The sequence below is a fragment of the Denticeps clupeoides genome, chromosome 12, assembly GCF_900700375.1.
Source record: "Denticeps clupeoides chromosome 12, fDenClu1.1, whole genome shotgun sequence".
In the NCBI taxonomy this organism is placed as follows: domain Eukaryota; kingdom Metazoa; phylum Chordata; class Actinopteri; order Clupeiformes; family Denticipitidae; genus Denticeps; species Denticeps clupeoides.
Window position 1 is genome coordinate 21,397,437 of NC_041718.1, and position 118,854 is coordinate 21,516,290.

A 118,854-nucleotide genomic window follows, 5' to 3' on the forward strand; every position below is an offset into this window, starting at 1 on the left:
CTCCCCCGAGCCAAACGTGTGGGGTGTCGGCCGTCGGGACCGCCCACTCTCTTTGTCTTCCCCAGATGGGAGGCACCGGGGGCGTGAAGTCAGAAACAACAGGTTCTGATTGGTCTGTGACAGCTTCCTGTAGGCCATCTAGTATAAAGATCTATTCACATGTCGGGAGGGGGCTTCACTTTCTTTCCCAGCTGCCTTTCCATCAAAACCGGATTTTCCGGTTTTCGAGTCTGCTCCTTCCTCTCATTTTATATCATGGCTTTTCTCTCTCTCTCTCTCTCTCTCTCTCTCTCTCTTTACTTTCTTTCCATTTTAGTTTTTCTGTAACCTTGGTACCTTTTTACATACAACATTGACATGTAACTGCATTAATAATTTACTGGTGTTAATAAATTAGAAACTGTTCATTTTTTAACCTTTATTGTGCCACACCTCTTTCTGCCAGGTAACATCAAGTTGGAGTGGTTTGTATACAGTGCTTTTGTGTGTAGAGAGAGAGTTTTTTGCTCTGTTCTCCACCCACTTTTTACACTGACAAGGAGGAATTTAATTATTTCCCCTTTTCACCAGGACATAACGTATCCAGAGGTGTTTCCCTGTATCCCACGTTTCTCCAATGGGAAGTGTCTCTGTGCTTTTGCCTTCTAGTGAACTGGGACGCAGCAGTACTTTAGAAATAAATATGACAGGGTTATTTATCTTGGTTATTAATTGCCCCTGTTTGCGTGTAATTAATGCATGTAAATATGTAATTTTTTGTAGTTGAAAGTAATTGCTATTGTAATCGTTAAACTACCAAAGCCCTATAGGAAATATTACCATTATGTACAAAGACAATGTAACAATATATTTTTAATGTTGTAATAGATGGCAACATAAGGAAATCAGCTACCCAAGTCAGTGGCTTCAGTCAGACGTATAAAACTGTGGTGTGTTTCATCAATCACACATGAGAACCTTCTAGAAGGACAACCATCTCTGCAGCAATCCACCAATCAGGCCTGTATGGTATGGTAGAGTGGCCAGACGGAAGGCACCTGAAGGACTCTCAAAATTCTCTGGTCTGATGAGAAAGAACTGTTTTTGCGTGATTACCAGGCGTCACGTTTGGAGAAACCAGGATCCGCTCAGATCAGATTCTCTTTCTTCCTGGCGGCCTCCTTTCTCTGCACGCTTCACCAATTTCCTCCACCCGACCCAAACCCCCATTACAACCTGATGCCACAAGCGGCAGAAAAGCGGCTGGTCCAGACGTCCGTGGCGTCGGGTGAGCGTGGACTTAACCCAGACCGCTTTTCTGCTCATTGGAGGAAATCTAAAGCCGCTTTCAGTTCCTAAACTCGCAGTAAGACGATAATGTTGTGTTGTCTCTCTCTGGACACTCAGAGACCGTTAGATCAGCTGGTCCTCCATTCCCGCTCCGAAGTGGCGGAAAAGAACGCTCGCCCGCTTTGAATCTATTCGCATTCGGACACAGGATGGTGTGGGCAGTGGTGGCCTGGTGGGTAAGGAAACACGCATTTCAACAAGTTCACACACCCAGGGGTTCCTACAGCGAATCAAAGCTTTCCGCTTGTTCAGATGCGGTTTTTGTTTTCAGTGAGAGGGTACAATAAACGGAACAGACACGCACACTGCTGAGCCAAGGTCTTTATTTAGTGATTTAAAAAAACAAAGCTAGGGTTTTTTTTTTTTTGTCTTTTGTAATATTTTTTTTCTAAAAATTGTACAATACTTAGGACTTTCAGGACAAACTGTTTAAAACAGCAGTTGTATCTTTGTGCCAAACATGGGACTTTTTGGCTTTAAATCGCCAACGCATAATTCAGACCAACGCTGCTTGATGGTTTAGTTGGTGGATAGCCATTCACTACAACACTAACTGTTTATGCAACAGTTTGAGAATATAATAATAATAATAATAAATCACAAAACAACAAAAGATCCTCATCATTTGCTGTCATAAAACTAATACACAGTGCAAGCAGGGTCCCTATCATTGGAAAGTTAATGCATGTGCTCTCACACACACACACACACACACACACACACACACACACACACACACACACACACACACACACACACACACACACACTCGGTGTGCAGACTGTGCAGAAGTGGACAGACATCAGAGCAGAGAGATCCGTTTCGATGGTGAAATATTCACAGTAATTCACTACAATATAATACGTGTCAGAATGGGCAGAATGGAGTCCTCACCTCCACATGATTCTGGCTGTCCTGTTAAGGTCTGAGAGGGACACTGTGTCAACGTGTCATCCAACCCATACTGACGGTCACCGTGGGGTCTGACCGGAGGAATGTGTATGAGACCTGGTCTGAGGAAATGCAACACGAAAACAAAATGTCTTTCCAGGGTTTCACTGGTGCTGCCTCGCTGGAGTCTCTCAAGTGTCTGAGTCTGGCCTGGGGTCCGGCAGCGGGTCGTCTTTTGGGATGGAACAGTTGGGTGTGGGAGGGTCAGTGGGGTGGGCGGGTCCGGTCTCTGACTCCATTACTGACGTACTGCAGCTGACGCAGCCCTGGAAAAAAAAAAAACTGAAATTATTACAAACTTATCACTTATCATGTTCAATCAATTCATTTGTTTAATTTGTTTCAGTCTTTTCAGCTAAGCGGCCTACTGTCAGAGCAGATGCTCAAAAATTTAATCTCGATTTTTAAATATTCTGTGCATGTTTAAAATAGCATGATGTTTTATTCTACTGACGAATGTGAGTGCAGGAACCGACTTGTGTGTCTATCTCCTGAGGGACTGAGCGGTGGTGCATCCAGGTGTGAACATCCGCCAGTTCCTCCTTCTGCTCCCGCGTGAACCATGGCTGCAGCGGCTGCATCATTCGAAGCTTCTCGCGGTCTTCCTGCAGGACCTTCACCCGGTCTCTGTGGACGGTCAGGACAGTCAGGCAAACATCCACTGTGTATCAAGGCAAGAGAACAATTCTGCTGCTTTTATGTCCAGGAACTTGACCAGACGCTTCCTTTTACGAGTTTAAAGTTTACAGCGCCACCTACCTCTGGCGAAGTGAGTGAGTGCACACACACAACTACCCTGCAGAGAACTAGCCCTGTGGAGAGAGACGTTCCAGACAGGGAAGTTCCTCTCATGCGTGCAGAGCTTTGGTACCTGCTGTGTATCTGATAGGTCATCATCACCGGCTCGGGCGTGTGCTCGATCATGGTCCAGATGGAGTCCTCCACGCACTTGTCGAAGGCGCCGCGCTCTGCGGCCTCCTGCGTTTTGCGCGCCTTTCGCGACGTGTCCGACGAGTCGTTGCTGGCGAAGTATTTGCTGCTGTTGCTGCTGCCTGCTGTTTGTGTGTAGAGATTAGAAGAGAGCGTCAGCAAGGCAGTCCAGGTTCACCCCGAGTATAATCAGAGTTGGGATGAAACATAATGAGGAAATGCTCGTAAAATACATCTTGACATTGCTCAAAATGCTCATGATGAAATGTGCATGACAGTCAGGAATATTTAGATATATATATATTAAAAAAAAGAGAGAGAGAGAGATTTATATGGATACACCTTAATAAAATGGGAATGGTTGGTGACATTGAAGTGGTCAGAAACTTGTAAATAACTCATGAAAGAATAAAGTTACATTAAAACCAAAATAAATTTGATGTGTCACATGACCCTCTTCCTATTGAAAAAACAAAAGTTGGATCCAAGATGACCGACTTCAAAATGGCCACTATGGTCACCACCCATCTTGAAAGGTTTGCCTCCTCACATATACTAATGTGCCACAAACAGGACGTTAATGTCACCAACCATTCCCATTTTATTAAGGTGTATCCATATAAACGGCCCACCCTGTACACACACACACACACACACACACACACACATATATATATAAATGAATATAATATAATGAATATAATATATATATATATATATATATATATATATATATATATATATATATATATATATATATAATTATAATTATATTATATTCATTATATTATATGCAAATATGCATTCTTAATACAACCCGACATCAGGACCTGTACCTGTGTGGCTGGTGGTAGTGCCATTGGAACCTGATCCAGACCCAGAGCCCAACGACCCCCCAGATTCTCCGGAGCCACTGCCGGAGACATTAGAGCCGGTACCTGAACGAGCATCTTCGTGCAGCAGTAAGTCCAGCAGCTCGCTGGAGCTGGACTGAGCGTCCTGATTTCCAGAGTCGCAGGGAACGTCGTCCTGAGGGTCAGAGGCAAGTAAAAACTACAGGACAGCGGTAGCAGGCCTGGTATCAGGGTCCACGGACTGGAACTCACCCCTTTGGCACGCTGCTCGTGGAGGTTCTCAGGGTGGCCGGCGCTGGGCTGGAGATCAGCTGGTTTAGGCAGCTCTTCCTGCAGGAGGTTCAGCTGTAATGGCGAGCTGGACCGTGAGCTGGAAAAAAGGGCGGGGGGCTGCCCGTCGTCCACATCCTCCTCTAGCCAGGAGGGCGGCGCTGGCGAGCCTACGACCGGAGCAGCCACAGGACCCTGGGCAGCGAGGTTTGGTGGGAAAGCAGTGAAGCTACTCGGGGGCACCACAGGCACGTTGGAGGCTGGGCCGGGGGTAGCCACGCCCTGCGGGAACATGACACAGTTTGCTGGGTACGAGGGGAAGTTGGGCAGGATTACTGCCATGACCGGCGTCAGGTAGGGGCTCATTGCTGGTGTCTGCTGCTCCGGGTGGAGCATGGCAGGCATCCCACCCCCTTGTTCTTGCATCACTTGGCCCATCATAGTGAAGTAGGGCGGCATGATGACAGGGGCCACGGGGAAGGCCATGCTGGACGGCTGAGGCTGGGAGGTCTCAGACGAGGGCCAGGACGAATTAGGCGGCTGAGGCAGGCGTCGCGGCGAGCGGTAGTTCCCTGGTTGTGAGGCGTAGCTGTCGGAGGATCCCTGCGGTTTCGGCCGTTTATGTTTAGGCTTTCCGGATTTAGACCGGTTCCAGCCGCTGGCGTAGTCACCTGAACAACGGGGGAGAACGACGGTTTTCACAAGAACTAATACTAGTAACGTGCCGCCGTACGGTGCGGAAACTAATGAGTTCACCTCTGTGGAGCGAGTGCGCCATGCTCCCGTTGTCCTGCTGTAGGTAAGAGCTGTAGGGACTCTGCAGGATACGGTGCCGGAAACGGTCCACATATTCCTGCTCCTCCTTCTGTGTGTGTGCCGACAGGACCTCTTTGGTGAGTCCCACCATGCGAAACTCCTCCGGTGCAGCCGCAGAGCTGTTGGCGGGACGGGCAGCGGGGAGGGCCTGTTCCGCCGGTTCACTGCCCATCGGAGCATCTTCCAGCGCGGTCACTTCTGAAACGTCAACACCAGTTCTACAGTTTACATTTACGGCATTTGCCAGACGCCCTTATCCAGAGCGACTTACGACCAGTAGTTACAGGGACAGTCCCCCCCTGGAGACACTCACTGCTCTGGGACACGATGGTAGTAGGTGGGGTTTGAACCTGGGTCTTCTGGGTCATAGGCGAGTGTGTTACCTGCTAGGCTAGTAGCACCCTAACCTCCAACCTCAGCAGCTTTCATCTCACTCTCACAAAACACCACCACCACGATGAGCCTCTCAGCCACACTTTTTTTCTATTTACATTTTACATTTACATTTACAGCATTTACCAGACGCCCTTATCCAGAGCGACTTACAATCAGTAGTTACAGGGACAGTCCCCCCCTGGAGACACTCAGGGTTAAGTGTCTTGCTCAGGGACACAATGGTAGTAAGTGGGATTTGAACCCGGGTCTTCTGGTTCATAGGCGAGTGTGTTACCCACTAGGCTACTACCAGCCCTCTATTTGTGGTTATTATTCTTTATAACGGGGGCCCGATTTTAAGCAAAGACTGTATTCTTCTACGATACGGATCATGCTCTTACCTTTTATAAAATATCATGTTTGCCACAGATAAAAAACTGTGACATTCAGCTATTTGGGATTGAGACGTCCATAACTAGCTTCAAGGCGCTTGTACATTTCTGACCACAACCCATGCCGTTTTTTACCAGCGTACGGGTACTTTGACCTGCACTTAAATCTAATCCGAATTCTAATGAATACATAACATGTTACGATGCTACACGCTGGGTATGCAACGGTGCATTTAAAAATGTTTCATTTCTCGTCACTTTTTGCTAGCCCTCCATTCTGGCCTCGTCACGTTTGCTGTCCACTTTAGGCAGCAGCAACAGCGGCGCTGTAATTCTGTAGATCACTACTTTTTAAAGCGAATTTTTATACCGCAACGTCACTACGGTCTAATCGATTATGCTCTGCACTGCATCGATGCGATATCATCGATTAAATTGAACACCCCTAGTTTCTAGTGTATGTAGGTGTACGAAGTCGTCCAGCTACACTAATCCACATATGTGTTTGATGAGTTGACATAGTCGCATCAGTTTAAACGGTTTAGTGTTTGTGGAATCGCTGCGACGTGCAACACTCACCAGACTCGGGCTGTGGGACATGGACAATGGTGCTGCTGTAGCTGCACTGGCTGGTGACAGACACAACGCTCATGGCCTTATCGGACAGGGCTCCCACCACCGCTGCGGTAGTGTGCACCTCGGTCACCGCGGAGCTTGCGGACACCTGGCTGTTCAGAGTAACGGCGCCCCCCAGTCTTACTGCTGATTCAGATGGGAGACGGGGGTCAGGAGGGATTCGGAACGCGCTGTGCGTTTAGTCACGTTGCTCACCATCAGGGTTGGCCACACTCTGCATGGGAGCAGCAGGCGTCTTGTCTTCCTCAGTTGTAGAGGACGAGGATGAGGTTGCTATGGAAAGCGACTCACTCTTCCTCTTCATAGCAGGCCCTGTGCAGCTCTCCAGGTATCTGAGACACATATGCAGGCACATGTTGGTTTGAGGTCATCCATTTAGTCTGGCCACACCCACATCCGGTGTGGAACAGATACAGACCTGATAATGCTGTCCACACAATTGATCTGCTGGTAGGAGGGAACGTGTGGCTGCTTGCGGGATTCCTCAAGAGACTGCTGCAGATGACCTCTGACCTCAGCGTTCTGGGTACCATTAGGGATGGGTGTTCTCCTCTCTAAGTCGGGAATAAAAAACCAACACCGCAGTGGAACAGAGCTTTTTTTACATTTACAGCATTTAGCAGACATCCAGAGCGACTTATAATCAGTAGTTAAAGGGACAGTCCCTCCCTGGAGACACTCAGGGTTAAGTGTCTTGCTCAGGGACACGATGGTAGTAAGTGGGATTTGAACCTGGGTCTTCTGGTTCATAGGCGAGTGTGTTACCCGCTAGGCTACTACCACCCTACATGAGCTCTAGAGCAGTGGTTCCCTACTCCTTTTTTCTTGTGGGTGTTGGGGTGCTAGCGGTATAGTTCCTTTAAAAAGCTCCAGAATGAACCACCGCTGCATGTTGCGTTGACTTGATTTACCTGAGCCGGCTTTGCTGAGTGGAATGAGTTTACTGCGCGAGTCCAGGTAGGCCTGCTGGCCCCAGCTCTTCACTTTAGTCACATCAGCACAGACCTGCTGGAGTGTCATCTGCACACACACACACACACACACACATTATTCATAAAAACGTTTATACAATAGATATATGTGATGCATCTGCATTTAAAAGCACAGATGCAATGACAATGGGAACAGGTGCCCCACCGGCTCTCGATGACAGTCCTCCCACAAGTTGCCGTTGCTGTCACTTGAGGACGCCACGCTGATGTAGTGCTCATGGGAGCCATTGCTACCCAGGCTGCCGTAGCCACTGGAGCCGGTGTTATGTACGGGCTGCAGAGAGACCAGCAATTTCATTAGGATCGGAATTCAGCCAAGCCACGTGACACCTTCCCTCGAGCCCCTGATCTCCAGCAGACAGAGGTCAACATAACAGGTAGGATGGACAAAAGAAATCAGAACATCGGATAGGGCTGCACGATTTGGGGAAAAAGACATATTGCAATTATTGAGATCAATATTGCGATATGCGATATGATAAAGGGCACTTGCTTGTATATCAATGAAAAGTCGCAAATTACTAATGGTGAAATGTTTAATTTCAAAGTGAAACATACAAACTACTTATAACAACTTGAAATGCCCAGTGCTTTCAAAATACAATATTCTACTAAATTAAATAATCACAAAAAACTCTTTACATTACTGTCGAACAACAAACCCTGGTAAGGCTAAACAACTGTTTTGATTATATTTGGCCATTATAAAATCCTGTATTATAGTTCTTACGTAACCAAAACGTTGTTTAGAGGCTGACTTGAACACAGGGATACATAGCTTCGCTAGCTTAGCTAAGGTTAAGATTTGTAAACTGAGGTGAATTTCTTTAGGAAACATTCAAAGTTTGAGAAAAGTTAACTAAACAGCTAAGGACAGTCTAAATAGTTAATGCCTACGTTTAGCCAAAACGTTGTTTGGAGGCTGACTTGAACACACGAATGCATAGCTTCGCTAGCTTAGCCTAGCTTAGCTAAGGTTAAGACTTATAAAACAGGATTTTATAATGGCCAAATATATTCAAAACAATTGTCCAGCCTTACCTATGAAATGTAATCCCCGGGATCTGGTTTGGAGCGTACAGCGGTCTGTACAGCCCCAAGCAGCACAAGAGTGAGGCATTTTTATTCACTTCTCACCATAGACATGTATATGCTTCACTCCACAGCAGAGCCTGTCACAATATGGCGGCGACGTTGACGTACGTGTACTCATATGTCTATGTGAGTCACGAATCTGAGGTCTCCATTGAACCAAGTCATGTGACCAAAAACGTCACATTTAAATTGCAGCTTTTTGCGTTCATGTAATCGCACAGACTGACATCGCAATTACGATTGCGATTAGATTAATCGTGAAGCACTAACATCGGATGTCATTTTTTAAAACGTATACCTCTTCCACTCCTATGACCAGGGTTGGAAACATGGGTTAATCCCTGGCCAGTTCAGGTAGGACCTGGGTAACAACCCAGAAATGAGCTGCAGCAGCAGCAGGTCTTCACGCATGGCACAACACCACTTAAACAAGTTTCAGTGTTATACTCTACGGTCTCGCTTTAGGTCAGTGGCTGCACAGATGAAATGTAGATGGGTTTTTACAGACCACCTGGGTCCACGTGCGTCCCGGGGACTCACCTGCAGGAAGAGCTTGTAGATCATAGCCTGAAGCTCCCTGATTTCCTCATACATGACCGGCACATCTTCTTTGCTCCGCGCAGAGAACACGTCCTCATTCAGGGGTCCACTGTGTGAGACAGAGTGTCAACCAGGCCAGCGGTACATATGCCTTGAGAAGGAAGAGATCTGAAATTATGAAGGCATGTGCTCGTACGTGCGGACTTTATGCCTCCCGATGATGAATGCCACTTTGCGACTCCATGGGTTGATGAAGCTGGACCAGCTGGTGTCCAAGGTCACATAGTCTCCATTCTGGCAATGAAAGCGGATGGGCGAGTGCTCAAATGGAGGTTGTCCCGCATACTTCAGAACTGAGAATAAAAGAGGGAAAGATGTGATGATGATGATTGTGATGAGAACTCTATTGCAGTTGCAATACAACACGTCACAAGTACCAGTGAAAACCTGGCCATCAACCCGACCGTACATACACACAAACATGACATATGGGGGCTAGGAAGATGGGGGATATGAAAAAAACTAAGAAAATGGAATGACATGGGGAGAGAATAAAAAACAAAAACAGCCCCTAGACTTTTAAGCAATGCAATTATATTTAACTCTGTTAACCTGGTAGGACAGACATCCATTCCAGACACGGAAGACGCTCAGATTTTTTCTATGTTTCTCGACACACATCCTGTCTTTCCACTTCAATATAAAGAAAGTGTGTCCAAAGATCGGTTGGTCATCCCAGTCATCTGCTAAACCATCTAAGTAATGAAATCGAATTCTCCTGTTTGAACGGAAAGGGAGATAAAGGAAACAGAAACAGCGATATAATAACTCGATTTTGCCAACGAAAATGAAGACATTTTAGTCTAGTTTTTATTTTGTAAACAATGTTGAGTCTGTTTTTTATTCGTCAGATTTTGGTTAGTTATGTTGTCCCACGACCAGAATTGACGTCTCATCTTAATCGCGTCAAGAAAACGCTACTCTTATGTGAGGTGAGACTGATGAATGTAGGGTCAAACGTACTCTTGCGGTGCATGGCCAGCATGTTCGTTCGATCCTCTGGGTGCAGACAGGTCAACAAAGATGTTCCAATTAGGTCCTGAGGGAGGTATCCCAGCAAAGGCACAGCGCTACAAACATGCAACACACACACACACACATATTTACACAGTGTGCGTCCGCATCAGAAGAGCCATTTATGGCCTTAACGAATCATTTAGCCTGAAATACAAAAGGGTGAAGAGAATTTGCTGACCGGTCATCCACCTCCAAAAAGACACAGCCTGGGGAATGTGTAGTGGTAAAGATGCGCTTGTCCATTGGAATACGAGGGGCTGGATTGGAAAGAAACAAGGGGGGGGGAAATGCGGTTATAGCACAACTGAAAGCCTGTCTTAGCACTTTTACAAGGCACGGCGGCCATCGTTCTCTTCTGTTTGGGCTGACTTTGTGTGGAGGCGTCTAATCACGCTGAGAAATGTCTGAAGTTCTGGTGGTCCCATATTTTATTTGCTTCATATGGCTCTGCTGATCTGCATGCACTTAATTACATGGCCTCTACATTAGAACTGTCTCAAGCAGACAGTGGGATCTGACCAGGTTGGGTTGCTGCCACCCAACCACCCAGATCAGTAACTGTAAGATAAAAAAACATGTAGAGCCACCAGGGACACAATTTAATTTAATTTAATTTCATGTCTCATAATTTGGCAACAGAGAGCTGCAGTGCACTAAACATCAGTTATTAGACACTCCACACTAAAACTGACGTACAGTTGACAGGTCACTGGAGTTTACATCTAAACCATCAGCACAGGGGAGCCATGCGACTTCGTACCCTCATATCCTGAGATGATGCGCTCAGCCAGCGCCAGGCAACATGGCTGCTCCTCATCCCCGGCCGCTCCCTGCACCTTCAGCAGGTATGGCGTGATCCGGAATGGGTTGTATCTCATCTCCCCTTCACGATCTTTACCACCCCTGTAACCACACGCAGAAAAAAAATGTAATAAAATGCAGAAAAACATTTTCTGTAAATTCCTGTTAACTTCGGAGGTTTAATTTTGGTGTAAATATAATTCATATTATCTGAACATGACAAATAACCGAAGGGAAAAGCAGATCTGTAACATTAAATATACACAACACTATTTAAACTGCTTGGACTGTATTTTTGCTTCAGTGCACTAAAAAATATACAGAAAACTGTAGAGCAGGTTACTCTGGGTTGGAACACGTGGAACACTGCAGCTGATACTCATACATATGAAATGCTGTCCTTGGCTTGATATCACCTATTGATTAATATGGAATCAACAGTGGAGGAGAAAGACGTGAATAACCTGATTCTGCAGAAGAAGGATTTGACCTGGGCGCATTCAAACAGGACTGTAGCTGCAAAATAAACAGGTAAGTACATTTAAAACGGTTTTACTGAACAGCTGAAAATTGATCAGTCACAGAAATAAAACCCCCGGAACACGGAGTGGTCCTGTGCTTTCATTAAATGTCATTACTTTATGTCTAACTTGCAACCCCGCCGCTGGGGACGCAGGTGACAGTGTGTATCCGGGTAAATGGGGAGGGTTACGTCACGAAGGGCAACTTTTTCCCAATTCAATTATTATGAACAATCAGACCAATTGATTCGCTGGAGGAAGACAATGGCGTTCTGATTAACTTGCACCTCGCTTCACCTCACTCCTAGATTTCTACGTTTCTGCGACGCTGTTTGCGAATGCCATCTCACCGTGGTCGGTGCCCACGTTCCAGGGTGGGAGGTGTGGTTGGGCAGTATAGGAGTAGAAGACGTTGACGTCTTGGTGGAAAAGCATCTCCACGAACCGGGCCGAGTCAAGAAACTTGCGCTTGCAATTTAGGATGCTGTGGGCCTGTTCTGACGCATACACCACACGTCCGGTGGCAAGAGAGAATACCACCACAAAGGTGTCCTGCCGGAAAAAAAGAACGGAACAGAGAGACCCTGCAAACTCAGACCCCATTTCAAGCAACTCAAAACTGTGTTAGTGTGTGTTTAGAGTTCAGGACCGTTTGAGGTCATTAGAATATTGCTCACAGTAGAATATCTACTCACAGTTCAATTCAAATTAAGATAAGATAAGATCAACCCTTATTAGTCCCACAAGTGGGATATTGCAGTAGTCAAGTATTGCAGAGTAAAAAATGCCGGACAAAAATGGTCAAAACCTGCACAAAGCGGTAGTGCATGGTGTCGGATTCAAGTAACTGGATATTAAAACTACAAGGTAAAGAGAATAAAATAGGAAAAATAAGAAAGAAGCTCAGAAATGAATAATAAATAACAGGCTGCCACCTGCTGGGGGTGCCGGAAGTCCACTTGAGTAAGTGGACTTCTACAAACTGACAGTTTTACAGTGTTTCCGGAGGAGCTAATAAAGATGCCGAGCAGTAAACGGTGGCTGGTCTTTCTAAATCAGCTCGGCGAGTTTCTACCGTGTTTTTGAGGGTGTGTTCCGATGTAATGCATTCCAGTTCCTCCAGGGTGCAGACGGTGGCGTCGCTTCGCTCCTCTACCCCGTTGCACATCAGTAGCTTGTAGTACTCGCTGTTTGCTGCAGGGGCAGCAAAGAGGCAACAATGAGGCCTAAGCTCAGAGCAGCAGGCAGTCCTGTAGGGACTGGATCAGCTTGACCGTGACCCAACACCCTGATTCAATGGTTCTGGCACCAGGCGCAATGCTGACTGGGTAGTGATGCATAATAGTCATTCCAGGTCTGACAGCTTGTGTCTGTTTTCTGTCTCAAATAGGACAATCTGAATCAGGCCCCGATGTGATGGTTTGTGTGTTGTGTGTATTTGTTATAATGACGATGCCATTAGCTCGCCAACGGATACCTGCACTCTATTGTAACAGATACAGGACAAAATATGTGCATTGATCCGTATTTCACTATAAAATAATTACAGAAATATGGGTTCAAATGGGTTCCTGCAGATTTTTCGTGGTTTGTAGCCCAGATTACATACTTTTAATTGCGCAGTCTGAAAAATGAATCAATTCGTACGGAAACACGCGCTTTGCTGTGTATTTTGAATCCTCACTTCCGACCACAAGTGTAAAAGCAGCTCTTACCCTGTACTTGTTTGACGCAGTTGAGGGCGTAGTTGAGGGCGGCGACGGTGCTGGCTTTACTACGGCTCCTCTTCTCGGACGGGAGCCTCTTCTTCATCTCCTGCACCGTCTGCATCATCTCCCGGTGAGTCTGATCACGCCAAGAGTCTGTTGGCTCACTGGACACACGTGACAGAAGAGTAGCAAAGAAAAGGAATTCAGAAATATGGAACAGCTAGAGGTCAAACAAGCAAAACCGCCAATTAAAACAGTTGTTCGACTGACACCAAACGTATGGGCTATGGGTGCGGTATGAAGAGGGCAGTAGTGGCCTAGCGGGTAACACACTCGCCTGTGAACCAGAAGACCCAGGTTCAACCCCACTTACTACCATCGTGTCCCTGAGCAAGGCACTTAACCCTGAGTGTCTCCAGGGGGGGACTGTCCCTGCAACTACTGACTGTAAGTCGCTCTGGATGAGGACGTCGGGCAGCTTTTCCCTCTGAAGCAGTAGATCTAGCGCACAAAATTAGCAAGGAAGCAGGGAATTGTGTGCATCACTGAAGCAGTGCGGTTAAAATTCAGCAAATGAGGGTTCAAATGCGTCACCAAGGGTGATGGTTAAATACAGAGGACACATTTCACGTGCGGGAAATGAGCGGCCTGCGTAAATAGTCGAATGTTGTGATGTGTGTTACATGGACATTTAACACAGTTTTAATAGGCGGTTAGGTGCCGTCTCTGTTGCACGGTGCTGGAGAATAAGAGCAGCTACGTTCAAAATGCTGACTCCGCCTACCCTGTTAAAAATAAAAAGCTCTTATTCCAACCAGAATCTTCCCAGTTTGGTGAAAGCTAGCTACATGATTTAAATTTGCATATCCAGACAGCTCGGCCAGAACGAGTCATTTATGCCCGTTAACATAATTTATTAATCGTCAAACTGGAGTTTGGTGTTCCACAAGGTTCCTTATATGTTACTTGTAGGTCACATCATTCGTAAACATGGTATTCATTTTCACTGATATACCAACGACACACAGTTGTACATCAGCAATGCCAGACGAGAACAGAGAATTGTCTGAAGGACACTAGACAGTAGATGCTCACCAACTTTCTTCTGTTAAACCCTGACAAGACAGACGTTCTCGTACTCATGCAGCCAGACGTAAGCTGGCTGACTTCATCATAACTCTGGATAGCTGTTCTTTCTCACCAAGTACAGAAGTAAAGGATCTAGGTGATTTCTAGATAAGAAATATGATAGCACGATGCAGAAAAGTTGGTCCATGCATTTATTACATCAAGGTTAGATTACTGCAACGCATTACTGTCTGGATGCTCTAGTAGGTGCATGAGTAAACTCCAGCTAGTACAGAATGCTGCAGCCAGAGTTCTAACTAGAACTAAGAAATTTGACCACATCACCCCAGTCTTACAATCACTGCACTGGCTACCCATCAAATGAAGGATTTAGTAAATCCTACTTTTGACGTATAAAGCTCTTAAATGGTCTCGCCCCACAGTACCTGAGTGAACGCTTAGTAATTTACGATCTGCAATGCCCCCTGCGTTCGAAGGGAGCGGGGTCACTACTGGTACCCAAAGTACAGAAGGTCACAGCAGATCCTTGTGTGATAGAGCTGAATCAAGCGTCCAGAGTCCAATAAAGAAACCAGCAGAGGGATCCAGGTCCCTGGCAATAAGCTGCTGCTGACGAGACAACTCAGCATGACATCACAGCCACCACCACCGGAACAACTAAAGCTTCTGGGATCTTCAAATGGACCAGTATCATTATAATGGACTTGCAATGTACACCATGACACTGGATTAAATCCTACTCTGGACGGTCCAGTACCTCCAAACATGGACAGATGCTCTTTACTTTGGACTTTTCCACCACTACAACTGTAGGACTTTTCTGTTCTTGGACAAATCATCCCCAACCCTGCACTGACACCACTTGCAGGCTCACTCTACCCTGGAAGGGGGTCCCTCTCTGTATCACTCCGTCCCAACATTTCTTCCTTTCTTTTTTCTCTCTCCTAGTTTTTTTTTGTGTGGAGTTTTTCCTTGTGTGCAGAAGGGTCAAGTGTGGGGGGGGGTGTCAACTGTAGGGCCTGTCAAAGCCCATTTAGACATACTGTATGTGATTTTGGGCTACATAAGAAATAAATATGGTTGACTTTTCCGGAACTTTATATTTTTATTTCCAATTCCCCAAATTCTCTTCTCAAATACCATGACTTTCCTAGGTTAAAGTACAGGAAGTGCTTCTAGAACCTTCTTTGTGACTGTGCGTGTACCGCATCTTACAAGAGTACTTACAACAGTCATGTATTTTCAGTAATATTTGCACTATTTTACTTTGCACATTTATTATTCATTCAGCCTGTCTCACTGTTGTTTGCACTTTATGTAGCCCAGTGTCTCACACATGCACTTTACGTCCCTTTATGTCACTTTGTTCAATATGTTACAGTCCTGTCCAACATGTACGCTGTGAAGTCACCTGCTCTCTGTATGACGGGAGCTGCTGTGCAGGCTGCTGGAACTTGGGGCTCCGGCTGACTTGGAGCTGCAAATGGAGAAAACGTGAATTTATTAACGCATTCGATTAAATTACCACGTGTGATTTTAACTTTAATTAGACAGATTTCCAAATCTAATTATAAGAATCTGATTATACGAATTAATCTTATAATCGATGCATAGCGAAGCAGACGTGGACGATTTTGCATCGATGCAGCGCAGCACGTAATCAATGGTGTCATATTGACGTGATTTTCTGGTTAAGAACTAGTGTGCGCGCCACAGTTGGAATTGGTTGAAGGTCACGCTGCACGCCGTGACGTATTTCTGCTCGACCAATAGAGTCAATGCGGGCTAGTGTTCGGTCTGCCCCTTCAAAACGTGGGAATAGAGAAAAGCGTTGAGCACCAATTGCTGTTTTTTTTTTAGGAAGCCTTGCGGTGAGCGCAGCGCATGCCGCATTTGTTCTGAAAGCAGCTTTAGATTTGGTCCACTGAGCTGAAAAAACTGTCTGAATTCAGTCCGCGGTCACCTGGTACCATGGATGTCTGAACCAGGTGTCTTTCTGCCGAGCGTGGACTGAACGGAGACAGATTTTCCGCGGGTGAGCGAGACCTGAACTCGTAGAAAGTGTTTGGGATGCATCGCGACGAATCGATAATCGAGACACTGATAATCGTAATCAAAATCGATTACGTGACACCAGTGCGGGGCCGTATGAAATCAGTTTTATTTTTTCCTAAATTCCATTTTATTTCTTCTGAATTCCATCTTTCCCATTAAACACATTCATTCTCCTAAAAACTGTGATTATGGAGTGGGTGGGGAAAAAATAACCTGCAATATGACGAATCACATTTAATCACCGTTCAACAACGTGCTTGGGCATTTACTTTTTCCTTTTGGAAACCATTTACATGTAAATAATATGTGCAGTAAACTAAAAGTGACCTCTACTTAAAAAACGTACCAAATAAATACGAGTTATTGACTGTAAGTGGTTGTCACATGATCTTACAAAAGAGTTTTTCTTCTGATTCATAAAAAAATGTTTTGGCATGGAACCAATCAGGCAAGTGGTCCAGAATTGGCACGGACCGCCTCTTCGCCATCGCTTTTCAGGTTCACACCTCTATGATTTAACAATGATAACGAAAGCTGGGTGCCCACCTTTGGCTGTTTGGTGCTGTGATGCTGCTTGGACTTTGACTGGCTGAGGAGGTGTGGCTGTTTGAAGATGCTCCGCCTCCTTTCCTTCTCGTCCCTCCCCCACTGGCTTCATTTCCGCTGCTGGAGTCATGGCTGCTGTTCATCTCCACATCATCCGCCGATGAGCCATCCTGTTGGCGCCTGGGCCGTTCCTCCCCCTCCTCATCCTCCCCTGATCCCATCCCGCTGGCGCCGCTGCTCGGATGCTCCGGCTCAGCTGCTGCTCTCACCTCCTGTCGGACCGCGGTGTCTGGATCCTGGCCGTGCTCCCCCTCGGTATCCAGGCAACCATCCTGTCCTCCACTCATCTCCGCCCTGGTCCTAACTGCACCGCCTTGCTGTCTTCTGATGGGTTTGTGCTCCTGCTTAACAGTAGTCATGTACGGATGGACCCATCTCAGCTGCTCGGGTACACTGGGGCTTCAGAATCACAAGCAGAAAAACTTTATTAATCCTGAACAAAATTGCTTATGCTACAACTGCAGAGAGGCAGACATACATTTAGTTTACATTTACAGTATTTACCAGACGCCCCAATCCAGAGCGCTTTACAGTCAGTAGTTTCAGGGACAGTCCACCCCTGGAGACACTCAGGGTTAAGTGTCTTGCTCAGGGACACCATGGTAGTAAGGGGTGTTTGAACCTGGGTCTTCTGTGTGTTACCCACTAGACCACTACCACCCTATTTATTTAGTTATTATTTATTATTATTTATTAATGAGTGTAAACTGAAATAAGAATAAAACAAGCACTAAACAATAAGCATGCAATTCAATTCAATTCAATTCACCAGTTCCCTGATTACGGCAGCACCGCAAATACAAGACAATCATTCCGAGCTGAATGAATTATGCTGATACAACCGGCTAATTAACTGGCTAAAGACTGCATGTCAAGTCAGCTGAAGTCTCCTTTCATGTTACCAGGGAAATGTAGGTGTGTGACAGCTGTCAATCACGGCCACAGGCTCCTCCCCTTTATGAACTTGTTTGTTTTTGTTCATTTCTCAACGAAAACATAAAATCTCGTAGGAAAAAGTTGGCAGGCCCTTTCACAACAATTTGTTCTAAAAATATAAATCTTTAAAAACGGCATGAAGCAACCGCGCATCCCTACTGAAGCGAGACCGAGCCGCCGGACTCCGAATGCTGCCGACACGATACCAGAACACAGTGTGTACATGCCAGAGTGATCGAAGTAGTCTCCTGACAGACATCGGGTCTTCGGTGAACATTGTCTCTAGGCTGAAAGACAATAACTTTGGTGACGCATGAGATAAAGTATGGATTTAGAACTGGTTCCCTCGCAAATTCACTACAGTTGTAGGTCGCTGTGGTGGGAGGAGCTTCATGCACTACGGCCCCGCCCACCGCTGGCTGATTGGATGCTGGAGATGTTTTAAGGTGACTGGGTTCAGAAGGCCTGCTAGAGACCTCGACCGTGTGGTTGTCTGTTTAACTGCATAGTGAAGGTCTCCGTGGTCGCTTGTGTAAAGCTTCACTGTACATAAATGCACTCTTGTGCCGTGTGTTAGATGAGGACGTGACAACATTTCATCATAAATGATGATGGGATCATTTAGAAGCTGGACAGCTGACCACCAGGGGCGCTATAAAGACTGGAACCACGACAAACGTTTTTACTAGGTTTTACTGGGTTACTAGGCTTCCATAAAAAGATCCAGATGATGCGTGGGTGCCTGTGACTGGACATGAAAGGTGCATGAAGAAGTTTTTGACTGATCCTAAATGAAAGGGCAGGGGACATTCTGTAGACACTTCGGCAGACATCCTGTTGCAGAGTTTCGCTGATAAACCGTACGGGAAAAGGGAGAGAGTTTGGAGGGAACCTTCTCACGTTTCGGGTGAAAGACCTGGACTGGACGTGGGGGACTCTGTGACTCCCACAAGGCCACGTGATCGGCGATTTCATTAAAACGGACCTGGTTTAAATATCCATCATCACGTTCGCCGATTAAGCTGAACTGAGTGGGGGTGGACAAGAAGAAAGCCTCCACCGGCGGCTAACCTGTTAGCATCGGCTCGGCCCTTCAGCTCCCGCTAAAACCAACAAGCCGAGATGAAGACATTTACATTTACGGCATTTACCAGACGCCCTTATCCAGAGCGACTTACAATCAGTAGTTACAGGGGACAGTCCCCCCCCGGAGCAATTTAGGGTTAAGTGTTAAGTGTCTTGCTCAGGGACACAATGGTAGTAATCAGGATTTGAACCCGGGTCTTCTGGTTCATAGGCGAGTGTGTTACCCACTAGGCTACTACCAACCCGTAGACCGACGAAACGTGTCTTACCTCCCAGACGCTTTATGAGCTCCGAGGAAGGAAGGTGTCGCGAACAAATGACTCCAGTGGCCGCTTCTCCACGATTTTCAACAGACTCCCGAACGCCTCAGTGTTCCCTCCATCGCGATCTACGACAGCGCGCCGAGCAGAAATTCATAGTTTCGTCTTTTTTTTTAATTTACCGGACACTCGTCTACGCCTCGACCATGAGCTCTACACATTACAGCAACGTGAGTTGGGATCCCAGAGCCCCGCCCACGATGCGCCCATTCGTTCGATGTGTGTAGCAGCGCCCCGCTTGATTGGCGGAGGCGCGGCTGTGGGCGTGGCCGCGTGGCCGTCACCGGCGGCCGGGCGCCTCACGTGTAACTCCATGTTACACAACGCAGGAAAACACGGCCGCCCGACACCTGGGCGGGGCCTGTCGGGTTTCCCGCTCCCTGATTGGCTGCTCACCTCCACTCCGCATGAACGGAAGTGCCCGGTGCGGGGTGGCGTGTGGCTGGAGATTAAAAAAAAACTAGTTCATGGGGTGAAAGGGGCTAAGACGGCCTCAGGAGGTAAATCTTTATACTCTTGTTAACAAAAATCTATTACGGGCACATCCCTAGAATACTAACGTAAAAGTGAATACTTCACTTTCTCCCCCCTGCTGTACTTTTTAGTGCAAGGTTGCATTTTAAAGGTCCCCTGACAGGACATGTATTTTTTTTCGGGCGTCTGTAGCTTTAAATGCTAATGAGGAGGAGAGAGGCGGGACGAGGAGGAGAGCGGCCTATAGAAGTTGAGCGGGTGTTGGCGAAAATGACGTCGTCAACACCATCCACCAACCACAATGATTGGCGAGGACAGGAAGTCGTGTTGCGTTCTTCCAGAAAAAATAAAATGAACCCGCTGGTTCTTCAGAGTCTCGCGTGACGTGTTCAATTTTACATCCAATCACCGAGCGACTGCGATGCTTCATGAAGGTCGGTGGAGATTTTTAGGGGAGGGGTGGGTATTCTTTGTGAGGAAAAACATGACAAATGGGAGGTAACCTTTCTCCTTATGACGTCACAAGGGGACAAATTCCAGATACGATTGTCTGAGCTATAGTGAAGTGATTGTCACTTGTGATACACAGCAGCACACCACACGGTGCACACAGTGAAATTTTTCCTCTGCATTTAACCATCACCCTGAGTGAGCAGTGGGCGGCCATGACAGGCAGTGTGTGGGGACGGTGCTTTGCTCAGTGGCACCTTGGTGGATTAGGATTCGAACCGGCAACCTTCTGATTACAGGGCCACTTCCTTAGCCCCTAGGCCACCACTGCCCCAGCTGCCGCTCTCTGAATGGTGAAGCAGAACGACCAAACAGTCTTTACACCTATCGCCATTTCTAGCCACTGCAGGACCGTAGACAGATTCTGGGAACTCGTATTAATTTTAAATCAACTCAGAAAGTCATATTTCCATGTCAGGGGACCTTTAAACAGGGCTTTACGTCTCTGTTAAACAGCAGCAGTTGGTTTCTACAACAACTGCATCTTCTAAATGCTGTAAATGTGAATAAAGATATAGGCTGGGCCACAACATTCACCAACATCTCTGTCCACTCCTTTCCTGGAGTCACGCTGGGGACTGTACCAGTCAGACATTTTCAGACATGCTATGCATTTGCTTAATGTGAAAGTAAAATAGCTAAATAGATAAAAGTAGAATATTAAAAAGTCTGAATGCGAGTGAAGGCTGTTGCGCTAAGAAAAACTTTTGGATCTTCTCCAGTTTGTGCTGTTCAATTGTCTACCATTTTCCAGACTTACATCACGTTGTATATGTGTAGCTCTTGACCAGGCCACTAGATGGCAGCAGTGGTGTCAGTAAAAGTTTATATACGCCGACACCCCGTTTAATGAAGTCTTTTTCATCTTTTCATTCTGCCATGTGCTGTTTAAATCATCGTTTCTTATGAAGTGGTTTTCTCTGCTGACCTCAGGTCTGCTCCAGCTCCAGAAGAACAAGGCTCCTCAGCCATCGCCGGGAGCAACCGCAGACTCCAACAAACACAAGCTCAGGTGGATGAGGTGAGCATCACCGGTCGTTCAGGGTCCTTCATCACACAGCACCTAGTCTGTGGCGTTCCACTCATCTACGGTATTTTTTGGGGAGACTGGCCCAGTTTTCTGATCCAGTATTGAGGTCAGTGACGTGAGTTGGCCGATATGGCCGAAAAATGGATTTATGATATGCTTTCCTGTATTGAATGATTTGATTATTTGTCCCATTTTGGAACCTGACAAGGCCAGAGCCCGTCAATCACAGCTTTTTAAAAGCCCGAACCAGTTTACAGCCCGACATTATGGTGGCGGCAGAGGCCAGTTAACCTGGCCGGACCAGCATGCTTTGCGCACTACAAGCGCTAGCCCGAGAGCAAATGGAAATGAGCGGGTCGGGTGTGAATATTTGAATGTTGCATGTTGACATGTGTGTTGCATGCAGGTTAAACACAGTTTAGTGTAGGTGGGCGTGTTGTACTGTTGACTCCGCCTACCAGCTTGTACATTAAAAAGCTCTTATTTTACCAAGCGTTTCTTCCTCCAGGTTTGGTGAAAGCTCGCCATGTTATTCAAATGTTACGTCAAGAGTCATTTAAAAAAAAAAAAAAACCTCAAACCGTAATCGGCAGAGACTTGCGTCTGTTTCACCACAGCAGCGTCCATTTTCATCCTTTTTTTCATCGTTTTCAGCCATTTCGCTGCTTCAATATTCCAGCACCTCAGCAGCCGTGTGTCTACTTTTAAAATGGAATGTAAATACACACACAATCGTGAAAAATGCCTGAAGCTGATCACAGAGATGGTATATCGGGAACTCATGTATGGCGCCAGCAGCTTAAAATAGGCGTATTTTGCGAGAAATGATCGTACACAATTTGCATTCTGACGTTGCTCAGAAAATCTACTCCAGCAACACATATTACCATAGACTGTGCATGTTATGATGTATAGTGCAACTTTTACCTACAGAACGCGTTCTGGATTGCACTTGGCAAGGCAAGTGAAGCACTGCATTATGGGATGTGTAGATTGTGTTATATGTGCTTCATGTCGCTGGGCCATGATAATAAATAATGTGTTACGTCGTGTATTGATTTGGCTGTAAAGGTGCGAGACGACTGCATTAACAGGCCAAGTATGTCTGCACAGCCGGATGAAGAGAGATCTGTACCCCGTCGTGCTAATGAAGTAACTTAAAAATGAAGGGAAAGTATATCGTATATTTTATGGGGGTTTTGCAAGTTGTACAGCGTATAGACAAATTGTTATACAAATACGATAATTATCATAGACTTTCAACACTTTCAACGATACAAAAACAGAGTTCGAGCCCAAATTATTTTCTCTACATGATTCCACGTTTTTGATTTTTAATTTCCTGCTTGACACGACCGAATATTTGACTGTACGGCACCTCGCTTTCTGGGGCCAGTGGTGACCTAGCGGTTAAGGAAGCAGCTCCGTAATCTAAGGTTGCCGGTTCGAATCCTGAACCGCCAGGGTGCCACTGAGGTCCCCTTGATGAAGGTCCCGTCCCCACACACTGCTCCCGTCACCAAGGGTGATGGTTAAATACAGAGGACACATTTAGTCGTGTCACAGTGTGCTGTGCTGTAGTTGCCTGCATCTCTCTGTTGGACTGAAGGACCTTGTCCTCCTCCTCATCAGCAGCTGTTGTGAGCAGCTCATTGGCTGGGCCCTGTTATATAATGCCCGTCTCCATGGTTATGTAAGTCAAGCATGGGCTCCGCATGTGGCCCCTCCCACTGCGTCCGTCTCACAGCAGGGTGAGCTGTGGTGTTGGGTTCCACCTTTTGTTACATAATTAGGAAGGATTCCCCGTTTATACTAGAACGTCCGACAGATCAGCTGCTAAAAGCACTGATCCCAGAACAGCTGCAGGTTGGAGAATTGTCCTAGACCTTACAGATTCCGTGGACTTCTTCTGCTTAATGATATAGTCCTTCCAGACGCTGAATAGCAACATATACAAAACTGAATTATGGTGTAAATTACACCATCAGAATTGCCTGTCGTGTGTAGGTCTTGGAGAGCAGATTTCTCTGTATATGACAAACACGGAACTCATGTCATGAAGCGGCCTTCTGAGTCACGTGCCTTTCATCACCGCTGGTCAATATAATAAGTTATTGAAGGTTGTCGCGACTGCTTGAGTCCATCCCAGGACATGGTTTAGTCCATTCGCCTCCTCTGGTCAGGACTGGATCACCCCGGCTTGTTCATGTACAGTCCTCCGTAAAAAACACATGCCTATTTCCAGTCACCAGTCCTCAAAAAGTTCTGGAAATGACGCCCCCGGACGAGCACCACAAGAGGGTTCAATTCTTCTAAAACCCACAGAATGTGAAGGTCCGTTCTCTCTGTAGGCAACTACACGAGTGGAACGGGGGAGACACACTGACCTGCTCGACCTCATCTGTCCACAGGTGGTGCGCGTGAATGTGGGCAAGGTCCTGGAACGAGACCAGAAGCTTTCGGACCTGGAGGACCGGGCAGGGGATCTTCAGGCTGGAGCCTCCCAGTTTGAGACTGATGGCGTCTCTTTTACCCTGCATACTACAATTTATGTCTGCTTTTTCCACCAGATGGCACACACACTATCCATCCCTCTCCCCCCTCCAGCCAAAATATCAATGTTGATATTCTAAAAGAGAGTGTGTCAGCAGAATATATCGGTGATTTTGCATATCTTGAGATACGGACACGTCCACAAATTAGATAATAAACGCGAATGTGTAAAATCACAGAATGTGCATTTTCCATATCCTCCGTTCCATGTGTACTTTATATGCAAATGTTCAAATTACCTTGACATATTTTATTATAAAATGTATGAAACATACATCTACACAGAGATGCATGCACAGCTTTGTAATAAACGACACTTCATTTTTTAGCACAGACAGTGTTGGGAAGGTTACTTTTAAAATGTATTCCACTACAGATTACAGGATACATGCCCCAAAATGTAGTTTGTAACGTATTCCATTAAGTTACTCAATGTGAGTATTCTGAATACTTTGGATTACTTAATATATTGTCATGCTTTTTACCACTACATGAATGTAGCAATCACAGATAATAGAAAAGCCCGGTTTTTCCTTAACCATTTCTTTATTTATAAAGCTGAAAATTGGAAGAGTATTAGACAAACATAAAATATGCCATTGAAAAGTCTTTACTGTTATGGTCACCAACATATTCCATCACAAAAAGTAGCCTTGCACAAGGAAAAAAACAGCATTTTCAATGACCCTCTTCCTGATTAGGACAAAAAAGTTAAAGAACTTACTTCCAGATGTTTCTTTAGGTTGGATGAGGAGTCTTTTGATGCTGAGAGCAGCTTGGTTGCTGGCAAACAGAGTTTGCATTGCATGATCATGTGAAGTGTGAAGTTGTGTCGGAATTTCCAAGTAGGAAATGCATTCCTGCCCGGCCACTGCTGGCTCTGTTGTTCTGGCTCCGGGTCCACCAACATTAAGAGGACGCTTACATTAGAGCCGCTTATTGCCTGTTTTTTGGGGGTTTCCGGTGTTCTGACGATTTATGCTGCTTTGCTGTATAGGGTTCCATTAAAATTTGTGCATTTCCGATAACGGTACAAATCACTTTAAATGGCACAAATACTCAGAACACATGCACTCTAAGAGTATAAAGATCATGGTGTAATAGTGAATTAAATCATATTTATTTACAATTTCAGTGGTAGCATGGATTTATGGGTGCTGAAACAGAGCGCAAACCCGAGGGACTGCGCATGTGCAGATCCGCTAGGTAGCACAACTCGATAGGCAGCATGTTTCGACAGAACACCTGTGTTATGCGTGGTCCGCGCAGTGTGGAATTACCAAAATGAGAGAGAAGATAGAGAGGGGATAGCCTAATATATGAAACAGGAAAAACCCACCGTGTAATCCATTTATTTCAACAAAGTAACTGTATTCTGATTATCACTCATTTAAAAGGTAACTGTAACAAAATACAGTTACTCATATTTTGTATTCTAAATATGTAACTTACTCCCCAACACTGACCACAGAACCAATATAAAAAGAACCTCCAAAACAGACCTAGATTTTTTGAAGATACAAATCGTATTACAATCGTGACAAGTGGGGACTCGTCCGGGATTGTTGCCATTTTGTTTTGGCTGACAGTCCGTTTTTGTGCTTGTGTGTTAGTTTGAGAATGTGCAATGGTAGCCCAAACTCCAGTTATTAGAGTGCTGCTGCTGGTTCTGCTTCCTTTATTGTTGTTTTTTTTTGTTATTTTTCCTTTCTTTTTTTTTTAAGTGACTCTGGGGGTTTATGACAATAAATTGAAACATTCAGCTGGGCAGATGCTGGTTTTGTTAAAGATCCTGCCTTTTTTTTTTTTTTTTACAAAATTGGAGAAAATCATTACACACAAATGCTACGTAAGATGTTAGAGATCATAAAAATGCAGTTTTTCGCCTATTATTGCTGTCTCACCTCTCTCCAGGCTGAAGCTTTTAATAGAGTAGCATTTAAAACATTTCAGACAACTGTTTCCAGATGAAAATAGTATACCTAAACAGCATTATTTACTGGATCTTCTCAGATTAAGGCTCTTGGTCCTACAGTGAGGCATATGTGTATGCGCTTTGAGTCAAAGCATTGTTTCTTCAAGCAGTGGCCTCTGAAAAGTAGTTTTAAGAATATTTGTAAATCTCTTGTGAGGCACAACCAACTTTATGAATGTAGTCAGAATGTTCTCCAACCCTACAACTATAGGACTTATTTTTTTCTTATTAGACAAATCATCACACACCATTTTCAGGCTCACTCTACCCTGGATGGGGGTCCCTCTCTGTATCACTCCTTCCCAAGGCTTCTTCCTAGAGTTTTTTTTGTGTGGAGTTTTTCCTTGTTTGCAGAAGGGTCTAGTGTGGAGGGTGTCAACTGTAGGACCTGTCAAAGCCCACTTATCAAAGTACACTTATATTGTAATAAGAAATTACATTCTGTATTTTAGGGGAAAGGAAGGTGCATGAGTGACGAGTAGGATCTTCTTTGGAAGCGAGATCAGCCTCGTGAGGACACGGTGCCTTCAGAGCTTGGGCAGGTAGCGCATGCGACACTGGCTCTCCTTGTAGATCAGATACTCGCTGTTGGTGAAGCTGCTGCTTTCGTACTGGGGCTGCCGGATGGCACGCCCTTGGGGCACGGCCATCTGTTTGCCATCCAGCGTGATAATGATGTCCTCGGAGGGGTCTGGAACTAATTCAGAGAGCAGATTTACTAGTTTTTACTAGTTTTGATATTTTGAAATGACTTATTATTAGTTACAGTGTTAGTTTTTTTTTTTTTTTTTTTGTAAATTAGGATATTTGTCAGGTGCATGAATCAAAATCACCAGAATAGCCTTATCCATCTTAAAGTGAAGTGATTGTCACATGTGATACACGGCAGCACAGCACACGATGCACACAGTGAAATTTGTCCTCTGCATTTAACCCATCACCCTGAGTGAGCAGTGGGCACCATGACAGGCGCCCGGGGAGCAGTGTGTGGGGACGGTGCTTTGCTCAGTGGCACCTCAGTGGCTCCTTGGCGGATCAGGATTCGAACCGGCAACCTTCTGATTACGGGGCCGCTTCCTTAACCGCTAGGCCACCACTGCCACCATCTTAGCTCCAATGAGGTTATTGACTCTTGCAGCTCCGGGTGTTTTGAATTTTGGTTCGAGTGAAGTGCTGAACTTTTTGAAGGCAATCGAGTCACACAGTCGTGTAGACATTCCAGTCTTAATAAACATATTTACCAATGCTTCGTCTCGGTGTTCCTGCGTATTTACTAGCCAGCAGCTACTTGGTCGGCGGTGGAAGCAGTCCATTATGGATGCTGTAGTATCACGTTCCTTTCCCATGTTACCTGGCCTGGCTACCGCTTCTCTTTCGGGGGAGGGCGGGCGAGAGGCTGGCTTGTCCAGGTACTCTTGGTTCGCCTTTTTGTGTGAGCTTTTCAAATGGACTTTCAGATTCGTGGGGTTTTTCCCCTTGGGAAATATTCCACATATTGTATCACCTGCTTCTACAACAAGGCACTTACTTTTATTTTTGACACTGTCATAATCAAAGAAATCCCAAATAGGACTCTGCCGCTTTCTTCCGACTTTCGTTGCAGCCACCAGGCTAGCCGGCGGCGTCACGGACAGACTATGGACACGTGACGTCACAGACCACGTGTTACCATACTGGACAAACACCTGGCTTAAAACTGGCAGCGTGAAGTAAATAGATTTTAATTCAACCCAAAAGGCTTATTACAAAGACGAAAATGAAGGACGTTTTTGCTATAATAATCGTTCGTTTTGTATACACACAAAACAGTTTCAGTTAGTTTTTGTTTTTTAAATTCTCGCTGTTATTTTTATTTCAGTTAACGAAAATGCTTTTTCAATTCTAGTTTTATTTTTTTCGTTCGTTTTCGTTAACTATAATAACCTTGGTCTGGAACAGAGTGCAGCAAATTCAAAACTGCTCCAGTGTAGAAGTGGCGGACATGGAACTCTGGGATCCTACCTGGCTCGACATGACCCCGGGCGATCACACAGTCGTAGCCTTCAGGAGGTGTGGCCAGCGAACTGTCGTCGCTCGTGATGGTGAACTCCTTCCCCAGGGCCACCTCATTGAGAAACATCACTCCGAAGTCCCCATCTAAAAAGTCCCTCTCGACCCCGAGGTCACCACGGGGGGCTGGCCATGCAATGCCCAGCCTGGCCGCATCTCTTTTACAAACCTCGACCAAACCGGAGTCCCCCATGGAGGGCCCGCTGCCGTGACCGCTAGGAGGTCTAGAGGGCTGCGCATCCGGGAGAATGGTGTCCTCGTCATCCTCCTCCTCAACGTCTGCCACCTCCCTGTCCGTGAACCTGAGCTCGTCGAACAGCGGTGGCAACATAGGGGACTCGACGTCCATTATGTCTGCCCAGCTCGTGGAGGGGGTTTTGAGGCGGGTCTAGGCAGCAGACACGTGTCCCCTCTCCAGGGTTTTCACCGACCTGGCTTTGCAGCGAGCGACGCCTGAGCGTGCTTCACCCCCATGCACGTGATGCACACGGGGTGCGGGTCTTTGCCTGAGATAATGAAACCACAGGCTGTGGGGCAATGGTGGGACACGATGTCCTTTGTCCCAGAGGACCCGGGAGTCGCAATAAAGACGCGCAAGAACTGATTTGTTATACGTTTTATTTAGCGAATAATAGAAACCAGAATTGCACTTGTTTTCAATGTACACAAAAATGAAAAATAATAGGCTGAAATTCTGTGGTGAACCAGAGGATTTTTAAAACTACAAAACTATTCTCTCAGAATATGTGCAACACCCCCCAAAACACGGCGGGCATATTTAAATGTAAATGTGGCACTTGGGTGGAGAAGGAGGCTCGAGTAGGCACTAGTTGGCACAAGGCTGTTAAATCTGAGGCACATTTTCTTTTTTTTTTTGTTGTTGTTTTTGGTTTCTGGTCATGAGGCACAAGTTTAAATGAACTGCATCGATGCTGTGTGAGAACAGTGAGGTATTCTCCACATGCATGAGGAGTTCCTGCTATGAAGATAAATCGTATTTTTTTTTTAATAAAAACTAAGCAGAGAACTGATTTGCACTGTTGCGTAAAATACATGAAACATAAAAAACCCCATTTTGGACAGGTACGGAATACGGTTGGAAACTCAGCAGGTTAGCACAGTTACTTGTGGAAGATCACGTCTCTCCTTTCTCGCTGTTCCCCAGAAAACGAGCTGCTCATGTCGACTGAGTCCAGACTGAAAAAGACGAGACAGAATGTTACACTGCGGTCGAGTCTATAACGCGGAATTCATGCTCTACGTGTACAGTGACACTCACTGATAATGATGACCACGATGATGACAATCACCGCTATCAAAATGGCCCACATCTGCAAAGCAGACATGCGATAAGTTAAAACGTAGATGCATTTCGGATGAGAAGAGCCGTGCCCACCTTGCAGTTCTTCCACCAGTACTTCCTCTTCAGCTTGGCAGCGTTAGTCTCAAACTGGGACGCTCCGGCCTGGAGGTCCCCTGCCCGGTCCTCCAGGTCCGAAAGCTTCTGGTCTCGTTCCAGGACCTTGTCCACATTCACGCGCATGATGTCCACCACCTGTGGACAGATGAGGTTGTAAAAAAGACCATGTGATGTGAGAGAGAACAGAGTGTGTAGAAAAAACTCTTTCTCCCTCCACACAAAAGCACTGTATTCAACCACTCCAATTTGATGTTACCTGGCAGAAAGAGGCGTGGCACAATAGAGGTTAAAAATGAACAGTTTCTAATTTATTAACACCGGTAAATAATTATTGTAGTTACATGTGAATATTGAATGTAAAAAGGTACCAAGGTTACAGAGAAAATAAAAATGAGAAGAAAGAGTAAAGGGGGAGAGAGAGGGAGAGAGAAAGACTCAGAAGCCTTCCGGCTTCCGATGGAAAACCCCTGAGCAAGAAAGCTCAGTCCCTTTTTCCACATGTGAGCAGACCTTTATACCCCTGGCGTACAGGAAGTTGTCACTGGCCTACAGGAAGTTGTCACTGACCAATCAGAACCTGTTGTTTCTGATGTCACGCCCCCGGTGCCTCCCATTTGGGGAAGACAAAGAGAGTGGGCGGTCCTGACGGCTGACACTTCACACGTTGCCGTCAGACAAAAGGCATGTAAAACAGAGGTGCCGAATCTTCACGCACAACCACCGACACAGGAACGTCACATCCCCCCGCAGACGGTCGCTACGCAAATCAAAAGCATGCTCCTGTGATATCCATTCTTACAAGGTTGAGCAGGTCAGTGTGTCTCCCCCGTTCCACTCGTGTAGTAGCCTACAGAGAGAACGGACCTTCACATTCTGTGGGTTTTAGAAGAATTGAACCCTCTTGTGGTGCTCATCCGGGGGCGTCATTTCCAGAACTTTTTGAGGACTGGTGACTGGAAATAGGCATGTGTTTTTACGGAGGATTGTACATGACCAGAGGAGGTGACTGGACAACCATGTCCTGGGATGGACTCAAGCAGTCGCGACAACCTTCAATAACTTATTATATTGACCAGCGGTGATGAAAGGCACGTGACTCAGAAGGCCACTTCATGACATGAGTTCCGCGTTTGTCATATACAGAGAAATCTGCTCTCCAAGACCTACACACGACAGGCAATTCTGATGGTGTAATTTACACCATAATTCAGTTTTGTATATGTTGCTATTCAGCGTCTGGAAGGACTATATCATTAAGCAGAAGAAGTCCACGGAATCTGTAAGGTCTAGGACAATTCTCCAACCTGCAGCTGTTCTGGGATCAGTGCTTTTAGCAGCTGATCTGTCGGACGTTCTAGTATAAACGGGGAATCCTTCCTAATTATGTAACAAAAGGTGGAACCCAACACCACAGCTCACCCTGCTGTGAGACGGACGCAGTGGGAGGGGCCACATGCGGAGCCCATGCTTGACTTACATAACCATGGAGACGGGCATTATATAACAGGGCCCAGCCAATGAGCTGCTCACAACAGCTGCTGATGAGGAGGAGGACAAGGTCCTTCAGTCCAACAGAGAGATGCAGGCAACTACAGCACAGCACACTGTGACACGACTAAATGTGTCCTCTGTATTTAACCATCACCCTTGGTGACGGGAGCAGTGTGTGGGGACGGGACCTTCATCAAGGGGACCTCAGTGGCACCCTGGCGGTTCAGGATTCGAACCGGCAACCTTCTGATTACGGAGCTGCTTCCTTAACCGCTAGGTCACCACTGGCCCCAGAAAGCGAGGTGACGTACAGTCAAATATTCGGTCGTGTCAAGCAGGAAATTAAAAATCAAAAACGTGGAATCATGTAGAGAAAATAATTTGGGCTCGAACTCTGTTTTTGTATCGTTGAAAGTGTTGAAAGTGTATGATAATTATCGTATTTGTATAACAATTTGTCTGTACGCTGTACAACTTGCAAAACCCCCATAAAATATACAATTTACTTTCCCTTCATTTTTAAGTTACTTCATTAGCACGACGGGGTACAGATCTCTCTTCATCCGGCTATGCAGACATACTTGGCCTGTTAATGCAGTCGTCTCGCACCTTTACAGCCAAATCAATACACGACGTAACACATTATTTATTATCATGGCCCAGCGACATGAAGCACATATAACACAATCTACACATCCCATAATGCAGTGCTTCACTTGCCTTGCCAAGTGCAATCCAGAACGCGTTCTGTAGGTAAAAGTTGCATTATACATCATAACATGCACAGTCTATGGTAATATGTGTTGCTGGAGTAGATTTTCTGAGCAACGTCAGAATGCAAATTGTGTACGATCATTTCTCGCAAAATACGCCTATTTTAAGCTGCTGGCGCCATACATGAGTTCCCGATATACCATCTCTGTGATCAGCTTCAGGCATTTTTCACGATTGTGTGTGTATTTACATTCCATTTTAAAAGTAGACACACGGCTGCTGAGGTGCTGGAATATTGAAGCAGCGAAATGGCTGAAAACGATGAAAAAAAGGATGAAAATGGACACTGCTGTGGTGAAACAGGCGCAAGTCTCTGCCGATTACGGTTTGAGGTAATTTTTTTTTTTTTTAAATGACTCTTGACGTAACATTTGAATAACATGGCGAGCTTTCACCAAACCTGGAGGAAGAAACGCTTGGTAAAATAAGAGCTTTTTAATGTACAAGCTGGTAGGCGGAGTCAACAGTACAACACGCCCACCTACACTAAACTGTGTTTAACCTGCATGCAACACACGTCAACATGCAACATTCAAATATTCACACCCGACCCGCTCATTTCCATTTGCTCTCGGGCTAGCGCTTGTAGTGCGCAAAGCATGCTGGTCCGGCCAGGTTGACTGGCCTCTGCCGCCACCATAATGTCGGGCTGTAAACTGGTTCGCGCTTTTAAAAAGCTGTGATTGACGGGCTCTGGCCTTGTCAGGTTCCAAAATGGGACAAATAATCAAATCATTCAATACGGGAAAGCATATCATAAATCCATTTTTCGGCCATATCGGCCAACTCACGTCACTGACCTCAATATTGGATCAGAAAACTGGGCCAGTCTCCCCAAAAAATACCGTAGATGAGTGGAACGCCACAGACTAGGTGCTGTGTGATGAAGGACCCTGAACGACCGGTGATGCTCACCTCATCCACCTGAGCTTGTGTTTGTTGGAGTCTGCGGTTGCTCCCGGCGATGGCTGAGGAGCCTTGTTCTTCTGGAGCTGGAGCAGACCTGAGGTCAGCAGAGAAAACCACTTCATAAGAAACGATGATTTAAACAGCACATGGCAGAATGAAAAGATGAAAAAGACTTCATTAAACGGGGTGTCGGCGTATATAAACTTTTACTGACACCACTGCTGCCATCTAGTGGCCTGGTCAAGAGTTACACATATACAACGTGATGTAAGTCTGGAAAATGGTAGACAATTGAACAGCACAAACTGGAGAAGAACCAAAAGTTGTTCTTAGCGCAGCAGCCTTCACTCGCATTCAGACTTTTTAATATTCTACTTTTATCTATTTAGCAATTTTACTTTCACATTAAGCAAATGCATAGCATGTCTGAAAATGTCTGACTGGCACAGTCCCCAGCGTGACTCAGAACACTTTCGTAACGCCAGGAAAGGAGTGGACAGAGATGTTGGTGAATGTTGTGGCCCAGCCTATATCTTTATTCACATTTACAGCATTTAGAAGATGCAGTTGTTGTAGAAACCAACTGCTGCTGTTTAACAGAGACGTCAAGCCCTGTTTAAAGGTCCCCTGACATGAAAATATGACTTTGTGAGATTATTTAACATTAATACGAGTTCCCCGAGTCTGTCTACGGTCCTGCAGTGGCTAGAAATGCCGTTGGGTGTAAAGAGTGTTTGGTCGTTCTGCTTCACCATTCAGAGAGCGGCAGCTCAGACGGTCGTATCTGTAATTTGTCCCCTTGTGACGTCATAAGGGGAAAGGTTACCTCCCGTTTCTGATGGTTTTTCCTCACAAAGAATACCCACCCGTCCGCTAAAAATCTCCACCGACCTTCATGAAGCATCGCAGTCGCTCGGTGATTGGATGTAAAATTGAACACGAATGTATTTTTTAGTTCAGTCACGCGAGACTCTGAAGAACCAGCGGGTTCATTTTATTTTTTCTGGAAAAACGCAACACGACTTCCTGTCCTCGCCAATCATCGTGGTTGGTGGATGGTGTGGACGATGTCATTTCCGTGAACGTCCACTCAACTTCTATAGGCCGCTCTCCTCCTCGCCCCGCCTCTCTCCTCCTCATTAGCATTTAAAGCTACAGACGCCCCCCAAAAAAATACATGTCCTGTCAGGGGCAGTGGTGGTCTAGCGGTTAAGGAGGCGGCCCCGTTCCGCCAAGGTGCCACTGAGGTACCACTGAGCAAAGCACCGTCCCCACACACTGCTCCCCGGGCGCCTGTCATGGTGCCCACTGCTCACTCAGGGTGATGGTTAAACGCAGAGGACAAATTTCACTGTGTGCACCATGTGCCGTGCTGCTGTGTATCACATGTGACAAGCACTCCACTTCAAAATGCAACCTTGCACTAAAACGTACAGCAGGGAGAAGAACTTTCACATTAGCATTCCTGGCACGTGCCTGTAATAGATAAGATGAACGGTGATCGAAAGGTTTTATTGGGCAGTAATCAAACTTAATAAAGCAAGAATCCGACTTGTATACAACATTTATCCAGGCCCATTTCAAACGCAGTTTGATCGGGTAAAAAACTGCGGGGGTCACATGCAGGGATTTATATAAAGAGCCCATTCATGGCGATTCACCGACACAAGCCAGGTCTCCAGGAAGACCCGTTTTAAATGGAATGAAATTGAAATGAAAAGTAGTGGCTGGGATCCAGTGTCGGGTGTGGACCAGGGAGAAGTTTGGAATGTGAAAAATTCCACTGGGAGATCGCGTTTAGATTCGTGCCAGTTATCTGACGTCCAGGGACAGTCCCCCCCCGGAGACACTCGGGGTTAACCCGGCTCTTCTGGTTCGACAACTGCGAGGAAAGCCAGACACATCACGGTAACCAGACGCTTTATTCCGGACAGAGAGACGGAACTTATTCGAGCAGAGCAGCTACATGCTAAGCGGCACCACGAAAACTCCAGCACAGCGCGGAAAAAGCGGCGACGAGGCAGGAAAATTGTGTTTTTTTTTTACTTACATCGTTTGAAACGCGGTAGAAAATCGGAGGCGTCGAAGCTACACAAGCTAACGGTGTTGGTTTAAATGGCCAGTTACGCCGTAAACAGCCTGTGGAGACGATGACGTCACGACCCAGCCTAGCATTGTTCAACTTCCGGTTCACGCTGCCCTGTTTAAAAAAAGAAAACAAAAGAACAATTTTACTCATTACTGGCCATTCTGACCAACAGGGAAGGTCACAACCCAGTTTATTATACCTACCTTTCAACGTTTTAAATGTTAACTAATTCCTGCCAGCAGTTCTTTGAGATGTACTGAATCCTTAGAATCCGTTCAGTAAAAAGATTCGTTCACCGAATCACCGGATGACTCGGTACTTGGCGGGAGGAGCCTGCGACTCCGACTTCCTGAACCGAGTGTTGTCTGTGTTCCACACTTGTAAAAAATAAACTAGTTTATAAATCATGATGTTTGAAGTGTCCTGTAATATGATTTGCTTGAACATATTGAACCCAGACAGTGATCCCCCACAGTACATTCAGAGAAGGATTCACACTGAACATGCAAAAAGTACAACAGTATATAATACTGTTTCACACAGACCCCCCCATAGTGCAATCGTAAAAGAATAATATATATGTATATATACACTAACTAAAACGTACATACTGTACAGATATAAATGCTGTAACTATGGTACACTCTCCATGAGAGTCGCGCATTTTTATCAAACTGCGGGTTTTATACACTACATGTTACATGTACAGGGGTAAACTTGAACACCTCGCACCCCGACCATCTCATTTAATCACAACCTCCAATGTCTTAAAAGCTTTTTACTAGCCTCATTCCTCTTTTATTTCATTTCATTTACTTTTATAAAGAATTCTTTACAGAGTCAGAACAGAACGGCTCAGGATCAGTGGCGGCTGGTGGAACAATTTTTTTGGTGGGCCGCACTTTGGCAGGTCAGTTTTCAGATGCGCTTTAACCACATAACCGGGCGGTATAGCCTAGGGGGTAACACGCTCGCCTGTGAACCACAAGTCCCAGGTTCAAGCCCCACTTACTACCACTTACTTTGGGGCAGTGGTGGCCTAGCGGTTAAGGAAGCGGCCCCGTAATCAGAAGGTTGTCCCCGCACACTACTTTAAAAGATTACATTAAAGTCATTTATAAGTACATTTCACCCGTCTCTCCTTCAAACATGCAAACTTTTCAAACATGCAGACTCTTTTGTTAAAGTCAGGCATGTCCCTAAGAAAATGTTATTTTATTCTATAATAGCATATGACACATGAGAAAATACTAGTTTTTATCAGCGTGTTTTTCTTGTGAAAAAAAAAGGTGATTTTCCTGTTCGGAACTGGAACTTTGGGCCTTGTTTGGAGGGGGTTCCGGTACGAGAGAGTACATTTAAATGCAGATTATACACTGTACTTACAGTCTGTATACTGTATAGCTCGTTTATTCTCATTTTCATGTGTTTCGGAAACGATTATATGTGGGACTGGGTGGGGCGTCATTCCAGCGCCCCCTACTGACGGATGCGTGTTGTGCTGCTAGACCGACAGCTCAACTGAACCGAGAGACGATTCAGGTGAATCACTTGATTCGGTTCAGTCCGTTCCCTTCAAAGATTCGTTCCAGTGCCACCCCAGACATACTGTACAAGAGAACAGAAATCAAACATGCAACTGCAAAAAACAAAATCTTTTTTTTTTTCGTATTTATTTTACAGCAGAAATTATATAAAGCATTCAGAAAACATTTCCATATTTTTAGGGCAATTCAAAATGTGTTGCATGGCTTTAGCAGCTGTTTATATACTTTTAAAATCATTTCCAACAATTCAGTGATGCTCTTAACATGCACAGTAAAAAAATAAAACCAGAACATGAGAACTTATAAGAGCTGGGCAGGTTAAAGCAGGTTATAAGAGGGCAGGAAGGACATTTTTAAAAGAGACTAGTTTAAAACAGGAGTCTAATACTAGTTTGACATGCAGTGTTGGTGCCCGATCTCCACTAACAGTGCAGGGCATGTACTTATATATATATATTTTTTTTTTTATTTGAAAATGATGGAAACATGCATTTGGGGTCAGGTAATATGAAATTGTCTCCATAAATGATCTAAAACCGGGCTTGCTGTTCTAGTAATTGCATAAGAGAAAAGTGGAGTTAGCATGTCCTTGGGGGGGGGCTTCCCATAATCATTCAGATCAAACATCCATCCCCTCCTTGTAGACAGAAAGGGTTTATTGCTCAGCACTGGTACTGAAATCGATCACAGGGGGAAATAGATCTGTTGTTTCATTTGGGGTTAAAGGTGAAAACCTCAGTTACAGCTTTCCAAACCATAAAATCATTCATTACATTTCAATCATGTGACATCACGGACGATCACAAGAGGGGAGGTGAACTCATTTTCACTGATGGCCGATAAAAAAAAAGTGGCTTTTGGTGCACGTTTGACGCGCAGGGCATTATGGGAAATCTTCGTCTGATCTGGTGGTGCGTGCCTGTAGGGTACATTTAATTTAATCCCAGGCAGCAGTCACACAGAGATTCTATGTCCACTGTCCTCCTCGGCACCTTTCTGAATGAGGAGCTTGTTTCGCTGCTTCTGAAATGGATCCTGGAGCCAGAAACCACAATGAGCTGCTGAGCCTCACCTGCTCGTGTTTGAACCCTGAGTAAGGTGGAAGGTGTGTCTCGGTAACTGAAGATCCAGTTTCATCCTGGATCATCTGGGAGGAGAGAAGAACGAGCCTGAAACTGAAGAACTCTCTGGCATCAGAATGTCTGTGATCTGGCTAGCTGATATGAAAACTGTCCTGTACGTGCATACTGGACATATCAGCGTTAGAAGTGCATTTCTGGCATCAGATTCCAGGAGTTATGGGACTAGAACACAAAACCGTATACGGTGAAAAAGATCGCTTTCTAATTGGCTTCCACCTCAAACTAATTACTCCCCTGAAACGGTCTCATTTCATAGGCACTTTCATCACTAATACTGGTACCAGGCCAGTGTACAGCAAGATAAGAAGAAAAGATTCTGAACTCAACAGAGCTGGACTGTTTAATAATTCAGATCGGATTTCATGGCCAGGACGTGGACGTGATCCCAGGTGGCTTGGTTCTGGTGCCAGTTGACAGGAGACTTGAGAGGTATGTCAAGACATGTTTCACGCGGGCGGCTGCCAGAGGGAGGTCACGCTTCTACTGTAGTATAGAAATACCAGGTCAATCGTCAGCCATCACTGGTGACCACTGACGAAATGGGTTCAAAAAGAACAGTTCAGGACCTTTCCCCTGCTGTCCTGTCCTTTTTTTCTTCTGATTTGGGCCATGCTCTTCAAATAAAACATACCATACTTTCTTTTTTTTTTTTTTTGCTTTTGCAACCTAAATTTCATGCACATGACTCCATGTCTGCATCAGATATTTACATTATGTACAGTGGAACTGTCTTGGGCATTCAAACAAAACTGTACAATAGAGATTTGTTCTTCTTTGTATCTATGCATGTTATTAGCACGTTTGAGAAGAAAATAATATATAATCTTAAATACAATCATATTCAGATAAAGAACCTGGCTGTTCCTGTACTCAGGGTAATGTTCAGAGGCCGATCATTAGTCAAAAAATACGGAGCTTTCTTCAGCACCGGAGATAGTGTTGGGACGTGCAGTAAGTCTTTAGGACGTCAAGGCAATGTAATGGAATCCTTCAGTGGAAAGCAGTTTTGGAGCCTTCTTCAGTCCATCAAAATGAAACCACAACAAGAAGAGTACAGCAGAAAATAATAGTCACTGGCAAAAATTATTCGTTTTGTGCATTTGCATTTTAAATCTAGCAAGATATCTTTTGGAATGAAATGGGACATATGAAAAATAGTAATGTAAGCAAAATAATGCTTTAAGGCAGAAAGTAAGTTTCATGTATAAAAGGGAAGTTCTAGTTCATGAGGACACACGACGACGGCACGATATAAAACAAACCAACAGAAAACACGAAGAGTAGTTTAGGTCGGCATGCAGGAGCCTCTGTTGCTCAGTCTCATGCATTATTCTCAGTTCAGTTCAACAGACACGGGACTCACGGTGGCAGGCCAGAGCAAAGTGACGATAAGAAACGGGCCCGAGGGGTCAGTCAGGGCCCACCTCACCTTGCACCTCGACCCCCCAAACACACACGCAAGCACACGTAAAGATAAGCAGAAAAACGAGACAGTGCTCATCACATCCACCGCATCTTCGTCCAGACATCCATCTACATTCATCTGAAGAACGTCCCGTTCCGCTGCCTGACAGGACGCCGTCGTCAGAAACAAAGATCTGTGGTGCTGAGGCACAGAACTGCCAGGAAAAACAATTGCATGCATATGAGTTGAGGCTGTTTTTGGTTTCTGTCTTTTTCCAGTATAAAATGTACTCAGAAGCATGTCCCTGCATGATCATACATGTAAATGCGGTCTTTTGAAATCTCGAAACGGACAATTCCACGGTATCTTACACCCACTGTCAAAAACGCCGTTCAATCCAAATGTCATTCGCTTTTTCTCCTCTTCTCATTTGTCCTTTTTTGCTCTTTGAAAAAAAAAAAGAAAAAGTGCAAAAATGCTATGAAGATATATAATGTCTCCCTCCCCAATGTAGTCTTCATTGTAAAGAACCTCCTGCTTTCTCCCTTATAAAGACAAAAAAAAAAAACGCTGAAGCAGAAGTAGGCTCAAAATTGGAAGTCAAATCTCTCCGAGTAATAACTGCAAGAATCCTTGTTTCTGTTTTTCTGTGTAAAACTGTCATCTGTGATAAAAATGGAGTTTTGAAGGGCGATGTCACATCGAGGCGGAGTTTTTTGGCGAGTGCTCATGTTCCCTGGCCCTTCTCAATTCTCTTGCCCTGCAGGATGGAACAGAAGGGTTACAGAAGGTAAGCAGGTTCATCAGACAGCGCTTATGCAGGTCTGGGGATGAGGTGACCTAGTAGTGAAACGGATTTTCTGAATTGTACCTGAAAACATTTGTCATTTCATTACCTGCACGAAGCACCAACAAAATAAATTTTCACGGTGAAACGAACAAAAAAAACAGCAAAGAAACAAGCTCACACAAACCAAACTCATAAAAGACACGTCTTGCTCCCTTGATGGACAGAGTTTGGCTTTAGAATTTGGCCGTTCGTGGCGGACTAGTCCACAGATGTGAAAAGTGACCCTGAACGCACGTGGCCAGGCCACCCCAGAAGCACCGGAGAGGAAACAAGCAGCCGGGCATTCCTTCACAAAGTCATTCTTGCAAACAGGAAATGCATGCCTGCCCCCTCAAACCTCTCGATGGTAGTCATGCAACGCCATTCCCACTACCCAGCAGTCTCTAGGTCTCTCTAAACCTTCTTCCACGCAGGGTGGGTGAAGAGGAAGAAGAGAGAGGAGGAGGAACTGGGGTAACCAGTCTAACCGGCGCTAAACTCGTTACGTTCAGGGGTCCAGTGTGCAGCTGACATGCAAGCAAGCATTGTGTAGGACAGAGTGAAGGAAAGAGCAGGTTAGAGATGGTCGAGAGGAAAATCGAGAAAAGTCAGAGAGGGATTTGCGAGCCTTCCTCAAAACAAGAGATGGAGAGGGTTAGAGAGCATGAAAGAGGAGAAATCATATAGAGAAGAGAAGACACTGGTCAAGAGAGGAGCATTGACTCAAGTAATAAGGAAGTTGAGCTCTCGACACTGCACTCACCCGTTTGAACAGTCTATGGTCCATCAAGGGGCTTAGCAGAAATAGCAAAACAACACCAGACAGCTATTAGAAGACAGTGGGAAGTGGGGTGAGGAAGGGGTGTGGACCCCAGGTCTTCAGTAGCGCTTGGGCTTCATACGTTTGGTGGACACAGTCATGTGCTGGGTGTTGGTGGTGTGGCCCGGCGTGGCGTGTCGGTGCTCACCTGTGACGACACCTGAGCAGGAACCTCATGATCTTCCTAGCGGCCTGGTCCTGCCTCTTTGTGAGCAGACCGCTGCTTCAGCATAGGGAAAAGGAGTCATTTGTCGTAACGAACGACCATTAAAGCTTCCAAATGATTCATTTCTGATTCAGTGCACCGTGAAATGTCATTTCTCACCATGATTTCATCCAAACATTTTAAAACGTATCTGGTGTGACTCTTTAGGATTAAAAGCTGGAGTTACCTGAGTTGGTGCTGTAGAGCGGCAGGGTGGGCGTGGCTCTTGCCCATCCCCCGGTAGCTGCGGTAGCACTGCTGGATCAGCACAGCCGCACGGCGGCTCTGCTGGAACTTCTTCTGCTCGTGGTAGCTGCGGAACTTGCTCTGGATGCGGATGGCGGCCAGCGTCATCTTCTTATAAAGTGCATACTGGCGGGGAAACGGGGGAGATCATTTACGGTGAATAAACAGACGTTTGTGGGGAGAAACCATGGATTTTGGGGCGTCCAACATCGGAGGGAGAAATTCATGTTACCTTCAAGGCTATCCATGTTAGCTTGGGAAAGAGAGAGGGAGGATACGAAGACGTGTTGGAATTGTTAATCTCTGATTATTGGTCAGACCTGATGAAGGTTGCCAGATCCATACCTGTTTGTATTTTTTATAGCAGCGCTGAATGACTGCGGCTGACGCGTCCTTCTGCTCTCGCAGTGGCCGTGCCTGGAGAGGAGGGGCGGGGAGGAACACAAGAGAGGAAATGCATTATCCCACGGGTTGCCATGGAGAACAAAGGACCACCAACAGGTTTGTCAGGCCCACCAGCTGGTTGGGAGTTCAGTCAAGCAACTCTGAGAAGGTAAAATAGGAAGCAAATAAAAAAAATAAAAAAACACACACAAAAAGTGTCACCAAATACCAATCCTGGTGTTAAGACGGGAAAAATGAAGAAAGGGAAACATCTAGAAAAAAGTAAACAACAGATTTTCAAACAGTGTTAAATGAAAGGTTCCACCGTTACGTATGAGCAGGCCATGCTAAGCTCAGGCATCTCTCCAGCATGCACTAGTAGCTACACGGCAGCAGGGCACGTGAACACTGCAGCATTCTCTGGCCCTCCAATCCATTAGAAGCCTCAGGACCTTTCACATCTGTGGCGCCAAAAAGTCCAGACAACACCATGACCAACAATGGCGGCAATGAAACAGCATAAACACAGATGCACAAGAAGGGTGTAGACGGCGTTAGAAGAGACCCGTCACACATGGACCGAGCCAAAGCCGAGCCTACCTTATACTTGCGGACGGTGTTCTGGACTTGCCGTGCGGCTTCGTACAGTTCTTTCTGCTCGGGGTCGGTGAGGGCCAGTTGGGCCAGGTCTGGCTCAGTTTTACCATGCGAGGCGTTGAGGAAGGCCGTCCAGTCGGACAGAGAAGGAAGGCCCAGCTTGCCCAGGGAGCCCAGGTGTGGGGCGCCGTCACCGGCACACGAACCCGCAGACTGCGCTATGGGCCTGCAGTACAGAGCCCTCAAGAACGACACGTTGAAGAATGAATAAGATGTACCGTGCGTTTCGGATCTGAGCTTTTAACCGATTCGCCTAATTAAATAATGAAAATGGCTGTTATGCATCCTCAGATCTTTAACCTTCACGCAGTAAGATCATGGCCATCTGTCAATCATTAGACTCACTTTTCGGCATCTCCAAGGTAACTGGCCAACCAGCTCATGGTGCTACTGGCTGCAGAGCTGTCAAGTGGAGTCTCTTTTCCAACAAAGTTGTCCCTCTTGATGTGCTCGGGTGTGGCCTCGATAATGTGTTCTGCCAATGTCATCATGTTCATCTGAAACCAACAATAAAAGTCGCTTTTCACTTTTCTCAACTGATCAGCTTCTCGACCAAGACTTTCAGTGAGAAGGTCTGGAAAATGCCACCAGTGAAAGTGAAGCGATTGTCATTGTGAAACACTGCAGCGCAGCACACGGCAACACGGTGAAATGTGTCCTCTGTATTTAACCATCACCCTTGGTGAGCAGTGGGTTCAGGGGTGGAGGAATCGAGGAACAAATTCAGTGGGATCTGCAACCAAAGGAGTTGAGACAAGATAACTACCATACCTGCAGATCTTCTGTGTTCTCCAGGTCCTCTTGGTTGAAGAGCAGTCCGGACACAGCTCCAGCACCAGGGGCATCACGCATCCTCAGTCTGCTGGCCAGTTTTGACTTTCCTGGAGTTATGACGCTACCCTTTCTTCTGGGGCTCCAACGTGCCGTTCCAGACTTTGAGCCGGAATGTCCTCCATCTCTGTTGGACTCTCGCTCTCTGGATGATTTAGAAGGGACTGGTTTGGGCTTGTGAACCAGGTGTTCAAGGGGAGCAGAGCTTATCAGTCCAGGTTGAGTTTCTGGGTTTTGCCTTTGTCTTTTAGCTGGTGGCCCATCTTCCTGACCCTTAATGTGGTAGCAGCTGGAGGGTGCAGACATGGTTCTTCTGAGGCCTGCAGGAATGTGGAAGTGAAAAAAGAAATGAGCTGAAAATGTTCTCACCAGAAATATTGATCTTTGCATGTTCATAACATAAATGTCATAATGCTGAAAGATAAAGATGTAAAATATGTCACCTTGGTCAGTGCAGATGCTGGAACTGGAGACCTGGGCATTTCCAGCCCGTCTCAGCTCACCTGGAAGAGCTCCGCTGCCCCAGACCTCCATCCATCCCTCTGTCTGTGGCCCCTCTGCTTCCGGGGACAGGGCCATGCTGGGTGTGGGTGGGGCTTGTTGTAGCTCCTCCCTCTGCATCTGCTCCAGGCACTCTGCCAGCTTAGTGTGCCCGCGCGAGCGAGCAATGGCCATGGGCATGCGGCCCAGAGAATCAGGGATGGCCAGAGCCCTCCGGTCCCACTTGTACAGAACAAGTGCAGCTTCCATATGGCCCAAGGCACAGGCCCACATCTGCACAACAGAAGGCAGGACAACAATCATGTGTCATTTAACACCACAACCGGGAATGTTGAGGTTGCAGAACAGAGCAGTAAATAAACCAACTTAACCCTGAGTTACTTCCAATAAACTGAAGAAGTGAAAGGAAGCCACTTTGGATATGAACATCAAAAGGGGTAAAATATATCAAAGTAAAAGGGTTGATTTATATATTTTAAAGGTCCCCTGACATGTGACTTTGTGAGATGATTTAACATTAATACGAGTTCCACGAGCCTGTCTACGGTCCTGCAGTGGCTAGAAATGGTGATCGGTGTAAAGAGTGCTTTGGTCATTCCGTTCGGATCTGGAATTTGTCCCCTTATGATGCCATAAGGGGAAAGGTTACCTCCCGCTTCTCATGCTTTTTACACCCAGAGACGTTATCTCCCCTAAAGCATGATCTCCACCGACCGTCATGGCTTCCAAACATGTGAAGCGTTGCAGTCGCTCTGTGATTGAATGTAAAAATGAGCACAAATGTATTTTTTTAGTTCCATCACGCGAGACTCTGAAGAACCAGCGGGTTCATTTTATTTTTCCCCTCAACTTCTATAGGCCGCTCTCCTCCTCGTCCCGCCTCTCTCCTCCTCATTAGCATTTAAAGCTACAGACTTTAAATGCTACAGACTTTAAAAGCTACAGACGGTGAAACGGTCCTGGGACATGTCATTGTGGGACTGGATCAAAGTGGCAGAATTTCGGAAAGAGACGTCAGATACAGAATTAGGGGACACTAAGAAAAAATTTTATTTCAGGGGACCTTTAAAAACATTCAAGTTAGAGTTTGATGACAATGTGTCTTACTAAAGGGGTGCAGGAGAAGTGATCAACATTCAGGGGGTCCACCTCCAACTCCAGGTCAATGCTGTCAGCATGTTTTGTACTGAAGATTAAGACAAACGTTACAATTTAAATGTTGTAGCCGTAATGTCTGTATGTCCCTTTCCAGTTTGCTAACGCGTGGATGTCCTCACCGCCAGCTGATGAGGGTTTGTATGAGGGTGGCGTAGCCTTGCGCTGCGGCCAGGTGCAGCAGAGTCATCCCCCGGAAGGTCTTGGAGTGGATCAGGTGCTTGGACTTGGCCCAGCAGGCCCGGTTCATCATCTTTTCACACACCACCACCACCCGGCCCTCGAACGAGCTTCCTGACGGCGACTGGATCTGTGCCTGTTCAGAAGTGGTAATAATTAGCACCGAGTTGTCCACTTCCTTGCAACATTACATTCTATTTTGTACAAAGCCACCGATTAACAACCTGTGACTGGTCAGCGTTGCTCCCTCCCGCTCCTCCGTTGTCTGATACTCCTCCACTGCCTTGTGTTTGATGACCCGTCATCTCCGCCATCCTCCGCTCCATCTGCTCCAGTCTCTCCAGGATGGACATCCTGAACTGGTTATCTGAGGACAAAAAGTTTTTTTTTTTTAATTACTTTTATTGTGCTTTGTCCCTTCTTTCTGTCCACCCTGTTCAGATTGCCCGGGACTGCAGTTGGAAAATCTGCTTTCTCTTCACTAGTTCTGTTCATGCTATGAATAGTAAATGAGTGAAATAAGTAAGTAGGCTGCACTACTGCATATAAAAACTTGCACAGTTATTTATTCTTCTCAAATGTATATAGTGCTGGTTTTATTTTTGGCTATTTCTGCCATTTCTGACATCTTATTATATTTAATCTATTTTGTGTTTTTCATGTATCATTTTCTACATACATGTCTGCACTGAAGGAGTTGCTTTTTAATTTGCATATAGTGACAATAAAAGGTGTTGAAAGCATAACAAAGCTCTCAGTTCTACGTTAACATACTTGAATGCAGATGGTTGAAAAATACTTGTACAAAATACATATTTTTAAAAATCCACTTTAAAAAAAAAAAAAAACGTCAATTTAGCTCCACCCCAAATAAACAGTAACGCCACCTGCTTACTAGAAAACGTAGGCTCCCGTACTATAGCGACTCCACCAGCAGCAGATCCAGTAAGTTGTGGAAGTCAAAGTGGTGAGAGGTGGAGCCTCAGTCCACCACGGCTGCTCCATCACTCAAAAGCATCCGGCTGAGATGTGGAGTCTTGACCGAGGGGACCTCAGTGGGGATTCGAACCGGCAACCTTCCGACTACGGGTTCCTGACCACTTCACTGGACACTGACATTATAATAAAACTTGACATGCCCAATACACCCATCAATCAGTGTTCATCATCCGTGGTTTTAATGTCTACGAGTGTGTAAGAACGACGGATTCTCTCGTGTCTTTGTCCAAACAGTGCTGCAGTGTTGCTGCAGTGAAAATGATGTCATCTCCACCTGCTGCTGCTGCTCCTCCTCCGCCAGCTAGGACATGTGGAGCGCATGAGGAGGAGGAGGAGCCAGCAGGCCGGAGACAACCAATCACAGCAGCCCCGGGCAGGTATCGCCAGCCAACCAGAGCGCGCAGCATGACCCACATTTTACTCCATACACACAACACACACAGACCACAATAAAGTGTGGACCACGCCTCGCAGTCCCCGTTTCACCAGGTTGCATCATTCAGGAACACGTTTGTGGGGGATTTTCAGTATTGTGCATTACGGGTCGTACCACGATCACATGACCGCACTGCATCCATTCAATGAAACACTACAGGCCATTTTAATATTTTTTTATCTAGTTCAACCAAAGCAGAAGAAGCGGCTTCATTTTTAATATGTCCTGACCTGACCCCGGTTTCTATTAATTTAATCATTAAAACTGACCAAAACTTCACAGATGACTATTCCAACCAGCAGTAGCCACACTCGAGCGCTACGGAGACACAGAAAATGGTTTTTACTTCGGATTCCATAAACCGCAATCCAGCATTCCTCTTTACAAAATCAGGAATAAAAATACATTTTTCTCGAGAAGATCCATATTTTCATTTGTTAAACTAATTGTTCTAAAATGAAATTGACACTTAATTCATATTACCAATTAATATGTATAATAGTATATATAATCTTCCCTTTTAGCGAGTAAAGACTGGGAGGATCTGTAAACTATGTTTAGCGTCTGGGTGTCACTTGCTGTGTGCTGATTGGTCCCAGAAGACCCAGGTTCGAACCCCACTTACTACCATCGTGTCCCTGAGCAGGACACTTAAACCTGAGCGTCCCCAGGGGGGGGACTGTCCCTGTAACTACTGACTGTAAGGTGCTCTGGATAAGGTTGTAAAAATAAGCGCTTAAAAGAAGAGATGCATGGCGTTCCATGATTTGCTGAACTTGATGGTAAGTTGTTAACTGTGAAGGACTGGATGGAGGTATGTGATGTGAAGGAGTTTATGGAAGCTGGGCTGGTCTTACAGGTTCTGCCGGGAAAAGTGAAAGTTGAAGTGATTGTCATTGTGAAACACAGCACACGGGGCTTCTGCTTTTAACCCATCACCATCACCGCTTATAACCTTCATCGCGGGGCGGTGCGGGGCGGGATTCGAACCAGCAACCTTCTGATTACGGGTCCGCTTCCTCCCCGCTAGATCAACAGGTATGTTGAGGGATCCTCAGGTGCGGTTCTTTTACAGAACAGAGACGCGCGGTTTCTACAGAATCCGAGAGGAGATGGAAGAAAGACAGAAAGCGCTACTGACCGACAGGCGTGCGCCGCTTCTCTTCCTCTGGACGCGGGAAGAAGAAGAAGAAGAAAGTGAAGAGTGCTGGCCGAGAGAAAGAAAGAGCTTCTTCTCCTCCTCCTCCTCCTCTTCCTCCTCCTGTCAGCCCCGCCCACCGCGGCCCCGGGTTGCCAGAGTGGCGATTTTCACTCCAACACGACGAACGGGAAGAACGCGCTGTACGTCGGTCCGGGTCACGGTGCGGTCAGAATTGGCTATTCGGCTACCTGTGGTAGGCGTGGGAGTCCGTGGGCGTGGTCGCGGGGCGGGGCGGGGCGGGATCTTCCCCTCCTGCAGTGGCGCAGCGCACAGCCGCCCTCTGCATTATGACAAATCCGAGCCGGGAACAGCAGCAGCTCCTCCAGCCACAAGCTGCTTCTCGAAATACGATTCCCCTCAGAACCTCTAAGATCCCCCAATTTCTCAGGAGGATGAACCCAGAGATCCAGGAGCCTGAACACTCTCTCCCATAGCCCTGTGTTTATTAAAAAGCGATCCGGTTACTGACAGACCACACATCGCACATGCAGATGCACCTTATCATCTTGCCAGGTGTTCCGGTACGAAAGGAGAGCAGGCTTTATCCCCACCAATCACGGTCCGGACGGCCACCTCACCCACCCTGGTCTCCAGGGGTCCCTGCATTGCAGCTCTGGCTGCTGGAGCCACGACCCCCTCCCCACGTCCATCTCACCACCACAGCACCAACACCTTCTATATCTCCTCATCATGGGAACATTGGTGATTGACTGACGAGACTTTCATCAGTCGGCTGCTGTGACGGATCACATCAGAAGACGCGAGTAGGCGTGAACAGTCACGGCCAAAATGGCAATTTTCACAAAGTTTGCTGCTTCACTGTTTTTCGATATTTTTGTCGGTTGTTTCTGTGCCGTACTGCATTATAAATCACAAGCATTTTATGTTCCAAAGGCTTTTATTGACAATTACATTATACGTTTATACAAAGACTTGATATTTGCAGTGTTGGTCCTCTGCAATTCGCCCTGTCATGCCGTCAATCAACGCCTGGGCCAAATCCTGACCAACGGCGGCCCGTTCCTTCATAATAGGTGCATGGAGTTTGTCGGAATTTGTGGGTTTTTGTTTGTCCACCCGCTTCTTGAAGATTGACCACGAGTCCTCAGTTGGATTAATTTCCAGGGAGTTTCCTTGCCGTGGAGCCAAAATTTCAATGCTTTGTTCCCCGAGCCACTTATTTACCCCTTCGGCCTGATGGCACGGTGCTCCATCATGCTGGAAACGGCATCGTTCTTCACCAGACTCTTCTTTGCACAGTGGCACCTTGGCGGTTCAGGATTTGAACCGGCAACCTTCTGATTATGGGTCAATCGTATAGATTGTTTAGATCGTGCTCCTCAACACTCTCACCTGTGTTAACGGGAGGAGAACTGAAATGATCTCAGTAGATGCTTTTGTGGCAGCGCTGAAATGCAGTGGACGTACGTGTTTTTTGGGATTAAGTAAATTTTTTTAATGGTAATAACGGACTTTACAATTCATCTGATCACTCTTCAGAACATTCCGGAGTTATTTGCAAATTGCCGAAATAAAAACGGAAGCAGCGAACTCTGTGAAAACCCGTATTGGTGTCGTTCCCGAAACCTGTAGAGTTTTGAAGACTCACCGTCCAGAGAGAGCCAGTCGTGCTGGGAGGAGGGCAGTGCAGGCAGGGCTCGGGCTTTATACTCAAATACCACCGAGTTGGATATGATCTGCCCACCGATGGCCACCTGCAAGCTCACCAGTCCGGTGTCATGAGCTGGGGACAGAAATGACAAAGTCTTGAAGCATTTTTACCAGTGTGTGATGGTGGTGCATTGTGGGTAGGAGAGTCGATCTGACCTGGGCAATAGCAGCGCAGAACGCCAGGCTGAATAAGGGAGGCAGGAACAGTAATCTGGTCAAACAGGCAGCTGTATTCCCTGCTGGTCTCCTGCCATGGACCCGTGATGAGCACCTTCACTCCACCCTGAAACCAGGACACAACTGTACGTCCACACGGATTCGTCCACTCGCCCGGATTTACCTACAGACCCAATGGCTTAAGTGCAAGTGACGTGATTGTCATTGTGAAACACTGCAGCACAGCACATGGTGACATGGTGAAACGTGTCCTCTGTATTTAACCATCACCCTTGGTGAGCAGTGGGCAGCCATGACAGGCACCCGGGGAGCAGTGTGTGGGGTACCCTCATCAAGGGGACCTCAGTGGCACCATGGCGGGCCGGGATTCGAACCGCCAACCCTCTGATTACGCTTCCTTTAAACACTAGGCCACCACTGCCCCTTACTGCACTGGAACTCAATGTCATTTGAAAGTTGGGAGTGACACATTGCCAGGAGACCTTAATGTGGTCACAGTATTAGCATGGCAGCGACATCCACTAGAATATCCTCTCTTGTTATAAGAGATAAGAGTTCATGCCATTCTTGAGCACTAAAATAGATTCTTTTTTCCCTCTCTTATTGAATGCGAAGTGACAAATATTCACAAAAAGCATCAGAATGCTGGTGCAAAATGCTTGGAATTGATTACTGTAGCAGCAAACTGTCTGCGTTGGGGGAAAATTCTAACGGCCATCACAGAATAAAATTTCCATAAAGGGGTGAACTTGTGGTAGGCAAAGTTGTGTATAGTGGAATCCTCCATTATTTGCCTCGAATACTGCAACCACATGAAAGTGACATGATTGTCATAGTGGGACAGCACACGGTGACACAGAGACTGTGTCATGGTGCCCACTGCTCAGACAAGGGTGATGGTTAAATACAGAGGACACGTTTCACCATGTCACTGTGTGCTGTGCTGCAGTGTCTAATAATGACTTCACTTTAACTCTTATCTTACACTACCTCCACAGACTCCTTCCCATAGTGCATCCTGGTGCCATGTGAACCCGGAACCCGTGGCAACACGGGGAGAGCATGCACTCACAAGGTTGGATTCAAGGACAAGGACAAAAAGGTCTAAACATTCGCTTGTCACCTAAATCCACTGCAACCAGTTAACCAATGCTTCACTTCACCTGTCAGTGGTCAGGTGACCACAAACCACATATATCAAGAAAGGCTTAAGGATATTCTAATTGTTGGTTTAATTAGTGACTTATTACGTAGCCAGAGCCAAGTTTCTATTTCTGGCTCTGGCTACTTAATAAGTCAAGTTTCTATATACACTGATTAAATTAAAAATAATAATCATTATGTATAGAAACTTGTCTCTGGCTACTTAATAAGTCAAGTTTCTATATAGAGCCAAGAGCCAAATTTCTATATACACTTATTATTATAGTTAAAAAATAATAATCATTATGTATAGAAACTTGTCTCTGGCTACTTAATAAATCACTAATTAAACCAACAGTTAGAGTATCCTCAAGCCTTTAGAGAAATATGTGGTTGTTTCCCAGCTAAAGACTGCCATCTGGTGGCTGGTTAGAGGTTCATCTCCAATGCTGGAGAGCTTCCTGTCTCCTTTGCTAATCGATCTCTTATTGTGACTGTATTTTACTCCCCATGAAACTCACCTCAGGGTAAGACCACTCCGGTGAGTAGTCTGTGATCAGAAACAGCGGTCCGGTGGCCTGGAGGATTCCCATGGTGTCGTGGGTGACCGCAGCAGACATGTAGGCCAGCTGGCCCGGCTCTGGGGGGGTCTGGGAGGACTGTGGACTGCAGCAGGGCTGCAGGCAGAGGTTGGCGCTGCTGTATCCTGCCGAGACCTGGCATGCCCCTTCTTCTCCTGCCGCCTGCTGCGATGCTGCCTCAGAAGACGCACGCCCCTCCTGCCCTGAGTGTGGCATCAGCTGGTGAGGGTAGAGGCCATTGTTTCCTGCCGCCATGGTGGAAACTGCCCTTGCTGCCACAGCTCCCCCTCCTTCTACAGAGATGAAGTCGTTGATGAGGTCTGAGAACTGGTTCCCAAATGAGACGTCAAAATGGTCCAAGTTGATCTCCATGGCACCCCCATTACTGCTGCCCCCGGTGCTGCTGTTTCCCTGGTGACCCCCCACAGTGGTGAAGAGCCCTGGCACCAGGCCCCCTGCCTCGTGGAGGAGAGTCGTCCCGTCACCTTCGGGGCTTACAGTCCCATTACACGACGTGCCACCATCATTTCCAGATGCTCCCATGCTGCTGCTCTCTGGTGGCTGAAAGTGCTCCCTGTCCCCCGCTTCCCCGTCACCGGCTCCACCGTTCCCACTGGTCTGCAGCCCCGTTCTTGCCTTCTGCAGCCCGTCGGCGTTCCCTCTGTCCTGGTCTCCCGCCTTCACCCCCTGGGCATTGCTGTCCTGATCTGGCTCCGATCCGGCTCCATTGAACTGGTTCTGGAACGGCAGCAGACGTAAGGTGCCACGCTGCCCGGCGCTGTCGGCCTGTGCGGCGCCATTGCAGCTGGACGCGCCGCGTTGGGCTGTGTGGTGATGGTTGTCATGGGGACCAGGTGAGTCTGTCTTGACAGCAGGCAGGGCCATGTAGGCCCCGGAATCGTGGGAACTGAGTCCATTGGTGTTGCCGGGCAGCGTGGCAGCCTGTGTGGGAGAGGGCGTGTCCTGCAGGAAGAAGCTGGGAGAGTGGGTTTGGTGTCGGATATGAGGGTTCTCCATGGGCTGGCTGTAAGCAGCGGATGGCGTAGCATTAGAGGGGTATTCCCGCTTGCCGTCAATTGCGCTGAAGTCCATTTGCTCCAGTGTGGTGCTGGGACTCAAGCCTCCACCAGAGGGCATGAGTGAGGCAGTGGGTGCCAGCGACAGGGCGCTCTGGGCGGAACTGCTTCCTGATACGACCCCCAATCCACTCACCAGCTCGCCCACCCGGTAGCCACTCTCCGTCACCAGCTGCTGCTCGAAAGACGTGTCTTCTGTCTTGATGCTCTTGCCCAGTGAGGTGCTAAAGTTATACCTGCTGTTGGTGAGGGTTGGTGAGCAGCCCAGTCCTCCATTACTGCACCCAGTCACCGCCTCACTGCCCTCGGACTTCAGGCCACTGCCCCCGTACGTTTGGCCCTGCTTGGGATTGTTCAGGAAGCAGTCGGGGTCAAAGTTTACACTAGTCTCTGGCAACTTAAGGGTGCTGGATTCGAGGTTGCTGGACAGGACAAGTTCCTCAGAGACACTGCCAGAAGAGAGCATGGTCAGCCCTTCAGATGTTCCCGTTTCTCCCAGCCCCACACTCATCGCTCCCGCAAACGTAAACTTGTGGCTGTCATCAGTGACAGCCAGTACCAAGCTGGCAGAGTTGGGGTCAGGGCCAAGAAGGTGTGCATTGGGACCTCCTGTGGGGGACATACTGTAGACAGAGTCCCCGCCCACCTCTGACATGAAGACTGCGGTATTTTGTGACATGCTACTCATAACGGAAGCCACGTGACCCATGGTGGCCATGGTGGGGCTGTCGGCCATGTCGCCTTCACTGTTCAGGCCGCTGCTGATGGAGACAGGAGAGCTCTGTGTTGTGTCTGGAACTTCTACCTGATTGGAGGATGACACTTCCATACTGTTCTGGTGTAGGAGAGCTGGTTTGGCCACTTTGCCATTGCGTTTATCTCTGGCTCCTCCTCCATTGCTGGCTGGTCCATCATTGCCACGCCCATTTTTCTGCTCTGTCTTGCCTTCAGATACATCATTGTTCTGTACTTCGGACTGGCTGGCATAGGCCCCGCCTGAACGTGTGTCCACTTTGGGAGAGATGATCCGGTGTTTGGCACTGTTGCACTTGTGATGCAAACTGCTCCCGGCACCTGAGTAAGAGCCAAAACAGACAGACATAATTAGCCAAGTTAAATACAAATGATGAAGAAATGAATACATTTCATTTACATTTACGCCATTTACCAGAGCGACTTACAATCAGTAGTTACAGGGACAGTCCCCCCTGGAGACACTCAGGGTTAAGTGTCCTGCTCAGGGACACAATGGTAGTAAGTGGGGTTTGAACCTGGGTCTTCTGGTTCACAGGCGAGTGTGTTACCCACTAGGCTACCACCACCCTGGTTATTTCCCATAACTCGGTATGAATATGAACAGTTCCTGTTGATCTTGCAACATCCTCGTCTCTGGATACATTTTAGCCACCATATGTTTAATTTTTCTTATGATGTCTAATGTGTGTAAATTACTATTCAGAATTAGAACAGTGAGATTGTGCATCATGTGGAACCCCTCTGGTCATGGCCACAGTTGTATTTTCGGCGGACTGTGTGGACAGCGGAAATGCCCTCCATCCAGGACCTGTTCCTCTCCAGATCATGCCAGAACCCTCACAAACCTTTTAATCTGCTGCCCTCTGGCAGACAGGACCAGTCGAAGCAGGAAGTCCCCTAGGCGTCACCCTGCCGAACTGTTCCAATGTAATATTGTAAATAAATAGACGCAATTCTGATTTAATTTTAATGCATTTAAATACATGGCTAAACATTCTTTTCATGTAATTCACAGTTACAGTGTAGAAATTCCATTAGAACGTATCTAAGCGATAATCTGCTAACCAGAAACTACGCCGCAAACTCAATTCTCTAAACTAAACATTTTTCACGCTTGTTCAAGGAAAAGCTTCATTCTCCTCAGTTCCCGTCTTTAAATGTCAGGAACCGACTCTGGATTCAAGCCGGAGTTTTAACCTGATCCTATCTGCCAGGTAGGAATCTTTGTCCTTGTCGAGTCCTCACAATGTCCATCCTGTCTTGCTGTGTGAACATGGTTTATTTATTAAACCCTTGTTTGTGAGAAGCCGTGTGAAGGTGTCCATCTGTCCACCATGAAATTGTATATAAGATTAAAGCAGATGTTTTCAATGTATTACCTTATCTAAATGAGCATTTACTCCCTTTATTCCACAGTCTCATCCAGATTCCATCCACAGCCTGGATCTTTGGTAATGAGATCGATCTTAATCTTCTGATCTGTGCATTCTGACATGGGGCCTTTACTCTGGTAACTCCGGGAAGTTCTCCTCTTCATAGCGTTACTCCGTGGAACCGATTTGACTGATGAACATTGAATAATTGTGAAGAATGGCTGGTTAGAAGACGGAACAGCCGATCTGAGTAACCCTCCTCTAGAGAACCTACACTTCTGAAGCTGGACCCTCATCTCCTGACCCTTACCCAGCGAGCCAGTGCAGAGGCAGTTGTGAGTCCGTGGCGGTGGCTTGGTCTGGTGGCTGTCCAGAATCTGCTGTACCAGCTGCTCTGCTGAGAGCCCAGAGCTGCTGTTCCCGTTGCTGCAAGTCCACTTGATGCCATGAACTGCCGGGAGAAAGGAGGAGACAGAGACGTCAGCCAGCCGCTCAGACCACCAGCCAAGACCTGCCACCACCGTGTCCCCATCTACACTCTGCACAGGGACACCCCCACCAACATGCTCCATCCCAGAGCCAATCAGATCAAAGGACTTTCAGCCCGAGTCTCTTCTTAGAAAGGCGCTGAACAGAAACTTCAGTCCAATAGAGAGGAACAGGCCTTAGAACCCATCCTCTAACAACAGGAGAAAAACGGCGCCATGCCAGGGAAGGGCTCTGTAATAAAATTCAGGGTTGTGGGGTGTTCACTGTTGGATTGTGGTATTTTGCCCGTAATGAAATGCAAATAACAAATTATTGATTTATAGCTAGAGTAGCACAATTAAGCATAGCTTATTTCATTTTGGTTTATCTTTTACCTTCCCAAGTTCTCCACACCGCCCCTCTGCTACGCTCCCTCCACCGGCTCCCAGTAGCTGCACGCATCAGGTTCTAAATACTGATGCTGGCCTACAAAGCCAAACATGGAGTAGCACCATCCTACCTCACAGCCCTTATTACACCTCACACTGCACCTCGTATACTCCGAGCCTCCAGTACTGCTCGCCTGGTCCCTCCATCTCTGAAGGTAAAAGGAAGACTCTCATCTAGACTCTTCTCCGTCTTGGCCCCTCGGTGATGTAATGAACTTCCCCTCGAGGTCAGAACAGCTCAGTCACTGAGCACCTTCAAACGACAGCTCAAGACCTTCCTCTTTAGAGAATATTTAGATTAAATTGTAATTTTCTTGTCAAACTTTGTGTACAGAATCTACAACAGAGTGAATAAAATAGATGTATTCATAGTTGGGGTCCTAGTGAACCGGAATTGATCTCTTCATCGATGGTAACTTAAGCACGTTGTAAGTCGCTCTGGCCAATCACCGTGAAACCAGAACATGAAAATCAGATCTGTCCCTTTTGTTAAGTTTACTCTGCTTTCGCCGGTATCTTCCACACAACTTCAGTGGCGGCCTAGTGGCGAAGGAATCAGACTAGTGAGGGTTTAAAACCCATCAAGGTGCCACTGAGGTCCCCTTGTTGAAGGTCCCGTCCCCACACACTGCTCCCCAAGCGCCTGTCATGGTGCCCACTGCTCACCAAGGGCGATGGTTAAATACAGAGGACACGTTCCACCGTGGCACCGTGTGCTGTGCTGCAGCGTCTCACAACAGCAACAAAAAACAATCACTTTGGAATAAGGCTGTAACATAAGAAAATGTGGAAAAACTGATGCACTGTGAATATTCCAGATCCACTTAATATACTTAAAATTCAAAAACAATGTCCCTCGCTCTCCTACCCCAGCGGCTGAAAAACAGTCCCCACCGCATGATGCTGCCACCACCATGCTTCACTGTAGAGATGGTATTGGCCTGGTGATGAGCGGTGTCTGGTCTCCTCCAAAGAGTTCAATCTTTGTCTCATCATGAATGTTGTCCTTCAGGTGCCTTTTGGAACATGGCAGGCAGGCTGCCATATTCTTTTTACTAAGAAGTGGCCTCCATTTGGCAACTCTACCATACAGACCTGATTAGTGGATTACTGTAGAGATGGTTGTCCTTCTAGAAGGTTCTCCTCTGTCCACAGTGGAGACAGCTCTGACAGTGACAATCGGGGTCACCTCCCTGACTAAAGCCCTTCTTCCCCGATTGCTCCGTTTAGGTGGCCAGCCAGCTCTAGGAAGAGTCCTGGTGGTTTTGAACTTCTTCCACTTACGGATGATGGGGACCTTCATAGCAGGGACCTTTCTGTAACCTTCCCCAGATTTGTGCCTGGAGCGAATCCTGTATTGGAGGTCTACAGACATTTCCTTTGACTTCATGCTTGGTTTGACATAAACTGTCAACTGTGGGACCTTGGATAGAAGGTGTGTGTATTTCCAAATCAGGTCCAATCAACTGTTTTTTTCACATGTGGACTCAAGTTAAGCGGCAGAAACATCTCAAGGACGATCAGGGGAAACAGGAGGCATCAGAGCTCAATGTTGCGCGTCATGGCAAAGGCTGTGAATACTTATGTACATGTGCTTTCTCAGTTTTTAAACTCAAGTAAACTATTTTCATGTTGTCATTAGGGGGTGTTGGGTGTAGAATTCTGAGGAAAAAATGAATTTAATACATTTTGGAATAAGGCTGTAACATAACAAAATGCAGAAAAAATGACCTAGTACCCAATAGACTTATACGTGTGTATGAACAGATGCATGGTGGGAGATCCAGGTTCCGCTTTGTTCAGTACACTTCTGAACCAGAAGGTGGCAGTCCTGCACCACAGAAGAGGCGGCACTGAAAGGTCATGGAAAGGGACAGTGATGCTAGTGCTTTTTTCAGCGCAAAATCAACCTTGTTTCAGTTTATAAAAGACTACAAGAGTGACTGAATAGTATAATTACAGTTGCAGAATTACAGATGTGCTGAAATTACAGTTCAATTTAAATGATTGGAGAATTATGTTAATGTAAGTGTTTTCTGGATTCCCATGTTTTAATTATTTAGTGTTTTTTTTGGTTAGGCTTCTTGCAATAAAAAGTGTAGAGCACATCATCTCCACATGCTCTGAGTCAGTTCTGTTATTCTGTTTCAGTTACGATGTGAACATGATCTGATCCAACAGTGGAATAATTTGATAGCTCAGACAATGTGGATTTGTCAAGATGTGCAGACTAAGCCAAGCGTCTCAAATCTGCCATAATGACAGGCTGATGCATGTCCAAAATGGGGATGTGGCACGCGTGTGTGTGTGTCACATGAGCTGGGTGAATTAGCTGCATTTCCCAGCATTAAACACTTTCCAGCTCTAAAAGGAAATCCCAGTGCAGTGCCAGAGTTACTGAGGGCTTTTCAAAGAAAAAATCAGTAGGGTGACCTTCTCCTTTGTCTAAGGGACCGGTGTAGCGTTCTTCTTCTGATATGATGATTAGTATAGTCTGATCTGTTTAAAGCAAGTGCAGTAATAATGCACATATTTTTCTGAAACATTATATGAATATGACCTTTTCTTCCTGTTCCGGCCTGTGTTCTTGAGCTCGGTTCTCGATCTTCAGTCAGTATGACCTCTGAAGTTGATTGGTTCACAATGAACTGTTAACTAGGCTAATAGACTCTAACAGTAGGGAATCATGCAGTGATACTCACACATGGGCTTCAGCTGACCAATCAGCTCCTCCTTGCTCCATTTGGCCCATTCCTTCTTGTCGGTGTTGATGGAGCAGAGAATCGGACCACACGGCTTACCACAGTCCTCTATAGCTGGAACATTCAGATAATGGACCAGCACAATGTCTGGGTTCTGTTGACAGAGAGATGAAATGCAGAATTTAAGATAGACAGACAGATTTTAAGACAGAAAATTAAGATGGCAGAAGTGGTCTGGAGAAAGACAATGACCAAAAACGGGTAGGTTTCAACATAGTCTGGTGTGGGCAGCATATAAGGCTCGATGAGGGTGTTACTACTCCAAATCTGGCACACAGGAAGGGATGCAGAATGGATCCCAATTAAAATAGGAGATGGCTATTTACCTGGCAAAAATTCATGCTCATGTCCATTGTGAAACATTTTCCACATATAAATATTGTAAATGACACTGCTTGCATAATATGTGATTCCTAAAGTTTCTCAAAATACACTATAGTGCTATTGCTGGAGCTTTTCTCACAAATTTACATCAGTACACACTAATTACAAACTCGACTCCAAATTACGTGATTCCCAAATTCAACACGTGCTCACGCTAATCACAAATACAACACCAGCTCAGGCTAATCAGAAATTCAACGCCGGCTCACGCTTATCACAAATTCAACACCAATTCAAACTAAATCACAAATTCAATACCAATTCACGCTAAATCCCAAATTCAACACCAGCTCACGCTAATCACAAATTCAACACGTGCTCACGCTAATCACAAATACAACACCAGCTTAGGCTAATCACAAATTCAACACCAATTCACACTAAATCACAAATTCAATACCAATTCACGCTAAATCCCAAATTCAACACCAGCTCACGCTAATCACAAATTCAACACCAATTCACACTAATCACAAATACAACACCAGCTCAGGCTAATCACAAATTCAACACCAATTCACACTAAATCACAAATTCAATACCAATTCACGCTAAATCCCAAATTCAACACCAGCTCACGCTAATCACAAATTCAACACCAATTCACACTAAATCACAAATTCAACACCAGCTCATGCTAATCACAAATTCAACACCAATTCACACTAAATCACAAATTCAACACCAGCTCACGCTAATCACAAATTCAACACCAATTCACACTAAATCACAAATAAAACACCAGCTCACGCTAATCACAAATTCAACACCAATTGACGCTTATCACAAATTCAATACCAATTCACACTAAACCACAAATTCAACGCCAGCTCACGCTTATCACAAATTCAACACCAATTCACACTAAATCACAAATTCAACGCCAGCTCACGCTTATCACAAATTCAACACCAATTCACACTAAATCACAAATTCAATACCAATTCACACTAATCACAAATTCAACACCAATTCACACTAAATCACAAATTCAATACCAATTCACGCTAAATCCCAAATTCAACACCAGCTCACGCTAATCACAAATTCAACACCAATTCACACTAAATCACAAATTCAACACCAGCTCACGCGAATCACAAATACAACACCAGCTCAGGCTAATCACAAATTCAACACCAATTCACACTAAATCACAAATTCAATACCAATTCACGCTAAATCCCAAATTCAACACCAGCTCACGCTAATCACAAATTCAACACCAATTCACACTAAATCACAAATTCAACACCAGCTCATGCTAATCACAAATTCAACACCAATTCACACTAAATCACAAATTCAACACCAGCTCACGCTAATCACAAATTCAACACCAATTCACACTAAATCACAAATTCAACACCAGCTCACGCTAATCACAAATTCAACACCAATTGACGCTTATCACAAATTCAATACCAATTCACAATAAACCACAAATTCAACGCCAGCTCACGCTTATCACAAATTCAACACCAATTCACACTAAATCACAAATTCAACGCCAGCTCACACTTATCACAAATTCAACACCAATTCACACTAAATCACAAATTCAATACCAATTCACACTAATCACAAATTCAACACCAATTCACACTAAATCACAAATTCAATACCAATTCACGCTAAATCCCAAATTCAACACCAGCTCACGCTAATCACAAATTCAACACCAATTCACACTAAATCACAAATTCAACACCAGCTCACGCTAATCACAAATTCAACACCAATTGACGCTTATCACAAATTCAATACCAATTCACACTAAATCACAAATTCAACGCCAGCTCACGCTTATCACAAATTCAACACCAATTCACACTAAATCACAAATTCAACGCCAGCTCACGCTTATCACAAATTCAACACCAATTCACACTAAATCACAAATTCAATACCAATTCACGCTAATCACAAATTCAACACCAATTCACACTAAATCACAAATTCAATACCAATTCACGCTAATCACAAATTCAACACCAATTCACACTAAATCCCAAATTCAACGCCAGCTCACGCTTATCACAAATTCAACACCAATTCACACTAAATCACAAATTCAATACCAATTCACGCTAAATCACAAATTCAACACCAATTCACACTAATCACAAATTCAACACCGCTTCACGCTTATCACAAATTCAACACCGCCTCACGCTAATCACAAATTTAACACCAATTCACACTAAATCACAAATTCAACACTGGCTCACACTTATCACAAATCAAAACCGGCTCACGCTTATCACAAATTCAACACCAATTCACACTAATCACAAATTCAACACCAGCTCACGCTAATCACAAATTTAACACCAATTCACACTAATCACAAATTCAACAGCTATTCACGCTAATCACAATTTCACAGTATATGGAGTTTAATAAGCTGTGAAGAGTTTTTATTCACCTCCTGTCAAAATTATTTGGACCACAAAACTTGGACCAGAAACCATTAACATGGGACCCAACCAGGATTTTACACACCTGCTCACAGTGAAATGCTTTTCCAGTTTTTTATTGGATATTGGAATGGATAACACTTTAAAATAAAAAGGTAGTATGTCCACCAAAGATTGTCTATAGTCAAAAGCAAAAAGGCTCATATTGCAACATAAAACCACAGATTGGAGGCTGAAAATAAGAGCCTTTATTGCAGCCTACTGCTGAACAGTAAGGGTCCAACAGCAGCACATTAATTACAGCTTTATTTAATTAATAATACATTGACACAGCGAAGTCATTGTATCAATATCCCAATCACGTAGAACTTAATAATACTGTATCCACAGCACAGCCCTAAGGAAAGTGTGTGAGAGTGAACAGCTTGGTGGTGATGGATTATTCTGTGTCCATCATTAACCAGCCTGTCTCCTCACAGCCATTCGTGATTCTGCCTCAGTCAGCGTCCACCAATAACAGAAATCGTTTTAAGTGTGATGTGGGAGGAACAGAGGAAAGTAATAGAGAATCAGAGAAGCTCACTGCTTCTCGTGCACACAGTGAAAAGTTCATGTGAGTAAAATACGAGTGTCAACATGACTGCAGAAAGTCCCGTCAGCTCTTGTTCACATTAGACTGATGACATCCAGCCTGCTCCAAAACCCACATTCCCAGATGAGGGCGGTATGATGACCTTCATTTATCCCAGCAGTCGGTGGTCTGCACTCTCTCATAGGCAAACAGGGAAGAGAAAACAGCTGACGTGATGCTGGGTCGTACGACAGACTTTTAATTGCCTCATTAACGTAATTAAATTGTTATCATTTCAGTTAGATGCCAGGTCATAGTGATGTTTCTCTTCTCTGCTGCTTTTCGGTCTTGTGTGTTGACCCCACTCTATACACAGAACACACTCATCACTGAACATGGAGGGGTGGAGGACAGGCCTTCATGTTGCCCCCCCCCCCGTCTCTCTCTATCCCTCTATCACGTCCCATGGTCGTGTGATGGGATGTCTGTGTTTTCCTTTTAGTAGGAGGAGCCTGTCATTCCTAAACTCCTCCCTGTCTGATGCTGATTTGCGTTCTTTTTCGGAGCGGGGAAGTTTGAAGATGGAGAGGAAGGAGAAGGGGAAAACCGCGAGTCTGACAGACACCCTGCCACAGCAGCCATCTACTCTGCGGTTCTTAGTCGCCCGATGGCTTTGTTTTCGTCTTCGTGTCATGGCTTAATGTATTTCTTTTATGATTGCAGCGTTTCCCTTTCTCTTTCCTGTCCTAGACCAGGATGTAACACCCTCTCTCTCTCTCTCTCTCTGTATATGTGTGTGTCATTGTGTTTATCTGCTCGGATTCCTCAGTCGGGGGTGAGGAGTACCGGAACGCCGTCGGATCACAGTAATAAATAAAAGTCCCCGTGCTGCCGGGGATCAGATTCGGAAATCTGGGGAACATTCTGAGCGCTTTAAGAAATGTACTTCAACTGAATGTCCCGTATTCTAAAACCAGCGGTGGGATTTGTTCCGCTCCATATTTTCCCAGCGTGTATCGGCACAGTTCAGTGGAGGGGCGGTGAACTTCAATCCATCACTTCTGGGAAACAGGAAGCAGCAAAGAGGAAAAACCAATGTGAACATTCTGCTCACGACGTAGAACCTCAGAGAGGAAAAGGCACCATGGCCGGAACCTTTCTAATTACTGTAATCTCCACCATCTACAGGATTAGCCCGGATTAAACCTTCTTCCCTTCACTTTCATCCACAGCTTCTCCCACAGCCGCACGGAGGCAGTCAGCGGCGAAAACCCGGAGCCGGTGAACTGTGTGGAGAGCAGAACTTTCACTGAGGAGTATGAAGGCTCCTTACAGAACAGTTTCAGCTGCTGATCTGATTCCTGGCGCCACCATTAACTGCGGGCAACACGGAACACGCCGGCTTCATTATTCCAACGGTTAGCAGCCGCAGGGCCTGTACAGGCGGAACCCAAAATCCTGTTTACCACGTCCTTCGAGGGACAAAGACGCAAAATTCTCCTCTTCTTCTTCCAAGTGGCCTGGTGGCTCCTTCACGTCCTGTTACTCAGAGCAGCTTGACGGTTCCACTGCCAGTTTGTTTACACTTCTGTCCCCCTCCATCCATCTCCCGGTCACAACTTGTTCCCAACAGAAGGAGACGGAGCACTCAAGACAAGACAGACGAGGGACGTGTGGGGCTCTGCAGATGACAGCTCTGACTAATTGATAAAGGAGGAAGGAGACAGGAGTTCTGGGGGAATCTGAGGACAACTGCACAAAGACAGTGACCTGGAGAAAGGGACGAGCAGAAGACAAAACCTGGAGAGGTGGAGAAGGTTGAAGAAGTCCGGTCTTACCTGAAGAAGCCAGTAGCACCTGCGGTGGAACGTTGGGATGATGGAGGAGTGAACATAACATCCGTACAGACACTGCAGAGAGAGAGAGAACACACACACACACACACACACACACACACAGGTTCAGTTAAATCCGAAAGAAGCTTGGCGCGTTTCATCCAGAGAAAAACACACAGAAACAAGAGGATTTATATCTGATAAGGAATAATAAAAAAAAACAACACATTTTTATTTGAAATCTGCTTACTTTTTATACCCGCTACAAAGTGATATAGAGTTTCCAGGCACTACACGGTTTTAATTCGGAACTGATGTCAATTCTAAAATCTGAACATGGAATTATACGAATAAACAAAGACAAAGTTGAAATGTATACACACACACAACATAAAAATGCCTCCATGCCACCGTGTTCCTGTTTACATCAGATTGATGGGAGCGTGGGAGATGATCGGATTTTACCAGCCATCTTCATCAGCATGTCTGGCACGCTGCATCACTCTCTCGGACTTGTGCACAACACACTCAGCTCCTCTGCATTAAGCAGGTTCATTTTAAAACACATGGCCTGCTGACAAGATGAAGGAGGAAGGGCATCAGTGAAGGGGCGGAGTCACTGTCATTTAACACCAATTGGTGTCTGTTTTACAGGCAAAACTCTCTTTTACTGTGTACTGAAAGGGGAGCTGCAACAGGAAGCACAAAACCAGACATCAGGAAGCAAATACAACATCTGTGACGTTGTTACAGGGTCGGCTGGTGATGGATTGGTGTGGAGAGAGGGGCTAGTGCTCCAGTTCCAGAGGGCATTTCACATATCCCCTCATTATCAATTAAAAGAAGAGACAAGCCCCTCGCTTCTATAAATCACAATTAACACACCCAGGCCTGCGACCCCTAAATGATCTGTCTGCACACTAATATTTCCCCAGCTGCCTGCATGAAAAAGAGGGACGCAGAAGGACTCGGGAAAAAAGGGAAAGTAGGACGAGGGTAAGAAGGAAAGGCAAGGAGAGAGCCGCAATGGCAGGGCGAATTTCGGATGTTTCATGCTAGACGCTAAAGAAGAGTTTACAGCGCCACTTCCAGGTGTAGGGAGGTTAAAGTCTGTATGTCTCTGTGTGGATGACAACGTTTCAGAAACTGTTCACCTGGTTTAGAAAAAAAATGTTCTCATGTGGACGGGACCGAATGAATCAGGATGAAGGGGGAGGTCCGTGGTGCAGAGAAAAGAGGCGGGGGTGGGGGTTAATTAGCTAATGAGCTAATTGTCACTCATGAGCCAATCCTGTCTGCAAAATGATGAGATTAGTGAGTAAACAAACTGCTTAGAATCTTCGTTCATCTTACCTTCCATCTTCACAATGGCCTGAACGTGTATGTGTGTGTGCGCGTTTGTGAAAGAGCGGGAGAGAGAGAGAGTGCATGTGTGTGTGAAAAAGAGAGAGAGTGCATACGTGTGTGTGTGCATGTGAAAGAGAGCGAGAGTGCATGTGTGTGTGAAAGAGAGAAAGAGTGTGCATGTGTGTGAGAGAGAGAGCGTGCATATATATGTGTGTGCGTGTCTGTGAAAGAGAGAGAGAGAATGCATGTAAGTGTGTGAAAGAGCGAGAGAGCGAGTGCATGTGTGTGAAAGAGAGTACATGCATGTGTGTGTTTGAAAGAAATAGAGAAAGAGTGCATATGTGTGTCTGTGCGTGTGTGTGAAAGAGAGCGACAGAGAGAGTGCATACGTGTGTCTGTGTGTGTATGAACGAGAGAGTGCATACATGTGTGTCTGTGTGTGTGTGTGTGTGTGTGTGTGAAAGAGAGTGAGAGAGAGAGAGAGAGTATGTGCATGTGTGTGTGTGTGTGTGTTTGAAAGAAAGGGAGAGAGTGTGTGTGTGTGCGCGCCACCATGTCCTGATGACCTTGAGTAGATCCTGATTCTGCAGATTTAGTAACAGAGCGAAGGAGAGAAGCTCCTCCCTCCCGCTCAGGGATCAGGATGCTGAGTACTGTGTAGAGGTTTTGCATCTAACATGGTCTGTCACATGATCACACACAACTACACAGAAAAGACGTTTCCACCCAGTCTTCCATTACAGTACAGAACTCGGCGTGTAAACCTATCAAGTAAAGAAAAAAAATACACACATACACACACAACCAGGATTCTGGAAAAGTCTGTAAATTTGAATAAAAACAAGATATCACGCAAGCCAATATTTCATAATGATGTTCAAACCAGGAAATTGTACTCCTTTATCCATGAAATGATCTCATTTCAAATTTGATGCCTGCTACAGGTCATAAAACAGTTGGTTAAAAACTAATGGTTAAAAAGATTGAGCGGTAAGAATCAAGTTCATTGATCATCTATCAGGTCCGTACCCTGATTAGCTAATAAAAGGGGCGTGTAAGAGAGGTGGGCGTGTAAAAGATGGTGGAATACTGTTCCTCAACGTCAAACTGCAAAGGCTCATTATCTACAGTATATAACATCATCCAAAGATTCAGAGAAACCGGAGATATGTTTGGGCGTAAGGGACCAGGACGAAGGTCTTAATTGGATGCCCGTGGTCTTCAGGCCCTCAGACAATGCTGCATCACTCACTGGCATGATTGTACCAATGACATTACTAAATGGGCTCACAATCCACTGCACCATCTGCAGATACCATCTAAACCTCTATCACGCAAGCTCTATTACTTTTTGGAGCAGTAGTGGCCTAGCGGTCATACTCGTAAGGTACCACCAAGGTGGTTAAAAGCAGAGGACACATTTCACTGTGTGCACTGGGTGCTGTACTGTGGTGTTTCATATTGACAGTCAATTCACTTTCACTTCATATTTCAACATGGTCCTGAAGTGCCATAACCAAAGAACTTTGCCAAATTATTTGAAGAAAAATAAAGTGAAAGTGAAGTGATTGTGAAACACTGCAGCACACCACACGGTGCACACGGTGAAATGTGTCTTCTGTATTTAACTCTCACTCTTGGTAAGCAGTGGGCACCATGACAGGTGCCTGGGGAGCGGTGTGGCACCTCAGTGGCACCTTGGCGGATCGGGATTCGAATCGGCCTTCAAAAAGGCGAGAATCATCCCAATTCTGAAGAAATCCACCGCCCATCCCGCTGATATTTCCAATGACAGAGCAGTCTCTCTCCTACCCTATCTCTAGAACATAGCATCTCACTATCTTACCCAGAATAACCCTCAAGGCCCAAAACTGCTCACTCCACAGAGTCGGCTCTTCTGGTCTTTACATCTGGAAAATATTTCAATATTTTCGAATATTACAGCCTTGTTTGAAAATGGATTAAATTTGTTGTCCCCCCAGAATTCTACATACAGGTTTGAAGCTCAAAATTGCTCATCCCTGAGTGCGGGTGGTTCTGCACGACGGATTGTATTCATGCTACTTTTGGTTCCTCTGATTGTTTTGCCTGAAATAAAAAAAAAAAAAAAACATAATTCTGCTGCACCCAGTGATAGAGGTATACAGATATTTATTTTTTAAAAAATACCGGCAAGCATATGAAGAGATTATTATCTCACACATATATTCTTTATTTAATGAACATCCTGTAAAACGGAGATATGTTGTGAAAGGTCGGGTTTTGGAGGAGGAGGAGGAGGAAGAAGGTGCTCACACTGCACCCGCTGCACTCTCAATTCAAAAGGCGCATTATTATCCGGGAAGAGGAATCCCTCCATCACCGCAGAGTGTGAGAATTGTGAGCGGTGTGAGACGATGTGACCAGTGTGTGTGACCAGCGTGATAAGTGTGTGTTTTAGGTGAGAAAAAAGGAGCGACTGACAAGAGAGCCACGTGGAGCGTAATCAGGGACTTTATTCTGTTCTCTCGCTCCACCTCGAGCTCCGTCGCTCTGTTTTCCAGCAGTCTGAGGAAATCATTACTCCCCACAGAGCAGGACGGCCACAGAATGCTGATATGACACACAAAGTCACCTTGGTCCAGAGGAATGGAGGGAGGGAGAGACATAGAAGCAGTGTATGTGTGTGTGGGGGTGTGTGTGTGTGCGTATGGGTGTGTGTGTCTGTGTGTGTGCGTGTCCGTGTGTGTGCATTTGGGTGCGCGTGTATGTGGGTGGGTGTGCGCGCGTGTGGATGTGTGTGCGAGCGTGCGTGTACATGTTGGTGTGTGTGTGTGGGTGTGTGCATGTGGGTTTGTGTGTGCGTGTGTATGTGCGTGTGTGTGTGTGTGCATGTGGGTTTGTGTGTGTGTATGTGTGCATTTGTGTGTGTGTGTGTCGATGTGGGTTTGTGTGTGTGTGTGTGTGTGCACGCGCGTGTGTGTGTGTGTGTGTGTTTGTGGCCGTGCATGTGTGTGGGTTTGTGTGGATCCGTGTGTGTGTGCACGTGTGTGTATGTGCGTGTGTTTGTGGCCGTGCATGTGTGTGGGTTTGTGTGGATCCGTGTGTGTGTGCACGTGTGTGTATGTGCGTGTGTTTGTGGCCGTGCATGTGTGTGGGTTTGTGTGTGCGTGTGTGCATTTGTTTGTGTGTGTGTGTGTGTGTGTGTGTGTACATGTGTGGGTGTTTGTAGGCGTACATGTGTGTGGGTTTGTGTGTGTGCGTGTGTGCATTTGTTTGTGTGTGTGTGTGTGTGCATGTGTGGGTGTTTGTGGGCGTACATGTGTGTGGGTTTGTGTGTGGGTGAGGTGTGTGCGTGTGTGCGTGTGTGTGTGTGCATCTGAAGACCTCATCAGGTGGAAGGGTTCTTAACTGATGATCCATCAGGAGAAAAGCCAGGAGCTGCTGTGGTCCCCGGTTAACAGACCTACAGAATGTTCACCACTGACCACACCTGCAATACATCAAATTTAACATCACAACTGTATTCATGCCAACTGAACCTTCACTAACTGGACAACTGGGATCTGTGTCTTAATGTCCGGATATGACTGGATAGTAGGTATGGATTAGGATCAAGACTATCTCCAGAATAGTGGGAATGTTGGCTGTAAACCACACTGAAAACTAATCTGTCACACCTAATATTTTAGAATTGACGTAATGTAAATATCTAACTATAAAAAATATGTAGCCCAACTCAAAACGAATGAAGCACCTGCATGTAGATTCAGAAAAAGAACATTTCCATGAAAAGCAGAAGATCCTGAGGGGCTAGGTCCTTCAGGGTCTCTTCTGCATTCTGGAGAGGACACCAGCTCTTTCTGACAATCCTCATCGCACGAGTTCGGGAAGCACTCGCACTCGCATAATTCTCAGCGAGGGGAATGGCCACCGGGGGAGCTGTAGAAGAGGCGTGGTGGAAGGAGGCTGAAGGAGGGGGAGAATAGGATGGTCCGTGAGCGTGGCTCAGATGGTGGGGCGTCTTGGTGGCACAGACGGAGACTGCCGTTGGGCTCTGGGTGGACGGACGATGCGGCAGTTCACCGGGACGGGCAAACTCGAGGCTGGGGGTTCCAGCAACAGTCTATTCTTTTTTTTCTTGGCAAGGCTGGCATCTCTGAGAATAAATTCAACCGGAGAACGGGCAGAGTCCAACATGGCCGTCTGGCTTTCATCCTGGACGCTGACCCCGCTCACTGCCGCTGGTTGATAGTGCTTCGTGGTATGATGGCCGTGGCAAGAAAGTTATTTCCTTGTCTAAAGCTGAGGCCCGGCGCCCTGAGGTGGCACACCAAGCGCTCAGGGTTCTCTGGTATCTGTCCATCAGTTCTGTCCTCCCAGGTTCTACTGTCTGGCGTTACGTATATGCAGCTGAGTGTGCAGAAGTAGAGCTTCTAGGGTGCTAGTAGCCTAGTGGGTAACACACTCATCTATGAACCAGAACACCCAGGTTCAAACCCCACTTACTACCATCATGTCCCTGAGCAGGACACTTAACCCTGAGTGTCTCCAGGGGGGGACTGTCCCTGTAACTACTGACTGTAAGTCGCTCTGGATAAGGATGTCTGTTAAATACTGTAAATGTAAATGTTCTAAGAGGGACCACAATTATTTCTATATGGACCAAAGTGTAATGATGTTCATTAGTGTTGTTTTCTGCATCTACAAAACCCTTAACCACATTATAATAGTTATGTACTCATATTCTCAGAAATTCTTCACAAAAAGTCAAATTTACCAGAAAATTTTGAAACTAAACTCCCTGAGTTAACCCTGAAAATCTGAACGGCATGTTTCTTCCTCCGAGCCCGAGTAGAATGGGCTCCATCATGTTCCGGCGTAGATGATCAGCCGTAATTTACTTTCAAGTGGAGACACGCGGCTGAGAACGTTCTGGAATATGGAAGCGTGATGTGGTTCACTACGTAAAGCCAGTAAAGATACTACAGACCTTCACTGGTTTTAAACATCTCTCTTACGTGAACTACGTACTTCATCATACATTCATACGTCAACCAGATTTCAATGACTTTTCCAGGTTTTTAATGACTGTGAGAGCTGAGAAATGAGATGTTTTTTTTCCCAATCTGTCCAGTTTTTCGAACCTCCACCCACTGACTCGCTTCACACCTTCTAACAGGAGTCCTGGACTCTTCTCTCCCGTGGTCTCCAGATATAGCAGGCAGGAGTCCATCAGCCTGAGCAGGAATGTGAATGGAGCTCACCGGCACCCAGTTACCGGCCCGTGAACTGGATCCGTCACAGCGGCCGGCAGAGCCAGAGCGAAGGAGGAAAGAGGAGCGCGTTGCACATGCAGGCGCCCCATGAGCTCGGCAAAGGTGGCACGAGGAAGCACTTCCGAGGATCAGCTCCGGAATGGATTCCGACAAGAGCATTAGCATAGAGAGAGCACCGTAATGCGACGGTAAACTGCCGCCAAATGGAAACGTTCAGAAGTGAAGGAGAGGGAGGAGGGGGAGGCTGGTGGAGAGGTGCATCATCATCATCCTCATCATCATCCCCAGCACAACTACAAACTGCACTAACATGTGAGTAGAGCAGGGTAAAAACACACATACTAACACACACTCATGGTGGGCTGTGTGTGTGTGTGTGTGTGTGTGGGTTCTGTCCTCTGTAGAAGTGAGAAGAATTTCAGGATGTGACCAGCAGATGCTGCTGGTGCGGCTCTTCCAAACCGGAGCCGCACTGCAACGTGACATAATGTGAAAATGGAAAAATATAACGCAGCACCTAACGTCTAACATATTGGATATGAGAACGTGTGAGGCAGGGTGGTCTGGTAAGTGGAAAAGGTCCAGCAACTTCCACATCTTCTACACCACCCCCTCCGTATCTCCATGTCTCCGTTTTAACGGAGCCGTGACACGTGGAGGGCGGGGTTCAGGCCCATTTTGCCAGCAATGCAGAGAAAGGACCATGCCTGTGCAGTTGTGGGATTACCCAGAATCCCCTGCTTTCTCAGGCTGATCTCTGGCGACGGGGCAGGGGAGAAAACTGCTGTGGATATTTCCCAGCAGGCCGTGGGGCTCAGGATTTCCTGCTCAGCCAAAGTGAAAATATTGTCACAGAAGCACTTGTCTTACTACTGAGGTGACCCCTGACCCCCATCTGATACTCTCACATGATCTGCATTCCATTCTCCCTGATCCTCACTCCAGGAGGTTAAAGGTCGTCACAATAAAGTGTTACAGGAGATATACCCCTAAACTCCTCCACGTCCACCTCCACATTCTCCTCCACCTCCCCATCTCTCCACTTCCACATTCTCCTCCTCCCTCCTCCATCTCCCCACACTCCTCCACCTCCCCATCTCTCCATCTCCCCACACTCCTCCACCTCCACATCTCATTACCTCCACCTCCCCACCCTCCTCCACCTCCTTATCTACCCACCTCCACATCCTCCTCCACCATCCCGTCTTAAATAACCACACCTATAAAATATTACAAATAACCACACCCATGAAGCATCTGGTCAAACAACCACCAGGTGTACAGATGTGTAGGTTCTGAACTACAATTGGAAACAGAATGAGACAGAATGGAGTCGTCCACCTCGCCACCTCAGATCCTTACAGTACAGCTCTCAACTCAAATATTTTCATTGCTGCCAATCGAATCATCTTGGATCAACATATCATTCCACTGATCTGATAAAATGGCCCGTGACATCCATCTACAGCCTTTTTAAATAAAGATGTACAGAACTGATCTAATATTGTGTTTGGAGAACATATTTTGCAGTATTCAAGGGTTTTATCTCATGGCCTTCTCATCAGAATGAGATCATTAATACTATCATATTTTTGTGCAATATGAAACAGCATTTTTACAATAGTGCTTCATTTTGTGAGGTGTTCTGATGTATGTTGTGGTAATTGTGTGAAATGTGGGTCGAATTCTCCAAAGAAACTGTAATATAAGGCCCAGGACGGTGAGGACGAGGCCCTGAACCTGAAACTAATGAATGGAAGTCACTTTGGATAAATATCATAACATGATCATAATAACAGAATTATGGGTATGTAGAGGTACTATTCAGTTATTTACACACACACACACACACACACACACGCACACACACACACAGTGTTTCAATATTATATCTCCCAACAAGAAACGAAGGGCTAAATCGATAGTGGAAGGCCACACAAACACTCTGAAGGATGAAAGTCCTTCTGGCCTCCGGCCAGCTGTGATGTCAGAGCCGAGCTCGCTTCAGAGGAGAGCGGACGATCGATCCGGTCTCAAGGCATCCGTGTGTCTGTGTGCTCGGGAGTTATGACTCATATAAACTCAGATCTCATGCTTCTCACTTTAAAATGGATTATTCAGCAAGAATAGCAGATGAGCCGTGGGAGCAGACTGTGTGTGTGTGTGTGTGTGTGTGAGAGAGAGAGAGAGAGAGAGAGAGAAAATAAAAGAACAAAGTCAGAGATGCAAACAGAGGCTCAGAACACAAGCGACAGATGAGAAGATCTCTCCATGTCTCTAATCCTCCATGAGGAGTGAGATGGTGTTACCTGTTTGCGGAAGTGTGATAAACTCCGCCTCCTTTATCGACTGTCGCCTCCCCCCCCCCCCCCCTCACACACACACACACACACATCCAGCTGCTGTGATTGATGCGCTGCTTTCTACCTGACCACTCTTTAACCTGTAAATAATGCAGCAGTGCAGCCCCATAAATAATCCATAAACACATCATGTCATCTGGCAGCAGCCTCAACACACAGATATTGATTTCTGCTGATCAATTATTGAGTCTGGCCAGATAGGGAAGTTAGAGGAGAATTTTGATGAGTGAAAGAGCGAGTAAATGTTGATGAGGGAATCCGACATTGCATTTATTAAAAATGATTATTCTGCAAGTGGAATGTGAGCCCAATAAACACACACACGCACACACACTCAGATGCTAACAACACTTACAATCACTCAGGACGTTCCAGTCAAGAAATCTGAGATGCTTTCATGAAGAGAAACGAATCAGTGTGGGGTTTGCAGAGAGAAAAGGAGAGACATGTAGGCGCTAAATAAACACACACTGACACTGACGGTCGAGTGTGTGTGTGTGTGTGTGTGTGTGTGTGTGTGTTCTGATGTCTTCTCCTTCCAGCAGGGAATTACCGGCAGCTCCAGTAATAACCACCCCCACCGCCAATGGTCTAGTCCGCCCCCAGCATCACTCCAACATCTGCCCCCAGCATCACTCCGGCCGCCAGACGGCTCTACTACCGTCTCATAACCTTAATCAGCATCATTCCCACAATGCACCTCATCGCAAAGACACAGAGAAGCTCCTCCTCACCTCCACACCCTGCACTTTGAGCTTCATGTGATCCTCTCGCGTGGTTTTGCCATCTTTCCTCTTCTTCCAGCAGTATCCATCCTTCCGGTACTTCACCTTCTTCCTGTTGTACAGAATCATGGATCCATTCTGCGGCCTGGGAGACACAGTTAGGGAACCGGGGTCAGCGAGGGGTTATTAATCAGCATAATTAGCATGACCTGAAGCACCCAGACATGTTAATCCCTTCATTACCCTCGGTTTGGTTGCCACGCCTGTACCTGACCTTTCACCTCGAACGGTGGGTGGGTTCGGAATGAAGAAATGATGGACTGCAGAAACCAACACACTCATGCCGGGGCGCACCGCCACAATAACCATAAACGGGATTAACAGCACCAGCCTATCAGAGCAGAGAAGGTTCATGTTCCTGTGGAGAGCAGAGAAGGGGCCGTCCAGACATGCAGTTCTGCAGCGGCCCGAAATGAGGTGCTGGCGCGTCCCGCGGTGGCAGATTTACACCCCCGACCATGCCGGTCTGCCGTAGTGGGCGCCACGCCCGCCTCCACCAGGAATGTAATGCCATTAACATCACACTTCATTAGTGAACACTGAGTTGTGCTGATGAGTCCAGATGCCGTCTGCATCTTTCTCCATGATTTACGCCCCGAATGTCCCACCGTGTAAATATTACACCGACTTTCCTCATATCGTGTTTAACAGCCTCACCGCCGTGAAAATCGTCCCGAAATTCAGAGGCGCTACAGGCCCGGTTCCTAAATCTGCTGTGGGTGTGTGTGAGGAGCCGGGCTGGGCTGACAGGGTTAGAGGGACTCACACACAGACAAATATCACAAGGTTCTCCTGACTAATTTCTTTTATAATATCGATTTATATCAACCTGAGTGGAAGTGAAGCGTCTGGTCTGTGTCCTGAGCACTCAATGTCAGAAGTGAGTTAACCAAGCGCACCAGACACCTTCACATCTTACTGCTCAGCAAAATGGAGTTGAGTTAATGTACTATCTAATTAAACAGAGGGATAATTAATCAAGTTGTGATGTCTTGGATGACAAAAAAATGTCCTCTGTTGTCTAATCAAAGAGCATTTCAATGCGGAGCTTTAATTATGAAATTAAAATATGCCATTCAGTTAATCCATCTGATGACTTGGTCTGAATTGACTATCTGTGGTTCTGCGAGGTGAGAACCATTTCAAGCCAGTCCAATTTAAAACCCTTAATCTGACATGTAAACATCAAATGCGAATGTTGGCAGGTCAGGGTGTTCATGTCCACATCTCAGTCCGAGTAGAAGATTAGGAGAACGCTGTGCGGTTCCTCTCATGTAAAAGCTGGTGGGAAATTTCATGAAGGTGCATTTACAACATGAACGTTCATATTCCACCTGTGTGAGCCGCTGCAGACCGAGGCTCTAATTAATCCCTCATTTATTGACTAATGGTCATCGTCTCCCCTGACAGCAGCGCTTCTTCTGATGTTGCCCGCGTCCAGACACCACTTAGGGAACTAAAATAATTTATCATTACAAGCACGTTCAATTGAAACGTATGGACCATAACTGCAGTAATTTATATCATTTTGTGTCTGTGGGCTGCAGATTTAACAGCAGTGGGATGGAGAACCGGTATTGGACTGGATTGTCCTGTCGGTCTTCACCAACTGAGATGAATAATTTAAAAATAAATACATAAACAAATGAAAATATGGCCAATAGCCAGTAACTAGTAGCCCTGAGGACAAGCATGTGCCATGGTGGTGACCGCTCACCATGGGGCAGGAAGCGGACCCGTAATCGGAAGGTTTCCTGAACCGCCGAGGTCACCTTGATGAAGGTCCCGTCTCCACACGCTGCTCCCCGGACGCCTGTCATGGTGCCCACTGCTCACCAAGGGTGATGGTTAAATACAGAGGACACGTTTCACTGTGACACTGTGTGCTGTGCTGCAGTGTCTCACAATGACACTTTTTTCCACTTTTCACCACCTTCGGTATTTGAAATATCCCCACCTCTGGGCAGGGTGGGGACACGCCTGGTCATCCCTGACGGTGCAGCCGGGTCTTTAAAAGATACGTCGCGTCATAAAGCCACAAGGAAATCCTGCTCTTGAATGCACCCTGAAAAGCACTTTCAAGCAACATAAAGTTTAACGCAGCGCCACTCCTGCCAAGCCTCAAGGTCCCTCACTACAATGGAGCATCGATTGAGCAGAGAGGACGCTGGGAGGACTGGGCTAAACACATAAAAGCCAGGATGATGAAAGGCAGATTGCAACACAAAAAGCAAACAGAAGAGTTTAAATCACAGCTTCCTCTCTGTCACAACCAGTAAACAGTCAGGTGATCTTCAGCTTCCCACGTCCAGAGGCATTTTATATTGTTCCATCTCCACAATCAGATTCCAGAAACAAGCTTGTTGATTATTATTATTATTAGTAGTAGTAGTAGTATTATTATGTGTTCAGTGAGCAGGTTCTCCACCTGCAGAGTTGAGCTCCTCAGGGCTGGATGCCAACTGATCTGCGGTCAAAAGGGTAACTCTCCAGTCAGGCTGCAGGGGGCGCTCCAACACTGACATGAACACACCACCTCAACAGAACCGTGTTGGCTGCTGGGAATTAGTGTGTTATATGTGTGTGTTTGTTTGCATGTGTGGGTGTGTACGTGTGTGAGCATGTACATGTGTGTGTGTGTACGTGTTTGTGAGTGTGTACGTGTGTGAGTATGTACATGCTTGTGCATGTGTGTGTGCATATGTGTGTGTGTGTGTGTGTGTGTACATGTGAATGTGTGTGCACGTGTGTGTGTGAGTGTGTGTGTAAATGTGTGAGTATGTACATGCTTGTGCATGTGTGTGTGCATGTGTGTGTGTGTGTGTACATGTGAATGTGTGTGTGCACGTGTGTGTGTGTGTGTGAGTATGTACATGCTTGTGCATGTGCGTGTGTGTGTGAGGTAGAGATATGGAACATCCACAGATCATCACGTCCTTCTACAGGTATCCAGAAAACACACCCACACACCCACACACACACACACACAGGTAGACACACAGACATGAATGAGCCACGTTGGTTCTGGTTCTGGCTCTTGGTTCTGGTGCTCGCTGACTGGGAGGGCCTTCCCAGTGACAATTTAAAAAAGAATTATTTGAAAATGAAAAATCTGATTCATGTTCTAGAAGCAGAGTCACACTGGACATTTTTGACATGCAGCACTGCGCTCTGATTTCAGAACTTCCACAAGTATCATGACAAGGAAGAAGGAGTCCTCATACAGGTAAAATACAAGCTGGACTCACTTTAAAGTTCTCTTCTGAACCCTTCGTAAAGCTCTGGGCCTGGAATCATTCAGCAGAAATGAACTCCGAGCACATTCATCACATCATTTTAAGCGCTTTAAAAAGTAGTCTGTACCACCCTGATAGAAAGTAAAATAAAATTCTCTGGTTTTAATTTGAAGGTAGCATGGTTCCTGTCTTGCATGGATCTCCACCTCTGCCAGAGAAGCTGGCATGGTGCTACCGGCCTGATCTGACAGCAGCATGGTCTGTAGAAGTTCTTCGGCAGCGAGAAAATGTGAGTCACAGTCAAACCACCAAATATCGGAGCTGCCAATGCCATTGTCACTACTGCACTGCATTGTGGGATATTTACGTCAGTAAGTGACGAATGGTTCAGATGACGCCTCGCTCGATATGCCACTGGTTGAACATACACACATCTAAAAAAACTGAAGTGGGGGGTAGTAGCCTAGTTGGTAACACACTCACCTATGAACCAGAAGACCCAGGTTCAAACCCCACTTACTACCATCATGTTCCTGAGCAGGACACTTAACTCTGAGTGTCTCCAGGGGGGGGACTGTCCCTGTAACTACTGACTGTAAGTCGCTCTGGATAAGGCCGTCTGGTAAATGCTGGAAATGTAAATGATGCAGATCTGACGCTGAAACGTTCATTGTCATGAAAGGACCATTTGTTGATGCATCTCGCACGATCAACAGGGTTTTAATAAACTTCTGCTCTTCAGGTGAGAACTTGACACTCGCCACCACAAGCCCCACAATGCACCTGTTCAATTCTCATATAAACACTCAGGGATTATTTAGTCATACGGATGACATGATGAATAGAGAGCAGCTGCTGAAGCCGTTTAAAGGCTTCTGTCCATCTTATTTCCTGTCTCCTCCTCCTCCACAGCCTATATTGACATGCTGTCATTTCCCAGACTCCATCCCACTAATGTCGTCTCTATTAACAATCGTCCACAGTCCACATGGTGCAGGAACCGAGATGGAGAGCAGCTTGGTGCAAACCCTGCGCTGCATGATCTCCTAAAACACAGAAACATTTCATTCCTCACACACACACACACACACACACACACACACACACACACACACACACACACACACACACCAGACAATCAGCAGAAAACCCCGTCATCGTGCGGGTGGAGCTGCTGCTCACCTGGTTTTGGGGGAGGTAGTCAGCCACTCCTCATGCTTCTCAAATGTTATCAGGTACGCGGCGATCTCCTGAAAGAGAAGAGCACATGGTGTCTTCAGTCCAAGAAGTGACTGCAGCGATAACCTTCAACAATCTGGACGAAGCCGTAAAAATGATTATTCTGTTGAACTCATTTCGTCTGTGATAAGAGGACAGTAATCTGCTATAACCCCTGACCTCATGAACATAAAGTTGGATGAGGGGTCATCCAGATCATCATCAACCCTGCAGAAACCAGGGATGGAGCCCAGTTTCAGGCTTCATCTTGTATGAATGTTGTATGTGTGTGTTGTACGAATGAGATTGTGGATTATGACCGGAGCACATCTACGTCTCCTCCGGAGACACGGCACCACGGTGGCTCAGAGGAGACGGACACAATCCCACAAACGATCGCTCTGTTCCATTAACAGGACTCAGGAGGCAATTTACACCTTTTTGTTAGAAACATTTGGCATTTAACCTTGGTTTTAATCAAACAAGCGAACATGGACATGCGCTGAAACGAAGGGGGACAGAACAAGGACTCGTTCATATTCAGTGCCGGGAGATCTCCGGGAAACGGTTTTATGGCTTCAGCGCCAACGAAACAATTAAGATTCCTGTCTGCGTTGAACTGGATCCTGCATGAGATTCCGCTGGATTACATTTCACCTCTGACCTGACGCCATGGGCCCCGGCACCGTAATCCCATCACACGAGGCGTCGGTCCAGCTGGAGTTGGACCCGGCGTAACAACCGAGAAACCAACACACCGGCATCGACACCCCACCTGACCCCCACGGTAAAAACCGGGAAAAAACAGCAATTATTTTTTTAAAAACTCGCAGCTTTAAAGAGTGCGGAGGGAAATTGAGTCATTAATCATAAAGTTAAAAGTCCCATCCATACACACACACACACACACACACACACACACACACACACACACACACACACACCTCTGAACACTGAAGGTGAGCTGAGCGCCTTCAACCTTGAATAAATTCCCTGTTAAACTTTGCTTGAATCAGCCTGACAGTCTTGTGGGGCGGGGCTGTGGACGGCGGAGGGATCTAGTCTATAAGGTTCCGTGCACCATACGTGGAAACCCATTCAGAGGCTGAGGGAAGATGATGATGATGAAGGCCAGCAGCTCCCAACCATGCACAAAGGTGAGAAGGGCCACACTTTTTTCCCGAGGTCCTCGTTTTGTCTATTTGCTGGTATTAAGTTGCATCATAAAATCCCAGACACCCTTCACATTTCCCTTCTCTTCCTACCTGCTGCTCCTTTCTTCTGTCTTCCCCCCCCAAACAAGAGGCTCCTTATCACAGACAACAGCAGCAACAGGGAGAGACAGAGACGGGGGGGCAGACGACTAGAGATGGATCTGCCACTTAGTGAGATTGGTTTTATCTTGTCCCCAATGCCAGGATAAAACCCAAAAAGCACAAGCACACACACATGCACACACCGTAGAGCGTCACAAACACACCGATACTCGTATGTGCTCCCTTACAGACGGACAAAGTAAATAATTAGAAGCGGAGGTCAGCAGTAGGAGGTGGAGGTGGGACACAACAATGAAAAAGTGGCACCCATCTCTACGTAAAGTTTGTTTCAGATGGGCGTAGAGACAGAACTCAGAAGAGAACCCGCAGGTTAGACATGACAGCCAACCGCACACATACACACATACATATCTGGGCAGCGGTGGCCTGGCTGTTAAGGAAGCGGTAATAAGAAGGTCGCCAGTTCGAATTCCAAACCGCCAAGGTGCCACTGAGGTCCCCTTGATGAAGGTCCCGTCCCCACACATTTACATTTACAGCATTTATCAGACGCCCTTATCCAGAGCGACTTACAATCAGTATTTACAGGGACAGTCCCCCCCGGAGCAACTTAGGGTTAAGTGTCTTGCTCAGGGACACGATGGTAGTAAGTGGGATTCGAACCCGGGTCTTCTGGTTCATAGGCGAGTGTGTTACCCACACACTGCTCCCCGGGCGCCTGTCATGGTGCCCACTGTCATCAAGGGTGATGTTAAATACAGAGGACACGTTAAATACAGTTAAATGCAGAGGACATGTTTTGTTGTGTCACTGCGTGCTGTGCTGCAGTGTTTCAAAATGACAAGTTTATGGGGTTGTGATGGTGTGATGGTGCTGCAGTTGAATTATGGAGTTATGGGGTTGTGATTGTTCTGCAGTGGAGTTATGGGGTTGTGATGGTGTGATGGTGCTGCAGTGGAGTTATGGAGTTATGGGGTCGTGATGGTGTGATGGTGCTGCAGTGGAGTTATGGAGTTATGGGGTCGTGATGGTTCTGTAATTGAGTTATGGGGTTGTGATGGTGCTATAGTTGAGTTATGGGGTTATGGGGTTGTGATGGTTCTGTAGTTGAGTTATGGAGTTATGGGGATGTGATGGTGTGATGGTGCTATAGTTGAGTTATGGGGTTATGGGGTTGTGATGGTTCTGTAGTTGAGTTATGGAGTAATGGGGATGTGATGGTGTGATGGTGCTATAGTTCAGTTATGGGGTTATGGGGTTGTGATGATGTGATGGTTCTGTAGTTGAGTTATGGAGTTATGGGGTTGTGATGGTGCTATAGTTGAGTTATGGGGTTATGGGGTTGTGGCGGTGTGATGGTGCTGCAGTGGAGTTATGGAGTTATGGGGTTGTTGTGGTGTGATGGTGCTGCAGTGGAGTTATGGGGTTGTTGTGGTGTGATGGTGCTCTAGTTGAGTTATTGAAATAGCTTCTATAAGAGGTCTGACAGTGTGTGTGTGTGTGTGTGTGTGTTGTAGTAATATAGATGTTCTAAATTTGGCTGCTGTGGTGCATCTGAAATGAACAAACAGTGCACAAATACAACAGAGGTCACAGTTTTATCTGTCTGTCCACTTCTGGTTCTTCTTTTCAGTTTGTCTGTTCTCAGTCTGTATACACACAAACACGCACATACACAAAACATGGATATACACAACCAGTCATAAACACACACTGAGAAACACCACAAACATACACAAATATTCACAACCTGTGCACAATGACAATCACATCGCTTTCACACCCACACACAAACAGACTCTCACAAACACAAGTGAGTTTCAATAAGAGTTAACAGTCAACATTTCATAAGAACAGTGAGAAAAATCATCTGGATTGCGTAAAGGAGCTCCTCTGTGATGAAATGAGGATGTTCCTGTTCAGACATGCTGCAGAAGCTGAGCGGTGGAGGTCTCTGATGAAAACACACAGCCACGCTGCCGCCATGATATCTCTGTTGCATCATCGCTTCCTCAGCATCCCGAGTGCAGACTGCATGTTCAGTAAAGCCTTGTTAACGCACACACACACACACACACACACACACACACACACACACACACACACACACACACACACACACACAGATCATAACTTATAATAAAAAGTAGTCAAGATCATGGTACATTCAAGCACACACACACATCTAACACATATTATTGATCTGAGACTCACACACTTTGGCACCTTTAGTGTTTACTGCAGCATGGGAGGGTTCGAGATGCTCCACATGCTTTGAACTCCCAAATTACTATAGTGATGTAATCATTAATACACACATTATAGATTTTAGTTCATTTGAAACCAGGTTTTCACTTGGCGTGACAGTGACTGTGAGGTCTGGTTGTGATGGAGGAGTGGGACTGGTAGACGTGCGATGTGAAGTTAACACGGAACAGCCACGTCTGCAGGCAGAGCAGTCAGAGATTCTGGCACAGGCTTCAGTCAGCAGAAGGAACTTCACAAGTTCTTCACAGTTCCACACAGAGGCCCTGGGTTACGTCACAGATACTGATCTGTCAGAAAGAACATTTCAGATCTGAGGAACTGATTAAGCTTCATATGCTCAACGTCTCTCACACACCCATGCACTCACGCCGGAGGCTGGGCAGTTTGTAGATGTAAGGGAGTCTGCAGTCTGTTTTTACTGTAATCCCCCCAAAACACTGAGAGCCAAAATTCCATCTGAGGACAACCCCACCAAACAGCAGCATATACCAAAGTACACCGGCAATCATCACTGTATACTAACATTCATCTGAGTACACCAAAGTACACCGGCAATCATCACTGTATACTAGCATTCACCAGAGTACACCAAAGTACACCGGCAATCATCAATGTATACTAGCATTCACTAGAGTACACCAAAGTACACCGGCAATCATCACTGTATACTAGCATTCACCAGAGTACACCAAAATACACCGGCAATCATCACTGTATACTAGCATTCACCAGAGTACACAGAAAAACACCAAAGTACACCGGCAATCATCAATGTATACTAGCATTCACCAGAGTACACCAAAGTACACCGGCAATCATCACTGTATACTAGCATTCACCAGAGTACACCAAAATACACCAAAGCTACACCAGGGAATACTCGCTATCTGTTTGATTCTCTACCATTTCCACTTTTTTTAGAGATGTGACTGGAGTTTTTATCCAATTTGCTGTGTTTTTATCAACGTCCCCAAGAACAAGCAGCATCTTAATCCATGCAGCCAATCACACAACCTGCACACACTCTGCTATCATTCTTTATTTTACCTTCTCTTCCTCTTACTTCCACACTGCTTCATTTATTATTTAGCTCTTAATTTGGGGCTGTGTGTGTGTGTGTGTGTGTGTGTGTAGATGTGCATCACTTGCTGCATTGAGGCTGGAGGTTCTGCAGAGGGCATCAGCATCATTATGTTGCCCCGGACTAGAGCAGAGCTTTGTGCCTTTGGCTTAGAACTAAAAATTAGAAGAGAGCATTAACTCAACTTAAAATGGTAATCCTTGGGTCTCAACTGGTTCTGTAAATGTTCTGCACAGGTTGGAAAAAAGTTCTCCACACGTCATTGTAGCAGAGCCCATCTAGCTTCTGTGTGAATATTAAATGGGCTTTTGATCAGCTAATGGGCTGAACAAAATAGGTTCTCGTTCTAGAAGAGGTTGGTGCATCATGATACATGGATTTAAAGACACCAATCGTTATAATCAGCGGCAATCTGTAATGAAGTTAGATTTATAGGTTCAAGTGCACACACAGACACAGACACAGACACAGACACACACGACTGTTGAAGTGCTGTTGCTGTTGTTTACTCAGACGTGTTAAGTGGTGCAGCGATGCTGAGACGATGTGAAAAGGCTTTAAACAGGAGCTCTTCAGGATGGACCTCGTGTCCGTCCATCCATCACCGCACTGGAGAGGCTGTTCACACAACGAGCCTCTTGATGGAGGACACACACTTTATACAGCAGGAACACATACAAACGCATGCACACGCACACACACACACACACACACACACTTCAACCATATCAACCAAAAATCAAGTCCAAATTCCTTCCCACAACCGAAAATCTGTTGCTGTTTTACAATCCAACTACGGTGATGGAGCCAGCAATCATCCGACAGACAAGTGACCCAGAGTTCTACAGGCACTTCGCAGGAGCTCTGGGAAGGTTCTTCCATTTCAGGGTTCAGGGTTTGGAGAAGAGGGTTAAATTACAAAAAAATCAGAGCAGCCTGTGAGGAGCACTGTTGGAATTGTGGTACCTTGACAGACATCACAGAACTGATGAGTGGACCAACAGTCCATTAGTGAGGAGTCACGCCCTGCCTGGCACAAATCTGCAAACCTGGAAGCTCAGGAGTCTGGTGGTAGCAGACTGGAGCGTAACACACTCAACAAGAAGACCACAAAATCCCAGGTTCAAACCCCACTTACTACCATTGTGTCCCTGAGCAAGACACTTGAGTGTCTCCAGGGGGAGCTCTGGATAAGGGTGTCTGGTGAACGCTGTAAATCTGAAAGAAGCTTCCTGATGATATTTCTCAGCACAATTGGTGAAAAAGTTGAAACTGTATGGACTTATTAAAGATGAAAAGTTCAAATAGACAACACAACCAGCTGTAAATCATCATCCATTATATTATTAGGCTTCAGTCTTCACATTTTCACCTCTGGAACTGAAGGATGGAAAAGTGGGTGACTTCCATCCCTTCAGAATTAGTCTTTTGGCAACTATTGTCCCCATCATACAGGATTTTTGGACAGCTGAAAGCCATCAGCAGCAGAAGCAGTCAGGACAGCGGCAGCATCAGCCACTAATCGACCTCATAGTTCCTTAAACCAAGACCAAGCAACCACCTTGGACATTGACATATTACTCCACCAACTAGGGCTGGGTGGTATGTCCAAAACATAATTATGATTATGTTTTGGACATACAGCCATACAGACATACAACAATTCAGCCAAGGGCTCCAACATCTCACAGCAGATATTCTGCACACACACACACACACACACACACACACACACACACCACTGTCCTCAGGAAATGCTGATGATATGTTTCGTAACAAATCTCAACCATACACATGTACAATGTGTGTATTCACAGTAGTGAGTGTGTTATTTTTATGTGAGGTTCAGCTGACTGTGACACTAATGACATCTTCAGTATCTCTACTGTCCTCCCAACTTCAGTCCATGTCAGCAGGCACTCATTCAAGTATCAGGAAGAGGTTTTCAGCGTCTCTTACTCTGAAGAAAAAAAAGAGACTCAGAACAGCTTCTTATCTCAACCTAGATCAATATGGCCGCACCAGTACACCTTTTATCTCGGCACAAATCGATACAGCACACCAGTACAAACACGCATACGGTCATTCATGAAGAGTCCTCATCCGACCTTCAGATCACTATTTCACCCTTCTACTCATTTATTCATTTTCAGAAAAATAACTTATGAATGCACTTAAAATTATTTCATAAAATGTTTGTAAAATGATTATCAGTACATGACAGGTCAACTTTTTTTATCACAACACATGAGAACTTTCAGGGCATCAAGACCTCCTCATCTTGAGCCTCCTCTCATCAAAAGAGCATAACATGCATCCATGTCCCTTCAGTGCATTCCCAACAATTAAAGACACAGGACTAAATACGCAACTTCTACATCAACATACTTGGTTTATTCTGCTGACTGTAGTTTTGATTTTGGTTCTGTTATAGAGCTTGAGACGGTGTGCAGCAGATTTTTAGTCAGCAGTTCTTGATTCAAGTAGAGCTATACATGTATGAATATCAGATATGGACGGGCCAATGTTGCTCTTGACAACAGCACCTGTAAATGTAAATAGATTTTCCTGTCATACATTCCTGTTATACAAAAATTATTATTATTAAAAATATTTGAAACCCAACCACCTTCTGTGTCAGCAACTCCATTTCCCAGAATGCCCATTTCCTAAGGAGGGGGGCGGGGTCAGGGCTCATTAACCTTGGAGAGAGACATCCCAGGCCTGAGAGACATTAATCTGCATTCTCTGCAGTGTATTATAAAAAAACGTAATAACCACTCTGGATTCGTACACACACCACTCAGGAGAGGGAATTCCTTTCACAGGAATAAACTCGGGAATAGTGAAGGATCCTCGTCACACTCCACTTCAAAACAAGAGAACATCAGCTGGCCAATCAGAGCAGAGTGCTTACAAAGGGGTGGAGTCACAGAGAACAACACCCAATGAACGATACGCTCACAATAATCAATAATCTGCGGGACGGACTCCGGACATTGATTCGGGATTCTAGCATATTGATTATGTGTCAGATGAGTTTCTCTATTGATTTATTGTGGGTGGGTGTTTCCTGGATGGATGTAACTACAACTAATAAAAACTAAAATGACAGCTTGATGCGAAGACTAAACTAAACTAAAATTACGACAGGCCACCAAAAACAACAGTAGTGTGCAGTGTAGTGATGTTCCGCAGTGTCTCCTGACCTCCACTAGCCCAACCAGACCCACAGAGAACATGGGGTGTGTGGATCTGAATTTCAGATGTTCTGCTGCAGTTCGGAGATGAAAGCTCAGCACACTTGCCCTGACTTCAGCATTCAGAGAGACTAGAACCCAAATCCTCTGATAAAGTGATAAAGTTTTAACTGGAATTAGTTTTTTCAGCCAGAGGAGATCTGGTCCCAGATCAGTGCTACACCCCTGCTGCACAGAACAGCCTGTTTCCCACTGGGACTTATTCTGTCATCCAAAAAGTAGACACCTTAATCATGCTTCCCAAATCCAGTCCTGAGGGCTGTTCTACCCCTGGTTTCAGCCCCTTAACATCTGGACTGATGGGGTGGTGGTTTGAGTCGAGTTTATTCAGTCCAGTCTGCACAACCCTCACCTCCACCAACGAGCAGCATCCTCATGGTCCATCCAGCACACAGCAGCTAGTCATTATTATTACGAATGCACCTTTTCAGCAGGAAAGTACCGCCCAGGCACCGTAGTGTGTGAAGAACCAGTAGTCCTAATCAGAGGAGAAGAACAAAGTCGTTTCCCACTTAAGCTCCGCCCACCTAATTCTGTGCTGAACTTATCAGCTCATATGTAGGAACATGAATAAAACAGGAGAGTGTGGTGGCAGAAGGCCAGACAGAGAGAATGAGATGTTCTGGACACAAAGACCTGTGATGAATTTGAGGTTTAATGGACGAGTGGTGAATAAAGCGTGTGATGATGATGATGCAGATCTGGAGAGGGAGGTGATGTTTCTCATGCTGCACAGGTTCCTGAAGGGACGCTGAGCTTGGTCACATAGCTCAAGGTGACCGAGATGCAGGCTGTGTGTATGTGTGTGTGTGTATGATACCTACATGACCCATCAGCATGTTGTCTATGATGAAAATGATGTAATAAACCAAATATCATAGTGAGGTCTAACCTGTGTTCTGATTGCATTGTTATCACATGACCAGAAACCACTTTCACAGCTGGATCTGAGTGAAAAAAAAATACATCTGAGCAGGTCAAATGTGATATAAAATCACTTTACAACACAGGTCATCAGACAGAGCCACAGAAAAAAAAACTTCAAAAAGTTGAGGGAAGGTAAGAGATGGAGATGGATCCCTGACCTCTGCACTGATTGCCTGACCGTTGCTGAACCTGACCTCTGCAGCCCAGGTCTCAGTCTGCCAACAGTCTGGCACCTTCTGTGCCAAAAACACCTCTAGCAGGGCAAGCAGAGGTCAGCAGGAGTCCAGGAGGAGCATGAGTTCTGATTTCAGCCCCAAGCTGCAGACAGAGGTTCCTCAGGTCGGTTCTGACAGGCAGAGTGAGACTTCCTGTCCACATATTTACTTTTCTGTCTTCCAGAAGCCCATCTGAGACCTGTGCTGCACAGACGTGTCAGGAACACAGTAGGGAGACATCAAACTTCACAACCAGAGTTTATCCTGAGCTCTTCACTGGAATCAAGAGCAATGGAGTACAGAGATCTGACAGAAGTGCAACACCAGAGGCTCCACATCGCTCAACATGCAGCGTTCTGCATTTTTACACAATTATGAAAAGAACTAACGGTGGGTCCCAATTCTAGATCTTCGCAGAACGTTAAAAGTGGAGCAGCTGTACAGTGCTGATTCCTGGAGAATCCAGAGGTTTTCTTTTCATGATCACTTCAGTCAAATATTGACCAGCTACTATTAAGTGAAAGTGAAGTGATTGTCCTTGTGATACACTGCAGCACAGCACACGATGACACAACGGAATGTGTCCTCTGTATTTAACCATCACCCTTGGTGAGCAGTGGGCACCATGACAGGCGCCCGGGGATGGTACATTGCAAAGTGGCACCTCAGTGGCACCATGGCCGATCTGGATTCGAACCTTCTGATTACGGACCTTCTGATTGCTTCCTTAACCGCTATGCCACCACTGCCCGGGTATTGTCATCGGTCGATATGGACCTGGCACTCCAAACCAGGTTTTCCCGATGTTCTGTGCCTCTCGTATTGAAATCACCTGTAGTTTGTGTCACGATAGGTAGACATGGCGAGGAAGGAGGACAGAGGAGGTATTTCACAACGCACACGACAGGGGAACACATCACCAAACAGAAACCAACAGAGCAGCTTTACGGACAGACACAGGACCAACACGAAACTCGGGTCCGAATCCCGGATCCGGAGTAGCCCCTTCCGTGCCGGATCCTGACAGTATGTTGTAAATGTTCCTGAGTGTTTCGAGTTTGCGTCACCCGGTATGGGTTCCTCCTCTCTCCCTTGTTTTGTTCCAGAGTCGTGCGTTTGCAGTGATGACCCAGAGTCTCGAACAACTGAAACTTTTTAATAATTCTGTCTGATCAGAATTTATAGAGATGTTCCACCAGCACATTCATTCTCACTGACCTTCAGGTTCTAACTGTTCTTCTACCTTGTTGGTGAACATTGGCGACCAGGCGTGCTTTACTTTACATTTACATTTACAGTATTTAACAGACGTCCTTATCCAGAGCGACTTACAATCAGTAGTTACAGGGACAGTCCCCCCCTGGAGACACTCAGGGTTAAGTGTCTTGCTCAGGGACACGATGGTAGTAAGTGGGGTTTGAACCTGGGTCTTCTGGTTCATAGGCAAGTGTGTTACACACTAGGCTACAACCACCCTATACTGGCTTTACTGGTCAATATACAATATTTAAAGCAGTCGATATGAAAGAAGAGACTGTGCTGTTCTCTCACCCAGCAGCTACAATGTTCAGGACCAACAAAGGGACACTTCTGGGGGGCGGAGTCAGCGTGACAGCAGTACCGACTTCTCACTCTGCTGATAATGGTGTTTCTGACACTCCTCTGTTCTCCGGATGAAGCTGAAACGCGTGTTTGCCATGTGAAATGATTTGGTGGCTCATCTGCAGGTCGCTCCATTTCCTGCTCGGTTTTTGTCATTTTGCCATTAGTCTTCCTGTCATTATTAATTATGCCATTTTACTGTCTGTCCAAAAGACGAGATCCTGGATCTGAAGGGGTATATAAAAGATGGAGGCCTATATGTAACTTGAGTGACGATCAACATCTGCATTCAGCAGTGTGACGCTGAGTTAGAAGAAGGTCTGAAGAACAGCAGCGGGTAGATGAAGATGTTCTTCATGGCTGAGGAGCAGGAATGAGTGTGGAAGAACCAGAAATCCTGTCACGGACAGAAGAAAAGCCAAGAATGATCAGCAGCACCCGTGCTGAGCCTCTTCACGGCACGGTTACCCAATATTTCCCCACAAATTAAATTTCCCCTCTTTATATTAAATCTGCCTTGTTTCACTGCAGTCTAACCAGCCAGCCGTTATTCAACTGCTTAGTCAGGAATCTTCTCAGGAACAGCAGCGAGAGGAGATCCTCCCAGGAAGTGTTCATTAAACCAGACCAGACAGGACTTGGTCAGGGTGAAAGGTAATAATAGTCCAGGTTCCACTTCATTAGAATAAAGAGCTCGTTGACCCATCTGCCATCTGACAGCGTGGTCTTCACCAGGGCACCATCAGGAACCGAGATTCACAGAGGAAAGCTGAGTGGAGCAGGATGGACAGATGATGGAGAGAAGAGGGAAGCTGGATTCGGAGGAGGTTAAATTAAATGACTCCTCCCTCCAAATCAGCCCAAGGCAGCATTTAATTACACATGCAAATGAAGTCCAATTAATCCAACTGGACAACGACCTTGACTGGCCGACACAGAGGACAGAGTAGAGCAGAGCAGAGAAGAGAAGAGAAGAGAAGAGAAGAGAAGAGAAGAGAAGAGAAGAAAGTTTAATTTACTGAAATTAGGTGAAAAAAAAACAGCAGTTTTGGCAAGAAGGATCCAGATTTTGGATTTTCAGGTCTGGGGAGGGACGTCTTACAAGAAGCTGTTGGGCTGCTACAGAACCCACAACTCTCCTCCCAGAGTCATGGAGACCAGAAAGTCCTCTGCTGCTCCACTTCTCTCCACGACAATGGAGAACAAGCTGGACAACGTGTATGGAGAACAGTGTGAACTTTGCTCTTTATTATTCAGGGCTTCATCTTTTATGAATTCACTGCTTTGCAGCTCAGCCTTCATGCATCCGTGGGCTTTCCCAGCAGCCACAGAAATATCTGAGCAGACAGAGAGTGAGGGAGCTCATAATAGCATCTGATGCAGAGCCAGCAGATGAGAAACTACACACACACACACACACACATTTCACTCTGCGATTCTCTCTGTTTTAGATCCATGAACAATCAGCCAAGGCAAAGTTTTCATTTGCATTTTAAGAGTTTCTGAAACTACGCCACTCTGCTCCATAAACCTCCTCTGGGAAGAAAGGTCCCATCAGACAGAGGGATAAAAACGACAGCATAGATCAAACAGCCAATTCTGCACTTTTCTTATTCGATTTGAGAGTAAACAGTGGCGGAGGTGTAGTAGTTACTCCAGTTTTTATACTGTACGCTGGTTACTAGAGGCGTCAGGAAGTGACTGCGGAGGGGCTATTATACTGATCATGCACAGCATATGTGTCCATATGTTCACCCCAACAAAATGACAAGAGGTCATCAGTGCTACAAGTCAAGGGTGCCACTGAGGTCCCCACACACTGCTCCCCGGGTGCCTGTCGTGGCTGCTTTGCTCAGTCCCCACATGTGCCCCACATGTCTTGCCCCACATTAAATACAGAGGGCATGGTTCACGGTGTCACCGTGTGCTGTGCTGAAGTGTTTTACATTTTTCCACTAGTTCTTTTACTTTTCCCAGCCATTCCAGTAGTTAACTTCTGACAGGCCGCCACAACTCTACTCACTGTACGAGTCTGTAGTGTCTTGTCATGTTGGAGGTGTGTTGGGGGGAGAAATGATGCTGATGACACCCAGATGACACTACATTTCTTCCAAACCCAATTTCCCGCTACCACCTACCTCCCTTTCAGACTGTCTTATGGAAATGGGATCATGGTTCTCTCAAACTAAACTGTAATAAAACAGAAGTTTTACTCAAATCTCATAGTTTTCCCATTTATATTTCCCTCCCCTCAGGTAAAGAGTCTGGGAGTCATATTTGATAGTACGCTCCAGTCTCATATTAATTACATCACCCGGTCTGCATATTTTCATCTTCCTAACATTAACCGACTTCGTCCCTTCCTTACTCCCCATGCTGCTGCCAAACGTGTCCAGCCTCATCACCTCCCAGATTTCCCAGTCTCTCCGTAAAACTCCAACTTTTTCAGACATCTGCTGTTCGGGTCACAGCTCGTACTCGCCCAAGAGAACATATCACCCCAGTTCTCCAACAGCTTCATTGGTTGCCCATAGAAGATAGGATAAATTAAACATTTTTAAATCCTTTAAGTGCATTTATAACCTTGCTCCTCCTTATCTTCGTGACCTGCTACATACCGCCACTGCTTCCTGCTCTCTTCGCTCTTCTTCTGCCACTCATATTATTGTCCCCTCGGCCCGTCTTATCACTATTGGGTAACAGAGCTTTCAGTCGCTCGGCTCCCGACATAGGAATCGAGATTCTCAAAACCCCATCAAAACCCAACAGACTTATTTTCTTTAAATCGGATTGTTAGTTGTTTGTTTATTACTTATTTTACTCTTTTTAAAGTAAAGTGAAGTGATTGTCACATGTGATACACAGCACACGGTGCACACAGTGAAATTTGTCCTCTGCATTTAACCATGACCCTGAGTGAGCAGTGGCGCCCGGGGAGCAGTGTGTGGGGACGGTACTTTGCTCGGTGGCACCTCAGTGGCACCTTGGCGGATCGGGATTCGAACCGGCAACCTTATGATTACGGGGCCGGTTCCTTAACCGCTAGGCCACCTCTACCCCGTACCCCTCTGTAAGGTGACGTCTGGTTTTAGAAAGATGCCCTGAAATAAAATGTATTATTGGGTCTGTCAGAAAGACAGACCATTTATTATTGTGCTGAGAATGGCAAAAAAAGAACATGTCTTACGTTAAAGACCGCCACGCGAAGACCGTCAAACGTAAAGAAACAACGGATTTGTAAAATAAAACTTCTTTGAAGTGATACTGCAGTACCACAGTAAAGAAGCCCCATTTTACAAATTCCATGCCCGCAGCTGTGACCAATGCCCGGACAGACCCATCAAAATTTCCCCTGGAATTTTGGCTTCTAGTTATTATTATTATTTTTATACATTTCAAAAGGCACTTGGTTTAAAAGACCTTCAAAAACCAGAATAAAAGTAAATTAAAGAATTTTCCCCTCTAGTTCGCACCTCCACTGCAGTGGCGATTAATCAATGGTTTCACCTACAAAACAAAAGAACTTCCTCATCTCTTACTGTCATTTAGAGTCACCATGGGAACATGTCGAGACGAAGGACAAACTGTCTAATGCTCCGGAGACCAAAAATCAAACGATGCTATTCATCACCCTCCTCCGAATCTTGTTATATGGTAATATAACAAGAAACTTTTACTTCCAGCATTACGTAGATAATATTATAAAACGCACTGCCTGAACATGCCCTTTAAACCCTTCTTAGTGCCAGTTAGCAGACATCAAGCCACATGAAGTACAATGCAGCTGACCGGTGACAAATCATGTGACTTCGCGTGGACAAGGTCCTGTTGTCTCTACCCGCTGAAATGAGACAACAGCTCAAACCCCAGGACCCACCAGCCCAGAACCAATATCAACCTCTAGCAGTTCTCCAAACCCATGCAGTACAGAGGAACCTCACTTGAATGGTGAAATCTACCTCCAGGAACACGCATGTCACTGGAAAGTAAAGACCCTTTCTGATTCGCCCGAGGCTCCTCTGAGATGAAAATAAACTCAGTTTATGGAGATCCCCTCCTGGCCCGCTGGAATGCTAATGAGAGGCACGGCAGCGAAGCCGATGGTCAACACTGACTCTGGAGATGAATTATGGGTAAACACTGTCAGGTCCAGAGGAAAATAAAATGCATCTGTGCCACACATCCTGCCGGAATTGAAATGTTCCTGGACAGATGAGTCACCGGGCTGGAGAATCACCACCTCTTTATTGTTGCCGTGAGAGATGAAGAGAGATAAGGAGGTGGGATGAATTTTTTGAATGTGCGGTAAAGGAAGTTCCTGCAGATAAATGACTTCACACACATTTATTTATTCAGGAGAAGGATGGAGAGGATGAAGATGCGTGAACTTCATGATAAGGGGGGTAAAAGGGGTAATTCCTGTGAATATGATTGGCTGGCTTGCGAGTGTCACTTCCACCCAATCATGTGGCAGATTCTAACACTGTCACAGCCCTGAGAGCAGCGCTCTTGGGTAAAACTGAAGCGGCAGTTGGGGGGACGGAGGAGAATTGAGAGAATGCTGAGAGGTTACTGCCAAGCTAATAAGGCTGAATCCTGCACGTCATGGGACAACAGTACACAGACACAATCACACAGTGCAGAATTACTCACAGAAATATACGAGCCAGATATAAACATATACCTACAACTGGCAATTCGAAAGTTACAGAACCCAACAAGTATTGTGTGGCACACACACACACACACACACACACACACACATTTCTCTGGAGTCTTTGCATGAGAAGAAGCAGTGTGTTTGTGGTGCCCAACTTAAAGTGATGACCTTGTTACAAATACCTGCAAACATCAGACATGCCACACCCATCCCAGCATTAAGAGAAAAGCCGCAGTCTGGCCAGCAGCATTCATTATTATTCAACGTGTGCGTGCTGTAACACACACACACACACACACACACACACAAATTAAATTAGCTGAACTCAGAGCTCAGCTGTCGTTAGTGTATACTTATGGGACCGGCTGCATTTCCATCTATTTTTGTCTAGCGTATTTTAAAATGATGTCGAAGGCGTCCTAATTAGTTTGCATTTTATTAGTAATTTATAGTTTCCATTAGACCAGCCTCATCCTTCCAGAAATAATCAGATGCGCGAGTGCAGAGATACGGCAAGACTCGAAAAGTTGCCATGATGAGTGATAGTCATTGATCTGTGATTGTGAGAGATCTGAAGGACGATGATGCTGGGGAATATGATGCGATTCAGCAACTGTTGATGAACTCCCTAGCTGCAGACTCAGAAAGGAAGTGAGGTCACAACATCTTGAGAAGTTAAGATGAGGAACAGGGGCATCTCAAAAAGCGTAGCCCCCCCAGTGGTCCACGGTAAACATGGCAAGATGATCTGATCTCTAATCAGGAGAAGTGCTGCATGTCACCCTGCCCTTCATCATGTGCTCAGTCAGCAGAGCGCTAACGACCTGTATCTGGGGGAGGAGCCCCACAGCTCCGCCCGCTGGAATCATAAAGAGGAATGAGGGGTCAGAGCATTTTTATTATGCTGTTATAATAAATAGTCCAGCTGTGAAGACAACATAAAAACAACAACAAAGGAAACAATGTCAACAATAAACACAACAAAAACCACAATGAGCACAACAATAACATCCAAAACCAACAATGAACGCAACAATAACAACAAAGCCAACAATGAACACAACAATAACATCAAACCAACAATGAACGCAACAATAACATCAAAACCAACCATGACCGCAACAATTACAACAAAAACCAACCATGACCGCAACAATTACAACAAAAACCAACAATGAGAACAACAATAACATCAAAACCAACCATGACCGCAACAATTACAACAAAAACCAACAATGAACACAACAATAACATCAAAACCAACCATGACCGCAACAATTACAACAAAAACCAACAATGAACACAACAATAATATCAAAACCAACCATGACCGCACCAGTTACAACAAAAACCAACAATGAGCACAACAATAACATCAAAACCAACCATGACCGCAACAATTACAACAAAAACCAACAATGAGAACAACAATAACATCAAAATCAACCATGACCACAACAATTACAACAAAAACCAACAATGAGCCCAACAATAACATCAAAACCAACCATGACCGCAACAATTACAACAAAAACCAACAATGAACACAACAATAACATCAAAACCAACCATCACCGCACCAATTACAACAAAAACCAACAATGAACACAACAATAACATCAAAACCAACCATCACCGCACCAATTACAACAAAAACCAACAATGAACACAACAATAACATCAAAACCAACCATGACCGCAACAAAAACCAACAACGAATGCAGACATAACATCAAAACCAACAATGAATGCAACAATAACATCCAAAACCAACAATGAACACGACAATAACATCAAAACCAACAATGAATGCAGTCATAACCTTGCAGAAAGTCAAGTTTAGTGGAGAGGAGGCAGAACCCTGAGCTGAAACAGAAACGATTTCAGCCCCGTTTACAGGATATCCAAGTGATAAACATTCAAAAAGATCATAAAAGTTCCCCAATAAGGGTCCCATTCAAAATGCGGTGGTGATGATGAATCACTGGTAAACCCCTGACCCTGCACATCTATCCAGCATCAGTAAACAACAATCTGCATGATAAGCAGGTGGAGCGAAGGCTCCTTCAACCCAACTGCAGCGTCTATTTAAAGTAGCGCACATCTGCAGGCCTGCACATCATCATTAAATCATACCCGAGTGTCCATAATTGTCATTCATGTATTCAGACGCTCGCAAGCCTAATGAAAACTGGGCGGCCGCCCTGCGTTCCAGGAGCTCTCAGCCACTGGTGGAGTCCTGCAGAAAGTGCTGATGCTACGGCCAATGAGAGCAGTTTTCACAGAGCAGCAGAAACGATGGCCTTGAAGATCAGGACTGGAGAAGATAACCAGTTCAGAGGAGAGAATCCAAGGATGATTTATTCTAATATAAAGGCAGAAATAATGAGGAGTTGGAAAATTGGTCCATAACAGCAGGTGCAAAGTAAACCAAAGAACTGCTGGGTTTCTGCTCTTCAGCACCCCTTTATTAAGTGTAAAGTGAAGTGATTGTGATTGTCACATGTGATACACAGCAGCACAGCACACGGTGCACACAGTGAAATTTGTCCTCTGCATTTATCCCATCACCCTGAGTGAGCAGTGGGCAGCCATGACAGGTGCCCAGGGAGCAGTGTGTGTGGACGGTGCTTTGCTCAGTGGCACCTCAGTGGCACCTTGGCAGATCGGGATTCGAACCGGCAACCCTCTGATTACGGGGCCGCTTCCTTAACCGCTAGGCCATTTACAGACTTTTCTAATTTTTTATTGCACGCTGTACATATCTGAAAGATCATGACATTGCACCCTCATACATCAGCTCATCTTTACATACGTGATGTTCCATGTGTACAGAGAAGCCATGCGTAGAACGGACGTCCTTACCCATTCATCAGCTGAAAGAGCTGACCGCTGCCGATAATTAATCAGCGTGGTGAGTGCGGAGCGGTGGCCGGGCGTCGCCCACATGATGACTTTTTTATGGACCACTCATGTATAATGGAGGCTGGAGAAAGACTCTCCAGTTGGACTCCCTCATTAATTATCATTTCCCCATGAAGTATCTGGATAGTTGTGGGCATCTAATGTAAAGTGTAAAGAACAAGTGATGGGGTATCCTGCCGGGCCGGGGTATCCTGTGGGTGTCCTGTGTGTATCCTGTATCCGTTCATTGTGTTTTTACTTTGTGAGGACCTGCATGCCCTGTTTGTTACTCAGTAAATTCCCTGACAATAATGGGATTCCATCAGTGCTGTACAGGATTCGGTTCCATTCTTCAGCCTGGATCGTGTGTGGGCCACAGCGCTGCAGATACCATGATGTTCATAAGAACATGATGTAGAATCACGTTACCCAGAACAAGGGACTTTCTGATCTATTGTAAAAAGGAATACCTTAATAATCAATACCAGGAAATACCATCTCATGAACAGACCGATTACGATTATCAAGGCCCCGTTTACCAATGCATCACAATCCATTTTTCTACATGACTTCTCATCACTGATTTCAAATACATCAGTGAGACGAGGACGAGTTCACAGGAACGTCTGATCTAGGCGCTTTTCTGCAACGAACGTTAAACAGCGTCAAGAGAACGCCAGTGAAACACCAACCGAACGCAGTGCATATGGCGTTCAGAGGCCGAACTCGCTGTACTCAGATCAGGCCGCCACAGTCATTACCGTCATGACTTTAACTTACATTTTTATTAGTTCATTTAAGCAACATCATTATGATAAAATCGATCATTCACGCCTACATCGCGACGCATCAATTATGAGACTAGTGTTCAGATGAATGAAAGTGAGGAGTAACGAGTGTGGATGTGGCGTATTCAGCTAGAGAGGTGTTCCCGTCCCATGTGACCCTGGTGTAGAGCGCTGGGTTCCGTGGTTCTGTTGACACTAGAAACACACAAAACCCGCTCTGCTGTTAAACACTGGGATGAACCGGAAGCTGGGCGGGGACGATAACCACCAATCAGGAGGCAGGTGAATCGAAACAACAAACTAAATCTGCAGGTGCTCAGCAGGAGGGTTCCATTCAGAAGTTCATATGAAACACCAACCATTCCTGCTGGAGTGAATGAGAACCCTGTGCTGTGTGTTGTTCTTTTGGCCTCTCTGTAGAAAAAGAAGCCCCCAGTGATTAGTGGCATCCAGTCAGAAGTGGCCCGTTTCGATTCGAGCCCAGCGATTTTTAACACTTCTGGCAAAGTCAGCCCCCTGCTGTTCAGCGGTCACATGATGCATCATGAATAAATTATTCAGAGGGTTCCCTGCCGATGAGGTTCAATGGGACCTTCTGGGCCGCTGCTAAACCACCTCTGGTGACAAATGGTCTCAGCCCTCGCTGCACAGTCAGTGTCCCCACCACACACCCCTGCCTAGCCTCATACTGATTGGTCCAAAGCTGCCCCGCTGTAAAGGGAACGACAGCCCTCCCATCACAGTAAAAACCAAAAGTGAACCTTCCTCCCGTCTCCAAAAAGCAGGAAGGCTTCATTTCAGGCTACAACTGGACGCCATGCATTTTTAATTGACTTCCTGTTTTAGTGCGGGAGATATGTGAGCTGACACGAGGTTTCAGAACCGGTAAACCTCAGCTGAGCTCCAAGGTCACAGCACGGTGCTTCACTGTGGTTCAGCACATCATGATCTGGGGGCACAAGTTGCCAGAACGCTGGACCCACCCCACAACAGAAGGCATCAGCATCTAAATCTGAGTACCACAACAAATTCAATTATTTTACCAGCCATTTCTGAAGCCTGGAGAACCCCTACAAGTTCTACTCTTTTACGATGCATTCCTGACGCCTTGAGAACAACAAGTTCCACTCTTTGACCTTACATTTATAAAGCCTGGAGAACCCCAACAATTCCACTTGTTCACCTTAAATTTATGAAGCCTTGAGAACCCAAACAAATTACACTCTTTTACCTTACATTTCTGAAGCCTGGACAACATCAAAAAGTTCCCCTCTTTTATTCTACATTTCTGAAGCCTGGAGAACCTCAAAAACTCCATTGGGTTCCTGCAGAACCCAAATCAATTCCACTCTTTCACTCTACATTTCTGAGACCTGGAGAACGCCAATAATTCCACTTTTTGACCATGCATTTTTGAAGCCTGGAGAACCCCAACAGGCTCCAGTCTTTTACCATGCACTTTTGAAGCCTGGAGAACCCCAACAATTTTCACTCTTTTACTCTACATTTCTGAAGCCTGGAGAATTCGAATAAGTTCCATGAACTTGAAGCCAAGAGAACCTCAAAAATTCCATTCTTTTACACTACATTTCTGAGGCCTGGAAAAAAAAAAAATTCCACCCTAATACCATGCAAGTCTGGAGAACCCCAACAAGCTCCAGTCTTTTACCATTCACTTCTGAAGCCTGGAGAACGGCAACAAATTCCACTCTTTTATGCTACATTTCTGAAGCCTGGAAAAAAAACCCAAATTCCACTCTTTTACAAGGCATTTTTGATGTGTGGACGACCCAAAAATTCCACTCTTTTACCATTTGAAGTCTGGAGAACCCCAACAAGTTCTGCTCCTTTACCCTACGTTTCTAAAGCCTGGTGAACCCCAGACAGGTTCCACTTTTCGGAAGGCCTGACTCTTGGCATCAAGGACGCCTCTTTAATCTCCTGAAGTTGTGGAGGCTTTTCGTTGCGGCGTGGGCCTGATGGGATGAGTTTCTCATGAATAACTGGATTGGCTGCTGCTGCTGCAGCATATGCTGAGGATGAGTGACTAATTAAACCTTGGCAGCGCTACCAGCCCTTCGCCTCTTAAAATATTCCAGACACGTCACTGAGATTTTCGTTAAAAAAAAAAATATATGAAAAACAAACAGCAATCTGTCTGTTTCGCTCATCCAGCCCATTTACCCTGATCCAGTTAGGGAACAACATCCCAGAAGCATTAATATCAGAAGTGAGGAAGCGTACAGCCATCATCTCTGTGAACTCAACCAACCTGACTGGAAACCGCAGTCAGTACAACTGTCCTGAGTTTTCTGAGATGTTCTGGTTGATGGCGGGGTCTCGTTCTTGACTCCAGCCATAGTTGGCCTTCAGGCTCTGGTCTCCAGCATGGAACGTGTGACTTTGCACTGACCACTGTCTCAGCAGGCCACAAACACCGAATGTATTCATGATACTGTCCGCTGTTTGCTCGCACTGACGGATTCCTCTTCCTGTTCCTGCCTCTGTGTGTCATACAATCACTGCTCACTGGAATAATGAAGATCTTCCTCTGGGGCTTCTACATGAAGGGCGGAGGACAAAATCCAAACACATCAACAAGAGGCAGGCAGCTGGGATTTGGGGGAGGATCTGAGGGGATTAGGTGAAGACGCCCACTGAAAGAGCAGGAAGGATGTGTTAACGATAATGGGTCAGAAATGAACAAGCTCCTACCCGATCTGGTCATTCAGGCTTATAGATGCCATCGGCACAGAGTAGATCAGAACTCCTGCATAGTTTTCAATAGAAGTAAAAGATCATCTCCTACCGACTCGGCCCCTCCCTCATCCCTTAATGAACGTCCCTATAAAACATGACCAAACAAGGACAGAGCTTATCCAGCGAAAGTGCGGCTAGATGGAGCGGAAAGTGCAGCACGTTTTCCATAACACCACATGTCCAGCACTGAACACGCCCCACCACTCTGAGCCACCTCCAGCATCCATTCCACTCTGCCTCTCTGTCCTTCACACACAGCTGGAGGACTCGAGCAGATGTCCTCTGCATTTAACCATCACCCTGAGTGAGCAGTGGGCAGCCATGAAAGGCGCCCGGGGAGCAGTGTGTGGCGACGGGACCTTGATCAAGGGGACCTCAGTGGCACGGGATTCGAACCCAAGACCGATTACGGGTCTGCTTCCTTACCCGCTAGGCCACCACTGCACCTGAAGGGTCTGCAGGGTGGGACGCAGGTCGCGGATGATTGAAGTCTCACACGTATGAAGTGCAGCTAGAGTGTTCTACACCGTCAGTAAAAGAGAAAGTGGAGTTTGGAGCCGGTGCTGAATGTGACCCCTGACCCCCGCACACCGTGAGGGATTATCTGATGACAGCAGGAGGGGTAAAATAATGAGAACCGAAGGCCTCCAACATGCTGCCTAATAGGTGTGAAGGATCAATCCTGACTTGCCTGCTAGACTTCCTTCAATGAGCTGCATGTTTCATTGCTGTGTGTGTGTGAATAAACGCCATTCAGCAGTGACGTCTCATGACGCTGCTGACGGTGGGGGTGGCGCCTTTATTCTCGAGGTTTTTGTGCATAAAGTGTGAAACCTCTGGATTATAAATAATCTCAGCAGCACAGTTATTCCTGGAAACAAAGGCCGCGTTTTATTTTTTAATGAGCAGAACTGGGGGGCTGTGATCGAACATGACTGGCGATCCAGTGACGTCCAGAGACCACAGCCTGGAGCTCACAAGGACCACATGTCTCTTTCATCATAGAGAAAACATGCAGCCCGGATCACTGATCCTCTCCACGGTCCACGCCTCATCATTGTAATGATAAATCAACTAAATGATAAACCCAACATATCCACTAGAAAAAGTAAAGGACACTCCACTGTCCACAGAAGCTTTCATTACCTTGAGCTCATGGTTCAAATCAATCAAATATTTTATCTGACCAATTTACATTTACAGCATTTTATAAGACGTCCTTATCCAGAGTGACTTACAATCAGTAGTTACAGGGACAGTCCCCCCCTGGAGCAATTTAGGGTTAAGTGTCTTGCTCAGGGACACAATGATAGTAAGTGGGATTCGAACCTGGGTCTTCTACCTCCTATTTATTTTAAAATGTGTACAGACGAGGTCCAACTCATCACCACCAGCGGAATCTAGTGAACAGAGCATCAGAGAATAGAACCGAACAACATAGTGTGTGTTACTGTTTCATTATGAAAGTGGAATTTGTATAAATAATCCGAATGTCTCTCATTTATCCAGTTGAATTTGATGGGGATTTGATGATGAGCGAATGTCACGTTTCTACCAAGTGCAGTTCCCATGATGCAACACAGCAGCAGCAATGGAGATTTATTAACCCCCCAGCACTCGCTGTACTGTGCTGCAGAGATGAATGGGGCTTTAAGAGTGGCGCTGCGTACCGTTACTCACAGGAACAGAAACTCCCTGGAGTAGCAAACCGACTTTACCGACTTCACCGGCGGTACCACGCGTGACAAGCGACCACAGCTGCATCCAACATCCAGGATCCAGGGAACAAGGAAGCAAGGAATGTGCAAAAGTTTCACATGTGGAGCAGGTCTGAGGTCATCTGTGGATGGAGGGTGTGGTCAGGCTGGTCTCTCCTGAGACCCATACGGAGATACACTTCTCAAATCCTCCACGTACGGTATTTAAAATGATTAGTGCTCCATCTTGTGTTCTAACTCATCATTTTCACAATGGGAATGCATATTCACGGCAGTATGGGAAGAGCCATGTTTGTGTTTCCAAATGTGAATTTCATTGCTGTAATTAATTCAGTTTGTTTATCACTTATTTAGTGATTCAGAAAAGTACATCTGGAGATGATCACATCTGAACACAACCAGAAAAGAAACAGGAGCTGTGAACAGCCATAATCAGACGTAAACCATGACGCGAGGAGAAAGGAGCTGCAGGAGAATCTGGGAAACGATATTTTCATTATTTATTTATCTTTATTTGGGAGAGTTGTCAAAAATGAAATGGAAGATTAAAATCTGAATTACATATTATCATATTATGTAAACATGTCTTTAAATTAAGCAATGGTGTACTAAATATATGCAGCATCAAAAGCATAAATGAGACTAATGAACAAGTAAATCATGTGGTTTCATTGTCACTTTTAATGGCTAAATAAATAAATAATTAATTAATCAAATATTTGAATAAAAGTGAAGTGATTGTCACATGTGATACACAGCAGCACAGCACACGGTGCACACAGTGAATTTTGTCCTCTGCATTTATCCCATCACCCTGAGTGAGCAGTGGGCACCATGACAGGCGCCCGGGGAGCAGTGTGTGGGGACGGTGCTTTGCTCAGTGGCGCCTCAGTGGCACCTTGGCGGATCGGGATTCGAACCGCCAACCTTCTGATTACGGGGGGCACTTCCTTAACCGCTAGGCCACCACTGCCTTGAAGTAGTCTGGAATAAACACTTTTGCTCACGGCTGAAGACAGTGCCATCTAATGGTGCTTCCTGATCTGAGTGCTTGGTTAGCTGATTGCTGGGTCCTGATCACTCCCAGCTTCTGCTCATTAAGACCCTTTATAAGTGTATCTGCACAGCAACACAGGTTATCCTGGCTGAAAGTAAAACTGTGTGTTATCATATGTGTGTTAAATAGTGTTTGGTTTGGCCATCTTTTCCGATGATTAACTTAATAACTTCATTTGAACATGTCGAGCGTTTGCACCTCTCCCTTTTCAGCCCGTGGCATTACAGACAGTGAATACTGATAGGGGAGGTAGAACTATATTAATCCCTCAGGAAATGTAGCGGCAGTACATCAGCACAGAGTATAAGGAGGAATATAAGAATATATATATATATATATATATATATTGTATAATAGCAGCAAGTAAAAATTAATAATAGATTTGTTTAAAATGTGGAATACTGGCAAGCTGCGCTGCAATGTTTGACGCGTTGTCTGTGACTACGGCAGGGTCCTTGCTTTTTACGTCCTCATTAATGCATGTTTCGTATGTGGGGGTATCCGGTGTTCTTTGTCGTTTCGTGTTGATGTGCTTTGGTTGTTGCTGTACTGTATCTGGAAATCGGTTGTAACTGGTTGTGTTGCCTGAATATTTCACAGAAGCGTGACAGCTTGCAAATTGCCATACTGCCTGGTTTATTTTTACACGTTGAACAATCGGCCGCAACGCCAGGCGGTATTTCACGGTACCGGCTGTACAGCGCCATCTACAGGAGTGGAGGTTGTAGTCGCATTGTAGACTCTCACCTCTGCTACCTCACTAAAGAAAACGCTCGACAGCACTACACGGTGGACTAAATCTGTATTGACATTTGGTGTCTGTATCGATACAATATCACTAGGTAAAATATTGCGATAGATCGTTTTTTTCTAACACCCCTGGTATTTATTGAAGGGTTCATCTATTTGTTTATGCACAACTGCCAAACATATAGGCAAAAAGTTCCAAAAATGTAAAAAAGACTAAAAATGCATCAAATGTAAATGCTAATTTACATTTGATTTTAATTTACTTTACCTTAATTTACTTTACTTGGCAGATGCTTAAAAGAGGAAGACACCAGCAAATCTCATTCGGTTTCTATAGATTTTGACTAAGAGCCCTGATAAGGCCGAATTTGTCAGGAAAAGAACTTGCTCGGAAATTGTTAGGTGCTAGATGGAAAAAATATATTTTGTGCAGTGTGTACGCATGTGCGCGTGTTAGTGTTAGACTCATCTGAAATACTTTTTCATGCTGCACCGCTGAACTGTGAGGGTTGTGACGAGAGGGAGAAGTGCTGTTTTAAACTGTTAACATGTCTGTTTTTCACCCCAAGCCAATCAAATTTCCATAAACCATCGTCCTATCTAATCAGGAATTGTTCATGCAATAGGGAATACTGCGCGTGAAATGAATATTGTGTTTGACAGTAATATTTTTCACAATTCTTCTCTCCTTTTTAATGTGTTTTTAATTGTGGCTGTTTTCTTATCTTCCCGTGGAGATTAGCATCAAGCCATTCATTAATTCCCAGAGAGGAACGGCAGAAGAGACGAGATGAGCGCCGTCCTGCTCAGGCTGTCGTGGGGCAGAATGCTAATGCTGGCTTCTGCATCTCCGGTTATGGAGGGGCATGAAGTTACAGTTACGCCGGTGTGAAGAATCATCAGCAAAATCCAGATGTTGTCTGTCCAGCCACCGTTGGTGCTGCTCCACGATAGAGAAGATAAATGGTTCCCCCACCATTACAGCCGTTTCTGCCTGTAATTGTGGAGAGAGCAGAAGTGCTAACAGAAGCACCTTCAGCAGGATCCTCCCAGGTTCGGAACTGTGTGTCGCCTTTTCTGCGCTCCTTCATCGTGAACACATTTTGAAAGGTAATAATGAGCAAAGCTGTAGATAAGTAAAAACTGCGAGCAGAAGCTCTTTCAGGTTGTTGCTGTGCGGCTTCGTCTGCTGAATGTCCTTTCCTCTCCATCCCAAGTGTGTGTGTGTGTGTGTGTGTGTGTGTGTGTGTGTGTGTGTGAGTGTGTGTGTATACAGTCATTTTTTGTTTATCATTGGCTAAGCTTCAAAGCAGCAATATCTGTCATGCCTTGTAGAAACAGTAGTATTTCAGCAGTGACATTAAGTTTATTGGACTATCGGAAAATATGCAATATGCATCATAACAAATGAATTTAAAAAGAATTTTAAAAGTTGAGCCTCTTTTTGCAAACATAGCTTTTTTTTGACCGTTCTTCCATACAGAATCTGTCCAGTTCAGTTAAATTTGATGTCTGTCATGCCATAGATTTTCCATGATATTCAAGTCCGGGCACTGCGATGGCCATTCCAGAATGTTTTACTGCTCCTTCTGCATGAAGCCTCTGTAGATTTCGATCTGTGTTTCGGGTCGTTGTCTTGTTGGAATATCCAACCCCTGAGTAACTTCAACTTTGAGACTAATGCTTGAACATCATTCTGAAGAATTTGTCGATATCGGGCTGAATCCATCTGACCTTTGACTTTAACAATTACTTTGCAAGTAATCAGTATGGAGAAGTTACGTGCATTCAAATCAGCTAAATTACAACTACATAGCCAGTTCTTCACATTAGATTTAACTTCAAACAAATTCATTTTTTCCAACTGCTACTAATGTAAAGCCCATCAGGCTAAATGAAACGTGTGAGCACTTTAAAACTCCACAGATTTTCTAAAATCACTAAAGCACAATGGAGAGGATTCGAGGAAGAGGACATGTACGAGGTGGAGGAAGAGGACAATGACAAAGAAGACAAGTACTTTCCACGGATATAGAGGGCAGATGTTCACAGAGCCACAGGAGGTAGAAATCATGATCATGGTTTAAGCAAATAATGCCATAAAACATAAAAAAGCCACATTTTGAGGGACAACACCGTGCTTTGCCTACCCTTACTCCAGTTCTCCAGCGATACCAAGTACGAATAAAGCAATGACGAGGACTGATGCATAATTATGTAGCGGTAATTATTAGACTACAGGACACTACATGTAATCCTGCATCGATCCATAAACCTAAAACTAAACCTGCTTAAGTAATCTTTTTCAGTTTTTAGACAGTGCTGGAAATGGATTCAAACAAAAAGTTAACTTTTATTATGAGGCTGGCTTCAACCTTACCAGAAAGACCAACTAGAAGAAGGGGAAGAAAACTTCCTCTCCATGCCATCCTTGGTCCATAAAACGCAGGGTTGATCCTGACATCTCTGGACAGGTTTGAAACATCTTACAACATGCAAACCACATGGACGATGAAGGGCAGCAGCACGTATATATTGTAGTGTGGGACAATGTGAGTTTCATTGTGTAGCCATGGTGATGACCTTCCCCCTTATTCTCCATTTCTGAACCCCCTGGAAGTTCTTTCAGCAAAGACGTTTTACTATTTGGGGCAAAAGTTTGTTTTTGATGAGTGTTTATATAAAATTTTGACTACAGATCTTCATTTTGCAGGATATATGAGGGTGAGTGTGAATTTGAGCCTTTTGTTAAAATTGTGCTTCCGCAATTTAGCTTTCTTTTTAAAAAAAGATTTGGCAACACTTAATTTTTTCTTATCTTTCAGCCCAATGATGGCTTTCTTCAGTGATAGTGACTGCTCTTTGGACCTGAGAAGACGAGTGAGTCCAGCTGCAATCTGGTGAAAAATGTCCGAGACCAGGTACAGGCGCGAAGCTCCGCCCCAACCCTGACCAACCAATCTGCAAGATTGTGTTAGGGTGACTTTTACAAACATGCGCTGCGCACGAGGGACGGCGTGTTTGTTCATCAGCCGGTGGGGTGACGTCATGGTGGAAGTGCTTTCTGCCCCGGTCGGCCATCAGAGACGCTTATTCATCCTGTCCACTCCTGCTGCTGGGGTCCATTCGGAATAAAAAGAAATGAAATTGTTCTGCCACAGAGACCCACTCTACAGACACACATGCTTCCATCACCGCACCATAAACCATGTTAAAAAATCCACCGGCTAATAAAATCCTCGGAATATTCCCACCTTGAAGCCCTGAGGTCTTCTTAATGAATGAGAAAGAGGGAGAAGAAGCCAAGAGACTAGTGGGGCAACCGAGAATCAATAGTCCATCTGTGCGAGAGCGGATTTCACTGTCTGTCAGGCCCGGGTTATTTATCCTGATCTATCCCCCACGATGAGGGCAGCAGCATAATGCTAGGCTAACGCTAGCAAAATGCTCTTTAACGTATCGTCCCACTTCCCAGATGATGTGATCATCACAAATAACCTCCAGTGCCTGAATGATGAACTTTCGTGACCTTCTATACCATCACCATGGAAACCTACCGATCGTTTTTCTGGAGCAGTTGCTGACCAGTGGCCTTTCAGCTTTAGATAGGGTCACAGAGGTCAGACGTCCACAGACTGTGACCCCCGGGGTCAGAATATCAGAGGGACTAGGTGTCCTTTCAGCCAATCACAACGTCCGACCAGAACAGACTGGCAGAATGTAAAGCAAACCTGTTTACCAACAGGAATAGAATACACACACACACACACACACACACACACACACACACACACCCTCAGACAGAGGGCAGAGACTCACACTTTCACAGTGCGGTCTCACACACTCACATGTAAAAACTAGTCCTGATGGGGGAGGAAACTGGAGAACCCAGACAAAAAGTACAATCTTGGAGGTCACAGCTGCCTCATTAAACAATAACCCCTGCACCCAAATTCCTGCACCCACATCTTAAACACAAAAAGCAGAAGAAGAGAAGCAAGCGGGAGAGCAGAAGAGGTGACGCTGCCTCTGATGAGGTCAGAGGTCACAGTGCAGCAGCTGCTCTGCTAATTTGTCCAGCTCCTGATGTTCTGCTCTGGTTCTGCTCATGGACGCCTGCAGTGTCGTCTGGTTGTTCAGTGCAGATCTGATCAGTGACTGGAGGCTCCGCCCACAACCTGAGAATTGATGAGTGTGGTTTTCCACTCACACGAGTTTACGGTGCTAATCTCACGCCTCACGGCCAGAGGGAGAGTGGGGAGAGCATGACCATGCAGGGAGATAAGTGGTTCATCTCACACACACACACACACACACACACACACACACACACACAGTGTGAACACAGCTGAGATCTGAGAAAGATCAGCACATAGACGAAGCCGCCAGGGTGAGTGAGCCTCATATGCAAAGTGAAGTTATTATCATTGTGATTCACAGCAGCACAGCACACGGTGCACACAGTGAAATTTGTCCTCTGCATTTAACCATCACCCTGAGTGAGCAGTGGGCACCATGACAGGCGCCCGGGGAGCAGTGTGTGGGGACGGTGCTTTGCTCAGTGGCACCTTGGTGGTGCCTTGGCGGATCAGGATTCGAACCGGCAACCTTCTGATTACGGGGCCGCTTCCTTAAACGCTAGGCCACCACTGCCCCATATTAACAGCTCCTCACATACAAGTAACTGTATAGTTACACGCAACCCTTTTGACAGGTAGTGGGAATTGAATAGAAGAAGACAGTTTGGGTGGCGGAGTTATCGGTGTCAATACGGAACATCACTGACTACACACACACACACACACACATACGGTTATTATAAACATTAGATGGCTTGGCGACTTTGGGTGAGACGTAGCTCCCATTGTCCTCATTCAACACAAACGGAACCAGATCAAGAACAGACGAGCACCGACACCAGTGGGAATGTGCAGAATCCCCACCGGAATTCCAGGTGCTGCTCTAGCAGTCAGCGTGAAAGGCTTTGATCGGGATATCAGAGACGTGCTGGACTTTCATCTGGGGACGTGTGTGAATTTGGATGAAGTTTCCGCCAGGTCCCCAGTGACAGAGCGAGCGTCTCACCATCTCAATTCTTTTACTCTTTAAAGTCTGAGGGATGAGAGGTTCTGATAAAAGCTCAAACAAAGAAGCCAAACGAGAGGTCAGAAGGGCGCGGGACACGTCCCGCCTCCCAAACACCTCACAAGTAGTCTTGTCACCATACTGAAATGTCATACTAAGGATGGTGCTCGATACTTCACACTATTTTTGATACTACAAGATACTAGAAATTATTTTTTGATTAAATTTTAATAAAGTTGTAATACCATAGATGTATATCGACACACTACATAAAGAAATCAATACATACATTGATAAATAGATAAAACATAATAAAAATAAATAAATGAAAAAAAAAAATTATTTGAATGTTTTTGAGCTAAAGATTCTCATGCAGCAAATGTGCCATGTGCAATTACATAGTTGTAAAGTGCGGAGAGGGAAGCGAAGACACAGACTCTTATAGTAGATTCCACACTGGTTGCAAACCAGACACCAGTGGAAAGCAGGAAGGTGGAGACCAGGAGAGAGAGGCGGAGATACGGCCTGGGTGGGCGGGGCTCAGTAATCCAGTTACATTTACAGCATTTATCAGACGCCCTTATCCAGAGCGACTTACAGTCAGTAGTTACAGGGACAGTCCCCCCCGGAGACACTCAGGATTAAGTGTCCTGCTCAGGGACACGATGGTAGTAAGTGGGATTTGAACCTGGGTCTTCTGGTTCATAGGCGAGTGTGTTACCCGCTAGGCTACTACCGCCCTCTCTCTCGCTGCTTGACTGTGTGACGTGGCTCAGTTCAATACTGGCCGTGTGTTTGTGGGCGTTGTGGGCGTGTAAATATGGACCGATGGGAGATATTTATGTAGAAATGCCTACAACATTTCAACTGTGTGTGTGTGTGTGTGTGTATCATTTGACGGAAGCGAGGTGTGTGAAACTCACTCTTCTTACCTGCTACTGCTCTTCTGTATGCAGCTCAGGGACATGCCACCGACTTACTCTTCACACACACACACACACACACACACACAGCCATCTGTGTGTACTGACTGCCAGAGCCACACAGACACACAACCCAGAACACACAGTTCCATTAGAGTTTGGGGACAGAACCCAAATCTACCGATAAAGGACTCACACACCCATTCTGTCGTGGTTGGCAGGAGGACTAATCTGGAGGACGCAGAGTGACCATGATCAGCTGCACCCCGAGTGTCCTAGTGTGACCCCTAGGGTCAATAAGAGAGTCCAGCATGTGGAGATGCTGGACCTCCTTCTGATCCATCCCACCACCCTGACATCAGATCATATCTTTGCAGTGTGGATTAAAAAGAGATGAAGAAACCCGGAAAAGATTCCCACTGCTCCATACAGGGAATTCTTAATCAACACACACACACTCAGCAAATAAAGTGATGCAGTCGGTCCTTTCCCAGCGGGGGGGGGGGGTTCCTGCCCTCCATCCTGGAATAATTTTACACGTCACTGGCCAGGCAGCGAACGATGGGGAGGAGCCTGGATTCCACGCCCAGTCTAAAGGTAAAAAGGCGGTTCGAGCGTCTGAATTCTGGAGAAAGATGATGACGCTGGTCCACAACATCTTCACATGCGCCTGACCCAGGGGCTGCCACGTCACATGACCCGCTGAAGGAAGCAGGGGGAGGGGCCACCGTTGACATTCTGAGCACGAATCGGGCACCTTTACAAGCCGTCAACCAGAAACAAACAACCTTTGTGTTCCCACCCCCCCCACTCGCCGAGCCCCGGGATGGAAAGGTGTGCGCCACGCCCGCGCACAGCGGCCGCGGGGACACGGGAGTCATTTTAATGAGCAGAGCCGGAATAAAATGGTCTCCTCAATTCACATTAAAATAAATCTTTAATCATCAGCGGCGATCCCGAGAAAAGTGGTTTTCTCCACCACACCAGGGTTTTATAGCGAGGAAGGAGGAAGTGAGGTCCGGTGAGGTCTGGTTAGGTCCGGTGAGGTCCAGTGAGGTCCGGTGAGGTTCGGTGAAGTCCGGTGTGGTTCGGTGAGGTCCGGTTAGGTCCGGTGAGAGACAGTGAGGGCCGGTGAGGTCCGGTGAGAGACGGTGAGGGCCGGTGAGGTCCGGTGAGGTCCGGTGAGAGACGGTGAGGGCCGGTGAGGTCCGGTGAGGTCCGGTGAGAGCCGGTGAGATCCGAAGAGGTTCGGTGAGGGCCGGTGAGGTCCGATGAGAGCCAGTGAGGTCCGATGAGGTTCGGTGAGGGCCAGTGAGGTCTGGTGAGGTTCGGTGAGAGCCGGCAGGGGCCGGCAGGGGCCGGAGGACACAGAGTCACATTTCGTACAGGGATTAATGATGAACTTGATGAACTCATTGAAGAATGAAGAATCGTGGTGGAACGTTTTTAAGTTACTGACAGAAGAGGATTCTGCACATGTTCTTTATCCCTCACCACCAGAAGGTCAGACGATTAGAGATTTGGATTGGAGATGATTCTGCTGAAAAGCGAGGATATTCTTCTGATCCCCGGATGGACACGGTGGAGTGAAATGAACCTCCAGTGGACGACGCCGGGACCACAGTCCCACCTCAACAGACTGACAAATCCAGAGAGAGAAGACACACTCGGACAGAAGGCACATGAATATCAGCAGTTAGATGCAGCAAATTACGGTTCGAGGGCGGGGTGTGATGATGCTGTTGAAGGTGCTGTTTGTGTCATCAGTTATGGAAGGAGGGCCATGCAGGAGTAAAAATTCAGGATGGCGTCTCCATTTTTTAGGCTCAGTGGGACATCTGGACACCTGGTGGCAGTGATCTCATTAGGTCCGGCCTGCATGGTATGGGCTGCAGCAGCTTCTCCTGCACGTCAGGAACAGGATGCTTGTGTCACCTGAATGCTCCAGTTGTCCTCTGATCTGGGTGGAAGTAGCCTAGCGGGTAACACACTCGCCTCTGATCCAGAAGACCCAGGTTCAAACCCCACTTACTACCATCGTGTCCCTGAACAAGACACTTAACCCTGAGTGTGTCCAGGGGGGGACTGTCCCTGTAACTACTGATTGTAAGTCGCTCTGGATAAGGGCGTAAATGTAAATCTCGTTGGGTTGACCCTACAGGCCCCGGGGTCAGCGTGAAGCTGGAGGAGAACCCTGGGTTTGACCTGAAGGCTGAAGGGATGATGGAACCACAGCTGGAGCGCGTCCACCCGCCGGCAGTCTGAGCAGCTGCTCGGGGACAAAGGATTTCTGTAGAGGTCACCTTAAGTCCCCAGTGCATTGTGGGAAGGAGATAGCTGGCTGTTCAGGACACGCAGGAGATTTTTCAGAACCTTTAAATGCCTCTGCTTTACAGAGGGACCAATTGTCCCAGTTTTCTGGACCTACGGAAATTACTGGTTATGCTGGTTGCTGGTTACTTGTAGGTTGGAAAGGAGGAACTAACGACCCACTCGAACCCTATAGTTATTTCTGGAACCCAGAAAATTTACTTTGATGATGTTTTATGAGGCATGATTGACCATGATTGGTCAGCGTCCACGTCCTGTCAGTACGTGACACGTCCAGGCGTAGCGCAGAGTCCACTTCCTGTCAGTACGTGACACGTCCAGGTGTAGCGCAGTGTCCACGTCCATTCTCTACACCCCTTGTCCATCAGAAGCCAGATCTCTACTTACAATCACACTCACACACATGACTTCACTGAGGTGAATATGACACCAGCGTCAGATATCCAGTGATCTAAGAACCTGATCTGCTCCCCAACGTCCACACGTGGCCATCAGACATGAATAAAAGGTGCGTCTCCCCATTCAGAAGAAGGAAGTGTTCTGATGGTCCACTGTCCCACTCTAGATTGGTCTTGGAGTGCTGGACCTGGTCTACAGTATAACAGTATGAAATCCCTTTCTTCATTTATGTAATTATCATTAAATCACAGACAGACATCTTTACATGACCGGGTCCTGATGAGAGGAAGAATTTTGGAATTTGCACAGTCTGTGTGTTCCCCAGCTGTTATGGAGTGGAGGAGAACTTCTACCATGAGAACAACTTCCGAAAATTAGTGAGTTTGAAGGAACGCGCTGTGGGACAGCTGAACTTTTGGCTTCGTAACACTGAACCGTGGCTCGAAGGACATGAGTGACATGCAGTGAAGGATCAGAACTGGTATTGTGGGTAAAGACGCACTCGGCAACGTTCCAGCAGGTTAAAAAGACCAGTGGAGACTTGAGGAAGTCTGCAGCTTCTGACTCGCACATTCAGGATAATATGGAGAAATGGAAGGTTTTTCCCGGGGGAAATTCTCATCTTATGAATTTTCAACGAAAGTCCAATTTCAGAAGACCAATCAACTCCCTGTCCCTCAGGCTATCAGAAGCAAAATAAGGGTTCTCTCCCTGAGCACTGGACGCTCCCACATGTAAACAGGAAAGGCAAATTGAGCAGCGAGAACCGATGCGAATCATAAAGAGGCTCAGCACCTGCATTCCAACTCGGAAGAGTCCAGGCGAGGTTCTTCTAATCTCCTCCCTCTGTCACATCCCTGCTAACATTTTTAAACCTGCCGGCGCGACTCAACCTGGACGATCGTAGCCGAATGCCTGGTGAGAAGATCCCAAATCGAGTTTCTTACCTCATTGGTGTTCCATCGGTGCCGTTCCTTGGGCAGGGAGGAGCATTTCGGCAGGCATTCCAGTAGTTTCTTGGGAAGATAAATTTTCAGATGTTCATCTAAGGAAAAAGAGAAGAAGATCTTAAACGTATTCTGTGACATAGCAGGCTAGAATCAACAACACAATCACACTTTTTGATGAGCAATGAAACAGAAACGGTGGCAGCATTTCATAACCAAAACTGATCAGAGTTTTCACACAATCAGCACGACCCAGACAGATTCTGTTCTTCCGGGTGAATATTAACACTGGGTTTACATCTCCGACTGTTGCCAGGTTCTGTTGGACGTTGATGAGTAGATGGTGGGACTTCCTGGAAGTCCTCCTCTCCTTACGACAGGCTGCGTGTCCAAAAAGCCCAACGTGGAACACTTCATGAGCATTTTCATCAGGAACTTGATGTGTTCCACCCTGAGGGAGGAGGTGATCCACATTGAGTGCAGAAGCACCTCATGAATAAGAGAAAGGGAGACGATGGAGGGGTGGAGGAAGACATGGGCCAAGTGTCCTCGGCTGAAAACACGGTGTGAAACATTGAGGCAAAGTAAAGCTGGGAGGAGGCGACGCTGGTATTCCAACAGAAGGAATGGAAGTGACCCCACAATGCAGTACATACAGGTTAAACAAAAAGAGTAACCTCACTCATCAAACAGCAACATGAAAAGCACTTTTTATAATGAGGAACTTGTGGCCATGGGGACATGAGAAGAGAGAAGAATGACTATGGTGAACAGAAGAGAAAATCTGCTTCTCCAGTGGCCATGGAGTGAACTGATTCACTTGATTCAATTCCCTGGAATGAGACTCCCAGTGTGAACACGGTGAATGATTTATCCACTCAGCTCTTTTCTGTCTTTCACTGATGCTCCTGGTGGCCTCAGTCAGAAGGAGGGGCAACAAGTACGCCCACTGTGGAGGGGCAACGAGGAGACTCACCAAGGAGCACCAAGGTGGAGCACCGAGGTGGAGTACCAAGGAGGAGCACCGAGGAGGAGTACCAAGGAGGAGCACCAAGGAGGAGTAACAAGGAGGAGTAACAAGGAGGAGCACCAAGGAGGAGGCACAGAACTAAATTCCAATTTCGGTGTCTGTAGCTTTAAATGCTAATGAGGAGAAAAGAGGAGGTACTAGGAGGAGAGCGGCCTAGGAAGAGAGATGGCCATCGAGCAGGAGCACCTCACACACACATACACACGCATATATACATATACACACACATATACACTCACACACACATATACATATATACACACACACTCACACACATTTTACATATACACACACACACACACACACACTCACACACACATATATACATATACACACACAGTGTTGGAGTGTGTTATAGCTGATCAGGATCAAGAAGCCATTTGTCACTGAATGACGGTGACATGGTGTGTGTGTCTGTGTGTATTTTTCTCATTTCTGGAGCAGGTCCAGAGCCTAAAGAGAATAAAAAGCCGACAAAAATGGATCCAGAATCAATACCTTTCTTCCCCCTCCTCCCTTGCTGCAGCGACACTCATTTTTCTCCTTTTGTTTTCTGGCTTTTCGCTTTGGCTGTAGGACACGTTTCCCAACAACAAGAGCAGCAGCCTTACCACCACACACCAGGATACTGTCCTCTAAAAACATCATTCATCTCAAGCGCCCCCCTCACACCGCCACACCAGCCAGCAAAGTCCTTCATCAGCACGACAGGGCGCCCAATTCACTCACAGCAGAAGAGGACCTGAATGGAATCCATGTGGATCTGAGATTTTGCAGGACAGAGATTACAAGTGAAGTGAGGAGATGCCGTGTCAGTGTGATGCTTTTTACGTGCCACTTGCAGACCCCAGAATTCCATTTCATTTCTACAAGACTGAATCCTGATTATTCACCCTGATCTGAGCAGAGAGTTCCATCTTCCACAGGGTTTATACTCAATTTAAAAACTCAGGCTGTGAGAAGAAATCTCTCCAGAATAGGTGAAGGAGACACTGACCTTGAGGAAGAATTAGAGGCTTGGAGACCCGGAATCTGGATCTCAAAACCTCAAGGAGCTTCTCACAAGGAAAGGCCCAGAGAAGAGGCCCTCACACAAATAAAGATTTTGTCTCAATTGCTGGACCACAGTTTCACCACAAGGTAAGTGTCCTGCACTCCTAAAAATGAAGACGTGAAGATGTGTGTGGTGGCAGCAGGCAGACCCCAGCAGGCACAGAACCAAATTCCCATTTCGGAGTCTGTAGCTTTAAATGAGGAGGAGAGAGGAGGAACTAGGAGGAGAACGGCCTATAGGAGTTGAGGGACATTCGTGGAATTCACGTCATCAACACCGTTCAACAACCACAATGTTTGCCGCAGACAGGACGGTGGAGCAGAACAACCAAAACACTCTTTACACCGACCGCCATTTCTAGCCACCGCAGGACCGTAGACAGGCTGGAGGAACTCGTATTAATGTTCAATCATCTCACAAAGTCAGGGGACCTTCAATGGGTAAGATGCCATCAGGGAGGCCACATCAAGCCAGCAACCACCACCACCTTCTCCACCAGGAGCGAATAATTCCACAGGCTGGGTACTCGGCTCGTGTGATTAAGAACATTCATATGAAGAACTCGCTACTCCTCGCATTTTCAACGCGGGCGGAGCCTGGTACAGCGGGGTGGGTGGGTGTGTCGAACGATGTTCGGCGCTCTTACTGTTACTGCCGTCTCCGTCACCACTGATTGCCTTAGGGGGGGCGTGGCCCGTGTAGCCCACGGCGGCCCTGTACATTCGATCCGGATTCCGCGCCCTCTTCAGTCCTGAAATGAAGAAAGGTGGAACATCAAGATCCAAAATAACCAAAACTTTCGCTTTTTGTGCCTTCAGAAACTACATGAACGCTGGTTCTACTGCCATTCCTACAGCCGGTTCTGCTGAACCGGTTCTTCAGCCGGTTTGCCAGCCAATTCTGCTGCCGGTTCTACAGCCGGTCTATCCTAGTTCTGCAGCCGGTTCTACTGCTGGTTCTACAGCCGGTTCGGCAGCCGGTTATGCAGTTGGTTCTACAGTCTGTTCTACAGGCAGTTCTAATGCCTATTCTACAGACGGTTCTACTGCCATTTGCACAGCCAGTTCTACTGCTGGTTCGACAGCCGGTTCTGCAGTCTGTTCTACAGGCAGTTCTAATGCCTATTCTACAGACGGTTCTACTGATGGTTCTACATACGGTTCTGCTGATGGTTCTTCAGTCGGTTTGCCAGCCAATTCTGCTGCTGGTTCTACAGCCGGTCTATCCTAGTTCTGCAACCGGTTCTACTGCTGGTTCTACAGCCGGTTCGGCAGCCGGTTATGCAGTTGGTTCTACAGTCTGTTCTACAGGCAGTTCTAAAGCCTATTCTACAGACGGTTCTACTGCCATTTGCACAGCCAGTTCTACTGCTGGTTCGACAGCCGGTTCGGCAACCGGTTCTGCAGTTGGTTCTACAGGCGGTTCTAATGCCTATTCTACAGACGGTTCTAATGATGGTTCTACAGCCGGTTCTGCTGATGGTTCTTCAGCCGGTTTGCCAGCCAATTCTGCTGCCGGTTCTACTGCAGGTTCCACAGCTGGTTCTATCACAGTTCTGCAGCCAATTCTACAGCTGGTTCTACTACCGGATCGAGAGCCAATTCTGCTGCTAGTCCAGCAGCCGGTTCTACAGCTGGTAAAAAGTACTTTTTGTGGCTCTTTGTGCTGTTTTACGCAGAATATACAGAAACCAGTTGAAAGGTGAACAAACTGGTGATCAATCAAACTGACGCGATGTAGTGCAGAACATTGAGCAATTTCTCAAAATAAAGCAGGAAGATCAGATCCAGGAAGACGGGACAAGTCGTTTTAAAGACCATAAAGTCCATCCAGAGATTCATATTTTCTTCTCAGGGCCAGGTGGGACGGAGGGACGCATGAATGCGCGAGATGTTTATGGACCTCCCGAGGCCACGGTGAGAGCGGAGTGCGGGGGACGCCTCAGAGACCTGGACCACGCAGGTACATGATTTACAGGAAATGAAATCTCTGCGCCCAGATATAGCAGCTGATTCACGGCTGCTCTCCTAGAACCTGACCTGAGATGGACAGTGGACATGTGGACCTGAAATAAAGTCTTCTACGGCAGCCAGCAGCAGAATAAATGGTAGCTTTTGCAGAAGAACACGTGTTCTGATATCCTGCACGTCACTTTGAGAGACTTCAGGTTGTCTGGAGAGTTTGCAGGACCTTGAATGCACCGCAGCTCAACGTGTCCCCCTGGTGGCTGGAGCTGGGATGGTGTTATGTGAAGGGCATCATGAGAACTTTCATTTTGAATGAGAATGTAGAACGTCCTGTGACCGATTCAAAGGCAGGAGCTTGTAGGAGGTAGGAGGGTTGTTCAAATTACGTCACCGAACGGTGACAACAGAGACCTGTGCTGAACGCTGGAGGACTCAGTCCCACAGTGAAGGGGACACTGACGTGAAATATCCCGATTTCTGTCCTGCTGCCTCGTTCTGGTGCCTGTTATTAAAGCGAGGAGAACCTCAGCACGTGATCTCCATCACAACACCACCTCCGTCGTTCTACACACCAGGACCATCATCAGGGGTCTCCTCAGAAGACGGGAAAAAACAGCACCATTAATCCACGGCATCTCCTCGCCTCCATCCTCCAGCTGGCGGAGGAGGACCTCCGCTCCTCATCACTGACGGACGGACGGACGCGCGTAATCCCAGCGAAAACGTCGCTGCGTCCGCGTCACTCGCCCCCCCGAGACGCTGAAAAACGTCGCCGTTTCCCCTCTTACCTTCCGGCTTGTTTTCGGCAGCCATTTCCCCTCCGCGCGCCACATCCTCCTCCTCCTCCTCCTCCTCCTCGCGCCCGGGTACCACGCGCGCTCCCGGCCGAGGACGGGGAGGGGAGGGGCGCGGGGCGGAGCGCCATTGGCGGGTCCGGGGTGGGGGCGGGCCTCCTTGACAGGCTCCCAGCCAATCAGCGGCGTTGGGGGACCAGACACTAACGGATCTGCAGGGTCATCAATAAGCGCCTGTGACCCCTGGCCATCAATAATCACAGTTAGATGATCGATCGCCAGTAGTGATCATCAACCAACCAACCTACTAATACGATCATCAACCAATCAAACCTACTAATACCGATCATCAACCGACCAACCTACTAATACCGATCATCAACCAATCAAACCTACTAATACGATCATCAACCAATCAAACCTACTAATACCGATCATCAACCGACCAACCTACTAATACCGATCATCAACCAATCAAACCTACTAATACCGATCATCAACCAATCAAACCTACTAATACCGATCATCAACCGACCAACCTACTAATACCGATCATCAACCAATCAAACCTACTAATACCGATCATCAACCAATCAAACCTACTAATACCGATCATCAACCGACCAACCTACTAATACCGATCATCAACCAATCAAACCTACTAATACCGATCATCAACCGACCAACCTACTAATACCGATCATCAACCAATCAAACCTACTAATACGATCATCAACCAATCAAACCTACTAATACCGATCATCAACCGACCAACCTACTAATACCGATCATCAACCAATCAAACCTACTAATACCGATCATCAACCGACCAACCTACTAATACCGATCATCAACCAATCAAACCTACTAATACCGATCATCAACCAATCAAACCTACTAATACGATCATCAACCAATCAAACCTACTAATACCGATCATCAACCAATCAAACCTACTAATACCGATCATCAACCGACAAACATACTAATACCGATCATCAACCGACCAACCTACTAATACCGATCATCAACCAATCAAACCTACTAATACCGATCATCAACCGACCAACCTACTAATACCGATCATCAACCGTAGTTCTTTACATCATTACTGCTGCTACTGCTATAAAGAGGTAATTTCTCTCTCTGATGTCCTGGAGAGCCTGGTTTTGAAGAGAATTTCTCACGGAACCACGTTTTTTGTAATGGAACCAGGTTTTTTGTTATTTTCCTCTCTGATTGCATGGAGAGCCTGGTGCTGAAGGGACAGCTCCTCATGGAACCACGTTTTTTTTATAATGGAACCACGTTTTTTGTCATTTCCCTCTGTGATGGCGTGCAGAGCCTGGTTCTGAAGGGACAGCTCCTCACGGAACCACATTTTGTGTAATGGAACCACGTATTTTGTCATTTCCCTGGTTCTGAAGAAACATCTCCCCACGGAACCACGTTTTTTGTAATTTCGCTATCTTATGGCCTGGAGAGCCTGGTGCTGAAGGGACAGCTCCTCTCAGAACCACAATTTTTGTAATGGAACCACATTTTTTGTCATTTCCCTCTCTGATGGCGTGGAGAGCCTGGTTTTGAAGAGGCAGCTTCTCATGGAACCACATTTTTTATAATGGAACCACGTTTTTTGTCATTTCCCTCTCTGGTGGCATGGAGAGCCTGGTTCTGAAGGGACAGCTCCTCACGGAACCAGGTTTTTTGGCATTTCCCTCTCTAATGGCGTGGAGAGCCTGGTTCTGAAGAAACATCTCTTTACGGAACCACGTTTTTTGTAATGGAACCACGTTTTTTTTGTAATGGAATCACGTTTTTTTTATAACTTCCCTCTCTGGTGGCATGGAGAGCCTGGTTCTGAAGAAACATCTCTTTACGGAACCACGTTTTTTGTAATGGAACCACGTTTTTTGTAATGGAACCACGTTTTTTTATAACTTCCCTCTCTGATGTCCTGGAGAGCCTGGTTCTGAAGAAACATCTCCCCAC

At 46.1% G+C, this 118,854-nt stretch overlaps 3 protein-coding genes and 2 long non-coding RNA genes across 17 annotated transcripts; 2 read left to right on the forward strand and 3 right to left on the reverse strand.

Annotated features, from left to right (window-relative positions):
- Positions 1 to 1,635: 1,635 nt before the first annotated feature.
- On the reverse strand, positions 1,636 to 19,572 carry LOC114800594 (period circadian protein homolog 3-like). Of its 2 annotated transcripts, none has more exons than XM_028998165.1 (23): positions 19,330 to 19,572; positions 16,979 to 17,437; positions 15,789 to 15,854; positions 13,295 to 13,452; positions 12,655 to 12,773; positions 11,930 to 12,131; positions 11,523 to 11,574; positions 11,018 to 11,160; positions 10,436 to 10,514; positions 10,204 to 10,310; positions 9,377 to 9,533; positions 9,181 to 9,289; positions 7,691 to 7,819; positions 7,465 to 7,573; positions 6,972 to 7,107; positions 6,749 to 6,885; positions 6,497 to 6,676; positions 5,091 to 5,348; positions 4,317 to 5,005; positions 4,047 to 4,239; positions 3,152 to 3,335; positions 2,757 to 2,907; positions 1,636 to 2,546 (listed from the first exon to the last, which is right to left on the reverse strand). In XM_028998165.1, exons 2-23 carry the CDS (start codon positions 17,395 to 17,397, stop codon positions 2,412 to 2,414), a joined length of 3,912 nt encoding a protein of 1,303 aa, XP_028853998.1. In that variant the 5' UTR covers positions 17,398 to 17,437; positions 19,330 to 19,572; the 3' UTR covers positions 1,636 to 2,411. The 2 variants fall into 2 exon arrangements, with proteins under 2 accessions (XP_028853998.1, XP_028853997.1); XM_028998164.1 differs by having other exon boundaries at positions 6,497 to 6,679.
- Positions 19,573 to 19,792: 220 nt separating this feature from the next.
- On the forward strand, positions 19,793 to 24,139 carry LOC114800311 (uncharacterized). Its single transcript, XR_003751373.1, has 3 exons — positions 19,793 to 19,880; positions 21,298 to 21,385; positions 23,806 to 24,139. It is a non-coding gene; the product is annotated as an uncharacterized LOC114800311 (long non-coding RNA).
- A 4,433-nt stretch (positions 24,140 to 28,572) lies between these two features.
- LOC114800310 (vesicle-associated membrane protein 3-like) lies at positions 28,573 to 34,765 on the reverse strand. Its single transcript, XM_028997495.1, has 5 exons — positions 34,616 to 34,765; positions 32,572 to 32,659; positions 29,368 to 29,526; positions 29,251 to 29,302; positions 28,573 to 29,168 (listed from the first exon to the last, which is right to left on the reverse strand). Coding segments are annotated over exons 1-5 (321 nt in total). The 5' UTR covers positions 34,618 to 34,765; the 3' UTR covers positions 28,573 to 29,148.
- A 1,546-nt stretch (positions 34,766 to 36,311) lies between these two features.
- LOC114800309 (calmodulin-binding transcription activator 1-like) lies at positions 36,312 to 116,966 on the reverse strand. 12 transcript variants are annotated; one of them, XM_028997487.1, is made up of 24 exons: positions 116,857 to 116,966; positions 114,748 to 114,852; positions 112,018 to 112,115; positions 77,030 to 77,097; positions 72,561 to 72,696; positions 62,862 to 62,933; positions 57,589 to 57,742; positions 54,280 to 54,420; positions 50,705 to 52,914; positions 49,020 to 49,146; positions 48,802 to 48,936; positions 44,781 to 44,923; positions 44,499 to 44,692; positions 44,329 to 44,407; positions 43,164 to 43,494; positions 42,661 to 43,040; positions 42,235 to 42,386; positions 41,833 to 42,070; positions 41,194 to 41,265; positions 41,081 to 41,101; positions 40,790 to 40,974; positions 40,546 to 40,617; positions 40,341 to 40,371; positions 37,972 to 39,508 (listed from the first exon to the last, which is right to left on the reverse strand). In XM_028997487.1, exons 1-24 carry the CDS (start codon positions 116,879 to 116,881, stop codon positions 39,476 to 39,478), a joined length of 5,202 nt encoding a protein of 1,733 aa, XP_028853320.1. In that variant the 5' UTR covers positions 116,882 to 116,966; the 3' UTR covers positions 37,972 to 39,475. The 12 variants fall into 12 exon arrangements, with proteins under 12 accessions (XP_028853323.1, XP_028853316.1, XP_028853315.1 ...); XM_028997485.1 differs by having other exon boundaries at positions 40,546 to 40,620; XM_028997490.1 differs by having other exon boundaries at positions 36,312 to 40,371; positions 40,546 to 40,620; positions 43,224 to 43,494.
- Positions 53,721 to 54,591, forward strand: LOC114800312 (uncharacterized). The gene is made up of 3 exons (XR_003751374.1): positions 53,721 to 53,810; positions 54,013 to 54,047; positions 54,136 to 54,591. It is a non-coding gene; the product is annotated as an uncharacterized LOC114800312 (long non-coding RNA).
- Positions 116,967 to 118,854: the final 1,888 nt, after the last annotated feature.

Coding starts and splice junctions, on each gene's coding strand:
- LOC114800309 (XM_028997482.1), bottom strand. CDS start 116,881: ATGGCTGCCGAAAACAAGCCGGAAG. Junction 54,421..57,588: donor TGGTCAGCTGAAGCCCATGT/GTGAGTATCACT, acceptor TTCTCCCGGCAG/TTCATGGCATCAAGTGGACT. Junction 48,937..49,019: donor TCTGCGCTGCTATTGCCCAG/GTCAGATCGACT, acceptor TTCTGTCCCCAG/CTCATGACACCGGACTGGTG.
- LOC114800594 (XM_028998164.1), bottom strand. CDS start 17,397: ATGACTACTGTTAAGCAGGAGCACAAACCCATCAGAAGACAGCAAGGC. Junction 12,132..12,654: donor AACACACCCTCAAAAACACG/GTAGAAACTCGC, acceptor TTTTTCCGGCAG/GACACCTTTGTGGTGGTATT. Junction 5,006..5,090: donor GGCGCACTCGCTCCACAGAG/GTGAACTCATTA, acceptor CCCGTTGTTCAG/GTGACTACGCCAGCGGCTGG.
- LOC114800310 (XM_028997495.1), bottom strand. Junction 29,527..32,571: donor CACAAGCTCAGGTGGATGAG/GTGAGCATCACC, acceptor ATCTGTCCACAG/GTGGTGGACATCATGCGCGT. Junction 29,169..29,250: donor CATCGTGGTCATCATTATCA/GTGAGTGTCACT, acceptor CGTCTTTTTCAG/TCTGGACTCAGTCGACATGA.